General features: G+C 41.1%; 6 protein-coding genes and 2 long non-coding RNA genes across 17 annotated transcripts; 3 read left to right on the top strand and 5 right to left on the bottom strand.

Moving 5' to 3' along the window:
• Nucleotides 1–9324: 9324 nt before the first annotated feature.
• chrm4a (cholinergic receptor, muscarinic 4a) lies at nucleotides 9325–44745 on the bottom strand. Of its 2 annotated transcripts, XM_061808611.1 has the most exons (8): nucleotides 44660–44745; nucleotides 44262–44330; nucleotides 18239–18837; nucleotides 17746–17900; nucleotides 17468–17672; nucleotides 13242–13325; nucleotides 12085–12354; nucleotides 9325–10059 (listed from the first exon to the last, which is right to left on the bottom strand). In XM_061808611.1, the coding sequence occupies exons 3-8, from the start codon at nucleotides 18707–18709 to the stop codon at nucleotides 9814–9816; spliced, it is 1431 nt and encodes a 476-aa protein (XP_061664595.1). In that variant the 5' UTR covers nucleotides 18710–18837; nucleotides 44262–44330; nucleotides 44660–44745; the 3' UTR covers nucleotides 9325–9813. The 2 variants fall into 2 exon arrangements, with proteins under 2 accessions (XP_061664595.1, XP_061664585.1); XM_061808601.1 differs by lacking the exon at nucleotides 44660–44745 and having other exon boundaries at nucleotides 44262–44398.
• A 10094-nt stretch (nucleotides 44746–54839) lies between these two features.
• LOC133509238 (protein SON) lies at nucleotides 54840–69322 on the bottom strand. Of its 5 annotated transcripts, none has more exons than XR_009797286.1 (21): nucleotides 69177–69322; nucleotides 67968–68162; nucleotides 67189–67220; nucleotides 66929–67113; nucleotides 66679–66842; nucleotides 66363–66538; nucleotides 65932–66190; nucleotides 65663–65853; nucleotides 64257–64400; nucleotides 64006–64184; nucleotides 63205–63339; nucleotides 62856–62942; nucleotides 62586–62780; nucleotides 62398–62508; nucleotides 60181–60297; nucleotides 58594–58741; nucleotides 58455–58523; nucleotides 57987–58102; nucleotides 57795–57902; nucleotides 55497–55666; nucleotides 54840–55407 (listed from the first exon to the last, which is right to left on the bottom strand). XR_009797286.1 is itself a non-coding variant. In XM_061836140.1 (21 exons), the coding sequence occupies exons 3-21, from the start codon at nucleotides 68129–68131 to the stop codon at nucleotides 55589–55591; spliced, it is 2658 nt and encodes an 885-aa protein (XP_061692124.1). In that variant the 5' UTR covers nucleotides 68132–68162; nucleotides 68481–68534; nucleotides 68614–68678; the 3' UTR covers nucleotides 54840–55588. The 5 variants fall into 5 exon arrangements, 4 of the variants coding, with proteins under 4 accessions (XP_061692124.1, XP_061692102.1, XP_061692113.1 ...); XM_061836140.1 differs by lacking the exon at nucleotides 69177–69322 and adding exons at nucleotides 68481–68534; nucleotides 68614–68678 and having other exon boundaries at nucleotides 54840–55666; XM_061836118.1 differs by having other exon boundaries at nucleotides 54840–55666.
• An 814-nt stretch (nucleotides 69323–70136) lies between these two features.
• LOC133509229 (calcipressin-1-like) lies at nucleotides 70137–84005 on the bottom strand. Of its 2 annotated transcripts, XM_061836099.1 has the most exons (5): nucleotides 83696–84005; nucleotides 83422–83578; nucleotides 73063–73236; nucleotides 72796–72955; nucleotides 70137–71142 (listed from the first exon to the last, which is right to left on the bottom strand). In XM_061836099.1, exons 2-5 carry the CDS (start codon nucleotides 83545–83547, stop codon nucleotides 70961–70963), a joined length of 642 nt encoding a protein of 213 aa, XP_061692083.1. In that variant the 5' UTR covers nucleotides 83548–83578; nucleotides 83696–84005; the 3' UTR covers nucleotides 70137–70960. The 2 variants fall into 2 exon arrangements, with proteins under 2 accessions (XP_061692083.1, XP_061692087.1); XM_061836103.1 differs by lacking the exons at nucleotides 83422–83578; nucleotides 83696–84005 and adding an exon at nucleotides 74294–74594.
• Nucleotides 74928–80190, top strand: LOC133509235 (uncharacterized). Its single transcript, XR_009797276.1, has 3 exons — nucleotides 74928–75286; nucleotides 78192–78280; nucleotides 79139–80190. It is a non-coding gene; the product is annotated as an uncharacterized LOC133509235 (long non-coding RNA).
• Nucleotides 84006–87303: 3298 nt separating the features above from the next.
• LOC133509217 (chloride intracellular channel protein 6-like) lies at nucleotides 87304–94029 on the top strand. Its single transcript, XM_061836053.1, has 6 exons — nucleotides 87304–88617; nucleotides 90352–90461; nucleotides 91215–91340; nucleotides 92738–92844; nucleotides 93252–93433; nucleotides 93522–94029. Exons 1-6 carry the CDS (start codon nucleotides 87394–87396, stop codon nucleotides 93681–93683), a joined length of 1911 nt encoding a protein of 636 aa, XP_061692037.1. The 5' UTR covers nucleotides 87304–87393; the 3' UTR covers nucleotides 93684–94029.
• Nucleotides 93605–103338, bottom strand: slx9 (SLX9 ribosome biogenesis factor). 3 transcript variants are annotated; one of them, XM_061836085.1, is made up of 7 exons: nucleotides 103026–103338; nucleotides 98754–98874; nucleotides 98444–98515; nucleotides 97409–97583; nucleotides 97211–97276; nucleotides 96975–97103; nucleotides 93605–93622 (listed from the first exon to the last, which is right to left on the bottom strand). In XM_061836085.1, exons 1-6 carry the CDS (start codon nucleotides 103206–103208, stop codon nucleotides 96980–96982), a joined length of 741 nt encoding a protein of 246 aa, XP_061692069.1. In that variant the 5' UTR covers nucleotides 103209–103338; the 3' UTR covers nucleotides 93605–93622; nucleotides 96975–96979. The 3 variants fall into 3 exon arrangements, with proteins under 3 accessions (XP_061692069.1, XP_061692059.1, XP_061692049.1); XM_061836075.1 differs by lacking the exon at nucleotides 93605–93622 and adding an exon at nucleotides 96794–96884; XM_061836065.1 differs by lacking the exon at nucleotides 93605–93622 and having other exon boundaries at nucleotides 96794–97103.
• Nucleotides 103339–103930: 592 nt separating this feature from the next.
• On the top strand, nucleotides 103931–111438 carry LOC133509213 (uncharacterized). 2 transcript variants are annotated; one of them, XR_009797266.1, is made up of 5 exons: nucleotides 103931–104790; nucleotides 106143–106301; nucleotides 106413–106538; nucleotides 110653–110729; nucleotides 110804–111438. It is a non-coding gene; the product is annotated as an uncharacterized LOC133509213 (long non-coding RNA). The 2 variants fall into 2 exon arrangements; XR_009797267.1 differs by lacking the exon at nucleotides 106413–106538.
• dhrsx (dehydrogenase/reductase (SDR family) X-linked) lies at nucleotides 104802–117783 on the bottom strand. The gene is made up of 7 exons (XM_061836025.1): nucleotides 117594–117783; nucleotides 113872–113979; nucleotides 113123–113191; nucleotides 111445–111546; nucleotides 110614–110821; nucleotides 106402–106609; nucleotides 104802–106219 (listed from the first exon to the last, which is right to left on the bottom strand). The coding sequence occupies exons 1-7, from the start codon at nucleotides 117766–117768 to the stop codon at nucleotides 106037–106039; spliced, it is 1053 nt and encodes a 350-aa protein (XP_061692009.1). The 5' UTR covers nucleotides 117769–117783; the 3' UTR covers nucleotides 104802–106036.
• Between the last annotated feature and the right edge of the window lie 4720 nt (nucleotides 117784–122503).

Below are 122503 nucleotides of genomic sequence, written 5' to 3'. Positions count from 1 at the left end.
ACTGCGGTGGATAACAAGCTAACGGAGCCTCAAATTGAATTACGAAAAATCATTTTTTAAATATTTCACTAGAACAACATACAAACAAAAGAATCCGTCAATATTTGCTTTTTGAATACCAATTGAGTACAAGTGATGGGAACGCGTTTCTTTCGCAGGGTGTTCACCAATCAGAAGATCAACCGGGTTAGGGAGTGTCGCAGTTGTGCCACATTGTGCCGCTTTCGTTTGCAGTTTAGCGGTCCAAAAACAGTGAGGGAACCAAAGTCTTCCCACTCCTCAAAGTAGAGGAGAAAACAGGAGGTGAATATTTGCAGATGAAGAAATTTTAAACAGAAAGCCTTTGGTCGGTCATGGAGGCTAACAAAAGAAGTCACTTGATAGCGACGGAGATGGAGGACACCAACGTATTGGAGTTTATCCATCCTATTTCCTGCACCGTATCATGATGGTTTATGAAAGCTGACACAGAAGTCTGCGTACACTGTAAGCCTTTTCTGCTGTCGGTAGGATTATCCTCGGCACCCCCAACGCAAACGTATTCACTGACACAAAAGCAAAGAGGAGTTGTGTAACCTGCTGCCAAAATCACGCAGGTTCCAGGTTTTACCCCTAATCTGTGTCAAATTGTTATATTTCATAAATAACGTTGAGATGTTGCAAGTGCGTGTTTGTTAGCAAAGCACCTTTTACAGTAACTAGTAACGATACTTCTCCTTTCAAAAGGAATAATCCATGAATTTGTTGTATCTATGCGATAACATGACGTGCTACTTAAAGATGTACAATGAAGAAAATAAGTATTTGAACACCCTCCTATGTTGCAATTCTCCCACTTAGAAATCATGGAGGGGTCTGAAATTTGCATTGTAGGTGCATGTCCAATGTGAGAGAGATCATCTAAAAAGAAAAATCCAGAAATCACAATGTATGATTTTTTTAACTATTAATTTGTGTGACACAGCTGCAAATAAGTATTTGAACACCCAAGAAAATTAATGTTAATATTTTGTACTGTAGCCTTTGTTTGCAATTACAGAGGTCAAACAAAAGTTTCCTGTAGTTGTTCACCAGGTTTGCACACACTGCAGGAGGGATTTTGGCCCACCCCTCCACACAGATCTTCTCTAGATCAGACAGCTTTCTGGGCTGTCACAGAGAAACACAGAGTTTCTGCTCCTTCCCAAGATTTTCTATTGGGTTTATGTCTGGAGCCTGGCTAGGCCACGCCAGAACCTTGATATGCTTCTTACGGAGCCACTTCTTGGTTTTCCTGGCTGTGTGCTTTGGGTCATTGTCATGTTGAAAGACCCAGCCACGACCCATCTTCAATGCTGTGACTGAGGGAAAGAGGTTGTTCCTCAAAATCTCACAATACATGTCCGCGGTCATCCTCTCCTTAATGCATCGCAGTCGTCCTGTCCCATGTGTAGAAGAACACCCCAAAGCATGATGCTACCACCCCCATGCTTCACAGTAGGGATGGTCTTCTTGGGATGGAACTCATCATTCATCTTCTTCCAAACACAGTTAGTGGAATAATGACCAAAGAGTTCCATTTTCATCTCATCTGACCACAAATGTTCTCCCATGACTCCTCCGTATCATCCAAATGGTCATGTTTTAAATTGTTTAAAAAAAATCATACATTGGGATTTCTGGATCTTTCTTTTTAGAAACACAGTGGACATGCACCTACGATGAAAATTTCAGGGCCTTCCATGATTTCCAAGTGGGAGAACTTGCAATATAGCAGGGTGTTCAAGTACTTATTTTCTTCAAGGTACAGGAGCCTCCTACAAAATTGGGACAGCAAGGCCCATTCTTTTGGTTTTGGACAACTTTCTGTTATCAAACAAGGAGCTGAATGGAACAATTCACAAGAGGTTTTTGGTCCATGATGGGTAACAGCTCCCTTCATTGTGCTTGTTCACATTTTGCCAAAACCTTGTATAAAGTTGATGAATCTGTTTGATTACCAAAGTCAGTCAGTCCCAAAATCAGCTGGGATAGGCTCCGGCACACCCACGAACCAAACGAGGTTAAGTTTGATAGAAAATAACCTTATTTTCTTAAATGTTAGTAAACTAAAACATCCTGATCGGAATACCACAAGCTATGAAGTTGATCTTTCTGGATTACATAAGGCATACTCGTCTGATACTCAATACGCTGGAGCAGATTTAAACATTTACCGCGTATTTTGTGATTGATTTCCTATAAAATTGGAGCAGTACAATTGTTTAGCTTTGCTTTTGGGAAACCAGTTGTTTGAATAATACATTAAATACAAAGTATATACATTACATATAAAGATATTTCCAAAATAAAGGAAACATAGTTGATGCATTGATTTTTCTCTTCCATATGTCATCAATAGCCGACCAGTTCACCAATTCAAATACGAGTGCCGTACACTGTGTTCCAAGATCTCAACTCAGTCAGGTTTTATCATTAGTTTCCCGGGGAAGTCAAATTCCAGGATAACTCCCAACTGTATTTTGGGGAAAAAAAATAAATAAATAAAAATACTGTTGTTATCATGGTGGTTTTTTTTGAATAAATCCTTGAATATTATTGAAGTTACAGTAACTGTTGATGATAAAGAATAATTTGGAACACAGTGTACAGTATAAACAGACAGAATATTCTTGCTGTTGTTGTGACTTAATTGATGCTGTTGAAGGTTTTCTGCGACAAGAAGGAAGAACACACCTCACAATGCAATGTTGGATCATAAAAAAGTACATGCGTGTTACATAATCACCACACCAGGTTCAGACAAAAGCATGCTTCACTGTCAAAAAATGAAAAAAAAAAACACGAGGTGTGATGTTTTGTCACTATGGTGACGCTTGCCTCAAAGCTGTACTGTATATTTTGCCTCTAGAAAAAGTAGAAACATTGCGGGGAGTAATTAGCCTGTTGGGGTTTGTCAATTAGGGTCTTCTATCTTGAGGGACTTGACTCTGACTGTACCCTGTCAAGTACATGGAGTAAACAAAACAGTGAAGAAAAAATAAAAAGAGTTGACAGTAACTGTTAACAGAGTTGCAAGATTGGTCGGTTGTTACATGGACTGAAGTTTCTACGTGGTTGGGATTCGTGATTGTCTTTTTAACAAGAACGTTAGTTCGCCCTCGCTACCCAATCTCCTGTTCGCATGGGAATGCATTTGGCGTGCATAGCAAACCGGCATGTAGCGCTAACCGTTAGCTTATCTAGGCCAACCAGCCTGAAGGAATTCATCGGTAAAGGCACAATGACAAAACAAAGAGCTGAGAAAAATCCTTGTGTGCAGACTGAATAGGAAACAAAAATATCTATTCATCCATTTTCAACTCCATGTTTTCAATTTTTACTTGTTGCTAGTGAAATCCATGAGTCCATATACAGTGTACAGGGTGTGTAGATGCAAGAGAGATCCACAAATGACATTACAGTACTGTACTTTTTTTCAGGGTAGGATGAAAAGGGGTTTTAACAATGCACATGCGGTTTTCAGATGTGGTTGTTGGCCATTAAGAATGGCAGAAATTCCACACCATCATCAATCACTCTAGATGATGAGCAGCCTCTTACTGTCTGTAGATTCTAGGAATGATCCCGTACATGTTTTATTCGCCCTTGTAATAATGACACTAATACCACTTGACCAGTCTGATGTATAAACTCCAGGAAGGAGCCAAGTCAGCTGAGTGGCGGGGGGCTGAACATTAATGTGAAACCATTTTCTCTGACAGCAAGCAGCTCGGGAAGCGATGGAGGCGGCCGTCCCGCAAGTGACCGTAAGGAGTTGCTCCTCTATGTAGTATTTTATCTGAGCAAGATTATGCCATGTTCAAGAAAGGTTTATGTTTCTGACCCTTTTTCGGTTGATTTCTTGGGTTTATTTTGAGATTACATTTTACAATTGCAATTGTAAAATGTAATGGTACTATCAGCAAGTACTCCCAAGTAATAATTGTACTTTTTTTTTGGGGGGGGGGGATCTCTACTATACTCACATGCCACCTGGATGAGGCAGATGTCAGTATTAAGCTCATTTTCAATCAAATCAAGGTGTATGCAAGTCCATTAAATTGGATTTTGGGGGGTTTATGTCACTAAATTATGGTGTAAAGGTGCATGTCAAACCATCTCAAGGCACCTGTTATATAAAGACTTGACACTGAGCTGATTGGCTTGATCGGTATCCGAGGCTAATTAGCATTTTGCGCTGATGTATTTACTTGCTTTGATGTCACAATGATGTAATTGATTGGCTCTGCAAAAAACATTTACTCAGTGTTCCCATCGTGTACAGTATATTTGAGTTAAAAATCTAGTTTATTATTACAGTAAGTCTTGTTGCCTGTTTTTCTTCATCGTACTGTAAATATCTGACTGTACTGTAAATATGTAAAAATATAAAGTTATTGAAAAAAACATCGGCAGTGTAGGACAGACAAGTGATACCACGATCACACAAGACAAATTTGCTCTTTGAGGATTGCACTACGTATATCAGACCACTGCAATAAAATCTTGTATTCTGATACCACCGCACTCCTTCTTTTAAGATAACGGGATTTTATCTCTCGTTGTCATGGAGATGAATCATGCCGCGTGTATTATAAGAACGAAATGGGGTAAAATACCCGGTGGTGCTTTGGAGAGGATGTTTGTTCAAGGCTTGCTCGAGATATGTTCATGTACTTTTAATACGATACTGCTTGCGACAGGGAACAAAATGTTATGTAGCCTAGCAAGCTAGTGCTAGCACTAATAGTTGTACTTAGATGCTGGCGTTGTGTCAAATTATGCTCTAAAGTTTTGGTCTCAGTGAAGTAATTTAATTACAACATAGTAATTTAATTACAATAAGTTAGCACCCATTATTTCCATCATATAATGTTGGTTTGACCTGACTTTTTAGAATACATGAGCGGACTACAGAATATTTTTGAAGATACCCAGTATACAGTAAAAAAAGTGTATACAGTAAATGAACAGATCATTTAAACATCATCATCATCTCCAGATGAATCAGTGATCGGTTATCGTTCTTTTAAACTTGCTGTTTAGTGATCACCCCACCCCCCCAGTTGTATCGTAGAACCAATATGTGTGTCTTGATGGCTTGTCATGGGCTGGCCAGAATCATGCAACCTGAGGTCTCTGGTACACATTGGAGCGATTAAAAGAAATTTCTCTGACAAAGGGTGATAATACAGTGCTATGAAGAAGTGTTGCCACCCCCATCTCAAATTTGTGCATTTTCATGCATTTTCCCCTATTTAATGTTTAAGTTCAAACAAATGTATCTATCAGACAAATATAAACCAAGTGATATGTAAACTATTAATAAGGGAAAATTCAGATATGAAAAAATATCAAAAGTTGCCTGGACCTGTGTTGAAAAAGTAATTAGCTCCATTATTCAATTATAAATTACATGTGGCTAATCACACATTTCAGTTCATTTTCACTGATCACACCTAAGCCTGACTACCTCCACTAATCAAGTCAATAAAACAGTGAAGCAGAATCTAACCTGACAAAAACAAGACATAAACATCTGACAAAGCTGCAACAAAATGGCACAATCCAAAGAAATTTCCAAGCAGTTCAGAAATAAAGTAATTGAAAGTTTGGAAAGGGTTAAAAAAAAAAGCCATTTCTAAGGCTATAGGATTCCAGCGAACCATAGGGAGAGCCATTGTCCTCACATGGAGAAAACATGGAGCAGTGGTAAACATTCCCAGGACAGGCTGGCCTACAAAAATGATCCCTGGAGAACAGCAATGACTCAGTCAGGAGGCCATAAAGGAACTCAGGAGAAATTCTCAAGTACTGAAGGGCTCTTGTACATCAGTTAAGTGTTCATGATGCAGATGTAATGAAGGGACGAGGCAAAAATGGCACCCGTGGCAGAATTTCCAGATGAAAACCACTGCTGACCCCGTCCACTCCCCACAAAAAAGAAAAAAAAAAGCTGACAAAAAACCCCATAAAGGTTCATCTTACTTTTGAAAAAAGTAAAAACAAAACTGAATGACTTCCAAGATTTTTGGGAGAAAATTATATGGAAACAACAAGTTGAAAGCTGAGATTCTTCGAAGGTGTGTGTCTCAATAGATCTGGCATAAACTTAACCCAGTATTTTTATCAAAAGAACATCATACATCATACATGGTGGTGGTAGTGTGATGACTTGGGCTGCTTTTCTCCTTCAGGACCTGGACAACAAACTACGATTTATGCTTTAACAGAAAATCCTGAGGGTGAATGTCCAGCCATCAGTTCGTGACCTGGATCTGAAGCGCTCTTTGATTCAGCTTCAGGATAACGAGGCAAAACACAGCAGCAAGTCACCTTCTAAATGGCTTAAGAAAACAAAATGAAAATTTTGGAATGGCCTAGTCAAAGTCTGGAGTTGAATCTAATTGAAATTACCTTAAAAGGCCATTAATCATTGAAAACCCTCCATTTTTGATGAATTCAAACAATTCTGCAACAAGGAGTGAGTCAAAATATCTCCATAGAGATGTGAAAATGTGTGATTTCCGTTTTTGCTGCTGAGGGGGGCCCAACCAGTTTTTAGGTGCAAGGGGCCCATTGCTTTTATCGCACTGGTCCAGGTAACTTTTTTTTTTCCATTAATAAATGAAATCACCATTCAAAAACACAATGTGTAGACCAGCTATATTTGTCTCTTTACATTTGTTTGATGATGTTAAACAAAGTGGGGAAACTATGGAAAAATATAAGAATTTGAGAAGGGGTACAAAGCTTTTTCACAGTACTGTGTTAACATTATATATTTTTTCCAGGTACAGAAGAACAAAAACACCAGAAGGAAGTACTGTAGTATTTCTTATTCACCCATGTAAACAATCTTATATTGGAATGTTAATGATAATTTTTTTCCCCCTTAACCTTCATATTTACTCAGCTACTGTAAGTAAGTAAACTTGGGTATAGTGAAACTATTCATGTTCAAGATCCATAGTCACTAAATGTGATATAATGCCATATTACTGTTAATTATATCAAATATACATTTAATCAATGATTACTATACACGTAATCCCTTGTTAAACATTGCAAAGTGTGCAAATAAAAGCAGATCACAGCATGCAGCTCTCTCGCGTTCCAGATATCCGTAATAATCCGTGTCAATATTGGTTGACAGTCGGTGAAAGTTGCAGCTGTAAATTGTAATTGCATCATTAGCCAGACTGAGTACTGTGCGGGGAGCTAGTCGTAGACTGATTGAGTTGGCATGTACAGTAGCTCATTGGTAAAGACTTGGCCTTTACTGTAGAAATAAAAGTCACGGTTGAAGTCCAGTTCCGCGCAAGACCAGTCTCAACTTATTGGAGCTATCACTTCCCATCAACTCTGAGCAAGTGATACCCAAACACTGCGCCGCGGCACATTAGGGTGCTTTGAGAGATCATCCAGTTTTGGTCCAAAAGTTATTTCTTCACAATAAATCTGATATCTTTGTTCAACTATCTATAGTAGCAACGTGTAGTGGCAGTCAGAAGCATTAATTCGCAGTAGCTAGCAGGAGGCACAAATAACCACTTTATCCACATGTCGCAAGTTACATAACACAATAATAGCTTTGTGTTAAACTAAACATTAAGACGAGAACTTTTAATTTAAGAGTTGACATACTTTTTGTGACATTTTTGTCTGGTGATGTGGCGTGATATATTTTTCCAATGTCAAATGTACGACATGCCTCGGTTCAATAGGGTTTGGAAAAACTGCTCTGATATCTGTGCTTGCATCCTGCACATGTGTGGTCTGCTTCCCTGTCTGTTATGGAACAAAATTATACCGCAGTTAAATTTGTTTTTCACAATCGTAAAACAAACTCAAAGGGGGGAAATCCTGCGTACAGTAAAGCTATGTTTTTTTTATGGCTTTTGCTAACAATGGCTGATACGGCTAAAGCAAACTTCGCTCCCTCTGAAGCATGGTCAATTTATCAGTCATGAAGAGGAGTGAAACGTTACGGGTTGGCTTGCCCAAACACCAAACTGTTCTTAAAGTCCCTGTAAAGTGAAAACAAACATCTTCTGAATGTGTCATGTTCCAGAGGAGCGTGGAAATGGAAGAGGTCTTATAATTGTGAAAAATAAAGCTGCTTCTTTATCCGACTGGCTCATCATGGGCTTTTGCACATCCCAACAATGAGGGACTCCAAAACATCTGCTACAGCACAAAAGCCCCTTTCCACACGCTGGCTCTCATGTCTGGTATTTTGATGCCTTCTCTCTATGGTGTGCATGCTCTCAAGTCGAGTCGCTCTAAAGTGGCCATACCATCAGCCTATCCAAAAAGAAGCTGTTTTGTTGGGGCGCAGGAATAAGGACAACTGAAATAGTGAAAAACAGTCGGATGCTACGGCCTCCATTCCTTGACAGTGCACCTGCGGCTGGGTGCAAATGCAAGCGTTGAGATTTTCGTGAAAGCGCAAGACTCGTTGCAGTCCGCGCCCAGCTGGCCATTCTGGTGACTGGAGACTGTGAGTGTGCCATGTTTAAAGGGAATGAGAGGAGTTGCTATTATTGATCATAAACACTTCCAAAGTAGCGCAACTTGGCCAACCACAAATTTGCCTGATTTACTTTTGTGCATGAAATTAGCAACCCCGGTTTAACCCGCCTCTGGTGCACAATTGCGCTGCCCTCTGCGCCTGATTTCTGCCATTCTCGGAAATAGAACCCTGAATCTCCACAACCGAGTGATGCATAGTTCTCAGCCTTAGGACGTTTTCAGTCATTATCTTGAAACATCTAACATTGAAAAAATAATCATCTCTGAATTCACTTTACAGGTTCTTTGAATTTTAATGAATCCCTTCTTGTCAGCAAAACTAAGGAATTAGTGTATAATACCAAAAGCTGTCAACATGGTTCCATTTGGTATATGTTTAAAATCACAGGGATGCTGGAGGCTATCCCACCTGACTTATTTGGGGGGCGGGGGGGGGGGGGGGGGGGTCTGTTTGCATCCTGATGGCACGGGCAATAGATGCCATAGCGAGTGAAATTGGGAAATAGGCTCGGTGTTTCCCTATCTTGAGGTCTCTTGATCGCCCAGGTCTCAGTTTCTGAGACTTTTCCTGAATTGAATGAAGTTAATCTTTGTAGTTCACGATAACTTTTCACAACCACCACATTGGCTTGAGTAGAATAAGACGTTCTGAAATGATTGTAAATAGAATTCAATTAAATCTAATAACTAACAACAATCTACTCTAACCTAATAACTAATCTCTGACAAAAAGTGAACCATCTCCATAAAAATGAAAAGTGGGATCCTTCCAAATATCTTTGGTCAACTAATGTGATTTTCGCGCCATCATCATCATTAGTCCTCTTTCTTGTACTATATTCGATTCATACATCCACTGTACACAAAGCACACATTCACACTGCACGCTTATTATTCATTCATGAATCCAACCTCTGTTCACAAAACATTCCTCCCACTCTCCAATCACGTCATTCTGGTCTTTATTTTACACTCATTCATTAGTACTCTCATTCTAATCTAACCCCCATAGGTTCGCCGGTATTTAATTATTGTTGTTCCCGCTCCCCTCACGGCAAATTTGATGAAATCATTTTTCTCCTGGAGATTTTGTTCAACTTGTGGGGGGAGCTGGAGGATTTACGGGCTCAATTTTCCTTCATCTGCAACATAAATCGTGTCTGCTTCTCTACTGTAAAAGTCGGTACGGGTCATCTTTCAAATCGTGCCAACCTTCTCGCCCTCTTCTTTCCCTGTAGACTCAACCCTCGACTCAACTTATCTTGTGCCAATGTTCTTGTATTGGCAGAGCAGCAGGTTTTTAAAAGTCTTTTTGAAAGTGGCGTTGCAAAGGGCGTAACAAGCCGGGTTGATGGTGGAGTTGACGTAGCACAGCCAGTAGCCGATAGCCCACACGGTGTCGGGAACGCACGACTGGCAGAAGGTGGAGATCAGCACCATGACGTTATAAGGGGTCCAAGTAATGATGAAAGCCAGCAGGATGGCAAAAATCGTCTTGGTCACCTAACAAGAGAGCAAAAAGAAGAGATTAAAAAAAAAAAAAAGGAAGGGAATCAAATGCCAGAGAAGAGCCAAGAAAGCTTTCAGTCATTTCTACTCTCCAGGGGACCAGTGTTGTTTTCATTTAATAGACTGGAGGAAAGTATAGAGAAGACTTGAGAAAGTTTTGCTCGTTTTTGTTTTGTTTACAGATATCACACAAAACCTTTAAAATATATTCGATAAGATCTGAAGTAAAGAGTGTCTGTCATCCTACAACGCTCCAGTATCATTCTCCATCACATCACTCCACCCCCTTCCCCTCCCACCGCATATATAAAAACATAAACACACCTGGGCAAGTAACGTCTATATCGTTCGAATAAAGACACATTTTAGCCAGAGTATTTTCCTCCCGACTGTTCAATGAAAACAGGCATTGACACCAAAAAGTTTTGGTACTTCAGAACATTTCAGTCTGCACTTTTTCATCCAATACTTCTAGTTTTAACTCAGTATCAGTTATTTTTTCCCACACATATCTTTACCTGTACTTGATTGATTGAATTTATTATTTTGACAATTCATCCATCCGTCCATTTTCTATACTGCTTATCCTCATTACCGTCACGGTTGAGTGCCTTTCCCAGCTTACTTGCGGGATACACTCCGAATCGGTCGTCGGACAGTCCCGGGGCACGCACAGAAAAAGAAACGGTTACTATCACATCCACACCTACAGACAATTTACAGTTTTCAATTAAGCGATCTGGATAGGGGGGGAAAAAAAGGAGTACCTGGAGAAAAGCCACACAAGCATAGGACAAACATGCAAAGTCCATATTGGAAGGCAGGAGCCCACCTTTGAACCCCCAACCTTAGAATTGTGAGACAGACATGCTAAAAACTTAACACCACACTGACGATTTTCAGAGGTAGTACAACAACAACAACAAAAAACAACACAAAAGAAAAAGTGAAAAACCTTCTAGAAATCCATATTTAAATGGAGTGTACTGCCAATCCCAAAAGTAATTGGAAGAAGTCAAACCTCAAGTCCCAAACGTGAGTTCTTTTGACACTTGGCCTATTTATGGTGGTCCTACGTGGTCCCGAAGGCCTCACCAAGCTATGACATTCAACATTTTCTCACAGTCCCTGCACCAGTATAAGAAAGAAAATGGATGTTCATGGACAATGCAAACCATAACTGGTAGGCGTTAAAACAGCTTCTTCCCTCTTGCACTTAAATTCTTGAACAGCTACCGTACAATTCAACTGCAACATTTTTTTCTGCCTATTTGTTGTCACAGTCTACTGGGCCAATTAGTATTACATATACATTAAAGATTGTTCATGTGCTTACTGTGGTAGTCCCACCACTCTGGACCACCTGCACATCTGTTGTCGACCAATGCGAGGTTCTCGTACCTGAGTGGCATCTGCAACATTTGCACAATCGACATTGTCCCCAGGCCTTAAACTGCATCATATATTCCTTGAAACTGAAGTCTCCACAACCTTTGCAAAATGGTCGTTTCACTGGACTATCGCTCCAATGGGCCTTTTAACGACTCTGCATCCTTTTTCCACAACTGTGAGTTTTTATGAAAACTGTTCTCCGTCAATTGCCTGCTGTTGTACTGACCATGTATGCTGTACTTGGGCGACTCCAACTACCGGAGACAAATTCCACGTGTGTTGTTTACATACTTGGCCAGTAAAGCTGATTCTGATATGACCTTGTCTAAGGAGAAATAAACTCTTCAAAGGTTGTACTTCAAATATCTTCTTGCTGGCAAGTTTTTATTAAATTCTAACTCTCATTCTTGTCAAAGTCCTGTCCGATCTAGTCCCCTTGACATTATCCAGGTGCACTAGAAACATGGCATTCCCATTTGTGTGCTAGCACCCCAAATCCTGTAGCTTTAAATTATTTTGTATTGTTTCCACTTGGCTCTGTTCTGTTCTTGAAGATGACGCAGCAGTAAAATATATTACCAAGGCGATTTCAATCGCTGTAAATGACTTAATACCCAAAAGACATACTTTCTTTTCCCTGGCGGCCATCTGTCTTTTCCGCTTGACTTGGCTCCGAGCGATGCTTGCGAACTTCCTTGCCACCGTCCTGGGGCGGCTGATCGGGATGGAATGCCTCTCGGTTCCGTCCACGGGCGGGACAATCTCGATTGCTGTGATGCATTCGTCCCCGGCCTGCTTGGTCACGATCTTTATCTTAGACCACCTTGAGTTGGATGTGATTTTGGACATGGAAGGATTTGCCAAACTTGCTGGAACTGGGTTAGAATTAGTTGGAGCCTTGTAAAAAACAAACAGACAGAAAAAGAACATTTTGTTATTGATGATAAAAGTTGCTTTCACAGAGCTGCTTTGGTTTGTTTACCGTTTTGCTTTATTGCCATTGTGTTTAGAAGCACTATACAGTCCAATAATACTTTGTGCAAAACCTTCTCCTTTGGGGTTCTCTAACCCCATTCTACATTTCAGGACTGACAATGTTGTCCATTATTTGCAAAATAGCTCAAACTCAGAAGGACTGGATGAGAGCAGTCAGAGTAAAGCGAGAAAACTTCAGCAGGACTATTTTGGACACAATTGTGTCTCCCAAATGGACAAAGATCCTGAACACAAGTGAAAATTGATTTTTGGAATAGATAAAGCAGTTTCGAGAACAAACCCAAACGACAACGTGAATCAACAACTTTAGACGATGCTTTAACAGTGGGTCCGGGACAGGAAAGACACTGATTTAAATACCAAAAGAACAAGGGTCCAACTCCCATAAACGGGAGCTGTAACATGAGATGATCCATAAAATCAAAGTAGAACGTGCAAACTCCAAACAAGCTGAAGCTGACATTCCAATGGTGAACCTCTGACTCTGGCGCAGTCATACTAACCAGCATCCCACCTTGCTGCTACCATGGCAACCATTACATTCCCATCATATTTTGTTAGACTTAAAATGTCAAATCTATATCATCATTACTTTTATACTATATTATACTTTGTTACCTTTAAGTGTCCCTGGCTCCCTGAAAATGGGGCTATATCAGTCTAAAATGTGAGGTTACCTGAAATGACTTTTTGGTTTACACAGTTCACACTTTATAGGGATATGTAGTAAACTAAGAACATCATTACAAAGACTAAAAGCAATAAAAAGCAAAAACATAAACGCTTACCTCACATATCACATCATTGCTCGCTTTTGGTTCTGTTGGGGGAATGAAAGCTGTGGACGAATCATTGGAGCTCTCTTTTTCCTCCTGGATGAGATGTTGATAGTTTAACAGCCAGACAGATTTCAACAGCACGATTCAAGTAATATGCACGTGATGGAAAGTAAAAACCTACAACTGAAGTACTCATAAACTTCTCTGACCAGCTGAGGTGCGGGACTAACCTGGTCATATTACACTGCTCTAACAGCTTCTTGCGAGCCGTCAAAAACATTCAATAGAAGGAAGATGAGCAACAAGTAGTACAAGAAGCCTTTGGACCCGTAATGCTAACGTGGGCGGGTGCTGTCGCAGAAAACATTTTGAATTCATGCCATTTAGTACAGACAGAGAAAAAAAAAAATACAATAATTCAACAACGTAAACCTGTCCACAAGCACACGCTAAACTCCGAAACAATCACATACTGCAGGAACAGATAACACGGACATTATGTACTCTGACTGGCTTTTTGTTTTTGTTTTGACTTTTGGACTGGGGTTGACAATAACCTTTTACTTAAAAGTCACTTGATGTGAGGAGTCAGCAACAACCTGTAACGTTTGTGATTCAAAGTATTTATGTGAAAATTATCCTGAATACCTAATAAATATAACAATTGAAAAAAAACTAGCAGGGACGCATGACGCAAATTTAATCTGCATCCATAGATGAGTTGTTTGTGCGTCTGTGTGAGTTGGTGAAGAGCTCTACAATAAAAAAACAACGAAAAGCGAATCAAAAGGACAAATCCAGTTTTGGTTCTGGCCAATCAAAGGCAGAGTAGGGCGGCTTATAGTTTCATACAATGGACACAGGAGGTTGTTTTTTTTTCTGGACTGGATAACTTTTCATTGTTGTGGTAACAACCAGCGTACCGCTCATGAGCCAACAACCCGCTGAGTGGATGCCCTCAACTGGGACAAAGGGAAAGCTAACTGTTCATTGCATTTGCTAGCCTGCGAGCTCGCGAGCTGACGAGCTAAGAACTGGAGCAAAAGTGCTCACTCCACAACGATGAGGAATATTTGCTATTTGATGGAGTTAAAATGTCACCACTCAGAGGTTCGTGTGTGTTTCCATAAAACACGCACACAAACAAGCACGCACAGACGCAGTAAAGTTAACTATTTATAAACTGGGTGTAGGACAGGAGGCCTTAAGGACACGAGCCCTTAGGATATAAGCCCTTAGCCCTTATTTCAAACCTGGACACCAGCCCTTATGACTCCCAGTATAATCGCAATTGAAGAAAAATAAGAACTAAAACTGATTATTCTTTTGGACATTATTTTAAAAGACAGCACAAATGAGTAAAACCAATATTAGCACCCTTTAGCCCTTTTTAAAACGGAGATTAAATAAAGCACAAATGACAGACAAAATGAATACTTAAGCGCTCATGTCTAGATTTGAAATAAGGGTTAAGGGCTTATGTCTTAAGGCAGGGGTGCCCAGACTTTTTACCCCAAGATCTACTTTTCAAGCAGCCAGCCTCTCGCGAGCTACCGACGACAGGGTGGGGGTGTGATGATGCTCCCAATGTTATGTTATGTGATATATTATACTCTTTATACATATATATGTATATTTAAAACACAGAAGAAGCTTTTTGTGCTCTGTATTGTCTGAGCTTTCATCCTGGTTCAAGGTGGAATTTTAACATTACACACCATCTCATCCTGTACTTTCTACTTTGGTTTCAGACCAGACCTTTCCCACTCGAAAAGAGAAAATCTCATCCAGTTTAACCACTTTTTCTTCGATTATTCACATTCTCCGATAGTCATTGCATCTTACAACAACAGCATTTATTTTTAACTTTCTCCATTAATATCGAAAGTAATCATAAGCAGCATGTCCAGCGCTTCTTTGCTCTACGTTGACCAGACTGTGTTGCGAACTAAAGCTGTGGTGGTGGATGCTGTCATTTTAAAACAGATTGATGGGCTGCGTAAGTACTGTAACATTTGTAATTGTGAGTGTACGTCTTTAAGAGCGGGGGTGGGGTGGTGGTGGTGCAAGGTAGACTAGGAAAAACAGTGTGGCGGAGCAGTGGTCGTTAGAGAAAGTTCCGGCTGCTGCCTAAAAGAAACAAGAGGCTTCTTTTCATGTTTTACAGTACGTATGAGAATTGTACCATTGGATGTAACAACCATCATCATCATCATCCCTCACTCATTGAATCACATTGCAAAATGCCACAAACTGAATAGCTGTTTATTATACATTCAATTTGCATTGAATTTTGGCACACAGTCCAGCGATCGACGTATTGAGCACCCCTGTCCTAAGGGCTCATGTCCTTAAGGGCTCATGTCCATTCCCTGAAACCTATTTTGAAAGAGAGCAAGAACAACAGCGAACACAAAAATAGTGTACAAATTGTTCAAAACGTAGAACTGTCCAATATAGATGGACCACAACACAACAACTCGGAGGATAAACTATTTCTCAGATTTGTGATGTTAAGTTGCGGGGACTTGCTGTTCCAGGACTGGGACCCATTGTTATGTTATGACGTGTGCACCCTAGGACTCACATAGCCTGAAGTAGGAAATGATTTTTGTAATGGGTGACAAATGTTGATACTTTCAGATGATACGTCGCATCATTAATTTAAAAGTTTTTACAACAGAAGTTGTAATGAAAGTTCTTTTCGCAGTGCCTGATGAAAATGATAATTAGAAAATAGCGCAACTCGTGCTCCACTTTCTGCTTCTTGTCAGTTTTGTGATTAATAAACCACACAACACCAATAGCCATCAAGTCAACACTCCTTTAAAGATATTTTCCCCTTTGTTGGATTTAGATTTTTTTTAGATGAGCTGCTACAGCTGCTTAGTTCAGGGAGATCCAGGCCTACTGGCAACCCCCAACTTCTGAAAAAAAACAAACTAAAATACTTATTTTTTCATCTATCGAATGACAGAAAAATATTGTAGCTAGCTACAGAATGTTTTGCCCTGAAGTCTCATTCATCAATGTGCAAGCATGTGGTATGATTTTTGTTTTTTGTTTTTTTGTTCAATGTGTTACACCAACGTTAGTAGGTGGTGATTTGTAAAACTGAATGGAACTATGTTTTTTCCAAACATGTGAATGCAAGTGTGAATAATTTTTAATAATAGCAATTGTGTACATATGTGCCCCGCAATTGGCTGGAGACCAGTCCAGGATGTACCATTGGATACGTTCCAGTTCACCCACAACAGTAATGAGGGGTGATTATGAATCTCATGTTCCCACGTTCTAGGAAAAACAAGACATGAACAATTCCAAATATGGATCACAGTTATACAAAATAAAAAAATTGTTCACTAGGGTTGGGGTTAGGGTGGATGGAATAATAACCATGAAACAGATCGACATAAAAACACTAACAAACATCCATCCATCCATCCATTTTCTTTGCCACTTATCCTCACGAGGGTCGAGGGAAGTGCTGGAGCCTATCCCAGCTGTCAACGGGGAAGAGGCGGGGTACACCCTGAAATGGTTTCCAGCCAATCGCAGGGCACATGGAGAAATACAAAGAGTCGCTCTCACAGTCACACCTCGGGGTAATTTATAGTGTCCAATGAATGTTGCATATTTTCGGGATATGGGAGGAAACCGGAGTGCCCGGAGAAAACCCACGAAGGCACGGGGAGAACATGCAAACTCCACACAGGTGGGGCCTGGATCGAACCCGGGTCCTCAGAACTATGAGGCCAACGCTTTACCAGCTGAGTCACCGTGCCCCCCTAACAAACATATCATTATAAAAAAAAAAAAAAAAGAGAGCAGCGGTGAAAATAATTGGTACAAATCTCACATCGTGGTCCACAACGAGACCTCGAGCATGCAACACAGTAGATTGTAGACCAGTATGAGAGCATGTAAGGACCAGGACACCTAATTTAAAACATCTGCTTCCTATTCACAACTATTGGTGAAATGGGCCAAAGTGTAAAGTTGGGTGTGCACTCACTTTTTTTTTGTCAGTGGTTAAGCTATTTTAAGGGTTAGTGGAAATCTAGATACTGTATAAAAGATGAACGCTGAATCCTTCCAATTGTTGCACAGTGTAACTTCTTCAGCGATAACCCATAAAAATATATAATACAATATTGACCAAAACCTGAGGGCAGTACAGTCATGTTTGTGAGATGGACCGAAAGACGGACAGAGAGCGACTTCAGACGAACCTGCGCTGTGAGCCCAGGACTGGGTTGAGCCGGCGTGTGTGGTCCGCCCGATTTGGCTGCCCCCGCCCTGCCGTTCTTCACAGCCTCATCAACAGTGGTTGTCGAGTCCAGACTGAGCTTGGGACTCATGTGAGGACTCTTCCGAGGACTGCTTTCATTGTTGTTGTTCTGTTTTAGCATGTTACTCTTCGTCATGCTGGGTGCTCTGGGAAAATATCAAGTATGATGAGTAGATACAGGCAAATATTCCTCAAATTTTTGTCAAATTGGAATTTTACTTTGAGACTTTCTTCTCTTTCTTGTCGGGTTTATGTTTGGAAACCCTGCTCCTTGATGCCAGTGAGATGTGGATGTAGAGCACGGTCATAATTATAACTGGGAGATAGAACGCCGCTATTGCGGTGCCAAACGTCACCGCAGGGTTCGACAGGAACTGGACAAAAATACAGAGACATTTATTTTTCACGTCATGGATACCTTTTTTTTTTTTTTTTAAAAGTTTATAATCAAAGAGAAATTTATGGCTTGAATTATTGCGAGTTTACTCAAAGAAAACTTTTAAAAATGATTTTCTTCTAATATTTGTACTTTGTGTTGGACAAATGAGGACTCTATTCTCTGTCCGTGCAGGTGTGTGAATATGATCTGCGTGTGCAAAATAATTTGCCAAGAAGCCTTCCAAAAAAAAGAACATTTCATTCTTCGTCACCATCTACAGTTTGCATTCCCGCTTGTTTGCAGTAGTGCATGTCCTTTTTTTTTTCTGCGTACCTGAATGTAACATTCTCCAGGTGGCACCGTCCTCTGCCCGACGATGAACTGCCAGAACAAGATGGCGGGGGCCCAAAGGATGAAGGATAAGATCCAGGCTGCCGCAATCATCAACCCCGCCATCTTTGTGGTCCTTCTCGCAGGGTACGTGAGGGGCTTGGTCACACAGAAGTAACGATCAAAACTAATAATCAACAGGTTCATCACTGATGCATTGGACACTACGTAATCCAAAGCAAGCCACAGGTCACAGACCACGGGCCCAAGAGGCCAGTATCCAACGATGATATAAACAGTGTATAAATTCATGCTGAACACACCAATGATCAGGTCAGCGCATGCCAATGAGAACAAGAAATAGTTATTGACAGTTTGCAAGTGGCGGTTGACTTTGATGGACAGCATGACTAAAATGTTCCCCGTGACAGTCACAAGGCTCAGCGACCCAGTGACCAGGGCGATAAAAAACATCTCCACCGCCTTGTACGGACTCGCGGCTCCCGTGCCGTCGGCCGCCGGCGAGCAGAATGTCGAATCATTGGTGGACACGTTGCACGTTGCGTTGGCCAACAGGTCACTGGACTTGTTGACTGAGGATCCTGGAGGGGAGCAGCAAGAGAGAAATTAATATTGTCAGAAGAACAGTAAGTCTCAAATGCAAGGTCTTTCAAGGCATTATGTCCATCAGTTACGATGGAATTTCTCTTGGTGTGGTGCAGACCTCAACTGTGATTGAGAAATCTCATAACAAGAGTGAACCCCACCCTATTCGTGATTTGGGATTTACCAATTCCCCTTTCTTTTACTGTGGAACAGAAGCTGTTTGGCCCGGATCTCAAAGGGGCACCAGTCGTCGTTGCTTGGCGCTGACCCTTACTGGACACTCTTAAGGACTTACAGTCAGGGAACGTGCAATCAGCTGATTTGGCACAGTCCTCCAGGGCAGGGCCCCCCAATATTTTTCGCAAAGCAGACCGCTTTATGTAAAGACTAATTCTGACAGGTCATTAATGCCCACAAAATGGCCTCCGCACTGAAGTCAACTAAGGAAGTAAGGAATCAATTTATGAAATAATTCCATCAAAAGTTTTGTTTGCTTGAACAAGTTACTCATAAATGACACAACACTACTCGAGCCCCATCTACCCCGCTGCTCCAGGAAAAAAACGAGAACTGGAAAATACTTAGTTCCAGGAGACTTGCATCAGCAATACTTGCCGCAATCAATGACGTCAGTTAGGAGAAGTGGAGTCAGGATCATTTTAAACAGTGCTCCCATCCGTATCTTACGTTTGAAAGGAAGCAAATTTTCCACAAAGGGTAATGCGAGGTGACATAGAGCTGAGGATAATAGACTTTCTGGAGAAACCTTAACATGTTTGTATGTGAGGAAGGAGCGAAGGTTAGCCTGGGTTGTTAGTGGTTAGTACAGAGAGTTTTCACTGCATGTGCATCCTACACGTGTACTGCATTTTTTTCAAAAACAAATCATCTGTAAGTCTTTTTTTGCAGGTAATGTTGTGAAAGGAATATGAAATTATATTAAATAGTTTGGGGGTGAAGTTGGCACGGAGGCGCAGGTGGAAAGCGTTAGCCTCACAGTTCTGAGGACCCGGGTTCAATCCCAGCCATCCCTGTGTGGAGTTTGCATATTCTCCCCGTGCCTGCGTGGGTTTTTTCTGGGCACTCAGGTTTCCTCCCACATCCTCAAAACATGCAAGATTAATTGGACACTCTAAATTGCCCCCAGGTGTGATTGTGAGTGCGGCTGTTTGTCTCCATGTGTCCTGCGATTGGCTGGCAACCAGCTCAGGGGGTACCCCGCCTCCTGCGTGTTGAGAGCTGGGATAGGCTCCAGCACTCCCCGCGACCCTTGTGAGGATAAGCGGCTAAGAAAATGGCTGGATGGTGTTTGGGATGAATGAGTTATATTTAAGGTATGAACCATTAATCTTGCAATAAGCGGGGCATCAATTGCTGGCATGTTTGGCTATTCGCGGCAGAGCTCTGGTCTCAACTGCAACACAGAGGACTATTGTTTTTTTGCATCATAGAAACAGTTGTCTTTAGGTGACATAATGAATGAAACTCTTAAGTCAAGTTACCACTGTATTTGCTAAAGTGATAACAAATACACTTGTAGGCAATGGGATGAGTTGGAAAAGGTTGGAGCATCCTCTCCGAGGCAAGGAAAACGTTTCTGCCCCAAGTGGACGAGTTTAAGTATCTTTGGGTCTTGTTCACGAGTGAGGAAAAAATGGAGTGGGAGATCCACAGGTGGACTGGTGCAGTGTCTTCAGTGATGCACTCTATAGGTCAATGGTGGTAAAGGAGCTGAGCCTCAAGGAAAAGCTCTCAATTTCCCGATGGATTTCCATTTCCACCTTTACCTATGGACACAAGGTGGGGGTTGTGACCAAAAGATCCCATAGACAAGCGGCTGAAATGAATTTCCTCATCAGGGTATCTTGGCTCTCCCTGCGAGATTGGGTCAGGAGTTCGGTTATCCAGGAGGGGCTCAGAGTCGAACTGCTTCTCCAACACGTTGAGAGGAGCCAGATGAGGTGGCTCAGCTATCTCTTTGAGATGCCACCCGAACGCCTACCCTGGTGAGGTGTTTCGAACACGTCCCACCAGAAAAGGCCCCGGGGACAGACCAGGACATGCTGGGGAGTACTACATAATATGTATGGAAGAGCTGGATGGAGTCCCTGGGGAGAGGGAAGTCTGGGACTCCCTGGTTCCCCTGTGACCCTACCTCAGATCATTGGAAGAAAATGAAGGGATGGACTTTTTCATGATCCTGCCGGTCCAGCCCTGGCTGCGCGGGTGCCCATGCGGTCGCGCTGATTGGGAGGCACACACCTGGGCCTCATGCTGGCTAATTGGCCCCGGTGTATATAGGACCATGGGTACGACTGGTCCGGCATCAGATCGTTGCGGTTCATGCCCCGTTCCAGCACTCCCATATCGCTGATCGTATTCCCGTGTGTACCGACCTCCGCCTGTCCTCCGACCAACCCTGTAAGCCTGACTCCTTTGATCGACCTCCCGTGTACCGACTCCTGCCTTCCCGCTGACCTGCTCTCTCCGCCTGACGTCCTGACTACCGCTGCTGCACCTGACTGCCTGCCCGATCAACGACCGTGGAACAATAAAGGTTTTTCCCGAATTACCTCTGCATCTCCCGTGTACTCCTGCATTTGGGTCCTACCTCCGTTCCGATGGGTTGTGAGAGACTTTAAGGTTTACTGTCATCATAATTTGTGGTACTACTGGATAGATCTGTATTTCTTAGTTGAATGTAGGATAACAATAATGTTTTTGCGTTTTTTTTGTCAATTAAAATTTTCAACAAAAACAGTATGAGACTTTAAATCCAAATAAATACAGTATTACAGACTTGCACAATGGTGAGTAACATTTAATAAGGAAAATAGTAGTTGAAAGGAAGAGCTGCTCATGGTGCGCGTAATGGGTCAACAGCCATTTAAACCTGCAGAACCTCAAGTGGTCTTGCGGCGGTTTGGTAAAGAGTTTATTTTCAAATGTGCAATGGTTAATGTTATTAATCTGACTAAAAGTAACATTTATAAGGAAAGCTCAAACGACTGTACGGGTGAGATTAACAACTCTGAACAATAAATGTATTCACTTGGTGCTTTGAAGTCACACAAGTAGCTAAAAGCTATTTCGATACTCAGTGTACCATTTTTTTCTGGAACATGCTGAGTCAAGTTATTCCAAGCAATTTAACAATGAGACTGGTTTTTCGTGATAACATTCAGTGAATCCATTATAAGTGCTGAACAAAGTCAGCAGGAGATGGAAAGGCAGAGGGTAATGAGAGTGGGGGGGGGGTACTTTTTTTTTTAGGATTGAGTCATATTTTTTTTCCATTATATTTTTTAAACTATTGAGTAGTGCATACAAGCATTATATATTTGCACAACCGCAATGTAGTTTTAGATGAAGCCTCAAAGTAAGACTGTGTGTGGAAATAATTGCTTTAATGGATTTGTTATTTTTTTTTGTGGGGAGGGAGCCAATTGTATGCATTTAACAAATGCCTCGATGACATAAGAAAGAAAAAAATTCCAGAAACAAATCTGCATCTGCACAGAATCGCATTAGTGTTTTACTTTTACTTTTCTCAGCGATTCCTCCACGATGCATGTAAACAGAAAACCCTTCATCCCTCAATCCTGCTTCGACCGCTTCTCCAAGTTGGGTCGTGGGGCAGTAGCTTTAGCAGGGATGCCCAGACTTACATCTACCGTGCCACTTCATCCAGCTCTTCTGGGGGGACCCCAAGGCATTCCCAGGCCATAGGTAATCATAGAAATGTAGATCGACTAGTAAAGTGAAAGCTTCGCCTTTCGACTTAGCTCCCTCTTTACCCCAATGGACCGACACAAAGTCCGCATCACTTCAGACGCTGCACCGATCTGTCTGTCGACCTCCCGCTCCATTCTTCCCTCACTCGTGAACAAGACCCCAAGAACCTTGAACTCCTCCATTTGGGGCATGCCACCCTTTTCCGTCTGAGGCCCATGGTCTCAGATTTGGAGGTGTTGAACTTCTCGACCTCACAAACTGGCTCAAACTTCCTCCCTGCCAAAGAGGTGGCCTTCTACATGCCTAGAGCCAGTTTCTGTAGTTGGGGGATCAGATTACCAAGGTCCCCACTTTCGGCCATGACCCATGGGTGCAGACCCGGCCAGCATGCATTTGCCTTCAAGCCCCACCTCCAGGCCTGCCTCCCGAGGGGGGCCCCACTGACCCGCGTCCATGCAAGGGAAACCTAGATCCTTTATTTTTACACATCATAGGGGTTTACGGAGCCATGCCTTGTCTGATCCCTCACCGAGGACCTGTTTGGCATGGGAGACCCTATAAAAGGCATAAAGTCCCAGACAACTTAGCTCCTAGGATCGTTGGGACACACAAAACCCTCCACCGCGATACGGTGACGGCTCAAGGACGGGTAAAAAGAAAACCATGCGTGTATTATCTTTACTGTGCACAGTCACTGAGAACAAAAAAATCTGTCTGCACTCTGCAAGCTGACAGTCCAACTTCAGTATGTAAATGATGCAGTCAGCAATTTATTGAATGCTCCAATTCAGTTCAATATTGTACTGCAGCAGAAGTCGCTCCGAGGGATTTTTTTTTTTCATTTGTTTGTTCTTTGCCTGAAGAAAAGGCCAACAACAAAATGTGAAAATAATTTGGGATTTGTTTTCTGCCGAGTTATCCATCAATCCCTTCCATTAATATTGTCAACATGTCAACAGCATCTTTTTGCATTCCCACAGTGTCAGAGAGAATTTTAAGAGTGCAAACTCTCGTTGGATGTCTAAATAAATAACTAATGAACGTTATCCAAACTAATTGATGAAGGTACAAACTAAAGAAAGTACCCTAACTGATATTTAATATACATATAACTGAATTATATCCAATTATATAGATATAGTAGTGTCCTTGATTGTACTGTTTAATTGTAAATTTTATGAATATTTGAAAAAAACCTGAAACTTTAATTAGTTTGATAAATATTTTTTCAGTGTATGTAACTAAATACTTTGTGCGTAGGTTGAAAAGAATTTAAAAATCATTCTGTTCTCTTTTTTAGTCACATTTTACAGAAAGACCCACCAATATTGGATTTTTGGGTTTGTACAACGTTCGCAGGTCAGATAACCTATGGACAAACAAACATTCGTACTCACTTTCACACCCATGTACAATTGAGAATGAACCTAAAGGGCTTGTTTTGGGAATGTGGGAGGAAGCCAAAGTATCTGGAGAAAACTCACACACGAACAGAGAGTACAAGCAAAGTCAATGTATACTGTATAATAATAATAATGGTACTGGAGTATGCTGAGCTGATCATATGGTTAGGGACTGCTCCGACAGCGCCGACTAAGATGCCTAGGCCACGTCCCCCTAATGCAAGATGGCCACATCCCCAAAGCCATCCTGTACGGCGAGCTGGTTGCTGGCGAGCTACGGGACGATCGCAGCCGCGCTGCTGCAATGTTGTCAAGAGGGACCTGAACGCCACCAAGATGAACCCAGAGACCTGGGAGAACCTGGCAGACGACCGCTGAAAGTGGAGAGAGGCCCTGACTCGACTCGGCACCTCAAAAAAGGTCGAATCATGCCCTTCCAGGTCTCAACGGGCACAAAAGCGGTCACAACAGATATCTACTTGTTTTCTGAAACCTTGGAAACCTCCAGTTCACTAAGACTTCATATTTTATAGTGATGTTTGTGTTAAAATATTCCATGTCGGGAGACGTTTCATCAATTTAAAAAAAATAAAAAAAATTAAAAAAAAAAGGAACGCAAGCCATAAAAGGACTTTATTGGCAAATTTGCCTCACAGGGGACGGGGAATTCACTGGAACCAATAGATCCGTTACAATGGCCACATAGTTGACGGACAAAAGAGAAAGCCGGAAGAATGGAATTGATTCCGTTTCATACATAATGGTGGTTGTATGCAACAGTGTTTCCCAACCTTTGAGCCAAGGCATGTACAGTATTTTACATTAGAAAAACTGTACAGGGTTACTTGACTTATGAGTTTATTTAGTTCTATTTCAAGCTTGATATCAAGTCAATTTTATCCATTGAAATGAGGTAATTTGACCTTCTTCTAATACAGACCGCCAATATATACCAATACTGTATATATTTTCAGTACATACAGAAAGACAGGTCTTTGTTTACAACTATCTGTCTTTGTCTTCTTCCTCCTCTTTTCCTTTCAGTTTGTCCTGTTAGGGGTCGCCACAGCGTGTCATCTTTTTCCATCTAAACCCGTCTCATGCATCTTCTTCTTTAACACCCACTGTCCTCAGGTCCTCCCTCACAACACCCATCAACCTTCTCTTTGGTCTCCCTCTCGGTCTTTTGCCTGAAAGTTCCATCCTCAGCACCCTTCTACCAATATACTCACTCTCTCGCCTCTGAACATGTCCAAACCATCGAAGGCTGCTCTCTCTAACCTTTTCTCCAAAACATCCGACTTTGGCTGTCCCTCTAATGAGCTCATTTCTAATCCTATCCAAACTGCTCACTCAGAGCGAGAACCTCAACATCTTCATTTCTGCCACCTCCAATTCTGCTTCCTGTTGTTTCTTCATTGCCACCGTCTCTAATCCGTACATCATGGCCGGCCTCACCACTGTTTTGTAAACTTTGCCCTTCATCCTAGCAGAGACTCTTCTGTCACATAGAACACCAGACACCTACCGCCAGTTGTTCCAACCTGCTTGGACCCCTTTCTTCACTTCCTTACCACACCCTCCATTGCTCTGTATTGTTGACATCAAATATTTGAAGTTGTCCACCCTTGCTATCGCTTCTCCCTGGAACTTCACTCTTCCCCCACCGCCCCTCTCATTCATGCACATATACTCTGTTTTACAACTCTTCATTCCTCTCCTTTGCAGTGCGTGCGTCCAATTGTTCCTCCACTATGTCATTGTATTCACTGAAATTTTACCAAAAGTACTGGTGGTATTTTTACTCTGTATAGCTATTGTTGAGTCACCTAGAGTGAATACTTCTACTGGTTTTGGTCTGGAAAAAAAAAAAAAAAAAAAGTATCAGACATCCCAAATTACCGGTAAAAGGATATTCTTGAATCAGGTCAAAATTGACATTGAGCATACAATATGTGCATGAACAATGGATGTATATATGTATTAAGACTTAAAATGTGACTTCTTATACAAAGAAAAATTATTATTGTGAAGATAAAAAGCTCGATTTTCCTGCCTAGCACACAATGGGCCTGCCGTGTGGCATATTCCTGCAAGGAGGCTGGTTAGAAAGGGTTGTCGACGTAAGTAGCCGGCCTATTTAACATTCGAGGCTGTCTGTGGCAGCATTTTATCCGGCGCCAATCAAAGTGGCTTAATTCATTCATTCCGTTTAAGTGATGTGTAATAAGCGTCTCGCATGCGTGGAGAAAGCAGTACGCGCGAGAGTGCATTGTTTCATGGCTGGCATGGCAAAAAGACAACATGGATAAAAATACAACTGCATAGCGGCCAGTAAGGGGATTCCAAAAAATATAACAATGGCGATAATAATAATAATAATAATAATGCATTTCATTAATTGAGGTCTACTCTACAATGATTAAGAGCTGCCACATCAGCACATCCAAGGACCTGGCGTGTCTTGTCTGCCTGCATGTACACCGCAACCACCAGAGCCAAATACTCTACTCAAGTAAGAGTATTGTTACTTTAAAATAACCAGACTTGGGCAAAAGTAAAAATCAGTCTTCCAAATAATTAATTATAAGTAAGAAAATAGTGAAAAACTGCAAGCAATGAGTACATGTAACTAGAAAGCAGCTTCTGAATGTCCAGTAAAATACAAAAAAACTAAGTGTGAGTGTTCAAATTCAGAAATTTTGTCTCCGTTGCATTCTAACATTATTGTAACGGAGGTTGATCCAAGGTACTGCAAGTCACAAGAAAATCTTAACTCTTTGCTCTCAGCTCCTGAGTGAAGTCCCAAGTCCCGACATTACAGTAAAACGTGCTCAACACCAAGGAGCCATATCAACACATCCACATTGTCGGCAGCTCTGATCATGTACGGTATAAAGCACCTCATCACCACCGCAGACCCCCGTGGTCTATGCTTGTGATCGGCGCCTCAACACAGCAAAAGGCGGGGTTTTGTCCAGTGGAACGCCTCGACATCGTACGGCACTCGAGCAGCTCATGGGCCTCCCCCCTGTACATTGTGACCAAGGCTGAGAGCGACAACCCCAATTGATATCCCGTCCTGCAAATACAAGATTTCTCCGCCCACCTGACGGAGACCACCATTTGAAGTGGGTGACGCAGATGTTTGAGCACCTGATGGACACTCTGATGCCCGACCTGTTGTTCTTGTTTCACTACTTGAATGACATCCTGGTGGGCAGTGCCGATGTGATTGATCATCTGACAAATCTCTGGCTGCTCTTATACCGGGTCAGGGAGCAGACTCCCTCTTCTCTCCATTGTGAACTCCATGCAGGAGTTCTTGAGTATGGTGAACTTCTATAACAGGTTCATCCCCCCCCCACAATTCACCTCATGCAAACCTTGCGCAAGGCCCTGTGGGGGAAAAGCACACAAGGACAAAGCGGGCTGGTCCTCAGAGATGAACAAAGCTTTCAACACCGCTAAGGCTGTCCCGGCCACCATAGCTCTACCCGCGCACTTGTCTTCCAAAGCGCCGCTTGCGCTCACGACAGAAGCATCAGACTACGCAGTGGGAGCACTGTAAACCGTGATCGGGCAGGGCCTGGCAGCCACTGGCCTTCTTTTGCGAGCATCTCTGTGACAACCATAGAAAAGTATAGAACCTTCCATTGGGAGCTTCTTCTCTTCTCTCTCCATCTTCTTATTTACTGCAATTCCAAAACTTCACGACATTATTGTGAAAATAGCCAATCGGACAAAAATAAGGGATTCGGGGGTACTCACGTTAATTATGTTGAAAAACAAATTTTGATTAAGAAGGGGCCAAGAAAAATCCTACTCTACAATACTATAATCACATAAATATATAAAGAGCACGAGCTGTTTGTGATCTGAATTCAGATTTGGAGGCTAAATATAGTTCTAATGAGGATCTATCTTAGCGTATGGCGTTGGAAAAAGTTTCTGGAGTGACAATAGAGCTGAAGGCCACAAGGGAGCGCCTGCAATCCTCTGCGTTGGCTGTGCTGGCCGTGACGCAAACAACACAAAAGACAAAACTGAAAGAATTATCCAGCAAAAAAAAAAAAAAAAAGCTCTCAGCCTGCTCTCTTTTTCGTTTGCTTATTTCCTGAAGAACCGCAAAGGACAACATTAAGCCCCACATTGACTGTGTTTGGCTTCCTCCTGTTGGGTTTATGGAAAAGTCATGAAAAGAACAAAAATGTCAAAGAACGGGGGGGGGGGGGGGGGGTGATCTCATTTTGTATGGTATACTGTATAATAAAACAGAAAAGTGTCACAAAGATGGGAACGATCCTTGCCTTAGGCTTTGCGTTTATTTCCCCACGCTACCTCAAGCAAGATTATTAGTTATTAAAAATTAACTTACTTTGATTAATAATCCTGGAAAAAAATGGAGCTCAGATGAAAAGGAAAAAGGAAGACTAAACCTTTAACGGTTTGGATTGGATACCTTTAAACATTAATAGTTCTTATTTCAAAAGACAATTATTCTGTTTATCACATAAAAGTGCTTCTGGAACAGTTTCTACCAAGTATTACCTAAAAAAGTATACCCAACTCTTCAAATACCACCAGGACCAACATTAAAACCCAGTAGCAAAATAATAATAATAATGATTGTATAATTATTAATCATATTAATAACAGTAGTAAGTATTATCAATCATATAATAATATTATTAAATATTTTTATTGTGTTTATTAAAAAGGTTTTATTGCTACAATGTATATTTAATATTATTGTAAGATACTCTCACATAGTGCACGGTTTGAGTATTTTAACATTGCTGATATAAACAAGATTTAAAATACATATGTATCTGCATTCATTTTTACACATTTTTTTTTGCAATAAATCCTGCTTCTAATCCTCTTAAACTGTAATGCCATTGACATTTTGTTCCAGATTTTAACTGAAATAATCAAATTGAAAAATTGTGCAGCTCCTACACTCTGGGAAGGTTTTGTTTTTTTCTCAGCCAAAAAACCCACACGGATTCTGAAATGTGTGTCCCCCCCCCCACCCCAAGATCAAAGACAAGATCACTGAAAGACAAGAAACTCTGTGGAGGATGGGAATGCCACCCCGCAATGTCGGAATCAGGATTATCCTCAATTGCTTTTATCTTTATGCATCTCCGTTTCACGTCACGCACACACCAGCAAACAATCTGTGAGGTAAGTGCAAAATATATTTTGAGGAATAAATCTGAATTTGTAACACGGTAGACTTTTCATCAAGGAGGGTCAGGTCTTAGCTTGAGGCCCCTCTCTTCATAAGACTCAAATACTACACGTACCCCAGCCTCTGCTCCGCTCCAGCAGAGCACTTCATAGCGATGCCGATCCATATTTCACAGTGTGACGCCAGCGCTGCCCTGTGCGCGGCTTAATATTAGATGTTCTCTTTGATATGTTCACAATGACGTTCCTCTCTCACACTCTCATTAGCCCCACAAATCATACCTGATATATTTTTCTCCTCAGCCACAGAATTACGAGGGCCGTTTACCACACATCCAGGGTAAATTAATATCAACTGCAGTGCATCTGACATTGAACACGATTCTTTCCGGAGTTCTGGTCGGTTGGTCTCCAATTTGTGAGAGTGAATCTTTCCATAGAAAAATAGTGTAAATTGAATTAATCTGCTCCATGGCCAAATGCTTGCCAACACCAATTTTCCATAATATGTATCGTGGAGTTGTAAGCTCTGTGACACTAATTAAAAAATGACATACAGTATTGCGGAAAAGTGTGAAGAGGTGTGTGTATCAACAAAGTCATTTTACACATTCAATAACAGACTGGCGACCAGTCCGGGGTGTAGTCTGCCTTTCGTCCAAAGTTAGCTGGGAAAGGCTTCGGTCCATCCACCATTATTAGCATAGAGCTCGTGCACGTGACGTCACCATTTTCGCTGCGCTATATTCCTGGTCAAAAAGCTCTGCTCGACAGTGTAAGGGACATTGAACCGGAGCAGAATATTAACAATAAATCGAGACTTGTTGTGCTGTTGGTTGTTACAACAGACGAGACAGATATTCAAAGAGATCATTCTATGGAATACCAGCTGAAAAGACCAGAAAAGATTGATGGATTTCGGCAATTAAACGTGATGGATGTTGCCCAACCAAATACACACGACTGTGTAGCGATCATGTAATTTCAGGGGGAATTACTCTTCTCAATCTCAAATTCCCAAGAAGTATTTACAATGCCAAGTTGTCTCATTTGAGAACAATGCGTTTAAAAAAAAAGATGGGGAGTCGTCGCCAACATACACGGAAGCGTGTTGTGACCACATGTTAATCTTCGGTAAACCTCTGCTCGACAAAAAATATATAGTATAAATATAATAGTATAGTATAGTTCTCAAATGAGTTGAATGTGTATTTAAAAAAAATAAAATAAACCGTCTGTCGCAGAGGTTTACGTGGTTAACATGTGGCCGCAACACGCTTCGGTGTACATTGTGTCATGATCCTGCCGCTTCAAAATGAGCTGTGCGGGTGCCCGCGCGGCTGCGCTAATTGGGAGGCACACACCTGTGCCTCATGCGGGCTGATCATCCCCCGTATATATAGGACCCGGTGACGACTGGTCCTCTGCCAGTTCGTTGAGCTTTATGTCCCGTTCCAGCACTCTCGTATTCCTGACTGAACCTGTGTGTACCGACCTCCGTCCGTTCTCCGACCAACCCCGTAAGCCTGACTCCTTCGATACCTCTGCCTGCGTTGATTCCCCGTGCACCGGACTGCCTGCTCGATCCCCGACCTCTGCGTACAATAAACGTGTCTCTTCTTGAACTACCTTGCGTCTTCCGAGTTCCTGCATTTGGGTCCTACCTCTCGTTCCGATGGGACGTGACACATTGGAGACGACGCCGTCTCATTTTTTTTTTAAAGCATTGTTCTCAAAGGAGCCAACTTGTATTAATTATAGTTATAAATACATATTGGGAAATGCTACGGAGGAGCCGACTCACCCCCCCCCAAATCACAATTAATGAATACGAGTTTGTGTAAAACCAGGGGTTATTGATTTAAATATTGGTATTTGTATTGAATACTAGCTGAAAAGATCGAAGGTTAACGTGTAGCCGAACACACTTCCGCGTTCATGAGCTCTGTCCCCATTGGGAACAGATCCAGCAACGAAGTATTTGTATGCATCCAGACTTTTCTCCGCTTTCAAACTCTTCCGTGTAAATCTCGACGACATACTCACCAGCTACATGTGTATATCCAGTTGTCCAAGACAACCGGAAACGGGTTAACAGTCCACTTTCTTATCGGCAAAAACATCGACTTTGCCAATAAATATGGGTCCTCTATGCTAAGTGTCTCTCAATTTTCTACGTATCTCCATTTATTATACGTGTTTACCGGTATCAGACAAAACTCTGGGTGTCGTGCTAATAGACATATTTTCGTGCCTTCTCCAATCGACTTAGCATTGACGAATGCTCTGCGAGTTGTCAATATGGCCAGTCACGTGACTTCAGTGATGTCGGTGCACGAGCTCTATAGTTATGTATTAGTAGTAGATGATTCGTTTCACGTCAACCTTTTGCTGATGTTCTCCTTAGTTGCACTTTTCATTGTCTATCCTCATGTGTTTTGTGCTCTTTTGTTTGTGCTTTCATGGTGCATTCTTTCATGTTACGGGCTCCTTTAAAAATAATCCTCACTTGTGTTCAATCTGTTTTGGATTCCTAAATTGATTTTGTCAGTCCAAACGGAAATGATTTATAGTTCAGTTTCTTTTGTTTTTACACTTAATTACAAGACTTGAATCCGTTCTTGTGCCAGAGCTTCATTTTAAACTTCTTACACCTACTTACAATGAAGAAAATAAGTATTTGAACACCCGGCGATATTGCAAATTCTCCCACTTAGAAATCATGGAGGGGTCTGAAATTTTCATCATTGGTGCATTTCCACTGTGAGAGAGATCATCTAAAAAGAAAAATCCAGAAATCACAATGTATGTTTTTTTTTAAACGATTTATGTGTGATACAGCTTCAAACACGTATTTGAACACCTGAGAAAACCAATGTTAATATTTGGTACAGTAGCCTTTATTTGCAATTACAGAGGTCAAACAGAGGTTTCCTGTAGTTGTTCACCAGGTTTGCACACACTACAGGAGGGATTTTGGCCCACTCCTCCACACAGATCTTCTCTAGATCAGACTGGTTTCTGGGCTGTCGCTGTGAAACACGGACTTTCAGCTCCTTCCCAAGATTTTCTATTGGGTTTATGTCTGGAGACTGGCGAGGCCACACCAGAACCTTGATATGCTTCTTACGGAGCCACTCCTTCGTTTTCCTGGCTGTGTGCTTCGGGTCAGTGTCATGTTGAAAGACCCAGCCACGACGCAATCTTCAAAGCTCTGACTGAGGGAAAGACGTTGTTCCCCAAAATCTCATAAAACATGGCCCCAGTCATCCTCTCCTTAATAAGGTGCAGTTGTCCTGTCCCATGTGCAGAAAAACACCCCCAAAAGCATGATGCTGCCACCTCCATGCTTCACAGTAGGGATGGTGTTCTTAGGATGGAACTCATCATTTGTCTCCAAAGATGGTTCGTGGAATTATGACCAAGAACTTCCATTTTGGTCTCATCTGACCACAAAACCTTCTCCCTAGACTTATTTGTATCATTCAAATGGTCATTGGCAAACTTAAGACGGGCCTTGAGATGAGCTGGTTTAAGCAGGGGAACCTTCCGTGCCATGCATGATTTCAAACCATGACGTCTTCGTGTATTACCAACAGTCACCTTGGAAACGGTCATTGACCAAGTCCTTTTTTCACCAAGCTGCTTGGCAATTTCTCCGTAGCCCTTTCCAGCCGTGTGGAGATGTATAATTTTGTCTCTGGTGTCTTTGGACAGTTCTTTGGTCTTAGCCATGTTAAATGTTTGAGTCTTACTGATTGTATTGGGTGGACAGGTGTCTTTATGCAGCTCACGACCTCACACAGGTGCATTTGATTCAGAAAAATACATGGAGTGGAGGTGGACTTTTAAAGGCGGACTAACAGGTCTTTGAGCGTCAGAATTTTAGCTTATAGACAGGTGTTTAAATACTTATTTGCAGCTGTTATACACAAATAAATCGTTAAAAAAAAATCATACATTGTGATTTCTGGATTTTTCTTTTTAGATTATCTCTCTCACAGTGGACATGCACCTACGATGAAAATTTCAGACCCCTCCATGATTTCCAAGTGGGAGAACCTCCAATATAGCAGGGTGTTCGAATACTTATTTTCTTCACTGTAAGTACAGCATGTGGGTACTTCTGCCACAACTCGGTTATCACACACCAACAACAAATATGCATTGATCTTCACGGGAGTGCTGGAGCCTATCCCAGCTGTCAACGGGCAGGAGGTAGGGTACACCCTGAACTGGTTGCCAGCCAATCGCAGGGCACATAGAGACAAACAGCCGCACTCACAATCCCACCTAGGGGCAATTTAGAGTGTCCAATTAATGTTGCATGTTTTTGGGATGTGGGAGGAACCCGAAGTGCCTGGCAAAAACCCACGCAGTTATGGGGAGAACATGCAAACTACACACAGGCAGGTCCGGGATCAAACCCGGGACCTCAGAACTGTGAGACAAACGCTTTCCAGCTGATCCACCAATATCCACAAATATGCAGTGTAGTTGTAATTTAATCTTAACGCTGAAGACCATTTTCTGTAAGCAGCCAGACTATCTGTAGTTTTTAATTAAATTAATGATGGGTATGGCGATGAATAAAATATCAGCAGTGTAAGCATAATTTCTCGCTCCAACCCTTTTTCTCCTCAACTTACAATTCTTTAGCAGGCATGTGGTTCTCCAACATTTGCAGCTAATACATTCCCATACAGGGACATTAGTGACTAACCAACGACATGACGTGACATGGAAACCGTGGAACTGCGCTCACAGAAACGACTGCAGCTAATTACAGCATGAAGCTGGAAGCTCCCACCATAAACTACACGTGGGGAGAGCTGTGGTTGACTCTTGTTGCATGTGAAGCCGCTTTCACGTGAAACGTGTGCGCACCTTGAAAGAAATGTGACATGTATTAGTGAAGGAAATGACCAAAGTCTTATCCTCACTTTGACTGCGGTCTTTTCAGAGAGCTTTTGAACTGGAACAGAAAAAAAAGATGCCTCTGGTGCCTTTTTTCTTTCTTGGTCATCATTACTCGTGGAACATTGCTGTTGGCGAGGTTGACATGCTCAGTGATATTCCAGTGAGTGGAACCACAATAAAAGCATGATGTCAACATTGATTTGTGATTTAAATAACGTCACATTGGGAGAAAACAACCACGCGTACCTAATGGCCTCTATTTGGCTCCGTTTTGTAGAGGTTTTGTGATTAATGTTCCTCATCCAATTGTGGCTTTATATATATTTTACTCACCATTAGACTCAGTTTTGAGTTTGAAAATTGGGCGCATTGGCCTGCGCGTATATCACATGACTCTTGATATAATTTATAAAGTAGGGCCACAAGCTAGCGTAAATGAGTAAAAACGTAAAAATATCTTTGGACTTCTTTTTGGGTTATGGAAAAGCCGAATGGTTTGGCCTATAAGTTTCCAGAAAAATAAAAGCTGCAATTAAGAGACTATCAGCTGTCCTGCTTGATGCATTGGTTGATCACTGCATGTTATACTCAAACTCGCTGGCAAATGAGGAAATGAAGCCTTCAAAACTGCTTCAGCCCTGGGAATTGTTTTGAATTAAAAATCAAGACACGACTGTAACACATTTCATTCGTCATTGTCTTCCATTGTTCCAGTGGGTTCCAAACTTTTTGGGGTTTCCCCCTGTTTTTTAGGGATGAACTTTTTATGCTGCAATGACAATTGTAAAGGGGGGTGGGGGGGGTTAAAAATTGTCAAGGGGTTAGGAGGGTGGAAAAATCCCCCCCAGTCATGGTGTCACGGACCCCCAGTTTGAAAACCACTGCATTACCCCAAGATGATACCGACTCATAAAAGAGAAGCACAGAGCCCCTACTAATTACAACTACATTCAGCATAATGGTAAGTTTTATTTTTTTATTTGTTTTTCTTTATTATGCAAGTCCATCAAAATTTGGATGTAATACCAATGTAGGGTTCCCTGTCAATGGGATTTCCTCTCTGAAAAGCAGTTGGCAAGGCCCTTACCTGACTGGAGTGTGGACCAGTAGCTCAACTAAGTGCCTAAAAGATTTTCGAGATTTAAAGGTTGCTTATTTTCTCTTTTCCCAGTTTGCGCAGATTTTAAACTGATTCATATTGCAGTGGAGCCTTGAGATACAAGTGACTTGGAGCCATCGTTGTGTGAATTATTTTTTCAATAATTTTATTAATTTATTTAGTTATTTTGCTTTGACTTACATGGTTAAATTTAAGATATGAATGCCATGTGGTTCCAGTGAACTCAACTCCATTACAAGCAGCAGTTTGGCAGACAGAAAAAAAGCTTCAAGCAGTTGAATGCCACTTCCAGTTAAGGTTTATCATCAAAATAATTATGGGACAAAAATTTGCTTTATTTTCTGTTTTCGTCTGCTTATGCTGAACAATGCAGGACCTCTGATTCATGACAATATTAACCCATTTTTAATTTCTCCTTATTAACCTATAGCTTCACTCACATGGCCTCGCCTTGTTATACTGTTTATTTTCTTCTGCTTGCCTGCTTACTTTCTGGACAGCATAAGCAAATGTTCCAACGCAGTGACATTTTAATCATGTGAATTGCCTCGTTTTTCTCACCGACCAAACATTCCGTGAAAACAGAGCTACGCTATGTTGCCCTTTATTTTTATTTTCTTAGCTCCCTCAGTACATATTCATGTTCCCCGGCACATCTCCTACATTTTTGCTTGCCTCTTCAAAAGCATATGCAAATACTAGACGAGAGCATAAGCGGGTTGTTCAAATGTAATCTAACAGCGCATACCCTATACTGTAGTTACTCTAGTCGGCAGGTTTTTACAGTGAAGAAAATAAGTATTTGAACACCCTGATACAGTATATTACAAGTTCTCCCACTTACTGTAGAAATCATGGAGGGGTCTGAAATTTTCATCGTAGGTGCATGTCCACTATGAGAGAGATAATCTAAAAAGAAAAATCCAGAAATCACAATGTATTTTTTTTAGCGCTTTATTTGTGTGATACAGCTGCAAATAAGTATTTGAACACCTGAGAAAAACAATATTAATATTTGGTACAGTAGCCTTTGTTTGCAATTACAGCGGTCAAACGTTTCCTGTTGGTGTTCACCAGTTTTGCAGACACTGCAGGAGGGATTTTGGCAAACTCCTCCACACAGATCTTCTCTAGATCATACAGGCTTCTTCCATTTTCTAATGATTGCTCCAACATTGGACTTTTTTTCCCACCAAGCTGCTTGGCAATTTCTCCGTAGCCCTTTCCAGCCATGTGGACTTGTACAATTTTGTCTTTGGTGTCTTTTGACATCTCATTGGTTTTGGCCATGTTACAAGTTTGAGTCTTACTGATTGTATGGGGTGGACCGGTGTCTTTATGCAGCTAATGACCTCACACAGGTGCATCTGATTCAGAAAAATACATGGAGTGGAGGTGGACTTTTAAAGGCGGACTAACAGGTCTTTGAGCGTCAGAATTTTAGCTTATAGACAGGTGTTTAAATACTTATTTGCAGCTGTATCACACAAATAAATCGTTAAAAATTCATACATTGTGATTTCTGATTTTTTCTTTTTAGATTATTTCTGTCACAGTGGACATGCACCTACAATGAGAATTTCAGACCCCTCCATGATTTCCAAGTGGGAGAACCTCCAATATTGCAGGGTGTTCGGATATTTATTTTCTTCACTGTATAAGTGAAAAGAAATCAATTTCTTGCTGTCGCCTGTGGTTTTTATGATTCTGATCTCAGTCAGCCGTCCTCCGTTCACATTCACGTTTATTACGTCGGCTGTTACGTTTTTGGTTTTTCCTGAAATGATTCATGAACCGTCAATTTGTCCAGTATCAATGGGTACCCCTGCGACATTTCCAGAGGTGGCCAGGAATGTACTACATTTACTCATTTTGGATAAATTGTACTTTCCAGAGTGGTTCAGACTAAATGGTGCTATTACAATCATTTACATGCTGTTCGTTACTTTCAATTTATCAAAAACTGCATGCGTGCGTTTTAGCTCTTTTTTTAAAATCTATAAACATGCGGGTTCAACTTCCGCATCGAGCGTCATTGCTCCAATCCACCATTATTACCATTCACCGCTCAAACGACACAAGAACATCACACGTCTCCACACACAGTTTTCGATTGGTCTTCGCAGGCCAATCAAAGTGAGTTGTGATGACAAAAAACACTGCTTTAACATGCAAGTGTAGTTCAGTTCCTGTCCAAACATGGATACTTCATCTCACTTCCAACTTGAGGAAAACATTTTGAGGTGAGTTGTGCATATGGCAACATGGCATATGGCAACTGTAAAACACATCTTGTTCTTTCCCTCACAAACAAACTTTGACAATAAGTCTGGTCAGCAAACAACTTCTTAATTCAGTCCTTTCAGTGGATAAAGCAAATAATATTTCGGTAAGGGCCTATCGATCTGTTCTTGTTGCTTCCTCTATGTAAAAATTGAAATGCTGGCAGGTGCGTGTGGACTCCCACTGAACAAGAGTTTGAATTTAATCGTTTCCTTCTGAACACAACCACATGCCAGTTCTATGAGTGAGGACATCCTTGGGAAACCAGAATTATTTTAATTTTGTTTAAACTTTGCCGTGCCGGCTCCTCTGCCAATTTTGGCACCACTTTGGCAGTGGGCAGCTTTCATCCGCCTCACCTCCACATTCATATCAGACCACTTCTTTTTGATTTCACCACAGCATTGACAACCCCCAAATGCAGTGTCCCATTCACTCCTTTTTCTTGTCATTCATGCAAGACGACAACATGCCACACCAGATTTTTTTCCTTGCCTCCATTTCATTTAGCACCGTCTCTGCAGTTAGAAAAATTATTTTTCTTCCCTGCCTTGCTCATTTTCTAGATCTTCCGATCGTGAGGAGATTGGGATCGCAGGTGCAGGGTTTGTTTGAAAATGATTTGCATATTTAAATATGGGCGTGGACGCGGAGGGGTCTGCTACTCCAATGCACACGCATTCAATTCTATGTTGATTGGGATGTACGAATGAAATGTGCTCGGATTCATGCGTATGCACAAATTCAATCATCTGGATATTTTTGAGCGTATGCCATTTTCTGGATTTGAGCGTAGGCCAGTTCAGTACAGCATCCACGCAAGTCTTTGTACATGAGGCGCCTGGTGGTCGCCATCGTGGCCCACCTCCTGGTGTTCAGAGCCATGCTTTGTCCAGTCGCTCACCTTGGATTTGTGTGCCCTCCCAGCGCCATAAATCCCCAGACAATTGAACACCTGGGATCACCTGGACAAACACCTCCCCCACATTCCATTTACAACCAGGGCTCAAGTGAGCAAAAAGTAAAAAGATTTTGTCCCTCAGTTCTGATGTAACTTCAACATACAGTACTTCCTTGGTAACAATCTACATCGTTATCATTATTAGCCAAGAGCCGCCCCCACCCCCCACCCCCAAAAAAACATGAATAGGTGCATAGCTTCTCTATTCTCGATTCTCAATTTTTATTTTTTATTTTATATATGTACAGTATATGGCGTTGCCAGAGTACGTACTGCTTTTGTGACTTCCACAGCAGCACATGCAGACAGGTCAGTACAGAAGCCTGAAATGTGGGCACAACAAATTTAAACTGCGCCCTTATAAATGACTCTGCCGCTAGTGGAGTTCCCACCAAAACGGGACATTCTCACATTGAAACTGCAAGTGAATTTTACAGCTCACAGGCTGTCACTTGGTCAGTGTTATGCTTATGAGCGAACTGCAGCTAAATCTCTGCTTGAGTGAAATAAGGACAGCGACGTTTGCCGAAGGACTTTCAGCCACTTAGTGAACAGGTCAATAAAATTAATAAAGCAAATCAAACATGACACTCAAAACGAGGATGGAAAGACCATCACACTGAACTAACTTATGACATCACTCAGGAGGACACATCCACTTTAAGACACAACAAGACCACACAAAATACTACTGCTAATGCCCTGATGTGCCATAGAGATTTGAACCTGTGGCTGTAATAAATGTGGACTATTCAGATGGTTCTTTGGACGGGAATGACGCGGAGTCTGACGAGCTCGATTAACGGCCTCCCGGACGTCCAAGCTCGGCTCGCGGTACACCTTCGACGGCGGCGAAGGCCTTTAGCCTAGCTTTGGCGTCCGGGGCTAATGGCCTCCGCCGCCTGGAAGCTCGGCTCGCAGCCCGCAGCCGGAGCTCGCTCGTCAGTCTCTGCGTCATTCCCTTCCGAAGAACCATCCGCGGCGGCCGGCCCGGAGCTCCCGGGGGCCTTTGTGTACGCGTAGGCCTCTGAGTCGTCAGAGTCCGCGTCATTCCGCCCGAAGAACCATCTGAATATTCAACATTAATTACAGCCACAGGTTCAAATCTGTATGGAAGTATTCCTCCATCTTCCCAGTCAACCGATACTGCTATTCCTTCATCAGATGAGGATAAATACGAGAAATCAGCGCTGGTCATAATGGTTTCCAATGTAATCCAGCGTTTGGAACGGCACAGTACACGTCACATCCGCCCACGTACATGTGACTCGCAAAAATGGCAGTGTCCCTAAAAATTTTTAATTGTCGACAAAAATCTTCTCAAAACACTATTAAATGAGAGAGGATTTAACATCACATTGTCGAAAAAGGGTACATATCACATGACCTATTGGATACACTGTTCATGCAAACCACTGGATTTCACCTTTAAATTCATAAGTAGAAAGTGCCTCTGTATATGTAATATTTAGATTCTATTCTAGCACTTATATTAATTACACCATGTACAGTATGAAACTAATTGAGCCATCAAAGCTTCAACAGATGAAGTAAGCTGTAAAAGTGTGTGTGTGTGCATCCATGATTGTGTGTCTTATTGGTTGTTTGGTGTCAGTTGATGACTAAAAGCGAATAACACCGGGAAAAGTGTGGGTGTTGCAGAACGCCCACAGTTGCTATGTCCCTCTACACAACATAAACCTTGGTGTAACAAATGTCAGAACAATTGAATTCCAATGATTTGCCAAATAACCAGGACATAGATAAGTGTAAAATATTCATTATACCCATTGCAGCTAACCATCCATCCATTTTCTATACTGCTTATCCTCATTAGGGTGTGCTGGAGCCCACCTCAGCTGCTCTTGGGCGCAAGGCAGGTTACATGCCCAAGTGGCCGCCAGCCATACTGGATAGGACAAACAACCACATGCAAATCTGTTGACAATTTGGAGTCATCAATGAACCCAACATCCATGTTTTGGAACGTAGCAGGAAGTTGGAGTAGTCGGAGAAAACCCACACAAGCAAAGGATGAACATGAAAACAGAACTATGAGGAAAACGTGTGAACCACGCATTCAACCTGCTGCCCGCCCCTACTTTTCAACGATAAAAATGACACAAGCCAGCTTTGACCAAAATGTGTGGGGGATCAACGAGAGGAGCCAGGACCGCTCTTACTAATCTCACCACTGGGATGTATTCTTAGCAGGAACAAGAATGCAAAAGGGGTAAAATTAGGTCCATGTAGCTGTCGGCGGGAGGGGGAGGAGGAGGAGGAGAGGGGACCGAAGTAGTTAATGTTGAGGGAGGAGGAAAAATAAAATGGAGGACATTCTTCATTCATTAGAGCATTGCAGCAGTTTTCTCAGCCACATATTTAATATAAGATAGATGTCAACGCACACCACCACACAAATATGTCACAAAAAGTGGAAACAAAGCTTTAGGTTCAGTATTTTCCCTTCTGCCACCTCATGAAAGCGCCTTCTTGTTTTGCTTTTCGCGACAGGTCACAAGTATTGCTCCATTATTAAACATGTTATTTGTAGTAAATAATTTTTTTTTTTTAACAGATTCAGTGAAATAAAATTTCCACACCAAACAAATGATCTCCCACGGTACACCGATGGGAAAACACTGGTGTAGAACCAATGTTTCCTAAGCCGTAAAAATCGGATGGTGCACCATTAGCACTGAAACCACACATCAGTGTTAGTATTCGATTGTTATTCCACTTTCTCAACAATGCGGTGATCCACAATTTGATTTTATTTAAATTAATACCATAAATCAAATATTTGTTGTATTTGTAGTAATACAATGTTTTTAGAAATACATATGAATTTACAATATCATCCATCCATTGTCTGAGCCGCTTATCCTCACAAGGGTCGCGGGAGTGCTGGAGCCGATCCAGGCTTTCAATAGACAAGAGATGGGGTACACCCTGAGCTGGTTGCCGGCCAATCGCTGGGCACACAGAAACAAACGACCAGTCGCACTCAGGCAGAGGGATAACATGCAAACTCCACACTAGCGGGGCTGGGATTTGAACCCTGAACCGCAGAACTGCAAGGCAGATGTGCTAATCATTTTTCACTGTGCCGCCATTTACAATATTATCAGAAGTCTAATTTTAATGAATGACTACAATAAATACATTCTCTGTATTATTTTGTGTCCAATAAAATTGATTCCGAAAAGATGTCTTCGAAGGTGCATTAAAATGCCCGACGTCATCTGGGGAGGTTTTCTGAAGCACTTAAGGCAAACAGTCTTGAGTTTTGTCGACTATGCGATTTCCAACTCTGTTCTGAACCGGACAGCCAAAATGCTCCAATACTGCTGACATAAATGAGCTTGAAGGGCCTACATTTTCTGGGTAATTGGTTGAACAAGCCACGATTCTCCTCTCTCCCAGTCTGCACGGAAACAGAACCAGCATTTGCGGTAACCGCAGCTTTGCTCACTCCTGTCAGATGACTGTCACCGGAAAATGTAGTCACATGACAAGCAGACGGAGCAGGTTTACTGAAGAACTACAGTATATCTTCAGGCTTATGCTTATTAAAATTACCTTAAAATAATAATCATAATAGAAGAGGAAGAAGAAGCTCGTGTGATTGTATCTGATTAGAGGAACAAACTGATGGAGATGGAGAGCCATGTCATCTTTCTGTCTTATCACAATCCCCCCCCCCCAATATACTGCATGTGTACACGCCACAAAACAAATGACCACAAAACGTCTTCTGGCCAGAGAGATTAACTCGAAGAGCTTCATTTAGTCATGCCATAGTCTTGTCTACTGGAAATAAGTGCTTTGCGCCATCTTGTGGCATCTGTAGGAAATTACAAACGTTTTCCAGTGGGTGTCAATTGCAAATTTTCCCTGCTCATGGCATGTCTCAGGGCTAGTAATGCTAGGTAAGTATTAGCACTCAACAAAGCCAACATCAGATGTGCATGTTGATAGCATGGCTTAAATACTGTATTGTTACTGCCACACCATTCATCGCTTTTATTTATTTTTTTGCAATGTATAATCAATTGGGGGAAAAAAAATCAAAAAGAGGGCAAGTGTGGGCATTTTCCCTTCATCATGTACATTCCAAAATATTCCTCTAAGTCCCTGAAGCCCAAGCTAACAGGCGAGCGCAAATCTGTTGGCATGTTTTAATGACCTGAGTGTACAGCAAATGAGTGAAAAATTGTCAGTCACACCTTTTGTCTCTCATAAGTGGACATTGCTTAGCGCTATGGTTTCGTCCAAAAAAAAAAAAAAAGTCAAACTTCCCATTTATATAATTATGGATACACAGGGTAAATATAGAGTACCTTCGTCCCTCTGCCGGAAAACCAAGTCATTGTACTGCCTTGTCACTATAAGTTGCTGGCATGGATAGATGCAAAAACACATCATATTTGTAGTAAATCATGTAGGGTTTTTTTTTTTTGTGTGTACCAATTAAGTGATTTAAGATGATGAAATTTTCACATTTTATCATCTCTCGCACACCGGTTGGAAATGACTGCTGTATAGCATTATTACCTTTCTATTTAGGCAATGAAAATGACCAGCATTAAACAACATTAACATCCACACCATAACAAAGTCCAGGATTTGGATGCATATGTAAATGATGGAAATTATATTTACCCCCCTCACCCCCGTGTTTATGTGTTGCACTAGTTTACAGCGCAATACAACTGTACTGCATTGTAATAAGAGCACATGAAAAGCTAGGATATTTGACCCATCTCTCGTACTGGATATAATTACATTGCGCAAGTGTTCACTGACGTTGTGGTTTCAATGCATGGGCAGGATGTAGTGTGAAATGCCAGGCGCGCAACAAAAATAATCGGGCCAACTGTCGCCAATGTATAAGACTGAAGAGTTAAAGGGCAGAATTTGGAATGTTTCAGACTCACCATTGAAGTTCCAGAGGGGCAGAAGCCCTCCAACTCCATCACTGATGTTACTCATGTCGCATGTCCGACGATATTTCCACGGCGCTCTTCCTTCTTCTTTTCACAAAGCTTGTCCCCCCCCCCTCCCCGAGTCAAAATGAATGTGCCAGCCTGTTTGTTTCCACACCACCTTAATTGTGCGCCCCCCCTCAGTCTTCACAGACAGTTGACCCGATTGAGCGCGCGCACCTGTCAGGATTCATCTCCGTTCGCCTGACTTCGACGATACAAATCGCTGAAATAAACCTGTGCGCCGAGCTGATAATATAGTCAGCAAAATAATTTTTTGGGGGGGAATTGAAAATAATGCCGCCGTGCGCGTGCGGTGGGGCTCATCACTGAGTGGACTGAGTGGGAGCGGTGCGGAGAGACGCGCGCTCAAGGGGTGGTGAGGTGGGGGATAATGGCCGTGTGACGTCACTAACGTACCACCTTCACCTTTCGAGTTTCATGCAATGATTCTAAAACTTTTTATCGCCTCAAAACAGCCTTGAGTGTTCCTCAAAACGAGACGGGTTCATTCCTAAAATATGTAATTGTCGGTCTCTGAAGCTGTTTAAACAGTAAAAGTAGAGTTTGCATTTAAAAAATACACACTTTGTCATAGGTTAAAACTAGTATTAATTACCTCTCTGTCTCCATTTTATACCTATAATTATATATTATTTTTAAAGACCCTGGACAGTGAGGTTTTTTTTTTTACAGTATATATGACACCACAGAGAAGAGTATTGCTAACAAGCTTGCCAATTTTAAATTAACACAACATAAATAAACCAAGTGCATAACATAAGGCTACAAAACCATAAAAAATAGAACCCACCTTTAAGTTCTAAGATGGTGTGAGCGTGTCCAATGAATGTGCTAGAAACATGACCTGTTTGATCTTCACCTGTTAATAAAAAAAAGAAAAAAATCATCATTCAAACTTACAATCTGTACTTCCCCATCTGTAATCAGCAGCAGGTTGAAAAAGGTAAGCTACGGTGTTAAATTGTCAATGTTCCTTTATGCGCTCCTGTTACGTGACGAAACTGGGATTGAGATCCCGCCCCAAGTGGAACACTTCAAATGGGGGAAAATGGAACAGGGGACGGACAGGCAGATCGGTGCAGGGTCTGCAGTGATGCAAACTTGGTATCGGTCCCTTTTGGTGAAGACGAGGCTAACCTGAAAGGCAAAGCTCTCAATTTACCGGTCGATTTGCGTTCTTAGCCTCACCTTATGGTCATGCGCTCTGGGCCATGACCAAAAAAACTGGTAAACTGGGCTTCCCCAATAAAGCGACTGCCCCCACGATCTGACCTTGAAAAAGTGGGAGAAAATGGATAGATGAATAATTAGAGACTGCAGCAAATAGCCAACAAATAAATTACAGTGCTCAATACTTATATACCAATTCACATGGATCATGTTGTTGTTTTTTTAACAGACAAAACAGACAGAGGTGAAAATTTTAATGCTGTTTCTCAACGATTCAGTAGAGACGTTTTCTCAGTCACTGCACATATTTTCAGCACTTCCCTACAATCTGAAACAAATCATTAAAAATGACTTTACATGGTCTTTTCTCCCACTACAAGAACAGCACATTACACACTGTCGTGGCACAAAACAAATCCGAATCGTGGCAATCATTTCCTCGTACACGCAAGCGCATCCTCAGTCTGCCGCACAGTCACATACTGCAAACTGCCACTGATTTTTTTTTTTTGGCCAGATTATTAAACTTTTATTCGCAAAAAAGAGTTCATAGAAAGAAATGGAATTGGCTGGTAACCAGTTCAGGGTGTACCCCGCCTCCTGCCGGTTGACAGCTGGGATAGACTCCAGCACTCCCGCAAACCTCGTGAGGATAAGGGGCCCAGAAAATGGATGGATGAATCCCACTGAAATATTGCACACATTTTTGTGTTATCAAACACCAGCAATAGTTAAAAACAAATTACCCTTGATTTCAAATTAAAAACTAGTTCATAAATTTAATGTGTAAGTATGATGAGGCCATTAAAGATTTTTATTGTTTCACAGTCATAATGGCCCTCTGAGGGATATCGTAACTACAATGCGCCCCGTGACGAAAAAATGACTTTGAAACTCTTGCGCGACATAGACAGCTGCATCATTGGGCTTGGAAAATCACTATCAACGTAACCGCTCTCACCGGGTCACAGGATGAGTTGATCACTTCTCATATTTTTATTTGATTGTACATCCCCCCCCCCCCCCAAAAAAAAAAAAAAAAATCAGTAACATTTCATGTTTGTCAACCTTCCAAACATGAAAAACCCAAGCCACTACCAACGTAGCAGCTCTGGCTAACGTCCAGCCTGTTTATAGTGAAGGGCGTTAAGAGTTTTGTGCGTAGCAAAATGGAGAAAAAAAAAAGTAATGAAATATATTACAAGTAAAAGTTAAGTTAACAAAACTAAATGTTTGTAAATAAACTATTGTTAAAGATGAAATGCAAAAGTATTGTACAGAAAAGTTAAGTACAATTGCAACTTCACTCACTAGAGTAAGCCTACGCACCACCACACTGAGAATCGCTGGTTTACTAGTCCTTGTCGCCATGATGTTACTACATGTGGCCAAAACTCTTGATTGGACAAGCAAACAAACACTTCCATATCATCTTGCCAAGAAAGAGTGATTGAGAAAACGGTAATTGGCTTGAATGATTCTTTTAGCTTTCATACCTACCAATGGAGTTTAAATGGAAGACGTCTCAGTCGATAAGAAGCTGTTACGAGGGAAATTGTTTCCAAGGAGACAGAAAGCCGACTGTAATTTACATTTTAACAAGTTAAGTCGATTCAAATGTTGTATGTGGAGAAAATTCAGACATAGTGTGATCAGTAGTGAAATGTACGTTAGCTAGCAAACTAGCCACTAATTGGAACATTTTTCTCCTCTTACATTCAAGGTCAGCAAAGGCCCAATTGTTGCATGTCAGAAAGATTATCCGCCTGTGCCCTGTACATATCAAACCCCTGCCAAGCTAGCACAAGTGAGAAAAGACAAATGTCTGGAGAGGAGCTTCTGTTTCAGAAATAGGAAAAGGCTAAATCCTGACAGACAAGAAAAGCCCCCCCCCCCCACACACACACACAAAAGCAAATGGGGAATCCTACTTCAAATATGGGTTTATTGCGACAAGTGATTCTCAGACACCAATTCCTCACGAAATAAAATATGACGACAAGCTTGTGAATTAGCCAATGTAGTATTCAGAATTCCCCCCCCAAAAAAAAAAAAAAGAATAAGCACTAAATATGTTGCTGCATTTTTCAACATCCTATCGATGTGAGGCTTTTTAGGACAAGGAAAAGCAGACATTAGTAACCTTTTCAGGGGTCATTGCCATAACCCCAGGACGGTATGGGCTCGTTGATGAGAATTGAGAAACAGACTTATGATGATTACATTGAGAGTAATGGTGAATTGTGTTTTTAATACTTGTTCTTTTGCTTATATGCTACCATTCTGCAGTGACAAAATAGGTTGAGATCACTCCCCAAAAGAAGTTATGTACTAGCACTGTGCATCTGGGATTTACTAAGGAATTATGAATACATTAGAGAGAAATAATAAAGTGCAATCACAGTCAAATAAAACATCAACTATATGAAATAAAATCAAACAAAGTTTTTAAAAGTTGCCAACCAAGGTGCACATCTATGTTGCAATTAATTGGATCCGGCTGTCCCAGAGTGGCACGTGATCGCTGTTTTCCCAGCTGAAGTCATGCTGCACGTGACAAAAAAAATAAATAGCTTCAGTGTCGTATTGTCCTTGCAGTCAATTGTGTTGTCTGTTTGACAAAATGCCAACATTCTGCAAGAACAGAAATTAGATTTGGCTCCAAATCTTTTTTTTTTTATCCAAAATGTTACTCAAGTAAATGTAATAGTGTGAATGTAGGGCCTGACTACTACCTACCTCTGGTCAGCAAAATGTTATGGCAAAATTACTTTTCTATAGCTATCAGTGCTTGTGCGGGAGGAAGCTGGAGTACCTGCAACAACAATAAAACAACAAACATAAAACATGCACAAGGACAAACAAGCATAGAGAAAACGTGCAAAATGCACACTGGAGGGCTGGAGTCAAGATTCAAACCCTAACTCAAAAGTGTGCCACATACATGCTGAACTCTGGGCTAGCATGCGACTTAGTTGAACAAAATTTAATTGTGTGAGAGTGTCAAAGCACTCGTTATATGATATTCCGAATCCCTGGCACCACGCGTACCAGCAATAGCAACAATATGCATGGCCTATGGTGAAACATGCAGATCATGGACAAAGTGGCACGATGCCTGAGTTTGGGGGCCCCCTAGTGGCTGAAAATCCCTAAGCAGCTGCTTCTCATCTGCCCTGACATTGCAGCCGCTGTCACTTCAAAGCTAATACAGTATTATATTAGCTTTGATGTGACAGTGGCAGTAAAGTTAATTAAAATATCGACAATATGTTAATTAATCCAGTTAAAGAGGAGCCATCCATGAAGAGAAACAGAAATCAGATCAACGCTAAGCTTCAAAATCATTTAGATTCAATTTGACGTACATCATTACATCATATTGAGTTTATCAGATGGTTAAACATATGAATACATTATTCTCTCTATCTACCTATCAGCCTACTGAGCAAGAATTGAACCCAGACTGTCTGCACACAAGGCAGGCAAGTGTGTTACACTATCAGTGACTGGGAAAGGGAAAAAGACAAAAAAAAAAAAAAGTGACACACGCCACCATTAGTGACAAAAATAAGCCAATGTTTCCAAGGCTTTACTGAGCCAAGGCATATAATTGGCAGAAAAACATCAGGGCACACCACCAAACAAACCGTCGCAAAAAGGTGCTCTATACTCGCTTAGTTTGGGCTTGTTTAGTTGAACACAAAGTGATTGTGTTATAAAAGTCAGCGGGGGTGGGTGGTGTATCGCAGTTTGACCCGGAAAACACAAAGACAATTGCGTTGTTTTCTCATCTCATCTCATGTTAAATTATCCTATAGGATTGTCCTTAGGTCATAGCTGTGTTAAGAGTGTACCTGTCCTGATTATACAGTGGCATAAATACAATTATTGGACACAGTACAAATTTTCCTCAGTAAATATACTTACAAAAAGTGCTACTGACTTGAAAATTTCACCAGATGTTGGGAATAACTCAAGTAATCCCTACATACAAAGAAAGTAGAAAAATGAGTTCAAAATTAAGTTGTGTGTAATAATGTGAAATGAAATGGGGGAAAAAAAGTATTGGAACACATGAAAAAAGGTAGGTCCAAGACAACACCTCAAATCTGTCAATTGTCACGGATGTGGTGCCCCTGAGCAAGATACTCATACCCCGAACTGCAGGGCACTTCAGCTGCCCCCTGCTTCAATATGCTGCACTACCAAGTGTGTGTATTCACTGTGATGAGTAAAATGCACAGCACAAATTTTGCGTGCATGTTCAATAAATAAAGATTATGATTCTTATTATTATCATCAAAGAGCAATCCAGCTAATTGTCAGTCCAAATGAATATCAGCAGGTTTCAGTCGTAATTGAAAAAAACGTCTCATTGCCAAGCTGTGAGTCAAGACACTCATTGAAAGATTTCTGACAGAGGAGTACAAATACTAATCATAATAGTTCTCCAAGAGCCAAGAACCACCTATGGAGTGCTCGAAAAAGACCTGGAATTTTACAGAGAGCTTGAAAAAGACATGGAATTAGCAGGTAACGTCAAAAAATGCCACCACTCTCAGCATGCGAGACCCCAGTACTGAAAAAAAAGCATGTTAAAGCTTGTGTAAAGTTTGCTGAAAAACATCTGGACAAGTCAGTAAATACTGAGAGAATTTATAGTGGTCTGGTCGGATGAAAGTAAAATACAACTCTTCTGATGCCTTAATTCACACCATGTTGGGAGGAGAAATGGCACTGCACATCACCCTACGAACACCATACCAACAATGAAGTTCAGAGGTGGGAACATGATGGTGTGGGTCTGCATTGACAAAAATCTGCTGGGATTTACGAGGATGATGATCCAATGATTCAATGATCCAAAACGCACTGCCAAAAAAAAAAAAAAAAAAATCTCTCAATTGGTTTAAAAGAACAAGAAGAAAGCTCCTAGAATGGTCAAGCCAATCGCCTTACTTGTGTTGGATTGGATTTTGAACCTGGGGGGTGTTGAATATTTCACCTCCAAACACTAAAAGGTGCATGCCCAAAAAAGTTTGGGAACCAGAGTTATACTGTATATATGGACTATTTGGGTTGTTCTCAACACCTGATGAAATTTTTATGTCAATATTATCTTTAGAAATATATTTGAGAAAAATAGTGATATGTTAAATACTTATTGCAGCCGCTGTATATTGTATATCTGAACAACAGCTAGTATACCAGAATTATGTTCGACTACTATCAGGATGTCGTTGATTAAAATGATACAAAGAGGCCTGCGAGCACTCTGACAGGAACACATTTACAGCACACTAAAATTGTAATGTAAAATCGCTACTTCATGACGTTGTCGCTGATTAAAATGGTAAACACAGCCGCCCCTCTTGGGACACTCTAAATTGCTCAATGTAAACATAAAAACCTCAACGTTACTTAGTGTCAGAATGTGGAAATCCCTACTTATGTCCCCATCCACCTCTGAAAATATCAGAATAGTTCAAATATAATAGATTTTATGGAAATAAAGTATGGGTATTTTATCAAACTTTCAAACCTGATAATACAAAATGAACATGGTGCTGTGATGGCAGGTGTCAGCGGTAACAGCAAGCAATATGCCCGTGTCACCCAATGCCATCATGCACCCTACAGAAATGCCTGTCATTCATTTTAACGCTTTTCAAATGTCTTATAGGCATTGGTGATGCAGTCAATACACAATTGAGTTGATGAATCCCTTTTATGAAAAACATAATCGGCAAGAATTCTACTTGAGGCAACTAAATCTTTTTTTTCAGCTTGTCCCGTTAGGGGTCCCCACAGCGTGTCATCTTTTTCCATCTAAGCCTATCTCGTGCATCTTCTTCTCAAACACCCACTGTCCTCATGTCCTCCCTCAGAACATCCATCAACCTTTTCTTTGGTCTTCCTCTCGCTCTTTTGCCCGGCAACTCCATCCTCAGCACCCTTCTACCAACATACTCACTCTCTCGCCTCTGAACGTGTCCAAACCATTGAAGTCTGCTCTCTCTCACCTTGTCTCCAAAACATCCAACTTTGGCTGTCCCTCTATTGAGCTCATTTCTAATCCTATCCAACCTGCTCAGTTCGAGCGAGAACCTCAACATCTTCATTTCTGCTACCTCCTGTTGTCTCTTCAGTGCCACCATCTCTAATCCGTACATCATGGCCGGCCTCACCACTGTTTTATAGACTTTGCCCTTCATCCTAGCGGAGACTCTTCTGTCACATACAACACCAGACACCTTCCGCCAACTGTTCCACCCCGCTTGTACCCGTTCCTTCACTTCCTTACCACACTCTCCATTGCTCTGGATTGTTGACCCCAAGTATTTGAAGTCATCCACCTTCGCTATCTCTTCTCCCTGGAACTTCACTCTTCCTCCTCCGCCCCTCTCATTCACGCTCATATATTCTGATTTACTGTATTTCGGCTAATCTTCATTCCTCTCCTTTCCACTGCATACCTCCATCTTTCTAACTGTTCCTCCGCCCGTTCCCTGCTTTCACTGCAGATCACAATATCATCTGAGAACATCATGGTCCAAGGGGAATCCAGTCTAACCATTACTACCACAAACAGGAAGGGGCTAAGGCAACTGAGGCAACTAAATCATTGGATTAAAAAAAAGGCTATTAATAATCTCGATTTGCATTCACCTATATAAAAAAAACAAAAACATTCAGACTATCCATTTTCTGAGGCACTTATCCTCACAAGGGTCACGCAAGTGCTGGGGCCTATCATAGCCATCTTTGGGCAGGAGGCAGGGTACACCCTGCAATGTTTGCCAGCCAATCAGAGGGTACTTTTGTGTAAACAACCAACCACTCACACCTCTGGGCAATTCAATTTCTTCAATTAATGCATGTTTTGAGGAAGTGGGAGGAAAATGGAGTACCTGCAGAGCAAACACACAGGCACATGGAAACTCCATGAAGGCAGCGCCAGGATTTCAACCAGGGTCTTCGAGAACTGAAGGCAGACGCTCTCACCGGTCAGCACCGTGCCCCTTTCAGAAATTAAATACAGTACAGGCAAAACATTCACAGTAGAATACATTAGCAGTTCATTTAAAGAGGAAATGTCTGCCTTCTGCTCATTATGTGAGAGGCTGTAGTGTCCAAAATATGGGCACGCCAAAATCTGTCTCAAACTGATTTATTTCATGAGAAAACAAGCCTAAAATTAGAACTGTATCTATGGGGGGTTTCTCTGCGGACATCATTTGTCAGTCCAGAACTATGGAATAAGAGCCAATGTTCACAGAGTTAGATAGGCCCTTAAAATACTGAACATGTTCAATATTTTCTACTAAAAATATTCATGTGTGGAGAAAAACAACATCTCTCAAAGTCATGACCCTGAGAATTGTGATCTGCAAAAAAATGTAGCCAATCAAGAAGTGCCTGAACTTAAAACGTAACCCCCACGAATAATGAGGGAAAATTCCGAAACTATACATTCTACCATCTGGTGGAAGACAATTTAATTGTTCTGCTTATCATTATGTCACTGGCAAAGATATACACTATACATTTTTAATCAAAAACACATTTTTAAAAATGGTGCTGTTTTGAGTGCAGGCACGGATTAATGGCAGTTACAAATTTATTTGATGAGTTGAGTTAGAGCTTGGTCAACAATCCTTTAAGAAATTAAACTCATAAGGTATCACCGTATACAGGCTAAGTGTACCTTCTGCCATCTCGTCAAATCGCATTTAATTACAGTATTCTGCTTCTCACCGTATGTCCCTGGCACAGATAGTTAATTTGAGAAATACTTTTCAGACCAATTAAGCAAAATTGCATCCTATCCAGTGGTACATCTGAAGATCTCTCTCAAAAGTGATTGAGATTTAGTGCGATGACATTAAAAAATGTGCTTATGTAACAAAAGTGTCTTGACAGAAAGATAAAAAAAACTAATAACAGCGTTACCATATAACTACAATGCAGCTTCAATCACGAATGGGGTGCATGATGTGCTTCCAAAAGGAGAATTTGAGTGGGAAAACACTGATGCACTATTTTCACTTGATTTGGACACATGCACACAAACCATGTGTCAAGCATTTGAAGTGGGCTGATTTTGGCTCAAGCCATTATCTTCTTACACAACCCACTAGAAGAGTTCCTGTGTGTGCACGTGTGCGTGTTGAGTGCATGCGTACCTGCTTGTGCTTGTGTGTCATTTGGAGTGATTTCTAATAGTACAAAAATAATAAAGTGCTGCCTTATCGTGGTCCACTGCTGGATCTAAATTGGAACCTGCTGGAGTTATCGAACCACCATAAAACACACATTAGAAAATTCTGGTTTCCTACCTGCTTTGCCTGCATTTGGTGTGGCCGTCTCCAACTGTCTCACCTGCCTAGCCACTCTGACCCCCAAACACTCAAATCTCTCCACTCTGTGACATAAATAGCTTTATTTCTTGACACAATGCATTAAACATACGTATGCCTGTAAGAATTTGTTGTCTGCACAACAACTATTCTACACAGCTATGATTCAGACTATCTTTACAATCCCGATTGGTGTTTAATTTCAGAATACCAAATTGCACTTCTGTGCATTAATTCAAATGCAAATGGCAAACGGCACTGTGGAAAAGGCCACCACTAGTTTTGTTCTTATCACCCTTTTTATTTTACACAGCAGTTGACCTGTAAAAAAATAAAATAGATAAATATAGCTAGGTAGCTAAATAGCTTTACAACACCTTTACCAACCATAACTGCCATGCAAATACACCTAACTTCCGAATTGGCTTTGTTTTTGGAAACATTTAACAGAATGTTTTTGATACACACCAATTGTTTGACATTACGCACACACACCGGATTCCTCCCAGGTCCCCAAAACTCACAATAATTGGAGACTCTAAATTGCCCTTAGGTGTGGTTGTGAGTGCAACTGGTTGTTTCTATACACCCTACAATTGGCTGGGAACCAGTTCAGGGTGTACCCCACCTCCTGCCCAAAGATAGCTGGGATATGCTCCAGCACTACCACATCCCTTGTGAGGATAAGCGGCTCAGAAAATGGACAGATGGAGTACAACAACCATAGCTCTCAGCTCGTGTAACATATTTAGATATGGATACCTCCATCTATTTTCTTCCGCATAGCTTAGGTTGGGTCGCAGGGGCAGAAACTTTAGCAGGGAACCTCTTCCCAGCCACTTCGGACCAAACTGTGACACCAGTTGTACAGGGATCGAACAGCCCATATCAGGGGGTTAGGTACCACATACTCCCAATGCACCCCCCACAGGACTCTCCGAGGAATACGGTTGAATGCCTTCTCTTAAGTCCCCAAAACACATGTAGACTGGTTGGGCCAACTCTCAAGGACCCTGCTGAGGGTGAAGAGCTGGTCCACTGTTCTACGGCCAGGATGAAAAACAAATTACTCCTTCTGAATCTGAGATTTGACTTCCCTCTTTTCCAGAACCCCTGAATATCAGAGAGGGTGAGGAGTGTGAGCCCCCTGTAGTTGGCACACACCGTACAGTCCCCCTTCTTAAAAAGAGGGACCACCACCCCACTCTTCCAGTCCAGAGGCATTGTCCCTGATGTCCAGTGTATGTGTGTGTGTGTATCAAAAGTGCAGCCGTTAAGTAGACACTTGCAAACATCAAAGTCAGGTTTCACAATGCTACTTCCTACCGGCTTCTCTGTGTCGAAATCCTCGTCCTGCTCGAATTCCAAAACACTCACTCTTTCAATGCATGCAGAGCATGTTATTGAATGGATAACATCACTCCCGGTAGCCCTTACAGTGAATAAGGGTCAGTACAGCCGTGTCTCAAAATATTAACATTTAGGAGCGCTCAATGAAACTGATTTTTTAGCCAATTTATGGTTAACAACTTGCTGCAAATATGAATTACAAATAAACATGATTTATTTTTGTAATTCTAAATTATTTAGTTTTGGCCTCAGACAAGTAAACATTTAATCAAGTCATCATCCTCCATTAGACATTGGATTTAAACTGTATCTGGTCATAACAACAAATCTAATGGTGGCCTGATACAGTACTGGAGAACTACACAGGGATGCACATAAAAAAATTTGGTCTGGTTCTCAAATGAGCGGTATGTCCATTTGTAGGCATGTCTTACGTGACTAATTTTCTGTACAAATAAAGGAATAAAAGTGTTTCGTCACGTATATTTAATGAGCTTATAATTGTTTATTTACTTTTAGGCCTTTTTATTGCATGTGCTTTTTGTTTTATTAGTATTAGTCTGAGCCACTTCATATCTGTACCAATAGACATTCATTTAAAAACATTGTACATTATTTCATACTTTGCATACTGTACTGTATACCTACAGCTGTACTTTATATTTATCGCCAATGGCTGCCAAGCAGCCAGCAGAGGATACAGTACAGTACACAGTTTCAGCATGGCACTGCGTAATCAATGATTTCACACAGTTTTCTAGGGCAGCAGTCCACAATCTTGTTTGGGCCACCAGAGTCCGGTTTCACAAAGAAATATTTTGACAGAACATCATAGCTGCTGTGTAGCAAGCCTAAGACGACCATAAAGTCAGCCACTTCATCGTCGGCCCCTACGCGTATTCATCCACCTTCCCACGACGCAAGTGGCGACGTTTGCGGATAATTTGCTCAAATACAGTGGGAAAGGATGAAATCAGTTCCATTCAGTCTGTTCACTCAAATGATTTGTTTGTTCATTTGAATAACACGACTGGAGTCCTGTCTGATGGTGTGCTTTAAAAAAAAAAAAAAAAAAAAAAAAAAAAAGACTAAAATGCTTGGTGCACAAAAGCGCACTGATACACTTCAGTGTGTGTTTTTACCTGTGCACCACTTATACACCCAGGACTATAGAAACGGAATAAAAATGAGGACATGTGAACAATGGTCACATAACCAGTCGACGGTTGGATGTCTACGTGGAGAACAGAGGGCCAGTGGAAGCCGCTGTGAAGACAGGGCCAGTATAGAGTCCCGGTCCATCAACAGGAACCTAGTGAACGGACACACATAGACACAAAAAATAGTTATAATGTAGCTCAACTACGGAGATGCAGGTGTCCTATCCGAGGGTGATCTTGCACAAACGCTTTAGTCGCTCACTCTGTCCCTCTGTATCAGCATTATGGTAATTTTGTTCCTTAAAAGATGACAGCAGCTGCTATTTTCGTGATACAGAGCATCCTCAATTTATGACAGTTTTGTTCCTACCAGAGGTGTGGAAAAAAACTCATCTCCAAATCATACGATGGTGTCAAGTCTTGACTTTCAAATTTCAAGCGAGAATTCCGAGATAGAGCACTGCTGCCTGTTGTAAAATCATGGCCTATTGAGTTGAGATCAGGAGACTTAAATTGCCATTGAAGAATATTTAATACAGTGAACTCCCACCTAATTTTTGAAAACTACCCTCCATTATTCATTGATAAATTCACACATTCGCTGTATAAAATTAAACTATTTGTCTGATGCTAACTTGGTGCCAAGCAACTACAGTATGTTGAAATGAGAATAAGAGCCACAGTTATTTACTACCATCTTGTTGCATCTATGGATAGGTTTCCAACTACGCTATCTTGTGTGTCATAGAATCCAGGTAATAGGTGAAGCGTGAAGTTTTTTTCCATCGTTAATCCAATTGGTCTAAGGGAATCCTGGCACTGTGGCGACATCATTGGAAACATATCCATAGCGAATTACCGTAATTTCTGGACTATAAACTGTGACTTTTTTCACACGCTTTCAATCCTGCATTTTAGGCGGTGATGTGGCTAATTTGCATTCTAACGGCCGCAAGGGGGCACTCGAGCAGAAAAGGTAAGCGTGACACCGGTGGAATATATGTGCAGAGGATGTGACTTTTACCGGTATGTTTATTTACTTATTTTTTTTAACCGGCCCTGTTAGTGTTGTGCTCCCATGTTGCTTCTGTGTAGCTGCTGCAGCTGTTTTTTTTACCGGTATGTTTTTTTTTTTAACAAGCCCTGTCCGTGCTACCGTGTTGTTGCTATGTTAAGCTAAGGTATGAAAACATTGAAAAGTCTGTCTGTGTACCATCCTTCTTTATAAATATCTTGTGTTTCAATGTGGGCACTTGCGACTTTTACACAGCTGCAGCCTATGTATGTACCAAATAGTATTTCCTTTACAAATGTACTGAGTGAGGCTTATCATCTGGTGCGCTCGGTAGGCCGGAAATTACAGTCTAAACTTTTTTAGGGACCCCTATGGGTCACTGGGATGGGGACTCTTTGTTGCTTCCACAGAACCTATTCTTGGGTATTCCCTATAAAACACTCCTAGTCGCAGAATCTGCAACTTTTTTTTGTTTTGTTTGGTGAAATCAAACAATTCTACATGAACGTGTTGGACAAAATATCTCCAGAGAGATGATCTTTGGCAGTTATAGAAAACACTTGATTTCAGTTGTAGCTGCTGTTGATGGCCTAACCATTTATTAGGATGAGAAGATTACTTTTTCACCCAGGTAACTGAATAGTTGTTTTTCCTTCATAAATTAAATCTCCATTTAAAAATAGGATTTTAAGTTGAGTGGGGGAACTGGACCAAGTAAAAAGACAGGCGTACTAAACGAGCTATCAAGAACTACCATTACATGACGCAGTGAACCCATGGCTGACGATTTGACCAAGCAACTTTAGAAGGACATTACAGACTGCGAATGGTTCTCACTGCTTTTGGACAACTCTACTGTACACACATGAGTGACGCAGCCCAGTTGTGCATTTTTATTTGGATAGTGGTTTCTGATATGATTGAAAAAGAGGAACTTTAACTGTCCCGCCCATAAAAGAACACACGCAGAGAGGACATATATCAGTCTTTTACATTTTTTTTAAAGATTTGTACATTACAGGCTTTTTGGAAATGTATGACTTAAAGCCATTTAATTCATTGAATTACTGTGTAAGCGGCTGGGAAAGCACTACTGAGCAATCCAAAGCGTGCAAGATAATAATATTACCCTCGGTAGGTAGATTGTGCGAGGTTGTCTGTTTGCAACGTAGATCTTGGGGCCAAAATGTTTGGGCACCCCTGGTGTACGTCATAGTCTATCACTGGCTCTCGTCCATTTCAATCTGAGATCCCCTTGAACTTACGATTACCTCTCCAAGAGCCTGCAGTGCCACTGTTGCCGCCATGGCCTTAGCATGTTTCTTATTCGGACTGGCTGTTTGGGGCTGATAGTCCGCACCGTTCACTGTAACCTTGTGAGTACACAATGCATTGACAAATAATGTTTAGCCAACCAACAGTAGCCTGTAACCGTGCATATATAAAAAGTGATTTACCTTGAAAAGGAAATTCTTGCGGTGGTCTGGGCCGCTGTTGTGAACCATGACGAAGTCAGGCTGCGTCATCCGTTTCTTCGTGCACAATTCGATAAGAGCTGATACCGGGTGCTTACCTGCATGGTAAGAGAGAAATGAGGAGAAAAGCTATATTGTGGGGTGAGTTTATTCCCACAATGTTTTGCCCTTCCACAGTCACTTTAAACACTGTTCCCTATATATTTTTTAAAATAACTTATTTGGATCATTAAAACTAAACTGCTCCATTTTCATCGGTTAATCTTCAGTACTTTTTAACGTATTATTTCCTTTACCCTTGGGGGGTTTTCTTTTGAACAGAAGGATACCAACCGTTTGTCAAATTGCAAATGTTCTCATGATTGCATTCCACTTATCTATTGCCACCTCATGATATTTCTCTGTCCAAGGAGAAGAGGGGCCAAATTTTGTTCAGTTTTGGTCATTTACCCATGAGGTCCTTGGTGACCACCAGTCCTCCAGTTGGTTTCTGTGGCTTCTCCCCTTCAGCAACAAGTCCTGAACCAAACAAAAAGATGTTTTATCACCATTCATCTCAAGCACTGAGAAAGTACTGTGGACCTCTGACCTTTGCGATCCACTTTGAAGTCAATGATGATCGGCTCCACGGTGCCTTCACGGTTCCTCCCAAGGCCCTCCCCTGTTCTCCAGCCCATCTTTCTCATCAAAAATTCCCCAACACCGCCCGATACTGGTGCTGCCCTGAGGAACTGGTCCTAACCACAACATTTGAGCTTATCAGCATAGGCGTGAGTTTAAGGCATTAAACAAAGGACATGAAATTTGTAGTTCCTGTGAAACATTCGGACTACAAAGAAGTCGACCACTTCTAATTTTATATAATTATCCGGTATCAAAGAAAGAACCCCATCCATTTTCTTAGCCGCTTATCCTCACGAGGGTTGCGGGAGTGCTGGAGCATATCCCAGCTGTCATTGAGCTGGAGGCAGGGTACACTCTGAACTGGTTGCCAGCCAATTGCAGGGCACATGCAGACAGAGAACAGTCGTACTCACAATCACACCTAAGGGCAATTTAGATGGGAGGAAACCAGAGTGCCCGGACAAAACCCAAGCAGGCACGGGGAGAACATGCAAACTCCACACAGGCGGTGCTGGGATTTGATCCCCGGTCCTCAAAACTGTGAGACCAATGGTCTCCAGGTTCACCACCGTGCTGCCTACTTAGACATTCTTCCTCTCTAATTTATTTAACATCCTAAAACTAATTCATAAAGATTATTAAAGAAAATTGGTCAAGATATGCGAATCAATTATTATACAGTATGAAGTTTTCATATAGAGTATAATATTTTCATTCTTTAAACAAACAACTAGGTAATACTGTACATGAAAAAGTAAATTGCTCAGCATGTTTGAGCATGGTCTGCAGTTGTATATCCCATTTCAATACTGTAATGAGTAGCATCAGAAGGTTATGGCCATGCTACCCTGAGAACGCCTGATTTCGGAAGCTAAGCGGGTTTGGCCCTGGTTAGTACTTGGGTGGGATACCGCCTGGAATACCAGGTGCTGTAAGCTTCTCTCCCCGGCTGAAATGCAGAGGGGCCTAAAACTGTGCCAAACAAATATGCGTGCATCTGAGATGACGCGCTGTGGCGACCCCTAACGGGACTGGCTGAAAGGGGAAAAAAAGAGTAACATCAGAATCCCATCCCTACATTCAGAATCAGAACAAGGGTAATCTGAACTAATCACAATTTCAAGGCACAACTTTCCAAAAATGATGTTATTGGTGGAAAATAAATATGTGACAGATGAGAATGAATAATTCCTTATTTTTCTCCTTCTGGTCATGCATTGCCATCCATTGTGGAAAGTAAGTAGTACACTACAGGTTAACCAATTTGTCAAATTTAAATCCAGCAGTCCTGTGACCCTTGAGGACAAACAGCTGGGAAAATGAAAGAATTTGAATACAAGTGGTTAAAAAAAAGACCTGCTGTTTGGACACTCCCGATATACACTTTTGGCATTAAACTTCATTAATTCCTTAAAGAAACATTTTATCATTCATTATTTTTTGTTATGCAATGAAAAATGCATTTATTAAGCATGCCACGAGCCAACCGGTATGTTCCAAGATTGTGTAAGAGTGCATTTATTTGAGATTTCATTGCGTTGACATCTTTTACCTTCTTAAGCCAAGCTTGTGGGCCGCTGTTGGACAGTTCGTCTGAAGAGAGAACTTGGGCTCCTGTGGAACCCGTGAATAGACCAGGAACAGTATTGGACTGGGCCCATGCATCCACCTGTGAAAGGTAAACTTACGATGAGCTCAAATATCATATCTGTTTGGGCCATTGATTTACATAGCATTTTTCCATCGGTATGAATGTATTTTTAGGTTGTCTTCAAATAACATTTCATTGAACTGTTTATTTTTTTTCACGGTGGAATGGCTGTTTAAATATAAACCAACATATTTTGGAATCTCCATCCATTCGTTACCCGGGCTGAGGACTATGGTTATGCTCCATCCAGACATATTCTGCGCTTCTTATCCACACAAGGGTCACGGGAGTGCTGGAGCTTATCCCAGGTATCTTCAGGCAGATGGTGGGGTACCTGAACTGGTTGCCAGCCAATTTCAGGGCACAGAGGAAAAAAAAACACCCATTCGTACTTAGGGGCAATTAACCTACCATGCGTGTTTGTAGGATGTGCAAGGAAACTGGAGGGCCCATGCAGAAATGAGGAGAACAAGCAAACTCCGCACAAGCATAACTTTGAACCTCAGACCAGAAAACTGTGAGGCAGATGCTCTGACAAGTCATCCACCGCCCTGCCACAGTTATACTGAAAAACTAGTCAAACTCCATTCTAATTTTGCAAAATATATAAACTTATAAAACAAAATAAGAATATTTTAAATTGCTCAACACCACTACCATTGCAAGCAGTTCATCCAGATCCAACGAAGGACTTCTCTCTTTTTTTTTTTTTTTTTTTTTTAAAAACCTGTCCTGTTCAGCTGCATGGCCTTATACAATGGTAGAACTGTATGCCTTTGTGCTGGAACAACAACAACAGAGGAATTTGAAATACTCCATGCTTAATTTTCATTTTATTAATTAATCTGATGTTGATTGAAAATGCAGATGGACAGAAAAGTGGTTAAGGGGGCAGATGGGACATAGCGGACAAGGGGCGAGAACCACAGCAGAACAATAGTGAACGTCAATACTGTACATTCATTATTGTGATCAACTGCAAATGAGATAGTTTAGCCAGACACAGCTTCTACTGTAGAAGCAATATTTCAGAAATGTTTGCATATTGTATTTCTTGGTAACCGTCTCCTAGTCACTAATATAGTTTTAATCAAAAAAAAAATATATATGTAATGACAGTATATTCCATATCCTGGGGGAACCCTCAATCTTCTACTCTCTCATTCTGTCATCCCGGTTAAAAAGGCTCTCTTTTAAAACTATATGACTCTACTACAGTCCAGTACAAACCCTCCCCTCACAAAATGTTTTTGATCATCCTTCATTTCATTCATAATACCGTTCGTATTCTCTCCACTGCATAAATACTTTTTGAATGAATATGTAATGAACGCCTACACATTCATTGCACAAATGTAACTGTAGCATATTTGACTATTAATACTCATTACAACTATTCCTTGAGAAATGTGACATCTATTTAAAAAATGTATGTAAATGTATTTCAAATCACATTTTTCCTTAATGCTACACTGTTTCGTATCACATGTTGAACCAGGTCGGGATACAATAAGACAGAAATTTTGACTGAATGCGGGACCTGGTTCTGGTAAATTTCCATGGGGAGTCAAGCTGTGGAATTTAGGAAATAGGGATGAATACAAAGATTTGTTTTCATCATAAAACGCATCCATGCAAAATAAAATTATTTGTAAGTTTATATTTAGCTGAATGAACATTTTTTTTAAATGAAGAACAAAAACATGAATGTTGAGTTAAATATTACTTATTCCCCATGACATAATCAATTCAAATGAACAAAATTAAACAACAAAGTTCCAATGTTAAATGAAAAGAGCCCCTTTCCATTCTCAAAGTTAAATTAAAAAAAGCATCTTCCCTCAGGCTTCTCAAGCCTCTGCACTTTTCCTAAAACATTTAAAGCAAAGAACTCTTCATATTCAAATGTATTTTATTTGCATGAAATTCAATTTGTTTTTTAGTCAGGATTTTTTTTTTTTTTTTTTTTTAAATGTATTTCCCCAAGTATGTTTAAGTTTCTTATTAAGGGCCAAAACGCCAAAGTTTCAAACTGGAAATATATAACTAGCTAATTGAAATTTTTCCCAAGGTATTATAAAACTTTGAAAATAATTGAAAAAAACAAACATCTGCTACCTGCTCTTGGGCCCGGCTAAGCATGCAAATGGCGTCGACGTCATAGGGGTTCTCCGCCAATCGCTTCTGAGCTTTGATCCTCTCACTCACAGCCTGAGAGATGTCGACAGGCTGTAAAGACGAAAGATATTCAAGAAATGTGTCATTCGGGGAGCTGGATAGGATATTAGTTCAAAGTGCAACTCAACCTGTGGTGGTGGACCAGGAAACACGCTGTCGTCATCGGTCACTGATGCCACAGCCGTCACTGGCAAATCGGCTTTCGAAGTCTCACTGGTACCTGAAGATGAGCTGGCTGCTGCCGTGGAAACGGTGGTCTTGGGCTCCTCTGGCGTTTTGTCCACAGCAACCCAATCTCCATAGGCATCCAACGTCTTACACTCCTGTACAATACACACTGAATCACTTAAAAGGTTAAAAAAAAAATCCTCGTAGGTCACTGAATCTTTCATTGAGACCTTTTTACGGTGTTGAGATCCTGAAGACACTGGGAACTCTTTTGCCATGCCTGCATCACTTCGGGCTGTTGGTCGCACAATGGTGTTCTGGATGGTGAACATATTGGTGATACTATGAATCACATTTACCATTAATGAGTCACATAATTATCTTTTTTACTTACTTCACATAATTACTAATTCAGAAATCGAACTTACTTTAAAACAATATAAAATGGGACATCACATCTTAGTGCTGTCACATGGACAGACCCACAAAAACTATTGACATGAAGGGCGGGGCATGGACAGAGTAAGTAATCATTCTGTTATCTTCCTCATGCATTTGTAAAATGTGTGTGAATTTTACACTGATGTTAAAGCTGATGGCCTTATGTTCACGCAGAACCAATCCCCCAAACGGTTTCCCATCGTCCTCTTCGACCGGCACATGAGGCACCGCCACCGGCAGCTCCTCTTTGCTTTCCGCAATCATCTTGCACTTCTAAAAACACACAAAAAAGCACTAGTTGCAATCTGAGGAAACACTTATCGGCTAATAAAATAAAACCAATATGGCAATATGGAGGATTAAAATCCTGATTCTCAAACAGTGAGCCCCTACATAGTAGTGGTTTTCCATTTGCATAGTCACAAATTTGTGGTGGAAAATCCATAATTATCTTCAAATAATGATGAATGTGATGTCATGTTTTGTTGGGTGTGGTTTAATGCAGCTTGCGCCCATTTAAAAGTACACATGAAATTTTTAATTCTGCTTCTCTCACAATGCAGCTACGAATAGTCCGTATAATGTATTTTCACTGTGGTTGCTACATACAAAACAATGAGAGCAGTTCGAAAAGATGGACAATGTTGCAATTACAACCCAATGGCCAAGAAAATGGTCAGAAAATGGATGGATGGATGTTTAAAAAAATTTCATGGCATGTAGGAGTGAGTGCACAGAGATGTTTGGTTTTATTTAACATGAGCCATATGAGCGGGGTCCTTGCAGAAATTTCAGCCCTAAGGCATCGCTATACCTAAGAAGAGAACATAAATGACTTAAAATAACAGAATCCAATACAAAATACAGATGTTGCATTGTGTTAAAACGGACTACAATTCATTGTGTTCTGAGTTGACAATCAAGAATCTGGGATCTTACGTCTGTGAACTCCTTGATACTGATGCTGTTCGCCTGCTTTGCTACTTTCTTTTTCACTTCCTCTAGTGCAGCATTTACGGGTTGGCTGAGGTTTGCACCAGGAGGTTTGTTGGTTATGGTGGGCAGCGGGAGCAGTGACGACAAGGTGCTGATGTTGGACAAAGCAGCGGTCATGGTGGCTGTAAGAAAGACACAGTGAATGATGTATGATTGTTGAAATCTTATCAACAACCTCCAACCATCATTCATACCTGCTGTCATAGCAGCATTAATGGCCATGCCTGGCAAAGTCAACGGCAGCATTGTGCTTCTCAGGCTAGCGGGGATAGTCATACCAACTTTGGCACACATAGCTGCTGCATTAGCCTTGGCAATTTCCAACAACTGCTCTCTGCCTGAGGGGAACACAAAAGCCACGTTTCCATCAAGCAGAACTATTCAATGATGTGCAATCTTTGCAACTAGTTCTTTGGAAAGAAAACAAATGAATCCATACTGAAACACTTTTCGGTACCCTGCACCAGGGTACCTACCATAGTAGAACAGTATGCTAAATGTAGGCTGGGGCAAGACAAATAACAGTGATTGAAACTGGGATCCCTGGACCACCGGGCGTACAGGAGCAGAAGCTTGGGCGGGAAGTGTTTTCTAGAATTTTCAGTTTGACTGTGGGAATGTGTATTGTACATGGGTGCAAAATATACATGGGAAATTTCAGTATACTAGATATGGGAAGAATTACACCAACAAAAGAAACCATTTATGACTCCCTATCTTAAAATGGATTAAAAGTGCTGTTATCATTGTGAGGTATCATCATATAAATCTTTGAAAAGCTTTTTCATTCTTATGGCATTAAGGGTTAGCCTTTGTAGTTATGTTTAATTGGCATTAGGATTAAGAGATCTTCTGAAGGATTTATCTGAACTATGTTTAAGTGACTGGCCCAGCTATGGAATTGGAAGAATATGACAAGTGGAACAGAGTTTAACTATTCCAAACCAAAAAAAGTGCCTTTAAACATTGAAAGCTTGCTATACACTGAGTAATCTGATCAAATACCACTAAACTGTTGTGCCATCTGCAGGATTCGGCAAGTTGCATTTGTGAGTCGCAGATGGTTGGCCACAAGTTCTGAGGTTTTAAAAAGTTGAATTACAGTGATTTGATGAAAGATGAGCATTGATTTCTAATCTTTAATGAGCCAAGAAACATAATTTACAAGTGCAAAATACCATGGTGGCTCACCAACGAACAAAAATGTCACAAAAAGTGGAGACATTAATTACTGTATGTGCTTCCTGCCATCTAATAGAAGAACCATTCTTTGGTTCTGTCCTCACTGTCATAAATAGATGGACAAAGTATTGTAAATTAAGTCAATAAATATTTCGAGTAAATGAACAGGTAATTTAAATAGACATATTGCTCCATCTTGTGACCATATCAGTGATCACTTATCGGTTTTTTTTTAAAGTCACTGATCCGTGATTGGCTCCAAAAATCCTGATAATGTGAATAAAGCCCTGTCATTATTTCACAATAGTCCTTCCTTTCCAGGCAGCTTTGGCTGCATCGCATGATGTGTGACGAGCAAAAGCGGCAACTGTACGAATATAAAGAAGACAACGCAAAATACTAATTTATTTTATCTTACCTAAATCACTGATTTGCTGAGAGCTGTCATGGTGATTGCTGTGTTTCCATGTGGGGGATCTTTTTTTGCGCAGTATGAGCACAGGCGAGCGGCTGGGTTCTCGTTTCCAGCGATCCCTCTGGCTGTAAGTCGCTTGCCGCCCCCTATCCCGCGACACAGAGCGTGACCTCCGTGACTTCCGGCTCCTGGACCTGGATAGACCATATGTAGTATTTCATGACTGCCAACAGCAAATCCTGTCTCACAGACAGTAACTTTAAGAAACCAACCTTGATCGGGATTGTTTCCTCCTTGAGGAGCTCCGGGATCTGGACCTTGTTCTGTGGGTCCGACAAGTTGAACGGGATCTCTTCTGCCTCTTTGATGTTTTCTCTTCTTTACTCCGTGGTGGCGACTTGGATGGCTTATGCCTCTTTTTTGTTGGTGATTTCCTCAAACTGGCTGAGGTGTGTACCGATGCCTTCAGCTGTGGGACGGTGGTCTCACTCGTCTGAGGAAACTGACTAAATTGATTTGGCACTGATGAAGCTGAAACATTAATCCAAAATCAAAGAATTATTTTAGGATTACACAAGTATTTACATACGATTTCTACCTGGTCTGCCCAAATCAGATATAGAGGTACGTGAATACGTAAATACATACATACATGCATACAGTATCTACTTCGAGATCTGACTGAACCGTCGACAATTTGTACCTGAATCATCTCTGGTGGTTTCCATTGTGCCGTCTGCTGGTTTGTGATTATCATCCAGCATTTGCAGATCTTTTGTGTCTCGTCTTTTAGGACTTGGAGACAGCATTTGGATGCATTTCCCTAAATGTCCTTTGGACTCTGTGGGTGGGTCCAAAACATCCCTGTTGTCTAGAGAGCTATGGACATATGCATAGAAAATATACATGATTATCAAGAAAATATGAGTTTAGGATTTTTAGTGAGTACATGTGTTACAGTGTTTCAATTTTTTTTTGTAATTGAAGACATATTTCATGAGTCCGTTAGTGCTCAGGACCTGGACGAGTGGCAGTGATTCTGTGAAGTGGACGGTGAGCGAGATCTGGATTTCCGCCTGCCGGGTCGAGAACTCCATCTCTCCGAGCTGGAATGTGAACAGTTGGAATGTGAACGGAAGTGCACCGTTCTTCCCTCATCTGCTTTTGCTGCACTGGAGCTGTCCTTCATTGAGCACAGAAAAGCCAAAATTAGTGTTCATTTAAGCTCCAATAATGTTGGCTCCTGTTTAAGCTCCCCCCACCCCCTACCTGCTTTGGGATGATATCAGGTAACTCCTCACATTGCCTTGACACCAAGCTTTGAGAACATTTACTCTTCCTTTGCTTTGAGTCAGAATCAGATGAATTTCCTCGTCTCTTGTCTTTGTGCCTCTTCTTCCGTTTCCTCTTTCCTGTTTTGTGCTTATGACTTTTGGAGCTGCACGCATGATTGTCTGGGAAAAACAAGTCAACAAAAAGTACTAAGACAGAGATTTTTTTTTCAGAAGGAGAAAATGGAAAACACTTACACTCCTCTTCATTCGCTGGCGAGGCTCGTTTTCTGTGATATAAGGTAAAACGGAGTTAAAAAAAACACAATGTAAAATGTGGTAACAAAGCAGTAGCAAGGGTCAAGGTTTGGCCCAAGAATTCCCCATTATTGTGACATTTAATGTACTTAATTCTACATGCACAATTCTGAAAAATGGATTGGCAGTGGCATTCATATTAAACAACTCGAGATGTGACTTTCAAAATTCTATTAAAACACGTAAGATGGCGATTCAGAATATCCATTCCCTTAATTTTGATATTACAAGTCAATCACCATCAAACTCATGGTTCAGTGTTTTTTTCCTAGAATAAAAAAAACAATTCATATTATTTATTTAAAGTAATAAGTATAATGGAAAGTGAGGCTTGGGCGGCACAATGGTCGACTGATTAGCACGTTTGCCTCACAGTTCTGAAGACTGAGGTTGTAATCCTGGATTTGCTTGTGTGGAGATTGCCTGTTCTCACTGTGCTTGAGTGGGTTTTCTCCGAGTACTCTGGTTTTTTCCACAGATACCCAAAACATTCATGGTAGGGGAATTTAATACTCTAAATTGCCTGTAGGTGTGAATCTGAGTGTAAATGGTTGTTTGTTTATATGTGCCGTGGGATTGGCTGGTGACCAGTTGTCGGCGTACCCAGCTTCTTGCCCAAACACAGCTGGCATAGGCTTCAGCACGCCCACGTCCCAGGTGAGAATGAGCAGTACAGAAAATGGATGGGTGGCAAATGTGATTTGATATTTCAGGTATACCTGGATGGAGCATTCAATTCAACCCCGGATTCAGAACTGCTTTCTTTTGGCTCCTTCTCTCTTTTCCGCTTCTTCTTCTTACTTTTATGTTTTTTGTGCTTCTTATGTTTCTTCTGTGAACTCCTGTCATCACTCTTTTTGTCTTTATTATCCTCTGAAATCATTTCACTGCATGCAGCCACACCCAGAGAAGCACTGAAAAGAAGCGTAAATGAGAAAAATATCAGGCACAATTGAATGGGATGCAACACAACGGGTACATCAAAAATTATGGTGACATAATTATAATTGCACTTAACTTTGACTTACACTTCGAGAGCTGTTAACTAAGAAACAAGAATCATCATATTATAATAGTGTAAACCTTACATGTAACCCTTTAACACTGCTCACTCTGTTCCCATGTATTTGTGTCCTGAATATATAATTTGTTACCGTGACTTGTTTGAGCCCCATAGCTCAGTGGTTAGAGCATTAGTTTGGTAAACCAGGGGTCTTGAGTTCATATCTCACCGGGGCTCTATTTCTCAAACAGGGTTGCATCAGGAAGGGCATCCGGCGTAAAAACTGTGCCAAAAAATATGAGCGTTCATCTGAGACGGCACCCTGTGGCGACCCCTAATGGGACAAGCCGAAAGAAACTTACTTTCGTCATAGTGACTTGTTTGTTGTAATACCGGAGTGGCTCAAACTGCTGGAAACAAATTCCTCGTATGTTCGTAACAAACTTTGCCAGTAGAGAGGATTAATATTCTGAATAGTTGCTTTGCATTACATATACCCTTATTGGCTACATGAGAGAACAAGAATATTAAAGGAAAACAAACAAACAATCGGATACAGTGCAGTTGAAGAACATTGTAAACTAAAACGAGGCAATGAAATAGGTCTCATTACCTTATCAAAAAACGTCATTCAAGGATGTGCAATATTGTCTTGTACAAGAGGTCATGTTCCAATATAAAAATAAACAGCTCAATTAAAACAGTTTGCGATTTGAAGACATTAATAAGTAGAGGCTGGCGCGAAACACCGCCATTAGTTATATGTACTGTACTGCATCTAAGCCACTGCCACACTGACAGACGCGTAAAAATCGTTTAGCAACCACTTATGAGGTTATGTTCAAGCCAAGCATGACCAAACTTGCTCAGTTTATCAGCGAATTGTGTGTAACTACGAGACATATAAAACTTAATCTCGACATACGTTTTGTTGACATTCTGGTCTTCAATCTCTCTGATTTTATTCAAAATAAAATCCTGGAAAATTTGCTCTATGTTGGCTGCCATTTTTAAAGTGTACAGTTAAGGGTCCGGGGAGGAACTATTGCGGACCAACAGTTCCGGATGATGCTGTGGTTAGTTGTTTGCCCCCCAGGAATGAAATTGAATGCTGCGTTATATCTACTTATTTAACACGGCAAATCACTGAATACTACGAATAAAATATATTCAACTTGAAAACATTTATCTCACTCCGTTTTAATGGCTAAATATGGAAACTCGTGGAAATATTTTATGTGGGAATAACATGACAGGATTCAATTGCACAACCAGTACATCGCTGCAATGATACGTAACGTCAGTGCAACTATCAATTCTACTGGGTAATAAAATGTTTTAATTTGCCCTGATGTCATGCTGCTGTAGGAGGGATCATTGCAACAAATCAGGAGCACTGCGTGGCGTAAGGGACGTGTGAAAACTGAGGTAGTAATTACACGGGGGGGCGAGAAATTTTCCAATGTCACAGAATTTCTCTTCAAATAAATTAATATATATTAATGCCAACGGCATATCGTGACAGGAAGAAGATATGTTCATCCATTAGATGTAATCGTGTGTATCCACTTGTTGCCATTCATACAAAAAAAGTTTCCCGGAGTATATCAAATTTGTGTTCAATTAAAGATTTCATCTTTCAATTTGACTAAGTCAAATTGAGAGATTATTTCAATATTTATACTTTTTGTACCAGTTTTGTTTTGTGGTGTGCCGTGACTTTGTCCTCATGTAAAATCAGTGCCTTGGCCCAATAAAGGATGTGAAACACCAGGTTGTAATACTCGTTTCATTTATTTTATTGGCTTCTAGGCTCAGCAACAGTAATTTCTAGATCTGAGTACAATGCTTAGCACATAATACATTATGCCAACTCTCACGAGAATGGTGGGCAAGTTTTAACTTTTTATTTTTTTTTTTGTAGGGGATGTTTGGAGTTGGTCAAACCACCATGTTACCACAAACCATGGATGAAAAAGGCCTTAATGGGTCTGTCAGACATGGACAGTTTGATAAATTAATGAACCTCAGGACAAGTTGAACAATTCCAACCCCACCTACAAAAACTTTCCTTCCCCCAATTAAAGTAGAAATGACAACAAGAACAGTGAATATTACACTCATTTCAGAGCAGTTTTCAAATGTAAAGCAGTCCACACTGAACACACAAACTACACAAAACAGTTACAATAGCGAAGATATGTCACACAGACCCTCTTAATTTACCACCACTTAAATCTCACATTTAGTGGTATGTAAATGCGTAGCTTTATTTTATTGAGAAGCCATTTTTTCCCCCCAACAAAACTCGAGTGATGCTTGAAATGATGCTGCATGGGAATCTTTTATCGGTTACAATCTTCTCTTATGCACGTTATAATAGCACATCTAACAAATCCATGAAGTGGGTATCCAACCATAATATGAAGCATGAAGATAATATTTTACACACTTCAAAACTTGTATTCCATCATCCCAAAACCTCAAAACAGTGGGAAGTTACACACCTAAACTTTCCACCCAAATAGTTCCAATCTTTGCCAAAGGACACAAATACAGCACCTGACTCTAAGTTCTTCTCCTTCCCAACAGGACAATGCAGCACGTCCAAGGTAGGTACCTTCCCAAATTCCGAGAGCAAACCTCAGAGAGCCCATCATCTACGCTGTATCAAATACATCACGGGGATGTTAAAAAAAAAAACAGCTTTCACTCCAGTGCTGCTAACTGCTCGACACTGTGTGTGTAGTCGGGGCGGCGCGTCTGGACGATCTTGGGCCGTGCGGGCCGCGCCAAGTCGTCCGGGTTGCTGTCACCGAGCTCTTCTTTGCAAACGTGGACGACGACGCTGGGAGTGGTGGGCGTGGCTGTGTGGAGCTCGTATTTGTCACCTGGAGATAATTACAGTATTAGGATCACGTCAAATATATTCCAGAATAACATATTATTCCTGACATCGACACTGCTTGGATTGCTGTTCGTTAGCAAGGAAAGTACAAAACAGTCTCCAGTCTCTTACTTGGAGTTAGGGTAATCTACGAAAGAGTACATTCTGATAGGACTATTCAACTTTGGTGGACTTCTGTGGGCTACTAAATTAACAAATGGTACTAATTGATCATCAGAGGAGTGCTGACCTCACCAGACAATCCTAATTCAGCCATATTGGGAAAACTACAGGACGGGTTTAAATTTGTCATTTAATATGCCTAAATTTGTCATTTAATATGCCCAAATTATCCCACAAATTATACAGAAAAGCTTCAAAGCAATCCATTCTATGAAACTACTGTAGTAGTACATACTGCAACCATAACATTGAATAAAATTAAACAAATGAATTACAAAAAACAAAACAAAAAAAAACCAACCCTAAAACTTAAACCTGATCGTAGTAAATTAGTAGAAAAGATACAAGAGTAGGCGGCATGGTGGGCTAGCTGGAAAGTGTTGGCCTCACAGTTCTGAGGTCCCGGGTTCGATCCGGGCCCTCCCTGTGTGGAGCTTGCATGTTCTCCCCGTGCCTGCGTGGGTTTTCTCTGGGCACTCCGGTTTCCTCCCACATCCCAAAAACAGGCAAAGTTAATTGGACACTCTAAATTGCCCCTAGGTGTGATTGTGAGTGCGGCTGTTTGTCTCGTTGTGCCCTGCGATTGGCTGGCAATCAGTTCAGGGTGTACCCCAACTCCTGCCAGTTGAAAGCTGGGATAGGCTCCAGCACTACCCGCCACCTTTGTGAGGATAAGTGGCTATGAAAATGGATGGATATAAGAGTATATATTAGATTTTAGAGAAGGGTTAGTCTGAATTTAAGTACTTTATTTGAACACAATACTTTTTATATTTACTTGCTCTTATTTTTTTTTAATTCACACCCCTTACCTTTATCTGGTAAATGAGAAAACACAATTGTGCTCTTATGTTTGATTATCCAGGCAGAATTTGTAAGATGGGTACAATTCTTTCAAGAAAACATTTCATTTTATTTTAATAGGATTCAAATTACACTGTGAAGGATTTCAGAAAAGAATTATTATTAAACAAATGTTTAATTATTAATGGTAAATAAATCAAAAATAATTCCACAATTTCTGCTGCCAGGGTATCTAAACTTATGAGCACAACTGTATTGTACGTACAGTATATGCAGTCACGTAGTGTAGGCTTTTTGTGGTGTATTGGAATGAAAGTGTAGAGCTTTTTTCATAACCTCTAGATGGCGCCATTAATTTATAAAATGGGAACGCTATTTTCATTTTCCGTTATACCCATCTTTAATGTACACTATTGATCAAGATGACATTTGACATTTTTTTGTGGGGGTGGAGGGATGTGCATTATACACAAGAAATTAAAGGAACTCGCAGTGATTAAAATTGACCACCTCGCCTGCATTTTTTATTTTTTAAATTGGTTGAATTATCAAATTAATTTTATTTTAAACCCTAATCTGATTATAGTATATTCATTATAATGTATTTTTGGGATCCTGAGCCATGCCTAAAATTGAATGAAGACGGAAAGTATAACCGGCTCAAATGTACCTGGTCCTAGTTTCGAGATGGCACAAAGCAGATCGTAGTTGACAACAGGCATGGCATCCTGAGACTGCTCCCAGCCCACTGGAGGCGAGGCAGGGGGCGAGATGAGAAACTGTTTCTCTGGCTTTGGAGGCTCAAGTCTGGGACTCCCAATATGGACAGACTGCAGGGTAAAAACTGCAACCGTGAGTCCGGGCAACATTTACGGACAAAAAGTAAAATACAATTAAAAAAAAAAAAAAAAAAAAAAGTGTCTCACGCAGACATCACCTGGGCAAAGTAGAGGCGCATCTCTTTGCCATTGAAATCAGTTTTGTGCAGCCGCAGTCTCGCCTCTGCCGCAGCCAGCGAGTCACTGAAATTAATCCTGACCCGGCGGAAGGACTTGAAGTACTGGAACTGAGCTTTTGGGTCAAAGGAACGGAATAAAGCCTCAAAGCTGGCCTGCAGTAAGAAGGAGTGAATGAGTACAAAAAAGTGTGAGACAAGGAACAGACCACCAACTCACAAATGCACTCGATGATGAGTTTATACATGCTACGGCATGTTATTTATTACAGGAAGAGAGTATTCGTAACAAGTCCCCATATAACGACTGGAACCAAATACTGTACAATCCCATTACGCTAGGGATAGAAGACCTTATCTAAAGCCCACTTTTTACTCATTTTTGTTGGTTGTGGGGCTAGTTTTTCAAAATATTTTTTTGTTTAGTCTCAGTGTGTCCCAGTACTGGAGTTCGGAGACCCCTTACTTTACACCGGTAGAGAAAACACCCTTTTCTCACCATTCCAGTATCCTGGGACTAGAGATCCCTCAGTCTTGAAATAATAATATAATAATCAGTATTTTGTGATTCTCAGCTTGCACTTTCTTCCTGTGCTTTCAAGGTTTTCTCCAGGTATCCCAGTTTCCTCCAACATTCCAAAAACATGCACATTAAGTACACTAAACGAATTAAATTGTCCTTAGGTGTCAGATAGACAGATTTGTCTACATGTGCCCTGTGACCAGTCCTGGATGTACCAGAGTTAAGATAAGCAGTATTGAAAATGGACAACGAAACTGATGAATGCATTACAATAGTTGTTTATTTCACAATGTTATCCCAGGATTAGGATTCCATAAATAAATAAATAAATAAATGGAAAAATTCACAATAATCAACCTCTTTTTTTTTTTCTCAAGTAAATACAGTCTTACAGTATCCTACATCCACCCTGAAGCTCACACCTGGTTAGACAATGCACCAAAACACGTCACGAGAAAATTGTACAGTGCACTACATACCAAGGTAATAGAAATGAGAACGTATTTAATATCACATACATAAAATTAGTAGTACTAATGTCTTCGGCAAACGGTAGCATCAATATTACTGTACACTAAGAGATAAAGGAAAAAAAAAAAAAAAAGTTGTTCCCGACAAGTACAAGTGAGTAGTAATGCTGGACAACATCAAGTCATGTCCACGAAGTAGAAGAGCAGACGCTTTGCTTACCTGAGCATCAGGATGATTGAACACTTCCCGATTGGTCACTGAGGCAACTAGACATAAGTGGTTACACTTGGTGGTCTTGATGTGCATGATGGGCAACAAGGAACACCAAAATCTTTTCCACTCAATTCTTGAATTTGGGGTTACTGAGAAAGACAACTGAGGAGGCGATGAAGAGGAAGGAATGAAACAGGGAGGTCGGGTAAGTGTTGCCTTACCCAGGGTGACAGCTGAGTGGTAAGTGGTCTGATACCCCAAAAGCAGGAAAACAGAGAGGTTTGGTTTTTGTCTGAAAGCTTTTGGTGCCAGCTTCCACCGTCTTCACACCACTGTGTCCTAGAAATCTATGACAAACGTAGATGCCACAGTCCTCCCAGATCAAGCGTCCATCTGCTTTATTAATGATTCTTCAGGTCTGCGGCAACCTATAATTTGAAGGAATTTTCCAGGGAATTGGGTGTGGTTTGTGTCATTTAGTCTCTCTCATGCAAGCTCCCTCTCTCTTTCTCTCTCTCTCTCTCTCTCTCTCCCTTTTTTTAATCACACCCCTTCTTGCAACATGTTGACGCACTACCCGCAGCTCCTGCCCACTAGCTCAGCGATTCGCTGAGTGCTAAGATCAGAAAAAGGAGGAGGAGTTTCTATTTTCTCTCGACAGATACAATCCAATGCTGACTAATCAGACGGAAAGGACAGCATGTATGAAGACCAAAGTAATGACATCACCTGACATCTGACACATCAACTGGCTTTTTTATTACGTTCAGTCCTCATAATATACCTGGATTGGTTTGACACACAGAGACCATTGTTGGCATGCACAAGACAAATGTGAATGAGCCACAGGAAAAAAAAGAAACAAAGGTTGAGGGCAAGAACATCTGAAAAAAAAAAAAAAAAGACAGCAGCTGAGTGGCAGCAGAACAAAAGGAGTGGAAAGAGTAACAGAGACGATGGGTCGGAAGAATGCGAACTGGAGGGGTGTGGGGCAGAGAGGTACTGCTCATGGAAACTATGCAGTATGATAACACGCTTTTTATGAGGTATTAATAGCAAGGTGCGTGAAGCGAATACAGTGTAATGTTACAAGGCTACAAGTTATGTTTAACACCTGCATTTATATGTTTAGCTTAGATGACGGTGTTCCATTCATATAAGCCAAACATTTCTTTTACGTTTATCACCATCTCTTAAACGAGACATTCATTTTTTCATTATTGAAAACATTTCCCATGTGTCTTGATAAAATGTATCTGACCTTCTCTAATAATATACAAAGAATACAAATTACATATAGCACACTCAAAGACCATGTAAATTCAGAGATTTTTTTTCCTGAAGCTATTGCATGATGTTTGAAGATAAGTGGTGAAAACCTGAGAAAAAAAAATGGAAAACAGTGTCTTACTCCCTCACTGATTTTGTAAATTCACCCACTGACAAAGACATGAGGAGTCTAGAATTTAAAGGTAGGTTAATATTGACAGAGAGGGAAAATATGTAGAAGAAAATCCAGAAAATCTAATTTGCCCAGCCACTGTGAGAAGTGGCCCATCCATCCATTTTCTATACCACTAATCCTCACAAAGGTCACAGGTGTGCTGAAGCCTACCCCAGTAGACTTTGGGAACATCCAGAACTGCTTAGCAGTCAATCACAGGATGCAGATAAACAAACAACCATGGACACACACATTCTCACACCAACGGGGAATTTAGAGTTTTCAATTCACATACATCCAATATTTTTGGGATGTTGGAGGAAGCCAGAGGGCAGTGTGATATCGAGGTCCTTAGTGCTGCAAAGCATCCTGCATGTATTAATGCTGCATCAATTATTTACAGATTTTTGTTATTTGCGGGCGTGTAAGGAACGTAACCCCCGCATATAACAGAACATTGTACCTGGAGAAAACCCAGGCAGGCATAGGGACAAAATTCAAATTCCACACGAGCAGGGCCAGATTTGAACCCAAGTCCTCAAAACTGTGAGCAAGACGTGCTAATCAGTCGTGCACAATACCATCCAGAAAAATCGTTTAAAAATAATAAATGTATCTGCAATTCATTGAGTGAAATAAGAATTTGATCTCCAACCAACAACAACAACAAAAAAAAAAAATTCTAGCGCCATCACACGAGCCCTCTCACTTAAAGAAAGTACTCCCAATATAAACTCGTAAGATGTATGAAAGACACCCATCTTAACTTATTACTTCTCTTGTCCACAGAATCAATCATTCAATCAGACACCAACCACTCCATCATGGGCAAGACCAAAGAACTTTCAAAGGACATCAGGGAGAAAACTGTAGACCTACAAAGGCCTGGAACTGGCTACAAGAAGCTATTGACAGGGCAATAGGCTGAGTGAGAAGGAGAAAACTATTGGTGTAATAATTAGAAAACAGAATAAACAGTGACTGTCAATCTACCCTGGTCAGCGGTTCCTCATAAGATTTCACCTTGTGGGGTATCACTGTTCATGAAAAAGCTTCAGGCATCAGCTACATTTGACACGTGAGGATCTTGTTAATGTCATCAAGGCAGCTGGTACCACAAAGAAAAACATGGGTAACACACTACGGCGTAATGTAGTCTTGCAGTGCCTGTAAGGTTCCCCAGCTCAAGGAGGCACACGTACCGGAAAGTTTGCCAGTTTCAGAGAATGATTGAGAGAATGCAATGTAGTCAGATGAGACAAAAATCTATCTGTTTAGAATCAATTTGACTCACTGTGTTTGGAGGAAGACGAATTCAGACGATGACCCAAAGAATTTCCACTGTCACCATACCCACAGTCAAGCATCGAGGTGGAAATCAATATTTTCTGTGGGGGTGTTCTGCAAAGGCTGAATGTCAACTTCACCGGATCAAGGGAATTATGAATAGAGCATTGTGGTATTCTGGGTGATAACCTCTTTATCTCAGCCCGAAACTTAAAATGATTCTTGGAAGGGGCTTCCAGCACAACAATGGCTCAAAGCACACAACCAAGGAAATGAAAGAATAGCAAAAGAAGAAGTAGATTAAGGACAAAGTGTGGCCTAGCCAGACTCCATACCTAAATCCCACTGAAAAAATGTGGAGGGATCTGAAGCTTTGAGTAGCCAAGGCACAGCCCCTAAACCTTAAAGATTTAGAAAAGATTTGAAAACAGTAGTGGTCAAATGTCTTCACCAGGGCTCAAATATTTCTTCCCCATCAATGAATTAAAATAATCTAATTTCTAATTTATTTAAAATTTATGTGATTTTGTAGATTCTTTGATATTCTGCCTCTCCCTGTTAAAATACACCTTCCATTAAAATAATAGACTGTCAATGTCTTTGTCAGTGGGTACATTTCCAAAAATCAGTGAGGGTTAAAACAATTATTTCCAACACTAAGAACAGAGGTCCTGTGTTCGTTTCAGTGGCTGCGCAGCTTAATTGCGAGTTACTTGATTATACAGGCGTCCTTCTACTTACGAACATCTCTAGCAACCAGAAATTCAGGTTACAAACTGTCTTGTTGGAAAAATATTGTGTAAATATAGAGGATACGAAAAAAAAATGGGCGCTGGATTCGCAGCCCCCAAATTCCACCGAACATAAACATCATCTTTCTTGGTTTATGTGATGTGATAGCGCTCCTCTCCCATTAGCTACCGCCATTGCATTTTCCTGGCATCCTATTGGGTAGGAGGGACATCAATCTTTACCTATGCTGCTTTTCGTTTTTCTTGGACATTCGACTGTCACCAAATCCGCTAGCAAACATTGTAAAAGTACAACTTTTGAGTTTTTTGTTTGTTTGTTGCAAGTTTATTCATTTTTTCCCCATCATGGGTCCCAAGAAACTTTTGTGGAATTAAGTGGTGTGTGTGCGTATTGTACATTCTTACGTATGTTTTCTCTCAGCTGTCAAAGGTTAGCCTCGTCCTCCATCCTTCACGATGCCTTTTGCTTGTCACGCACCATTCTCTTCGCATACCCGCTCAACGCCAAAGGTAAATTAACATAATTCCTTAGTGTTTTTTACATTATGTAATTTGAATGCTTATTATTGGCGGAGGGAGGGGCCTTGGAATAGGCTATTTACATGTGAAATACACTTCCGGAAAGGATTAATTTCGTAAGTAGAGGTAGCACTCTAACTTGTAGCAACTTGGCTCATCCCTACTTCCAACAGTTTGCAGTGAGCTAGCTATGCCGACACCCCAAAAATGCGAGTCAGAACTAGCAGGCATTCAAATAGTTTTCCCCCTCTGGCAGTTAAATTATTAAATTATTGATCAGCGAACTACTATTTTCTGCCTTGTGCCATTGTTGGGACATACTCTCACTCTGCTGGTGAATCAGTATTAGTATGAGTAATATAATCTGTTGACTATCACACAAATCATCACTAACTGCTCCCTTTTCACAATTGTTATTACACTGGTCTATAATGGCAACTGCGAATGGGTAAAAACACTCTGTATAAGCTTAACAATGTGGGGCGTTGACGGCCTCTTAACTGTTCGAAATGAAAACTGCATCTTGCACATCTGTAATTGAATGTATCTTGTTCTTTGTTCTGAATGTTGTACCATGGTGGCACAGACTACTGGAGACAAATTCCTTGTGTATTGTTACACACTTTGCCAATAAAGCTGATTCTGATGATATGTATTGTGAGTTACAGACTAAAAGGCATGTGCTACCAGCTAAACTTTTTCTTAGGTATCTCAATTTTCTGAACTTATACACTGACAACACCCAAGTGAGGCAGTGAAAACTGGACAAGCCCAGTGTCCTTCCACCTAACTCTTGTGATTTTTAATAACCATTTAGCAAATCTAGCGAGTTACTGTGCTGTTTTTCAGAGACTTCTGGAGACAATCCAGGATAAATGGTGTCCACCGCTCTGTCCAGACCACAAGTGAAGCCACCGCTGGCTAATTTAATATAGATACAGGATTTAGGGTAAAGGCAGTTATTGTACAATTTAGTCCAAGTGGGACATCACCGTTTGGTAAAATATAAAACAGTCAAGCGTAATGTGTAACTATGATGGTCACAGACACATTTCCAGATTTAAAAAAAAAAAAGAAACAAAAGCACAGAATAAAAGATTCCCGTAAACTAGACCGTGCCTTGTTTTTGACCTTGCCTTTTTGCATCATGATTTTGCTACGGTCGCCTTTTTGGACTGCCTGCTTGTTTACCGACCTCAGATTGATTAGATCTTCTAAAATTGTGTCTTCTCTCTACAGTTGTGCATTTTGGGTCCGATTCCGTGTTCTCTTCATGACATGTCAAAACATTGGGGCAAAGATTCCGTGGGAACAAAGCCTTCTCACAATCATATTTGATTAATTCTTGATCAATTTGTGTCTACCAAAAAAATTCGGATATACAATACATTTTTAATAGGTCAACGAGACCTTAAGTTACACAAAGAAATTTTACAAAGAACATAAAATAAAAGCACAAATCTTAAATGGCTGCCCTATTCCAACTCAAACCGAATGCAATAAACAATAAGGTCTCCCCCCAAAAAAATCATTGGAAACCCCCCACTGACCCTTGAGGACTTGGACCCTGCCAAAACTAAGACAAGAGAAGGAAAAATCCTGTTGAATCCTCCACATCTTGATCATCCCCTCTTCCAGATCTTTACTTCAAGAATGCAAATTAAAACAAGCAGACATTCCAACCACTTCTTTCCCTTTGCCATGAACTGCCTAAAGAATTCATTTACAATTCCATTGTAACATGCTGCCAATTTTGGCTCGAGATTGTCGTCACAACTAAGTCAAGATAGTTGTACATTACTCATGGACTCACTGTCGTAGTCTCATTAATTGTCACTGTACCAGATTATTGCTCTATTAGTCATTTCGACCTGCTCTAAACTGCGAGAGGACTCATTTTTACAATTGTCATTGTATCAGCATTACCACATCACCAGAAGCCTTTCCATTGCTCAGACACTGAGTAATGAGTAGTTTTTTTTATTTTTATGTCTCAGAAGGATTTTTTTTTTAATGTCTAAAAAGGGGCAGCACAGTGGACGACTGGTTAGAGCATCTGCCTCGCTCCTCTGAGGTCCGGTGTGATGGTCTGAGCGCTCCCGGTGCTGCATAGTCTTTGCGAGCAATGCACATGCGTGTATATTTTGTAAACTTCCGGCCATTCTGAAACATCCCCATCCATGCTTCAACATGTGCCATTCAACAACTCGTCGCCGAGTGTTAATGTTCGCTATGGACATCTCAGAAAGACGAACACAGCAAACTTCATGTGTATATCTTTTTAATCAGCTGCCGTTTTAAGATTAGGGTTAGGTAACGTATGTTAGCTCCCTCTATGGAGAAGAAGGGGAACTATGAGACAGGGAGAGTTCCCAGTAAACGTCTGCTACGTACCCAGAGTTCCCCTCTTAGTAACGCATGTGCATTCATCACAAGGAGACTTTTCAGCATGGGGGAGCTCTCAGACCGTCACACCGGGGTTCAAATCAGGACTCCGCCTGTGTGGCATTTGCATGTTTTCCCTGTGACCGTGTGGGTTTTCTCTGGGCACTACAGTTTCCTTCCACATCCCAAAAATATGCATGGTAGGTTATTTGAAAACTCTAAATTGCCAATAGGTGTGAATTAGAGTGCAAATGGTTGTATGTGCCCTGCGATTGACTGGCAACAACTTGTGGGAAGTTAGCTGGGATTGGGTGCACCACTCCGGCAACCTTTGTGAGGATAAGCGGCTACGAAAATGGATGGATGACTCAAAATGATTTTTTTTTATCAAAATGGCTGGCTGTTTTTGTATTACATCGGCTCAAGGCGAAAGAGCAAAAGGAAGACCAAAGTGTTAGAGAGGAGGATGCAAGAGAGAGGGTAAGATGGAAAAAGATGCCACGCTGTGGCGACCCCTAATGGGACAAGTCGAAAGAAAAAGAAGAAGAAACTACCGAAGAAAATTCCTTGTATTTTTGACATACTTGTTAAATAACGATGATTCATTCTGGTTCTGATGTCTAGTTTCTACACTGGAGCATGTTTTGACACAGGCCTTTAATTTTCTGAATTTCTTCACATGCTTCTCTTTTGAACTTACATGTCAACAGCCCGTGATTTTGTACTTTATCCTTCTTTGCTGCTGATTCTGGGGGTGGGCAAAAAAAAAAAAAATCTTACTGTACTTTATGCCTACTTTTGCATGCACCCTTATAGAGTACAGTATATTAAATGTGTAACCACCAATGTTCAACTTCTTCACTCCATCTACCACTTGTGGCCAAAAGTGAAGTAATCTAGGAGGGGTAATTCATTCATGATCTTAGAATTAAATATAAATCCCTTTCATCACAAAGAGGCACCATTATTCTCCATAATCTTATATGTAAAAAAACTCTTCCACTGTGAGTCATGCTGTTGTTTGGCACAGTCATTCTTATACCACAACTCAAAACAGCATGCGCAGTGGAAAATGTTGTAACATGACAAATCAGATGACTCCTTCAAGGCATTTTGTGAAAAACACCAGGATCGTGGAAAGGAGAGAACACAATCACAACAATTTTTTTCCCCCTTGAGAAACAAACTTTTAATTTATTGGTTTTATCCAACAAAATGCACATCTGGATCTTTTTACCAAGTTGTGTTGCCTCTTGAGGAACAGAAACTTCAGTCATCCTGTTAACATTTCATTAATGTTATTAAAACTCACATTCTTGCTGTGCAAATCATTTCCATTAAAACTTGCAAAATCTGAGCACTATTGAGGGTGCTTACGACTAGGCAGTTTAAGAAAAAGAGCTGTTCCCATTCATTCATTCATTTGTTTAAAAAAAAAAATCTTTCCATTTGATATGGGAAATGATATGAACAGACAATTGTGGATTTTATGGAGTGTAGTCCAAGATGTCCCAATTGATAGTGATCTTAGCAAGCATCCTGCCTGTTTCCACTGACTCAGAGTTTCCAGTCTGACAAATGTTGCAAACATCAGCATTTTGAATCTTTAAATGAGAAAACATTAACAACTGTGAATCTTTAATCTACTCATTGAGAAAACAGCAGTCGTTTTACCTTGCTGACTTTAGTTAATATTGACAGTACAGATGCAATGGACACCTTATGAAACTTCATTTGGGAGTGAGAAACAAGGTTTCTACAGGATTCACTTTTTAAGGCCATTAGACAATTACAAACATAATTTAATACCTACAGTAAACCAGAACATGAAAATTAAACAGAAATTACTTTGAAACTGAACGTACTACACAAGTTATCCAAGCTGTGCATTATACCTCTGAACTATAGGAAAAAGAAAAACAATGTAGGATTGCAGATACAGGAACACACGGGTATAAACAAACAACCATTCACACCTACGGGAGATTGAGAGTCTTCAAATGAACCTACAATGCATGTTTTTGGGATGTGGGAGGAAAAAATATTCAGGGAAAAAAAAAACATGAGTTTAAACTTACTGGTTTGGGCTCAGTGTTGACAATAGTGAAGTCTTCAACAATTATATATCTTAATTTAACAAATCATCAAATGGATCAGTTTTAGAAGTAATGGTTGTTCCAAAAAGTTTTTTTCTCCATAATGACCTTTCTCCATCTCTAACTCAACTTCCACACTGACTTTCTTTCTCTCCATGTCCATGTTAGGTAGACCGACGTTCTCACCAGTGAAATTAAATCATAACTTGGTCATTTCACAACCAATTTACTTCAATTACTATATGGGGGAAAAAAATATATTTTTTAAAATGTAAATGTCAAAGGTTAGTCACAGTTCCCTTGTCATAAACGTAGAGAGCCTTAACCAACTATATGGAGCGTCCATGATTGATTTGCACTAATTTACGCAGAGATTTGACACATTCGATATGGCGGACGCTCTTACGTATCCCAGCAAATCGAGACTCTATGTAAATTTGAGGTTTATAGGCAAAATGTAACCCAGAACAACTCTATTAGCGACACCTACTGGACATCAGCAAACACTGCTCGGTCTACGATGGGAAGTTATTCAATTCAATGAGTTTAGAATCACCGCGAACACACTAGGACAAAAAACATTGATGGCAGCAATAAATACAAGAAGACTCATTCTGCCATCAGCCTATTTAATTTTTACTTTCGTCTTACCTTGAGACGTCCGTCGTCAAATAAATCCTCGGACACTTTGTATGCAACAAGGGCGTTTTGTAAAGCATTAAACTGAACATCCACCGCTGTCCCGTCCTCTTCACAGACATTCTCCGATTGCTGCATTTCCACTAGTTTAATTTGTCGAAAGAGTTTTCTGGAAATAAAACAGGCAGAAGCTACACATATAATCCACTTCGAAACACACCCACTAGACATTGCACTTGGGGTACAAGAGGCCAATATTGAACAGTGTTTTTACAATTATATCTACCTATGAAGCGTCCCGCTTTTTAATACTTCCAACCAATGTGGTCCCGGATGAATACAAAGCTTCGCCGACTACTGTACTGGCTTGAAAACTGCAACACATCGAAGGGGTACACTGACCAGGAAACGGAGAAAACGACACTAAATGTACAAAGTCCTTCCCATTTCATGAAAGTCTCCCCTTTTCCACAATCGGCACGCAAACGCTATACCATTTAACAAAAAGTGCCGAATATACGCGTGAAGAATGCAGTAGTTTTTCGTTTGCAGAATGACTGTAGCGGATAAAGGAAGTGACGTCAATTACCAGAGCAGCTGATATCCCGTCTCGCGTTCACAGTGACGTCACAGTCTTAATAGAATTTTAATGGTTTCATAATTTCATATTTTTTATTGATTAATGTCTCGGACAATGTCCTTAAACACCCTGTGAAGTGGTTTGAGGAATATGTGTGTGTGCGTGTGTGTGCGTGTGTGTGTGTGGGTGTGTGTGCGCGCGCGTGTGTGCGTGTTTTACACACAGTCTGAAATGCGCCTAAGAAGAAAACGTTTTTTTCTGCCAATTCCATACAATACCTATTTTGATAATTCTTAATTACAATTCACAATTTAAAAACTGTTATTGTTTTTTGTATTGAATTTTATTGGTTTTGGGGCGGGACGGTGGTGCAGCTGGTAAAGCGTTGGCCTCACAGTTCTGAGATCCCAGGTTCAATCCCGGACCCGCCTGTGTGGAATTTGCATGTTCTCCCCGTGTCTGCGTGGGTTTCCTCCCACATGCCAAATTAACATTAATTGGACACTCTAAATTGCCCCTAGGTGTGATTGTGAGCGTGGCTGTTTGTCTTTATGTGCCCTGTGACTGGCTGGCAACCAGTTCAGGGTGTAACCCGCCTCATCCCCGTTGACAGCTAGGATTGGCTCTAGCACTCCCTGTGGCCCTCGTGAGGATAAGCGGCAAAGAAAATGGATGAGTCTGGTGTACACTTCTCAGTTGACATGGGCACTGACTCACCCCTGTCCTGAACGAGGGTGTGGAAAATGGATAGATGCTTGTAATGCATTCTAAAGAGTTCTAAATTCAGATGAGAGATTAAAAGGAAATTTATCATTATTTTTTTCACAAACTTTCAACAGTTCCCTTATGTCTTAACAGGTCTATTACAGAGAATTACAGCACACCCAACATTTGTCAAAGCTTCAGACTCTAACCAAACAACCATTCATGCTGTTACTACCCAGGAACCGAAACCACACTGTCAGGTTTGTGAACCAGGACACCAATGACATACTGTCAAATTCAGTATCCAATATTGTGATATATTGGCAACCATTTTTGTGTCTTTGCAACACTGTGGTCTGGTGTGGTACTTAAAAAAAAAAAAAAACTTATGTTATGCTGGGGTTTAAGCTCCAAGTCATGTGGGGATCAGGGTTGATTTAATCCTCGAGAGAGAGAGAGAGGAGAGAGAGAGAGAGAGAGAAGAGAGAGAGAGAGAGAGGAGAGAGAGAGAGAGAGAGAGAGAGAGAGAGAGAGAGAGAGAGAGAGGAGAGAGAGAGAGAGAGAGAGAGAATTGGGAGGGAGAGAGAGTTCGGTCCGATTGTGTTGATGTCGAACGCTGCTTGAGCTGCAGTACGATATTTAGTTTTCAACAGGAAAAGACTGACGACAACTCCTGAATTTCTGTGCCTAAAAATTAGTCAAGGTCTCCAAATTTTGAATTTTGAACACTGGCTTGTCATCCAAAAGGCATCATGTATTCCACCCGTGAACCTCTGGACTGACGAAAATCTTATCACAACCAGTTGGGAGGTACCTTCTTAATTAATGGAAGCGTTCATTGGTAGTCACTTTTTGGAACTATCATTTGAATTTAATGTATTTTTTATTTAATTTGATTTAAGTCTATTCTTAGTTTTGTGCTCTATCATTCTGAATCTGTAATATTCTATTCATCTTACGTTCTTTGACGGGAGCACTTTCACATTTAATATTTGGACTTAATTTGTGAACTGAAAAAAAAAATGGCATCTTGGGAATCCATTTTTGATCCGGAATTCTGAACCCCTTAAACAGAGGTGAAATCCAAGACGGTGGTCATTTCAGCCTTTTGTACTTTTCCAATGGCACAGTCAGACTTATGGCCAAACCCGGACCTATCAAACTCCACTGTGGTCCACAGCCCAGTCACTTTTTGTTCAGATGCAAATAACCAGAGAGAAAAAAATGATAGGCCCAGAGAACAGGAAGAGGTTGAACTTGCTGAAGAAGTGGAGGAGGACATTTTGTTAATAGCTGAGGCAGGACCCGGGCAAGCTGAAAAAGAAATCGTAGATCAAAGTCAACAGGAAGAAATGGGAATCATCGCAATGGCCCTGGTACCAAATGAAATGACAATGGAGGAAAAGGAAGGTCAGGGAAGACTGGAGGAGATAAGAGTGGAAGGAACATGTGAAGAGCAGCATGAGAAAGAGTGCAGAGTCCAAAAAGAGGGAATGGCAACCTTGGCTGGGAATCTGGGTCACTTCTCAGCAGCAGAGCAACTTGAAAATGGCAACGACGAAGAAGGTAATGAAAACGAGAAAGATGATCAACATTTGAAAATAGCAGAAGGTACAGAGCCAGTAGCTGAAGATGGAGATGGAGAAGAGGCCCAGACACCCATTGTCAATTATGTGGAAACCAATGACAACATTTTAGTTTTGGGAACTGAAAAAGAGTGTGCAGATGGAAAGGAAAGGGAAACAGATGGGATAAACCGAGAAGAAGAACAGTCGAATAAACCTGAGATGGTGACTGCTGAAAACCAGAATCGCTTTTCAACTATTCTACAAGTTGAAAATAGCAATGTTTTCGAAAGTGAAGATGGGGGAGAGACTGAGAATGAGAGTAAAATCCGACATACGGAGCATTTAATTATAACTCAGAACTTGTGTCACAATGCAATAATGGCTGAAGATGAAAATGGGCGACACAAAGAAGAAAATGAAGAGCCCAGAAAACGAGAGGAACCAATCGGGAGCAAGGGGATTATACAGGAAGAGGAAAGTTGTTTTGAAACAAATGTTGAGACAGACATTATGGTTCATCTCTCAACAATGTTCCAAGATAGAAATGATAGAAACAAAAATGAAGAGCACAGAGAGCAAGAGGAACCGATTGGGAGCGAGGAGAATTTCCAGGGAGAGCGACGCTCATGTGACATAAACACGGCAATGGAAAGTCTAGAAACTCATTACCCAACACGGGAAGATGATGAAAATAAAAATGCTGCATGTCAAGAACAGAGCAATGAGATTGCAGATATGATGGAGGAAGAAGAACATCTGATAACATTGACCATAAAGGAAACTGATCACAGTGTTCAAGCCTCAGTACCAAATTTACAGGATTTCCATGAAAGTACTTTAACGATGGATGAGAATGCTCACGTCTCAGCTACAAGTTCCCAAAAATCCCATCAAAGTCCACTGACCACTGATGAAGATGATGATAACGCGGGGGGTTTTCACAAGGTTCAAACCTCTCCTACTTATTCACGTAAGTCTGATGAGGGGTGGCAGATGAATAGTCCAGTGACACCCACCCATTTAGAAGATGACGTGAAAGATGTCAGCATTGACTCAGCTTTGCAGGTCAAAGGTGAAAGTCCTGATCAGGGTTCACATGGCAGTGTTGTTGAGACGAGCCAGTTGCTTGATATGGTGAAACATAATGAAACTGACCCAAGTGACAACATGAACAGCTTGTGGGAACAGGAACCAAACAACGACGTCTTACAGCAGGAGGTCCTGATTATGGACATGCGGGAGATGGCCGAGGTCACGGTATCTGCTTCAGACAAAGAAACCACACCAGGTCTTGAAATTAAAGAGCCACCAGATGTCGCGTTGGTAGCTTCCTTAGAGCAACATGGAGAGGACGTTAGTATTGACGCAAATGGGATGCATGAAATAAAGGAGCAAGAAGAAAATATTCCCTTCATTGAAATGGATGCAGGTGGCCAAACCCCAGAGGAGAAAGACGAGCTGAATAAAGAAACTGATCTTGACAGCCAGGTTGAGGATATAAATGTAAGGACCCAACAAGATGATACGCAGCAGAAAACGGAATCCGAGAAAGAGGTGAAACTGCCAAAGGAGGAGCTCATGTGTGAGGAATCCAGAGTTGATGGGCACGAACATGAAGAAGATCAACCTCTGCATCCTCTCAGCAGACATCACGGAGAAAGTGATGATGTGAGGAATGCGCCAAATCAAGAAGAGACGGCAGAAACTGTGAGCATGTTAGACGATGAGACTGAAAAGATAGAAGACAAGAGTCAAAAAAGAGGACTTCAAGACCTTGGGAATGTTGAGTCAAATGAGGCCATAGACAGCAGGTCAGAGTCACATGAAGATGAGAAGCCAGTTAGAGAAGAGTTGGAACTGGACATAAATGGAAGAGTCAAAGAATTAAAACAAGCCATGGAGAATGGGATACTTTGCCTTGAGACACAGTTGACAAAGAAGGAAGTGAAAATGCCGTCCACTAGGAGAAAAGATAATGAATGGATTAAAATGAAACATGGCGAACCAGGCGCCAATCCAGAAGGAAAACACCAGAAAGAGAATCCCGTGAGAACCGACAAAGGATCTTTAACTGACAACTTTCATCTATCCATGAGGGATGCATGGATGAAGGAGCTGAAGTCAGTCATTAAAGAAGATGTTCCTCCAAAAAAGAAAGATGGCCAGGTCAAGAAAAAGAGGGTGGTGCTGTTGGAGGATGGACAGGAATACATTGCTCATCAGGAGAGGCAGACAGAGAAGCGGCAGGAGATGATTCCACAAAATGTGGTGGAGACCCTTTTGCCTCGTGTGGACGATACCGCAACGTGCACACCACCACAGGACCAAAACGATGAGATCTCACTTTACGTCAAGGTAATGAAAAAAGTATCCGACACTTGACCTAACAGAAGCTAAACTCCTGCTCACTGTGTATAAACAACCTTTAACACCAGTACCATTTTGCAGGTGCATCTTGGGTCATTGCTAGTGTATGAAACTCTTTTTCACCATTTCAGTTGTCCTGATTTTTTTTTGTGCAGAGCTAAAGCCAAGCCCAAATACTAATCTTGGCTTTCTGGCTTGACTCATGTATAAATACTGAGTGCCATCATTCCATCAGTGGCTCTCCACATTCATTGCGAGTTACTGAGCAACTCAAACATGTCTGTAGGCGTGACTGTGAGTGCAAATGGTTGTTTCTTTATATGTGCCCTGCGATTGGGTGCCGACCAGTTCGGGGTGCACCTAGCCTCTCGCGCTAAGATAACTGGGATAGGCTCCAGCGCACCCATGACCCTAGTGAGGATAAGCAGAACGCAAGGGAAATGAACAAGGCTACTTGTCAAGGAGGATAATATTTCAATGTGAAGTGAAATGACTTAGCGTGGCCTACTCTTGTCAGCAGGTTCAGCTGAATTTGATTGAGAGATCAGGTACAGGTGAGTAATTGCAAGCCAGTCACAGAGTATAGACTTCCTTTCTTCCATTTTCTTTGCCGCTGATCCTCATGAGTGTCGCAGGGAGTGCTGTCAACGGGCAGGAGGTGGGGTACACCCTGAACTGCTTGCCAGCCAATCACAGTAATTATATTATTATATAATACAATTATTATTATCATCATCATCATCATTATTATGGTCCATCCACCCACTCATTTTCTGAGCCGCTTATCCACACGACCGTCGCGGGAGTGCTGGAGCCTATCTCAGCTGTCAACGGCCAGGAGGCGGGGTACACTCTGAACTGGTTGGCACCCAATCGCGGGCACATAGAGACAAACAGCCACACTCACAATCATACCTAGGGGCAATTTAGAATGTCCAATTCATGTTGCATGTTTTGGGATGTGGTAGGAAACCGGAGTGCCGGGAGAAAACCCACGCAGGTACAGGGAGAACATCTAAATTCCACACTGGCGGGGCCGGGATTTGAATCCCAGACCTCAGAACTGTGAGGCAAACACTTTAACCAGTTGCGCTACCGTGCCGCATTAGGAAGGTTTAAAACCTTGAAAAAAAATTCACTAATACTGCGTGTTGGAGCTGCTTGTCTCACATTTAAACAACACTGCCTTTGTGAGAGAATTTGTTGGCTGACTCAATCGAGTTTATAAACTTCCTTGCTGCTGGTTAAATTCCGAGATGATGACTGAACTGGTTCTTCAAAGCTGATCAAATAAAGATCATTAAGCGACATTAGTCTTACACATAGCCAATAGGCCAAGTTGATGGCAAATACTGTATGGAGTGTTGGAATGTTATACTGCTGGAGCTGGAAGGCTAATCTCTGCATTCTCACTCTGTAAGCTGATTAGCCTCCTGTTGGTGTTCACTTGTGGGTACAGTAGTCATGGAAGCAACAAACTCACCGTGCACCATGCACAACCATCACATTTATATTTCATTGTTATGATGTGCAATTTTTGAATCGTTTAAGTTAATCTCACACGGTGCAACAGAAAGTCAAAGCTAACGACTTTTTAAGTCTGACAAAGCAATTTTTTTCTTTTTAGCCTGGTACCTTTGCCATCTTATTGTCAAAGACCATGGACAAAAAAAATTGTTGCTCCCCTTGAGCTGACGGAGCTTTTCATTTGTGTGCGTGTAGGCAGGCAGCGATGGAGAAAGCATCGGTAACTGCCCATTCTCTCAACGACTTTTTATGATTCTCTGGCTCAAAGGAGTGATCTTCAATGTCACCACAGTTGACCTGAAGCGGTAAATACTGTATTGTTTTCATGTAATCGGTGCAAGCTGGCAGAGGAAATGTGTATTTTTTTTTTCCTTTACAAGGGGTAAACCATCCCTAAAAATACCAGACATCCATTCTGGACGAAATTGGAAACATTACAAATCAAAAATCATATTTGGAAATCTGAAATACTAATGAACCAAAACTGTAGAATAAGGGAGTTTCTTCCTTCCTCTATGACCGTAAAAATGAAATAAAAATGTCATAGTTACAGAAAATAATAATTCCTGATGCCACAGTATATTCCAGACCTACTTTCCATAAATAAAAATACACGGTATGTGTACAGTAGTGAGAATGAAAAATGAAAAACGGCGTGTAAAATGGTAATTAAGTGTGCCGTCTTGGACACACCACCAGTTCATTGTTATCATGCAACAGAAATGCCATGGTAACCACGGCAAAACATACATTTACAGTGAAAAAGAAGGAAGACTACTACATGAGAAGGAGGTACAAAATAAATTTAGATTTTACAGTCATATCATTCTCACTACTGTACACATACCGTGTATTTTTATTTATGGAAAGTAGGTCTGGAATATACTGTGGCATCAGGAATTATTATTTATTGTAACTATGACATTTTTATTAACTACATGGCTGTATTAAGAACACAACAATAAATGGAGGATCCCCAATGTATTTATTTAAGACGGTGGTTCCCTTAGACATTTGCTGACCCGCTTGACCTGGCCTGTTGGCCTTTGTGTTGTCAGGAAACCTGCTGACTTACAGGACCTCGCTCCCGGCACCAACCCTCCATTTATGACCTTTAACGGAGAGGTCAAGGTCGACGTCAACAAGATAGAGGAGTTCCTCGAGGAGAAACTGACACCACCGCGGTAAACAAATGCAAACACCCTACACTATCATAATCAGCGATATTGTGGTAATAGTAGTCACACTCTTAACTTGAACATTGTACAGTAGACGCTTAGAATGCTTCATTTTATGTTCTCGAGATTGAAGTACCGGTACTCTGATTGAAATATTTCCCTGACTATGGCTGTGCAGGTACACTACCATAAAAAGGTTGAGAATCACTTGGAAATACAGTTTTCATATTTCATTGAGAAAAACGTTTTTTTTCAATGAATTAATACATTTTTCAGAAATAGTATTGCAAACACAGGGAGTCCTCGGTCTCCGACTGAGATCTGTTCCTACAGTAGCAACTTAACTCGAATTTCAACTAAAGTCGGATTCCACCATTAAAGTTAGAATTTACATCAAAATACTTTGTATAAAAAAAACAAATACATCGAAAAAAACAAGATGATGTACTAAGCATTACTGCTGAGAGGTGGATGGAGAAGAAGGGGAGGCTGTGCTTCGTTATTGGAACCTGGTCCCCAGTCCTCTCCATCTCGACAAGTATCAAAGAACCTCGTTTTGTAATCATTGTATCTGACATAGGAACAAACCCTTCACATGCGCTAAAATACAGGCTTTATCTTTAATAATTACCACCGCGCTCGACCGACTGAAGCCTCGGTGGTGTTGGTGCCTCTCGTTTCTCCAATCTTTTTATCATTTTGAGCTTCGTTTCCATAGTAATGGATTTTCTTTTGGCTGCAGAAGCATTGCTAAAAGATACAGCTTTCATCTTTGGGTCGATAATGTTTAAAAAGGAGGGCAAAAAATACGAAGATACTCCAGGCGCACAAACACAGACAAGCACGGGCCAGACAAAATGGAAGACGAGGGACGGGCATTGTAAAGTCGAAACGTCTTGGGTTGAGACCGTCTTAACCCATGGACTCCCTGTATGTATAAACAGCAGTGCTTTTTCTTTAAAAAATAGTCACTTGACATCCAAATGAAACAGTAACACATAAACCACACACAAAAAGTAAAAGATTCACCCTGAAATTTCATGGACATGTACTATATCCAGTATAAACACAATATACGTACCCATGTGTTGTCATTGAAAACATTAGTTGGTGACACTGATGATGTAGTGGTACACTCGGGTGACTTTGGTGCATGAGGTGTAGGTTCAATTCCCACTTAGTGTCTTTATGTGCCCTGTGATTGACTGGTGACCAGTTCAGGGTGTTGTCTGCCTTTCGCCCGAAGTAAGCTCGGATAAATGCCAGCGCTCCTGTGACCCTTGTGAGGATAACCGGCTTTGGGAAATAGATGGATGGGTTCATTACTTTGTCTGCGTGACTCCCAACTTTTGAACAACGATATATGTTGCAAGGGCTTATCCTGTATTGTTTGGTATCACCAGCTACCCCAAACTGTCACCGAAAAATCCAGAGGCCAACACAGCCGGTATTGATGTTTTTGCCAAGTTCTCTGCTTATATCAAGAACCCGAGGAAAGACACCAATGACGGTAGGATACAGACAGGTTCCACCACTTTTCTTCTGAAGCTACATAATCCATATTGTCCCGATTAATTCAATTAACTTTAATTGAAAGTAATTTCCAACTTCTTTGTCTTTTCCGATAATCTTCAAATTTAGGGTTTGTGAGTCGTAGTAGAAATCTCTACTTGACTGTGAGCTAGTTTTATGTAACCCAATTGTCTCACCTTATTTCTGAAATGACATTGATGGTCTGTTATGACGTGACCTCATTCTTTAGTTCCGAGACGATGGGCAAACTTTGACCATTTATTCTTTTGAGGGACAGATATGACTTGAATTACTACAGCGTGTGTGTGTGTGTGTTAAACTCAAGACCCAGCAACCAGATGTGAGCCATCAAATCATTTAGTGAGTGAATCTCTTCATTCCCAGCCTTAGAGAAAGCACTGGTCAAGTCTCTTCGGCACCTCGATGACTTCCTGCGGACTCCCCTACCTAGTGAGATTGACGGTGATGCCTCAGGAGATGTCCCAGAGTCCACCAGGAGCTTCCTGGACGGCCCAGAGCTCACGCTGGCCGACTGCAACCTGCTTCCTAAACTACACATCCTAAAGGTTCACGGTTCTTCATTGTTGGAGAGCACAGGCTCCGGGTCATTTGCAATGCTTTTCTACTTACAAGATTCTGCTTTCCTCTTTCTAGGTGGTAGCCAAGAAGTATCGTGGATTTGAGATCCCTGCAGAGATGACAGGCATTTGGCGGTACCTGAACTGTGCCTATCAGAGAGAAGAATTCAACAGCACCTGCCCAGCCGAGAGGGAAATTGAGTTTGCCTATGTTAATGTTGTTAAAAAAGTTAAATGAGGGCAAATCATCTTGTAATTTAGATCAAGCGTGGCTAATGTTTGGCCTGGGGGCCACAGACTGCCCAATTCATTCTTTCATCCGGCCCACAGAGTATTTACATTATCATGAGTCCTGTGATATTTGGTGTAGCAATCTAACACCCCCCCCCAGGAATCGTTAAATTAAATCAATTTATTCTGTTTTTTAATTGATTCTGTATTCCTATAGCTCACTCTATAACATGTATTGTACCGGTAGATAGAAAAAGTCAGAAAAATGATCTATTACATTTTGGAAATTATTCATTTAATCTAACAATAATATAATGTGATATATTTACAGAAATTGTAAACTATTCCAAAAATGTATTGTATTGTTAAGCAAACATAAAAAAAATCAATTTATTTATTTAAAGAAAGAATTGGCTAATATTTAGGAATTAAGTCTGAATTCCTGAAATTAGAAAGTATTAGTTATTGAAATGAAATATTAACATACACGTTTTGACAAAAACATTTGATCTTGTTTTCAACCCCACCAACAAATGACCCGTCTCATCTGTCCATTTTCAAGCTCAAATGTGGCCCTTGAGCACAAATCTTTCTTCACCCCTGATCTCGAAAAGGTGACAAAGGAGGAATATGCCAATATAGACTGGATCAGTATCTTGATACAGAAGGTACACACCCCGTCTGAAGATACCCTAGAGTGTTCGTCGTGAATGTGGGTGTACCAAGGACTCTCATGATGGGTCGCACAATGAGCAAACCTCGTGTGAAACAAGTCTGTACAAAGATACAGTTGAAGCCAGAAACTTATGAACATACATTGTGCAAAAATATTTTGTTTTTTGCCTCATTGTCTAAGTCAAATCAGACCAAACCTCTTCTGTTTCCGATCAGACAGGATCACCAAAATTATTTAATTTTGTTAAATGTCACAATAGAGAGAGACTTTCTTAGAGAAATGCATATTATTTTCTTGGAGGTCAAAGGTTTACATACATTTCCTTGGTATGGAGTAGCATTCCGTTGAACTGCATGACTTGGGTCAAACGTTTTAGGTAACCTTCCACACGCTTCTGACAGTACTCTCTGCTGGTATCCTGGCCCATCCCTCCTGACAGAACTGGTGCAACTGAGTCAGGTTTGTCGATTGCCTTCCTCGCTTTTCAGATCTGTCCACAAATTTTTAATTGGATTCATATCAGGGCTTTGGGATCGCCACTCCAAGACATTGACTTTGTTTTATCCTCAAACCACTTTTTAAGTATTTTAGCAATAAGCTTAGGATCATTGTCCATTTGGAAGTCCCGAGTTTTAGCTTCCGGGGTGATATCTTGAAATGTTGCCTTACTATCTCCATGAAATGTTCTCTCTTCATGATGCCACCTATTTTATGCAGCGGTCCAGTTCCTGCTGTAGCAAAACAGCCCCATAGCATGATGCGGCCACATCCATGCGTCACAGTGAGTATGCTTCCCCTTTTCCTCAAGATGTAATGTTGGTCATTATGGCCCAACAGCTCCATTTTTGTTTCATCAGACCACAGAACATGTCTCCAGAAGTTAAGATCTTTATGTTGGTGACTTTTTTCAAACTGCAATCTGTACTTTTTATATTTCTTTAGGAGTAATGGCTTCATTCTCTGTGAGTGTCCTTTCAGCCCATGGTGAAGCAGGACTCGTTTCATTGTGGAAAATGACACTTTCTTACGACCTTCATTGAACATCTTTACAAAGTCTTTAGCTTTTGTTCCGGGGTTGATGCGTACATTTCGGCCAAAAACACATTCACATCTGGGACACAGAGCCCGTCTCTTTACTGAGAAGTGAGATGCCTGGACAGTCCCATGTTTATATATGCAAATAATTGTTTGAAGGGATGAACATGGCACCTTCAATCCTCTGGAAATTGCACCCAAGGATGAGCCAGACTTGTGGAGCTCCATGATTCTTTCTTTCTTTGATTTCCTGTCTTATTTCTTTTGATTTTCCATTGATTTCAAATAAGGAAGCAGAGTGTTTGAGGTGTGGCCTTAACTACATCCCCAAGTTTGCAGTCAATTAACTCACATATCAGTCACCCTATCAGGAGCTTCCAAAGCCATGACCTCATCAACTGGGCTTCTCCATGTTCTTTAAAGACATAGTACGTTTTGTGTATGTAAACGTTTGACCTAAAAGAAAATAGAGTAACATTCTGAAAAAAAAAAATAAAAAAAATTCTCATTATTGTGGCATCCAACAAAGTTAAACAATTTTGGTGATCCTGACTGACCTGAGCCAACAGAGGTTTAGTCTGATTTGACTTCAGACAATGAGACACAAAATGAAATGTGTTTTTTTGCACAGTGTAAGTAAATGTGTGGCTTCAATTGTATCCTCATCTCTTTTATTTTCACTTTTCCTTCAAATAATAGCAGAGCCAGTGCGCTGCAAAAATGAGGATGGTCGTGTATTTCACACAATCTTTTTTTTTTTTTTAAATGTTTGACAGTTACAACCAGTATAAAATTTCAAAAGCCTGTCATGCTCTTACTAATCCATATCTGCATTGCTTTTGTTGCATCGCTATTTTAGTACTATATTAGATTTTATAAACCACATATCAGCCAAACATTATCAAGAAACTTCTGTGATTAAAAAACAGTAATTGTTTAGCTAGGAGGTGACCACTCAACAAAAGGAAAATGTCAAATTCTACATTAAAAGCCACCTCATTACTCATGTTATGAGCTCGAACTTCATTTGTTTTAGTATATCAACTCGAATCACAGATGCCTCATCGCAATCAGGTGAGAGAAAGCAAATTCTCAAAAATCAGCCTGTTGTGTTCTGTCACTGTATTCTTATAATCGCTATTAAACTAATTTTATTGCTATGGTACAGGACAGTAATTTCTCGTTTCCATTTTTGTTTATTTTTCATGAAAAGGTACATCCCGATAACTGTACCGTATCCATAAAAGTAATTAAGTGGTCAAAGGAAACAATTTGAACAAAGTTGAGCGCTTTGATTAAAAAAAGTAGGTCTTTGCCATTTCTCTATCGAAAATTAAAAAGCTTTTGGGGGTTTCAATTTATGGATTTTCCCCAAACACTTCACTACATATATCAATCACACTCGCTGAAAGTACAATTTTATTGGTGATCATAAACTAAAAACATTCACGAAAGGCTGTTGTCAGTTGAGTCTGTGTTGACATTATAGTCGACAGTCTAAAAAAAAAAAAAACACAGTACACGAGGATTCTGTAATGGAGGAACGGTGACGTATGGTTTAAATACAGTAAGTAATAAACATCTTACTGATGTTAACTGGAACCTTCTTCTAAATGCTTTAGTCTCTTCCTCAGATGTTCAGAGATGTCATTGAGAGGATTCCTTTTGCTGCTGAGGATTTTCACCGCTTCACCAAACCTACTGATTTCCGACTCCCTGTCAAAATAAAAAGACATTACATAAGAAGATAAGCACATTTCATTTGAAGTTATTGATTAACAACACTGAAGAATAATCTAAAAAAATTATATACAATGACATACAAGAGTTTGCGTTTCTGTAGCGGTCTCATCTGACTGAAATCGGTTGCGGCGCTCTTCTTGACAGGCCTGCCGGGTTAGTTAGAAACAATACTGTATGAAAACAAAATTCACCAACAAGCATATACACCCACTACGTGGTGAATCTCGACCACTTTTCACCATTAAAGTGTCACACATTGAGCTTATGAGTGGACTTACACTTTGCTTTTCCGGCGAGCTGTGGGGCCTAAGCGGGCTGATGTAGCCGGGGTGATGAGCTCCGACAGCTCGGGCAGGGCTTCCGCGAGCACGCTCATGTCTCCCACAACGGGAGTGGCCTGCCGCCGAGCCTGTGCCGCTTGACGCTCCTTTGTCAACTTGATAATGCTTATCTCTGCGGATGAAACCCAAACAAAGTGAGCTGGCCAGGTGAAGCCCCGTTTCAGCCAAGATATATCGTTTAGTCACTTTCCGCTGCATTTTCAATTTCGAATATAGATTAAATATACACAAGTAGAAGGTTTGGTCACAGTTTATTAGCCAATAGCACTAGAAAGTGTCAAACCTTTAGTCCATATTGATGTCAGAACAGACCTTCCAGTCAATTCATTTGACTCAGATGTACCGTAATTTCCGGCTTATAAAGGTGCAACTTTTTTCACAGGCTTTCAACCCCGCGGTTTATGCGGTGATGCGGTTGAGTTGTGCATTTTTTCTAACGGCTGCAAGGGGGGGACACTCGAGCGGAAAAGGTAAGAGCGAGACCGGTGGAATATATGTGCCGAGGAAGTGACTTTTACCGGTCGAGCCCTGTTAGCGCTTCGCAAGCGTGTTACTGTCATGTCTCAGTGATTTTTACCGGTATGTTGTTGTTTTTTTTTTTTTTTCCTACCGGCCCTCTTAGCACAGTGGCGCTAGTGTTAAACTCTCTGTGTACTGTCTGTCTTTGTAAATATGTCGTGTTTCAATGTGGGCACTTGTGGCTTTTACACAGCTATGGCGTGCGTATGTACCAATTGGTATTTTCTTTACAAATGTACTGGGTGAGGCTTATAACCAGGTGCGCTCTGTAGGCCGGGAATTACAGTACTTCAATTAGGTTTTTAGAGGCCACGCCTGTAACCAATGAGGAATAATCACTCAATAGTTTTGGTACTTCATAGACTGATTCTCTGCATTTAATAATACACACACACACAAAAAAAGATTCCTTGGAACACTCTTTGTGATGCATGACAAATATAAGTAACTCACTGTTGAGCCATCGTTCCCTTCTTTCTTTCATCTTTTCTTTCTTTGACTTCACTTTCTTTTCTTCAGCATTTCCTTAAAAAAATAGACAGGAAAGTGTTTGCTTACTGATGACGACTGAGATACGCTAATGTTATACGCATAGGTTTCCAATGACGTCACCACCATCCTTAGAGCAATCGGATAAATTAACGATAGAAAAAAAAACGCCACTCTTCACCTATCACCTGTGTTCTTTGACCTCTATGACACGCAAGATGGGGTAATTGGAAACCTATCCATTAAATGTCACAAGGATGTTGGCAAAGCTTACCTGCCTTGGCAGGTGTGGGGGCTGCTGGAGGGTCATTGAATGTTAACGTCTGCTTCAGGGCCTCTGGGGCAATTTCTGTTCCTGAAAAGATCCCAGCATGGGAAGACATTTGGTCCTGGGCCTGCAGAATTAAGCATAAGCATAAGCATTTGTTACGATAGATTAACCTTCCTGTCAGTTATTAAGTGGATAATTTAAAGTTTCACTCAAAGAATAAAAAATTGTAATAATAAAAAATAAATAAAGAGGATCTAAATAATTATTCCAAAATTTGTCTTAAATTTTTGTTTTTGTTCTAAATAAACATCCATATTCTTTGCTGCTTATCCTCACGAGGGTCGCGTGAGTGCTGGAGCCTATTCAGTCAACAGGCAGGTGCCAGGGTACATCCTGAACTGGTTGCCAGCCAATTGCAGGGCAGATGGGGGGCACAAACCAGTGCAATCTGTAGGCCGGTCCCAAGCCCGGATAAATGCAGAGGGTTGCGTCAGGAAGGGCATCCGGCGTAAAAACTGTGCCAAACAAATATGAGCGTTCATCTAAAGAGTCCCATACCGGATCGGTCGTGGCCCGGGTTAACAACGCCCGCCCCCGGCACTGCTAACCTGCAGGGCGTCGGTGGAAATTCAGCTACTGTGGGTCGAAGACAAAGAAGAGGAGGAAACCAGACCCAGCGTCAGAAGAAAAAGAGGAATGCACAGAGCCTACAACTGAGTGTAGGGACTTTGAATGTTGGGACTATGACAGGAAAAGCTCAGGAGTTGGTTGACATGATGATTAGGAGAAAGGTTGATATTCTGTGCATCCAAGAGAGCAGGTGGAAAGGTAGTAAGGCTAGAAGTTTGGGAGCAGGGTTTAAATTATTCTACCACGGAGTAGATGGGAAGAGAAATGGAGTAGGGGTTATTTTAAAGGAAGAGCTGGCTAAGAATGTCTTGGAGGTGAAAAGAGTATCAGATCGAGTGATGAGACTAAAATTTGAAATTGAGGGTGTTATGTATAATGTGGTTAGCGGCTATGCACCACAGGTAGGATGTGACCTAGAGTTAAAAGAGAAATTCTGGAAGGAACTAGATGAAGTAGTTCTGAGCATCCCAGACAGCGAGAGAGTTGTGATTGGTGCAGATTGTAATGGACATATTGGTAAAGGAAACAGGGGCGATGAAGAAGTGATGGGTAAGTACGGCATCCAGGAAAGGAACTTTGAAGGGCAGATGGTGGTGGACTTTGCAAAAAGGATGGAGATGGCTGTAGTGAACACTTATTTCCAGAAGAGGGAGGAGCATATAGTGACCTACAAGAGCGGAGGTAGAACCACGCAGGTAGATTATATTTTGTGCAGACGATGTAATCTGAAGGAGGTTACTGACAGTAAAGTAGTGGTAGGGGAGAGTGTAGCTCAACAGCATAGGATGGTAGTATGTAGGATGATTCTGGTAGTGGGTAGGAAGATTAAGAAGACCAAGGTAGAGCAGAGAACCAGGTGGTGGAAGCTGAGAAAGGAAGAATGTTGTGCGGCCTTCCGGAAAGAGGTGAGACAGGCTCTCGATGGACAACCGAAGCTCCCGGAAGACTGGACGACGACAGCCAATGTGATCAGAGAGACAGGCAGGAGAGTACTTGGTGTGTCATCTGGTAGGAAAGGGGAGAAGGAGACTTGGTGGTGGAACCCCAAAATACAGGGAGTCATACAAGGAAAGAGATTAGCGAAGAAGAAGTGGGATACTGAGAGGACTGAGGAGAGGCGAAAGGAGTACATCGAGATGCGACGTAGGACAAAGGTAGAGGTGGCAAAGGCTAAACAAGAGGCATATGAAGACATGTACACCAGGTTGGACACGAAAGAAGGAGAAAAGGATCTCTACAGGTTGGCCAGACAGAGGGATAGAGATGGGAAGGATGTGCAGCAGGTCAGGGTGATTAAGGATAGAGATGGAAATTTGTTGACTGGTGCCGGTAGTGTACTAAATAGATGGAAAGAATACTTTGAGAAGTTGATGAATGAAGAAAATGAGAGAGAAGGAAGAATTGAAGAGGCAAGAGTGAAGGACCAGGAAGTGGAAATGATTACTAAGGGGGAAGTCAGAAAGGCATTACAAAGGATGAAAAATGGGAAGGCAGTTGGTCCTGATGACATACCGGTAGAGGTATGGAAGCAATTTGGAGAGATGGCTGTGGAGTTTTTGACCAACTTATTCAACAGAATACTAGCGGCCGAAAAGATGCCTGAAGAATGGAGGAAAAGTGTTCTAGTTCCCATTTTTAAGAACAAAGGGGATGTTCAGAGCTGTGGGAACTATAGAGGAATAAAGTTGATGAGCCACACAATGAAGTTATGGGAAAGAGTAGTGGAGGCTAGACTCAGGACAGAAGTAAGTACCTGCGAGCAACAGTATGGTTTCATGCCTAGAAAGAGTACCACAGATGCATTATTTGCCTTGAGGATGCTCGTGGAAAAGTACAGAGAAGGTCAGAAGGAGCTACATTGTGTCTTTGTGGATCTAGAGAAAGCCTATGACAGAGTACCAAGAGAGGAACTGTGGTACTGCATGCGTAGGTCTGGTGTGGCAGAGAAGTATGTTAAAATAGTACAGGACATGTATGATGGCAGCAGAACAATGGTGAGGTGTGCCTTAGGTGTGACAGAGGAATTTAAGGTGGAGGTGGGACTGCATCAGGGATCAGCTCTGAGCCCCTTCCTGTTTGCAGTGGTAATGGATAGGCTGACAGATGAGGTTAGACTGGAATCCCCTTGGACCATGATGTTCGCAGATGATATTGTCATATGCAGTGAAAGCAGGGAGCATGCAGAGGAACAATTGGAAAGATGGAGACATGCACTGGAAAGGAGAGGAATGAAGATTAGCAGAAGTAAAACAGAATATATGTGCGTGAATGAGAAAAGTAGAGGGGGAAGAGTGAGGCTACAGGGAGAAGAGATAGCGAGGGTGGACGACTTCAAATACTTGGGGTCAACAATACAGAGCAATGGAGAGTGTGGTAAGGAAGTGAAGAAATGCGTCCAAGCGGAGTGGAACAGTTGGTGGAAGGTGTCTGGTGTTCTATGTGACAGAAGAGTCTCCGCGAGGATGAAGGGCAAAGTTTACAAAACAGTGGTGAGGCCGGCCATGATGTACGTATTAGAGACGGTGGCACTGAAGAAACAACAGGAAGCTGAACTGGAGGTGGCAGAAATGAAGATGTTGAGGTTCTCGCTCGGAGTGACCAGGTTGAATAGGATTAGAAATGAGCTCATTCGAGGGACGGCCAAAGCTGGATGTTTTGGAGACAAGATTCGAGAGAGCAGACTTCGATGGTTTGGACATGTTCAGTGGCGAGAGAGTGAGTATATTGGTAGAAGGATGCTGAGGATGGAGCTCCCAGGCAAAAGAGCGAGAGGAAGACCAAAGAGAAGGTTAATGGATGTGGTGAGGGAAACATGAGGACAGTTGGGGTTAGAGAGGAAGATGCAGGAGATAGGCTAAGATGGCAAAAGATGACACGCTGTGGCGACCCCTAACGGGACAAGCCGAAAGGAAAAGAAGAAGAAGAAGATTGAGAGAAACAGCCACAGTCACAATCACGCCTAAGGGCAATTTTAGAGTGTCCAATTAATGTTGCATGTTTTTGGGATACGGGAGGCAACCGGAGTGCCCGGAGAAAATCCACGCAGGCACGGAGAGAACATCCAAACTCCATACAGGCGGGGCCGGGATCAAACCCGGGACTTCAGAACTGTGAGGCCAACATTTACCAGCTGCACCACCCTGCCCCATTGTAAACAAACATTTTAATAAAATCTTATAAAAATTAGGCACATACATTTGTATCATAAAGCATTTATACTGAAATGGCAGAAGAGACAGATGTTATATGTATATAAAACACATGTATATATACATTTTCAAAGGCAACGAAAGCGTGGCGTGATTCGTTATAGAGTTTGTCTTTCATGTTCAAATCCCGACCCCGCCCGTGGGGAGTTTATTTTGGGTTTTTTTCCGGGCACTGCAGTTTCATCCCACATTCCAAAATCATGCATTAATTGGAGTCTCGAAATTGTCCCTTAGTGTGTTTGTGGGTGGGAACGGTTGTTTGTTTATATGTGCCTTGCGATTCACTGAGGATAAGCGGAGCAGAACATAGATGGAAGCAATGATGTTCGTACTGTGTTAGGGTAGGAGAAAATAAGCAAGTTGCCTTGATCAAAATGTGTTTTACAGAAGCAGTTATTGAGGAAAGCACAGTTGACACTATTCAGTAACTACTTACTTGCATCTTTCTTGTAACTTCAGGGAAGCCATTGTCCACAAGTGAATGACTTGGCTGCTGCGTTTGGCAGATGAAAGGCTCGTCCGACCCTTTACCTTTGGACGAAGCAAAGCCCGGCAGCCACGTCAGCTTCACAGCTTTCTGGTGCAGCTTCTGGCGGACGTTCTTAATTTTTCCAACCATTTTCAGGCAAGTCAAGCTGCGTTTACGATACTGTGAAAACAAATTTTCCGCTAAACTACACCTCGGGATTTGGTTCCTTTAACACGAGTGTATGTCTTCTTCGTTTCCTGCATGACGTCCATCTTAATGGAGCATTTAGCGCCACCTTGCGTTCTGGAGGAAAATCGAAAACCAAACAAAACCAACGAACAAAACCTAATTCTTTCTTTCCCTCTTAAATTTGACCTCTTATGCAGTCATCCGAAAAAATAAAAAGAAAAACATTAATTATTATTTTGACAGGCAAAGTTTGTTTAAAAGGTTGTTTACCTTGTTCTCATTACGCATACATATGAAGTGATACTTGATAGTAATCACTACATTTCAAATAAATTTGCGCACGCTGACAATGAACTTAAAGAAAAGTTGGGTTGCCACAACGGTTTCGTCCAATCAAGTCTTCTATCTATGAGCTTAACTACGTGCCTGCGGGTAGAAAAACTGTTGTTTTGTTTTTTTATTTGAATTGCTACACTTTTAAAAAACTGCGTTTGAAAAGTTAATATAAAAAAAACTATTTGAATTTGTACTTTTTTTTTTAATTCGACACATGACATTTAAAAACGGAATCTGAAGATGATTCTGATGGGGGAACCGCAGATCTTCTCTTCGGCCAATCAGCGCCTTGGTTTTTCAGCATATGACATGCGAACTCGGGAAAGTCAAATCTTCCACGCAGTCACAGTATTTTAACCGTCATACCATTTTTCCCAAACCGTGTGGAATGCATGATATGGTCAAAAATAGATTTTTAAAAAAGCTTCCTCTAGAACACAGAACCGAACACATCACATGGACTCCGACTCTGTTTTTCCGTCCCCAACATCATATTATCTAGGCATGGAACTTCTTCCCTTAGGCTTTAGCGCCACACAGAGGTACAGACAACGCATCTCTACACAGGCAGGACTGTTTCAAATAAATGTTGGGGGTTTCCATGAATGCATTATGGGTCTGCTGTCCATTTTATATTTTATTATTATTATTTTTGGCAAAGGTCAAGTTTTTAGATGACTATTTTAGAAGTGCCCCTGAGCATAGTGTCCCCAAACTCCAAAGGTTTCTGTCGCTTCTGCCGAGTGGATCATAAGAAAACATCCATCCATTTTCTTTGCCTCTTATCCTCACGAAGGTCACAGGAGTGCTGGAGCCATCCCAGCTGTCAACAGGCAGGAGCAGGGTGGACCCTGAACTGGTTTCCAGCCAATCGCAGGGCACATGGAGACAAACAGCCGCACTCACAATCACACCAAGGGGCAATTTAGAGTGTCCAATTAATGTTGCATATTTTTGGGACGTGGGAGGAAACCCACGCAGACACGGGGAGAACACGCAAACTCCACACAGGCGGGTCCGGGATCGAATCCGGGACTTCAGAACTGTGAAGCCAACGCTTTACCAGCTGTGCCACTGTGCCGCCACAAGAAAACAAGTTCAGGAAATTGACAAAAGCTGGTGCCAGATGTTTTCTCAGATAAGGTCATCGTAATGACTTCAACACTCTGATCCGAGCTAAAGAACACCATGGCTTTGGAAAAATAATGTAAAAACTCATAATATTGCACAGCCAATACATTTTAATTACAGTATATTGGGCAGCCACAATGTTCTGACCTGTGTTCCAGTTGTCTGTTGCATTATGTTTCACAATTATGGAGTCAGGGTCAGACATATTTCACAATAGAAAAACACAAAACTAAAGTGAAATACCATGTACCGTAATTTCCGGCCTATAAGCCGCGACTTTTTTCACACGCTTTCAACCCTGTGCTTTTTTTCTAATGGCCGCAAGGGGGCACTCGAGCGGAAAAGTGACACCAGTGGAATATATGTGCCGAGGAAGTGACTTTTACTGGTATGTTTTTTTTTAACCAGCCCTGTTAGCGCTGCGCAAGTGTTAGCACTGTGCTAGCATGTTGCTGCTGTTTTACTGCCATGTCGCTGTGATTTTCACCATTTTTTTTTTTTTTTTTTTTTTAACCGGCCATGTTAGCGCTGTGCTAGCGTGTTGCTGCTGTGCTACTGCAGTGTCTCGGTGATTTTTTTTTATGTTTTTTTTTAACTGACCCTGTTAGCACCGCAGTAGTGTTAGCGCCGCGTGTGCATTCGTGCCGTGTTTCTACTGTGTTACTGCCGCATCTCAGTGATTTAGGTACGTTTTTTTTAACCGGCTCTGTTAGTGCTGTGCTATTGTGTTGCTACTGTGTAGCTGCTCGGCTGTTTTTTTTTTTTTTTTTTTTACCGGTATGTTTTTGTTTCTTTTTTTTAAACCAGCTCTGTTTATGCTAGCGTGTTGTTGCTATGTTAAGAAGTTTGAAAACTATTTCTGTGCACAGTCTTCCTTTGTAAATATTTCGTGTTTCAATGTGGGTTTCAATGTGGGCACTTGTGGCCTTTACACATGTGCAATTTATGTATCTACCGAATGGTATTTCCTTTACAAATGTACTGGGTGACGTTTATAATCCGGTGCGCTCTGTAGGCCGGAAATTACAGTACATTGAAATTACCATGATCTCAGATCAAATTACGAAATGGGAAATCTGGTCTTGTTAAATTTAACAAATGCATTCAGTTGTCTGAATGGCAACAGGTTAATCCCGTCACAATACATTGCTTGTACGGATACAATAGATGAACAAAGAGATTACAAATTTTCAGACCAATTAGGAAAAATTTATACATTTCCACACGATAGTGATTGGGAATCATTGGTCTCAGACACATCCTTAGAAAATTTCAAATCTGATCTGGATGTATTGGTTTTTGAAGGACAGTCACAGTGCATATCAACCTTTGTGTAGGCCTGCAAATTCACAGCTCTTTCTCCACAACTTCGCTTGAAGTTCAGAGTCGTAGGAATCTTTGGCTGATTGTCTCTTCTCACCATTGTAGAGGTAGCAGCCCCCCACCCCTTCCATCTCAGAGGCAGCTGCAGCATAGATGATTATGGAGGCACCCTCTGACGGTGTCTGAAGGAAGGGGAAAATAAACCAAAAAAAAAGTTGGTGGAAACGTGAGGACTGAAACTCTGACTACATACATTGCAGTCAGGTATTTTTCTACTTTATATGGCACAATGTACTGTTATAAAGGTATACTGTGACTGAAAAACAAAGTTACTTTAACACTGAAACACATATGTTTGATGTACCCTGAACAAAGTCTTGGCAAATGGCTTTTTGAGTGCCTGCGCCAGGCTCCACAGGTTGTTGTAGAGTGCCGTGTCCACCATCCCAGGATCCACAGCGTTGACCATCACTGGGAAACCTTTGTTTGTCATCTGCTCTTGTAGGTAATAAGTGAAAAGGACTAAGGCGAGTTTGCTTTGGGCGTAGGCACCGTGAGAGCTGTAGCTTAACCTAGGCAAGGGATAAAGTTAGTATTCGCAAAGTAGATCTCTTGAACCTAAAAGACACTAAAATAATGCATTTGTATGCATGTATCCATTTTCAAAGATAATGTTACAGTGCAGCTCATCTTATATACTATTTGTGTTTTTATTCACGGGACCTATGCTAAGCTCACCGATTTGTGTTTTTGGGCTCTTTCTGAAATGTCCCGAAATGCCAAAAATTTCCACCAATATCCTAGCCACTAGCAATGGACCTTTCCGACCTATCAATCACTCGTACAATAATAGCCTATCAGATAGCCTCATTGTGTTAACCCCTGGCTTGACACGCCCCTCTCGCCGTATTGGCGCACAACCAATACTGGTCATCAGTAGCGTTGCGCTTGGAAAAGTTAATGTTACAAAGAAAATGGTCCTCAGATGCATTTGGGGAATGTGCAATTCTGATGAAAGATGTCCTGTTAGGTTACAAAAGGCCCGGTTGATTCATTTTCCAAAGCCTAAAACACAGTTGACAAAGTGTCTACGATGGATTAAGGCTTGTCTGAGTTTAATTTTGTTATTATCTGTGCTTTATACATTGCAGGAGAACAACTTTCACTTTCTTAGTGTATCACTGACCTGCTGAATTTAGTGTGTAATGTTTTATGCCAAAGAGTCGGGTAAGTGATATGTAAATGCGCAATGTCATGCAAGACAAACGTCTATTTGCCCATTTGTGTCACATCGGACTTTTAAGAGAGAGCACTGGGTTCCATTACGAGCCAAGTCAAATGAATACACCTACTCACTTATAAAAACTACAGTAATATTACTCGTGATCTTTCCAAGTAAAAAGTACTCACCCAGCTTTACATGCGCAGTATGATTCCACTATTTTATCCTGGTCAATTTCAATATGAAGTCTGTGAGGCGTCAAACCTTTTTGCATTGATCGCCAACATTTCGCTGTAACTCTGACATTGTGTCCTGCTCCATCCAAAATCTTAACTCCGTGTACATATCCTTGCATGAAATAGTTGAGACCTCTCTGTCGAACTCTCTTGGACATGTCTGACGCATTTGGCAAAAGACATACCCCAATGTTATCTGGAATATGCGATAGAGAATCGACTTCGAACGTGTTCTGTTGAATCGCCATTTTGGAAGCTTGTGGGACATGGCTAAGGGGGTGGAGCTTAAGATCGCCATCGGAAAGGTCCATTGTGTCAAGCTAGTAAAGTAAAATGATACATTTGAATTGTTCTAAAATCATGTGCAGTGGTTACGGAATGTATTCAGATCCCCTTACATTTTGACTTTATAATTCAGATATTTACTAAAATCGATTAAGTTAATTTTTTCCACATTAAGGTATGCACACCACCCCATATTAACAAAAAAAAAAATGGAATTGCTGATCTTTTGGAGATTTCTTTTAAAAGAAACCTGAAATATTCCCATTTTGAGCTCGGACTGTAATGAGTCTTTTGGGGAATAATGGAACAGGTTTTTCACACCAGGATTTGCGCATCATGTGCCGTTCCTCCTTGCAGATCCTCTCCAGTTCTGTCAGGTTGGATGGTGAACCTTGGTGGGCACTCATTTTCAGCTCCAACTACACATGCTCATTTGGGTTTAAGTCAGGGGTCTGGCTGGGTCTTTCAAGAACAGTCACTGCATTTTTCTGAAGTGTTTCGGGTCATTGTCTTGTTTGAAGGTGAAGCTTTGGCTCAGTCTGCGGTTTTGGGCACGCTGGAGAAAGTTATATCCCTGTACTTGGCCCCGTTCATCTTTCCTTCAAATGCAACCAGTCGTCCTGTCCCTGCAGCAGAAAAACACCCCCACAGCATGATGCCTCCGCCAACAACCTTCACTGTTTTTGGACTGTGCTGGACAGGGGAAGAGCAGTGGCTGGTTTTCTCCACACATGCCACTTAGAATTAAGTCCAGCAATTTCCATCGTGGTCTGATCAGATTACAGAATCTTATTTCTCACCATCTTGGAATCTTTTTTTTTTTTTTTTTTTCAAATTCAATGCGGGGGTTTAATTTGTCTTACACTAAGGAGGGGTTTCCTTCAGACCACTCTGCCATAAAGCCCCAACAGGTTAGTCATGGTTGACTTTGTAGAACTTTCAACCATCTCCCGACTGAATCTCTGGAGGTCAGCCGCAGTGACCTTCGGGTTCTTCTTTTCCTTTGTCACCAGGGCTCTTCTATCTCAATTGCTCAGTTTGGCCAGAAAGCCATGTCTAAGAAGGGTTCTGATGGTCCCAAACATTTTCCATTTTGGGATTATGGAGGCTACTATGCTCTTAGGAACCTTAAATACAGCTGAATTCTTTTGTAACCTTGGCCAAATCTGTCTCTGAGCTATAGATTCTCATTTCTTCTGAAATGCAATGTAAATGGCAAGATCTTATTAGACAGGTGTGCGGCTTTCCAAATCAAGTCCAATCAGTATAATAAAACACAGTTGGACTCCCATGAAGGTGTAAAACCATCTCAAGGATAATCAGAAGAAATGGACAACACCAGAGTTACAGTAAATATGAGTGTCATAGTAAAGGGTCTGAATACTCAAGGCTCGGTGATAGTTGCTTTTCTTTTTTTAATAAATCAGCTAAAATTCCACATTTTTTTCCGTCAATATGGGGTGCTATGTGGACCTGAATGAGGGGGAAAAATGGATTTAAATAATTTTAACAAACGGTTGCAATATAAAAAAGTAAAAAATTGAAGGGGATCTGAAACCTTTCTGTACCTCACTGTATATCAGGGAGAAGTTGAGTTTAGCCTGGGTTGTTAGCAGAAGACGTGACACCGACTCCGGTATAACTGACATTAATATTTAATATTAATACTTCATATTTTTGGTCTGCTAAGAGGCTATTTAAAAAGCTCAACTCGACTGATCTAAAGTAGGTTTCTTTATTGCTTGGCAATTGGTATATTTTCAGGTTACAAAGGTAGCATATACTGTATCTGCACTTCTGGGGCCTTTTCTTCCTCCAAATCTTACATGCATCCGTCCATTTTATTTGCCGCTTATCCTCACAAGGGTCGCAGGGAGTGCTGGAGCCTATCCCAGCTGTCAACGGGCAGGAGGCAGGGTACACCCTGAACTGGTTGCCGGCCAATCGCAGGGCACATCAAAATAAAAACTCACAATCACAATCACACCTAAGGGCAATTTAGAATGTCCAATTAATGTTGCATGTTTTTGGGATGTGGGAGGAAACCGGAGTGCCCGGAGAAAACCCATGCAGGCATGGGGAGAACATGCAAACTCAACACAGGCGGGTCCGGGATTGAACTAGCAGCTGCCCCACCGTGCCGCCCCAAATCTTACATTTTGAAGCCATTTTTTTTAATGTTGTTGAATGAGCGGCACAATGTTTGACTGGTTAGGACATTTGCCTCTAAGTTCTGAGGACCGGGGTTCAAATCCCGGCCCCGCCTGTGTGGAGTTTGGATGTTCTCTCTGTGCACTCCTGTTTAGTCCCACATCCCCAAAACATGCATGGTAGGTCAATTGAAGACTCTAAATTGCCAATAGGTGTGAATGGAAGTGTGAAAGGTTGTTTGCTTGTATGTGGCAACTCGTTCAGAGTGTACACTGCCTCCTGCCGCAGGTAGCTGGGACAGGTTGCGGCACTCCCGCGACTCTGGTGAGGATAAGTAGCTCAGAAAATGGATGGATGAATGTTGTTGGATGAGTTTGAATGTGTTTGTGGTATATTTACTATTTAAAGTATGTATACAGAATAAGTCATTCATAACACGGAATTACAATTAGTTTTTACTATTCAAGTGCAGTGCCAGGCCATTTTCTGCTACAAAGTCGGCGATATCAGTAGAATGAGGATATCAGTAGAATGAGGAGAAAATCTATAATTGCTAATCCTAAGAGTTTGTGCAGCATCCAATTTAGTTGTTCTTTAAAAAGCTTTCCAATGAACTTCAAGTTTGAAATAAATAGGAAACATGTTCACTTTGAAAGATAAACTAAGCAAGAAAACAGTTTACCTCCTGTTGAGGTCATCCATGTGTATAATCCCCGCATAGTGTGTTGCAGAGGACATGTTGACGATACGGGAACAGCAACCTGGTCTGCCTGATTTCTTCAGCAAGTCAAGCAGCAGGTTGGTCAGCAGGAAGTGGCCGAGGTAGTTGAGGGAAAAGTGAAACTCAAAGCCATCTTCTGTCTCTCTCTCAGGAACCAGCATGGTGCCAGCTAGACAAAGTGACACAAACAACATGGTTGGAGTGTCAAAAAGCCTTGCCAAATTCAACACAGTGTCAAAACCGACTCCGTTTGTCACACGGGTAAAACAAGAAATTAACATTTATGTTAAAAACAAAACACTTTAAACAAACACATTTCAATATGTTGGTGCCTTGAGATAGGTTTAGTGATGTGTGTGTGTGTGTGATGAATCCAGAAGCCCATCAAACCCAGTTATAGCACTTCCCTATTTTGCTGTTTCTGTAGCAACCATTTTTGTATTTTGGTGAGGCGCAGATAACCACATGTTCAGCTCTCCTCAGTTGCCTCTTTCAATTTGCTTGGTAGAGAAAGAGCAGTCCTACTCTGCGCCCCGAGTAATGGAAGTGTAGCTTTTTGATGCCGTAAAGTGTAACTTCCTACCCTGAGGAATGAATACAAATCTTCTCTGATCTTATCTCATCAATGGCACTGCTGTGTAGTACTTACATATGCTGTACGAGTCTATATTATGCAGAAAACACTTAAAATAGTGTCTCTTAAATACAAACAATTAAAAATGCATGCACATTGGAAGAATAGGATGAGGTGTCTACATATTCAAAAGTGACAGACACAAAACAAAAGCCTACCATTGTTAACCAGAAGATGGAGCGGAAGCCCTCTGTCTTTGAATGTTTTGACAAATTCTCGCACTGAACTGAGGGAAGTCAGGTCCAGAAACAGAAACTCCACTAGGAATTGAGAATAAGAAAATGATTTACAGTAGTAGCATGCAAACAGACGATAACCATCGATGAGAACAGTTCGGCCCTTTGTAGTGCTCTGGCATTAGCCCTTTGCTCTGGATCAGCGGTGCCCACACTTTTTTACCCCAAGATCTACTTCTCAAGCATCCAGCCTCTCACGATGGATGGGCGGGAAGGGGTGGGGGTTGTAGGTGGTTGGGTTTTTTTCTTAGAATGACCAATGATGAAATAGAATGACAAAGTCACAAAGATCTATCCACTACAAGAATGCAAAACATATTTATTTTAAAGTATATTAAGGATTCTTTAAAATAAATGTGTTTATATGTATACGTAACCCTGTGTAAATGTATGTTTGTGTGCCTTGCATAACCGCATGATCCAATATTACACAACATAATTAACTTTAAACTTTTTTGTAACTATCTGAGTTCACGTTGATGATCACTAAACACCATCCGAATGAAAATGCACACCTGGGCTGTGTCACTCACATCAGTGGATTCGTCCAACTGCAGTGAGAAACGCTCACAATCTCTGATGTCCTTCCACACATCTGCCACATCAGCTTCACAGCGCCGTGTAACTATACTCCTTTACAGCTGCAGAGATTCTATTGAAGATAATATCTCCCGCCTTATTTTTAAAAGATTGGAACAACGTGCCAGCTATGCCTCATTTATATGTGATGTGACGAACCCGGAACGATGCTTTGGTGGCAGCTTTCGCTGTTGAACTATATTGTGTGAAAAGTGACTGCTGTGCAGCCAATTGGGATTTTAGTTTGTTCACTTTTCTCATTATCAGCTTGCTTTCCGGCGGAATGTCGGTGTCGTATTTTCCATAAACAGTTCGAAAATGCCGTTCCACATTTGTTTGCACATGTGCAGTGAGCTAAAGTTTAAAAAATATACAGCTGATGCCTTTTCTTTTTTTTCTCGGCATGCCGTTGCGATCGACTGAAACTGCCGCGCGATCGCAACGTATTGAGCACCCATGCTCTGGATGATAAAAGTGGATTAATCAATGTTTTAAATATATTAAAAAAAAAAAAAAAACACACCTTTATCTCATCGTTCCCTTGCAAAGAGTTTTGGAGCGCTTTATTTGAGTCCTTGAGAGAATTGTGCCCCTTACTGATGTGTAGAGAGCACCTTGCCCCTCCCTCCACTCTCTTCTTGGCTCGCATAACATGCACACAACTAAGTGCTCTCTCATGCAACTCAAACACACGGGTTGAAAGACATTTTTGTACAATTCTTGATTAGCTTTGTCAATGAAATCTGTGACTTCAAAGGCTCGTCTAGCTGTTTATTGACATTAAATTGTAACAGTTAACCCTATCCCAATGCCTGGCATGGAATAAGCAAGTTAAAGTAAGCTTTATAAAAGCTAAATGTTGGATGTATACATGCATGTGAAAGTGTGAAGCCACCGTGGCACCTATATGTAGTGAGAAAATTGGTGGCATGTTATTATATTGATTGTAACTGGCTAGACAGATGTTTTCTTTTTGCAAGACTTTTGACGATGAAGTGATATGATGGAGAAAATTAGTTACCTTTCCCCTCTTTGCATTCCTCCTGAATTGTCCTTTCAGCAGCTAAGCCCTCCTCTGTCTCATTCCCAGCTGGAGATGACGATGATGAATGAGAGTAGAGTCGTTACAAATGTAGTATTTCTCAAATAAATATTTAAAACTTTGAAAATATATAAAACATTGAATTCAAATATTTTAATTCTTTTCAAATATGGTTGACGGTTTAAGTTATGCAATCTTCAATATGAGATACGGAAATGTAAACCTAAAGCACCTGATAATCACTTACCTGATATTTTTTTAATGATAATTTCATTACAGTATTTTCCGCACTAAAAGGCGCAGCTCCAATGAATGGCATATTATATAAGGCGCACCGCATTATAAGTTGCACCGGATTGTAAGGCGCATAGAACGGGCGCTACAGTAGAGGCTGGGTTTAACGTTATGCATCCATTAGATGGAGCTGCACTAAAGGGTCAATATTGAGCCATACATAAGGCGCACCGTCGGCTTTTGAGAAAATTAAAGACTTTTAGATGCGCCTTGTAGTGCGGAAAATACGGTATTTTTTTTGTTTTTAATTGTAAATAATGAAAATGTGGGAGGAAGGTCCTAGTCTAATCTCCAATTTTATGTTACACAATTAATAACTTGTTGAAGTTATAGTGTCAGGACAAGCGCAACGGTCCTTGCGCTTGTATGTGACTGTTGAGAGAAACCATAAAGATTAAGATGCTGAAGGCAAACTGACAATAAGAGTAGCCTACCTATAATAACATGCATTCCAAGTCTTGCCAGTTGTCTTGCAGTCTCATAACCCATTCCTCTTGTACCACCAGTAACAATGCCAACCCTTCCATTCTGCTTCTGTAAAACTGGAAGAGTCCAGATGAGAACACAATGCAAAATGATTATTTGAGGTATTTCTGAAAACTGACTTCAAAAAAAGTTTAGTAGTTGTATGGTAATAATAACATTACTTTGCTTTTATGTAGCACCTTTCAAGGGACCCAAGGCAGTTTAAGGCCCAGCGCACATTGAACAATGTGTCTGAGCATGACAGGACTAGACAATCGCAGACCATTTGCAGTTGGAAAATGATACCTGCATCACAAATCCTGTCCTATACATGTACAACTTGGCACAATTGTGAAGAAAGAAACGTATTGCAATGGGCACTCTAACTCTATTACAATACAAAGAGAGGAAATGAGAGGTGAGCGTATGAATATGATTATTTGAGAGCCTGTTGGGAATGATCACCTCATTCACTGACGATGATAGTTTCCCCGCATTGATACTTTGGGATCACCAGCACACTGTAATGATATTCATTCATTCATCTTCCGTTCTACTTATCCTCACTAAGGTCGCAGGCGTGCCAGAGTTTATTTCAGCTATCTTCAGCCAAGAGGCGGGGTACACCCTGAACTGGTCACGAGCCAACGGCAGGGCAAATATATATATATTAATAAAAAAAAAAAAAAAGACCATTTGCACCTATGAGCAATTCAGTCCTCAACAAAAGCTGTATGAAAACTATGCCTTCAAAAAATCAAGTTTTAATTTAGCGATAGTAATCACCTACTAACTGGGAGGAGTGGCAGTGAATGAGTTAACAAAATGTTTAATTTTGCGACCGACTCTAAATTGTCTGTAGGTTTATGTAATTGGTTCTTTCTTTGTTTATATGGCCCTGTGACTGGATGACGATTTTTTTTCCAGGGTCTTCCTCGCCTCTTGCCTCAGGTCAGCTATTATAGGCTCCAGCACACCCACGAAAAGTAGAATACAAATGGATGGATTGTTTGCCATGTGTGCAACTGTACTGTATCATACTGAGAGCTGTTCAGAAGCTAGATAGTCTTAAAGGATCCATATTTGAATTACAAGTTGACTGAATTAATTTGTTGGACAAAAAAAAAATTGAACTGGCATTAATTTCCAATGATGGTGATACATTTTGAAAGAATTGGTAGATAATAGAAATTGCCTTTGAAACTAGGGTAGTCCTGATCAATATTTGATCTCTGAAATCGGTCCAATGTCAGCAAAAAAAAAAACAAGTATTGGACAAGGTCTAAATGTCAGATTCTACCACTCTTATGCAAGGAATCCATTCCTTGCTCCACTCATCACTTCTAGCCTAGCCCACACGACAAGTCACACAAAAAGAAAAAAAAGACACCTAATTGTTGTTTTTCTTCCTAATGAATGTTCAAATACATCACGGGCAAGTTTCATTCTTCATTTTTCCTTACAAAAACCGCTAGCTCAAAGCCAATGAAAGGAATTTAAAAAAAAAAACACTGACGAGGTAAGGAAAATTAGATTTTATTGCCCTGATTGGATCGCCTGATAATTGGGATCTTTTGCTAATCGGCCGATCGGTTTTGATGTCATAATTTCCTGGTCCGATCAATGATGTCAATAATAAACAATGATGTCATTCATGGTCTCAGAGAAAGCCATTTACACCATGTTGTCGTTGTGCACAGTTCCGTGAAAATGTGTTGAAAGCAATCATGTGTGTTTTAAGGGTACAATGTTTTGTCTATTTGTTATCTGTAGAGTGACTCTCAAAAATTGACTTAGTGTAAGTTTCAATCCATCCATTTTTTTAGCCGCTTATCCTCACAAGGGTCGTGGGCATGCTGGATCCTATCCCAGCTGTCATCGGGCAGGAGGCGGGGTCCACCCTGAACTGCTCGCCAGCCAATTCCAGGGCACATATAAAGAACCATTCACACTCACATTGACATCTACAGGCGATTTAGAGTGTCCAATTAACCTACTTTGCTTGTTTTTGGGATATGGAAGGCAACCAGAGTACTGGGAGAAAACTCGGGCACGGGAAGAACATGCACATGCAAACTCCTCACACGGGAGGCTGGGATTTGAACCCCTCACAACTGTGAGGCAAATGTGGTAACCAGTCGTTCACCCTGTCACCATAACTGTGTAACAACTTGGTTTTGTCCTACATTTGTCCAGAAAACGCTTTGAGGAAAATCCCCATGCAAATACTTCAATAAATAACATTCATGCAAATACTTCAATAAATAACATTCTTTTGCAGATTATGAGTAACGGGGCAGCAATGAATAATTCCCTCCTTGTGACTTTCACATACTTTACTGTGCTTTTTTTTTTTTTTATAAATACCATTTTATGGCCTTATTTTGTAGTTTCCTCATCTGCTTTGACAGTCAGATCTTTACCAATAAAGCAAATGGTGTAAATTCCAAACTAATTTCGATTGATTGTGTTATTTGAAAAATATATATTTCTGGCATTTAAGTCTGTCTGTTTCTTTGTGTCAGTTGTGTGACTATGAAATGCAGTATGGTTTAAATACACTACTTTAAAGGTGTGCCAATCATTAAATAAGTAAAAAATTTGCAGATGGAAGCCAGTGGAGTAATGTTGAGGTTATTTTAATTTATTCTTGATGTATGATTAGCAGTGACCACTTCAGGGTGTAGCTTGCCTCTCGCCCGAATGTAGCTGGGATAGACTCCAGTGCATCTGTGACACTAGTGGCAATAGGTGTTACGTAAAACGGATCGCTGGATTACGATGAACATTTGAAATACAAAAATATGTGTTTCTTCGTCCAAATGGGGTACAGGACTTGCTCTTTTCACTCTCCACAGATGTCAGATGCAAAATATAGTAGACCTAAATAGAGAGGTTGAGATTTTTTATTTATTCATCTTATAAGGGCAAAATTAATTGGTTAATTGGCAACTAAGGAATTATCAAATTAATCAACTATTTGGATAATTGATTAATCATTATATACATTCATTTATAACTCTCTAAATCCTGTGAATTTCAATCTCTAAATATTCTCAGATTTCTGTAGTCCTGCACAAAAGCAAACTGATTATATTTGTGGACAGTCAACATAAGATTCTCGAAAAACATCTACTTTTATTTAGAAAAAGATCAACATTTTTTACCTATATTCTGACGTTAATTTGAAACAATATCCTGTTTTTGATCAAGGGGATGGCAATGAAAGTTTTTTTTCACCCGATTCATCAAAAGATTACAAAACCAATCAATAAATTAATTGTTAAAAAAATCCCAAACTGCTGTCTGTCTAATAAACAAATACAAAGGTCAAGTGTACTTTTAAAAAAAGTAATTTCGTTTCTTCCCTTCATAGTGACAAGTTATCTGAACAGGTATCGTACATTAAACAAATCATTTTTGCTTCTGCACTTAAGAAAAATCGAAATAAAAAAGTGGCATCAGTACATTACATTGTATTGTACTGTTCTTTTTTTTCATTTTTTTACACATCTAAGTAACGAGAGAGTTTTGGCACCTCTGCCTTATCATAACTCGTATGGCAGAGAAAAAGATCACAGTGGTCTGGAGTAAAAGAAAATATAAATCTATCACTTTAAAATTCAAACCTACAATCTATTAATATTTTGTAATAAAGCCAAGGAAAACATGGGAAATGATAGGAGCCAACCTGGTAGATTAAAAGATCTGTTGAACATCTGGTAGATGAGAACTCTGATTCCACAGTAGTAAAGTTTGAGAAGAGGCACCAACACTGACAGCAGATTCATGATTCCTCTTCCTTCCTCTGCGGCGTCCGACTGCCCAGTCCCGTCGGTCGGCTGGGTGGAAACAAGAGACTCCATTTGGTTCCGCCCCCGATGTTACGCCGTCAACGAGCACGTGAGAGGTCAGAAAATTTGCCTTCCCATTTGGAGTTGAGGTCTGGCAACTGTGAGCTCTGTATTTTCATCACGGGACAGATCAGAGTCATGCTTTCCGTAGGAGGGCCAGGCACAAAAAGTTCATCGCATAGGGCCCTCCCTTTCTGCCAATAATCGTGATTGATGATCATTCACTGTTGAGTTTCCCCCTTGAAGTATTATAATGAATAGAATATATATTAAGAAATGAAAAATAAAAACATCCGAAGAGCGAACTGGGATTGATTTACCTATTTCACTATATGAGGCAATACGTGAGATAGTGAATGACAAAGTTATTCTGAGCCCACTAAAACTTGACAAAATGAACAAGTAAACAATACTTTAAAAGAACAACTAAAATCCCTTGGGGGGAAAAAAACATTTTTAAATCAAATAGACTACAATTTTACTAAAATATTTCTTAAAATTATGTAAGTGAACCGAGGTAGCTGAAACTGGTGACAAAAATGGCTTAAAAACATACACAAACCTGAATAAGAACACATTTACAAAATCTCTAGTTAAAAAACAAAAACAGCAAAAAAAAACAATCCCATCCAGACAAGGGAATATGTTCTTCTTTAATCCATCCATTATTTGAGCCGCTTATCCTCACAGGGTCACTCAAAAAAAATGAAACAAACAAATATGCAAACAAATAAAAGAGAAAATAAAATTAAAACTCTGGGCTCTGTTGACTTTATATTGCTCTTGGGAGCCCACAAGCCCAAGGTAGGGGCTTGGTTGGGTTTTGCCTCTACTGCTCCCCCCTTTATGTGCAAAACTACTAATAAAACTCTCCATGGCAACGCTGCTGTAAATTTTACTCAACGAAAAATATTTCGCTGCTTGTATCAATGTCACGCCCCTGAGAGCCATACACCCCACCGTGATCGGCAGGTTCGTCAGCTCCGCACACAACACTGTGAAAGTGCCATTCATAAAAAAAAAAAAAATCGAGTGCCGCACTAACATTAAACTTCTATATTAAGGTGGGGGCCACGAAATATCGTCTCACGGGCTGCAAATGGCCCCTGGTCTGCCAGTTTGAGACCCCTGCTTTAATTGCTCAGGTTGGGATCCCAAGTAACAACACAGGTTATACTAACATATAAACTCACAGGCTCTTACAGCTGTTTGGACGCTGAAAAAGAATTCCACCGAATCACTAGTCAGTAGGACTGCCTTGCTCATTTTCCCACATCCAGTCCTGGCCTTTTCTGTCTTGCTCTCTTGGTTAGTTATTGCTTGTCCCCTAATAATAACATGATTTGACTGTTGTAATATTGTCTTCAAATATCCAGTCTCTCTATTGTTCTGAAGTGATTCTTACCCCTTGTCCCATTATCCAATGTGTCCCTCTGTATATCCCCCAAAACACTTTTCTACCTGGCTCCATATTCAATACACAGCAAAATAATGAAAAAAAATAAAAATAAGCGGAGGGAAAATTTCAAAACCTTTTGTTGTACAGCAAAACTGTTCTACTTCAAAGGGCTACAGATCCACCATTCTGCAAGGCCATGGAGCTGAACAGGACAGTTTAAAAAAAACACACACACAATCAAACAAACAAAAGGGGCATTCAGTGGAACTCGGCATTCCCAAAAATTAGATTCAGTGGCTACTTCCGACCCATACAAATTTAAGGTTGTTCAGAGAGATCAGAAGATTATGACACTGCAAAAACTTGGACTGATTAATCACAAAGAATTCTTTCATAACAAACCACTTGGGAAATTCTGGCTGATCACTCACATTCCAATAATAAGGTTGGGACTGGTTCTCTGTATGAAATGTGGTCTTTTTCTTTGAGGGTAGGATGTTTCATGTGAATAAAACCAGATTTTATGCATTGTACAGTACAATGAGTTCATTTCTCATTTTTCCCTGAGGGAAAACACAGGAAATCAGGGAACGTTACGGATACTGTCTACAGCTACTGAGGTTTGCAGTTCTTGAACAGAAACCATACAAAATTTATCAACCACGTGGTTACACAAAATTGCCTTTACGCTCATGGTTTAATACAGGTCAATTTTGGGATGAATAGTTACGCTTCATACCATTTCTCCGAAAAATCCGAACCCAATAAGCATAGCTGTGGTGTTATACTATAAACAGCTTGTGGTGGCTTATCAACACTGTTGGGGAGTAACTGATTGCATCTAATGAGATGACATAATTTATTTCCAAAATGAATGTGATTGGTGGCACAGTGGAGCAACTGGCTAGACCGGGTTCAAATCCCAGCCCTGCCCATGTGGAGTTTGGATGTTCTCGCTGTGCCTTCGTGGGTTTTCTCCGGGCATTCTGGTTTCCTCCCACGTCCCAAAAAACATGCAACATTAATTGGACACACTAAATTGCCCCGAGGTGTGATTTTGAGTGCGACTGTTGTCTATCTCCATGTGCCCTGCGATTGGCTGGCAACCAGTTCAGGGTGTAGCCTGCCTGATGGCAGATGGGATTGGCTCCAGCACTCCAAGACCCTTGTGAGAAAATGGATGTAATCCATTAGATTAGCATTAGAGAACGTGCGTAGTTAAGTTGTAGCTGCTCTTGGAAGCATGAGATTTTCCCAAATACGGTATGACCTAAAAGCACTTTGTGGTTTAATCTTTGAGTGAGTTTTTTAGACATTGCTACACTTTTGAACACCAAAAATAACGCTGAAGTTAGAACGGGTCCGTCTTATCATTTTGGACATTTTAAATTTTCTCATAGGTGAGAAGCTGCTTCGGGCGGGTGTCTCATCATTCAGCATCTCTTGGCTCATTGACTAACGATCAAGCAGGCCTAGGTTAAGCATGTTTGAGGAGCACCTTGTTGGCTGATGTGCTCAATGATGTTGGAGCATCCCACAGGACTGCGCCCCCATATCTGTTCATTTTATCCACCTTGGACTTCCAATACAACCATCTGCAGAGGTTTTCGGATGACTCTGCGGTGATGAGATACAATATATTAGGGATAAAGAGGAAATGGAGTACAGAGAGAGCGAAAGAGCTAAAGAACTACAGCTGTAGACTATGAGAGGACCAGGACCACCACTCAACCTATCACCATCAGGGGGAGGAGATTGAGCAACAGTACAAGTATCTGGGAGTACTTTGAATTTGAACAATGCACCACCACGGAGCCCCTTTACAAGAAGAGAATAAGCAGACTGTATTTCTGGGGGAGACAGCCATGACACCACAGCTTGCACCACAAGTTGACAAGGACACATCGGACTCTTCCTTGTCGCAAGGCAGCCTGCCAATGCTCTGAGATCACTTTTTGGGCAAACAGCGACATACAGGGTCTGGCTGTCCTGCCTGGGTACTTTTTTGTTTTCCTCTTCTTGTTTTCTTTCCTCCTGTCCTACCAAATCCATCTGTCCCCCCCATGTGGACTTAACCCGCCAAACATCCGGGAGCCTATTTCAGCTGAAAGACCTGAACAATCAGTTTATGTAATGACTCCATCTCTTTTGCTTGGTCGTCACCGCCGGCGTGAGCCGAGTGTGTCGCCTGGGAGTGGAAACGGAACTGTTCAACAGTTCTGTCACTCACTTCTGAATATTCAGTGAAATGACCAAAGAGGAGTCACCGTCAGGCAGTGCACTGCAAGCAGAGCAAACTGATTCATTCAGAACTGTTCTACTGAGGAACTGAAGAGTGATTCATTCGTTTGTGATCTGCCGAGGCGCGGTGTACGTGTACGATGAGTGATTTGTTTGCCAGAGGAACAATGCATAGTACTACGCAGTGAGGCTACTCATAAGTGATTTTAACAGCTTTGGGGGGGAAAGGTTTCACGAGCAGTCGTTTCGTCACAAATTTTGAGTTCGTCAAGAACAATGAAAAAAAGCAGACGTATTTAAAAATAATTGGAAATGAAAAATAAATGCACATATAATTCCCTCCGCGTGTCTCTGATTATCACATTTAAAAAAAATCACATTAACAACAATAATACATTAAACATTAAATAAAATGACATGACCCAGCAAGTATGAATGGTTGTTTGTTTATATGTGCCCTGCGACTGGCTGGCGACCAGTTCAGGGTGTACCGGGCCTCTTGCCCAAAGATAGCAGGGATATGCCCCAGGCACCCCTGTGACCCACCCTAATGACGATAAGATTTACAGAAAATGGATGGATGTTTTTTGAGTGCATGGCTTAGTCAAAGTATGGACTTGGATCCGATTGAAATTTTGTGACATCATTCATCCGAATCATCTTTATTGCCAAGTATGTCAAAAACACCCAAGGAATTTGTCTCTGGTAGTTGGAGCCGCTCCGGCATGACAACAGAGGGTAAATTAAAAGGGAAAACTTTGGAGACAAAAACATTGTGAGAACAGTCACAGAGCAATAAAAGGTCGTTAGTAATCTGGCTGCCCTGCAATTGGCCGCCAACCAGTTCAGGGTGTACCCCGCCTTCTGCCCGTTGACTGCTGGGATAGGCTCCAGCACTCCGCGTGACCCTTGCGAAGATAAGCGGTGAAGAAAATGGATGGTTGGATAGTAATCTGGCAATGATTATGATTCATGTTGGAAAACCCGTCATTAATATTGGCAGTTATTTCAAAAATAAATAAGCCTTGATTGCCTTGATAGAATTCTATGGAATTTGCACAGAACAACTTGTTCTCTAAACCTTTGGCTGTGATTTTCTATAGAAAT

The sequence above is a fragment of the Syngnathoides biaculeatus genome, chromosome 2 (assembly GCF_019802595.1).
Source record: "Syngnathoides biaculeatus isolate LvHL_M chromosome 2, ASM1980259v1, whole genome shotgun sequence".
NCBI classification, from domain to species: Eukaryota; Metazoa; Chordata; class Actinopteri; order Syngnathiformes; family Syngnathidae; genus Syngnathoides; species Syngnathoides biaculeatus.
The sequence above is the reverse complement of the archived record's forward strand: the minus strand, read 5'-3'. Positions and strand labels throughout refer to the sequence as shown.

What these genes read in the sequence shown, in the direction of transcription:
- chrm4a (XM_061808601.1), bottom strand. Translation starts at nt 44,361, where the DNA reads ATGATGATTTTTTTCTTTTTTTTATTAACAGGTGAAGATCAAACAGGT. An exon ending in AAAGAGAAGAAAGTCTCAAA is followed by an intron (nt 17,673 to 17,745) that starts GTAAAATTCCAA and finishes ATATTTTCCCAG; the next exon opens with AGCACCCAGCATGACGAAGA. An exon ending in TGGCCGCCAGGGAAAAGAAA is followed by an intron (nt 10,060 to 12,084) that starts GTATGTCTTTTG and finishes CTCTCTTGTTAG; the next exon opens with GTGACCAAGACGATTTTTGC.
- slx9 (XM_061836085.1), bottom strand. Translation starts at nt 103,208, where the DNA reads ATGGTTGGAAAAATTAAGAACGTCCGCCAGAAGCTGCACCAGAAAGCT. An exon ending in CCCCACACCTGCCAAGGCAG is followed by an intron (nt 98,516 to 98,753) that starts GTAAGCTTTGCC and finishes TATTTTTTTAAG; the next exon opens with GAAATGCTGAAGAAAAGAAA. An exon ending in CTACAGAAACGCAAACTCTT is followed by an intron (nt 97,104 to 97,210) that starts GTATGTCATTGT and finishes TTATTTTGACAG; the next exon opens with GGAGTCGGAAATCAGTAGGT.
- LOC133509229 (XM_061836099.1), bottom strand. Translation starts at nt 83,547, where the DNA reads ATGCAGCAATCGGAGAATGTCTGTGAAGAGGACGGGACAGCGGTGGAT. An exon ending in TTGACGACGGACGTCTCAAG is followed by an intron (nt 73,237 to 83,421) that starts GTAAGACGAAAG and finishes TTCTTACTGCAG; the next exon opens with GCCAGCTTTGAGGCTTTATT. An exon ending in CATCTCGAAACTAGGACCAG is followed by an intron (nt 71,143 to 72,795) that starts GTACATTTGAGC and finishes AATTATCTCCAG; the next exon opens with GTGACAAATACGAGCTCCAC.
- LOC133509238 (XM_061836118.1), bottom strand. Translation starts at nt 69,259, where the DNA reads ATGGCAGCCAACATAGAGCAAATTTTCCAGGATTTTATTTTGAATAAA. An exon ending in GCCAGCGAATGAAGAGGAGT is followed by an intron (nt 67,114 to 67,188) that starts GTAAGTGTTTTC and finishes TGTTTTTCCCAG; the next exon opens with ACAATCATGCGTGCAGCTCC. An exon ending in TTAGCCGGGCCCAAGAGCAG is followed by an intron (nt 60,298 to 62,397) that starts GTAGCAGATGTT and finishes TACCTTTCACAG; the next exon opens with GTGGATGCATGGGCCCAGTC.
- LOC133509217 (XM_061836053.1), top strand. Translation starts at nt 87,394, where the DNA reads ATGGTGAAACATAATGAAACTGACCCAAGTGACAACATGAACAGCTTG. An exon ending in GAGGAAAGACACCAATGACG is followed by an intron (nt 92,845 to 93,251) that starts GTAGGATACAGA and finishes CTTCATTCCCAG; the next exon opens with CCTTAGAGAAAGCACTGGTC. An exon ending in CTAAACTACACATCCTAAAG is followed by an intron (nt 93,434 to 93,521) that starts GTTCACGGTTCT and finishes TCCTCTTTCTAG; the next exon opens with GTGGTAGCCAAGAAGTATCG.
- dhrsx (XM_061836025.1), bottom strand. Translation starts at nt 117,768, where the DNA reads ATGGAGTCTCTTGTTTCCACCCAGCCGACCGACGGGACTGGGCAGTCG. An exon ending in TGGAATGCATGTTATTATAG is followed by an intron (nt 113,192 to 113,871) that starts GTAGGCTACTCT and finishes CGTCATCTCCAG; the next exon opens with CTGGGAATGAGACAGAGGAG. An exon ending in GGAATGCAAAGAGGGGAAAG is followed by an intron (nt 111,547 to 113,122) that starts GTAACTAATTTT and finishes CTCAATTCCTAG; the next exon opens with TGGAGTTTCTGTTTCTGGAC.